Here is a 144,179-nt window from a genome sequence, read left to right as displayed (position 1 = left end):
CCAGAACGTAGACCGCCCCGCTTTAGAGGAATCTTTGTGCATTGACGCTTGGGTCTGACTTCATGACCTATAGGAGATTGGTCAAGAATAGGCACCTGGGACGTCTGAGACTGTGCATCTTGATCAGAATCAATATCATTAAAGTTATTTGCATTGCCCTCAGCAAACAAGCCATCTGAAGCCGGGGTTACATTGTCCGAGATGTCAGGTATGACGTGGGAAACAATGTCAGCAGACGTGATTGCACTAAAAACATCTTGCGTGATAAATTCATCAGACAGAGTAGTAGCAAATGTAGGTGGGGACAAACAGAGCAAATCCGGAGATTGGCTCAGCCCCAATGACTCCCTCCATTGCATATTTATTTTCTGTACAGTCTCAACCAAATAATTGTTAATCTTGTTGTGTTGAACTGGAACAAGTTTTTTAGGCATGGCTTTGGCTTATCATGTAACCACAATTAGGGAAGAACGCATGAACATAAGGTCTTATATAAGCTCAGCTTACTTGTGAAATAATGTCGAAGATGACTCCTGTAGCGTATATGGCCCTGCCTCTGCCTCCTCCTGCCGATGAGGGCCGTAGAGGGCCCGCCCTTTGCCCGGGCTTAGCCCGGCGCCGCCCGCGCGCGTCCCGCGACGCGGAGGAAGGCGTGTGTTTTTGAAGCGCCTCCGGGCGCGTTGGCGGCGTCAGCGGCCGCAGGGGTGCTTGGGGGCTGTAGTCTCCCCCCGCTCTCGGCCGCAAAGTATGGTGATGGCGGCGACGGGGGAGACAAACAGCAAGGGATGCCCCAGAACAACGGTGGCAGCAGCGCTGGCGTAAGGATGGCGTGAGCGGCTGCGCAAGTAGCAGAGTCTATCGAGTGAGTTCCCCGCTCCTCCGGGAAAGGCGCGTGTTTTTGAAGCGCCTCCGGGCGCGTTGGCGGCGTCAGCGGCCGCAGGGGTGCTTGGGGGCTGTAGTCTCCCCCCGCTCTCGGCCGCAAAGTATGGTGATGGCGGCGACGGGGGAGACAAACAGCAAGGGATGCCCAAGAACAACGGTGGCAGCAGCGCTGGCGTAAGGATGGCGTGAGCGGCTGCGCAAGTAGCAGAGTCTATCGAGTGAGTTCCCCCTGACTTATATTGGATTGGAGTTAGATTAGTAATTTATTATAGTTTACTATCCAGCACTTTCCCTGAGTTATGTTATGTTTGGAGTTAGAATAGTAATTTATTATGGTTTACTATCCAGCACTTTCCCTGACTTATGTTGGATTGGAGTTAGAATAGTAATTTATTATGGTTTACTATCCAGCACTTTCCCTGACTTATGTTGGATTGGAGTTAGAATAGTAATTTATTATGGTTTACTATCCAGCACTTTCCCTGACTTATGTTGGATTGGAGTTAGAATAGTAATTTGTTATGGTTTACTATCCAGCACTTTCCCTGAGTTATGTTATGTTTGGAGTTAGAATAGTAATTTATTATGGTTTACTATCCAGCAGTTTCCATGACTTATGTTGGATTGGAGTTAGAATAGTCATTTATTATGGTTTACTATCCAGCACTCTCCCTGACTTATGTTATGGTTTACTATCAAGCACTTTCCCTGACTTATGTTATGTTTGGAGTTAGAATAGTAATTTATTATGGTTTACTATCCAGCACTTTCCCTGACTTATGTTGGATTGGAGTTAGAATAGTAATTTGTTATGGTTTACTATCCAGCACTTTCCCTGAGTTATGTTATGTTTGGAGTTAGAATAGTAATTTATTATGGTTTACTATCCAGCACTTTCCCTGACTTATGTTGGATTGGAGTTAGAATAGTAATTTATTATGGTTTACTATCCAGCACTTTCCCTGACTTATGTTGGATTGGAGTTAGAATAGTAATTTATTATGGTTTACTATCCAGCACTTTCCCTGACTTATGTTATGTTTGGAGTTAGAATAGTAATTTATTATGGTTTACTATCCAGCACTTTCCCTGACTTATGTTGGATTGGAGTTAGAATAGTAATTTATTATGGTTTACTATCCAGAACTTTCCCTGACTTATGTTGGATTGGAGTTAGATTAGTAATTTATTATGGTTTACTATCCAGCACTTTCCCTGAGTTATGTTATGTTTGGAGTTAGAATAGTAATTTATTATGGTTTACTATCCAGCACTTTCCCTGACTTATGTTGGATTGGAGTTAGAATAGTAATTTATTATGGTTTACTATCCAGAACTTTCCCTGAGTTTACAATTTATTTTTGATCAAAAGGGTATTTAGTCCTCTGGAACGCGTAGACCCTCGGTTTGAGTCGTCACATACTGTAACTACATATTCTGTGGGAAAGTTATGTCAATCCTGGCTGCGACATTCCACCTTAGCATCTGTCAAAGTTCATTTATCGAAGTTACATGACAAAATAGATTTCAATTATTTTGTTAAAGGTCCTGTGGGTGGCAGAACCAAAAGGTGGGCGTATGCTATTTACAACGAAGTGTGGAAATTTTCGCAAATTGAGGCGGCTTCAAGATTGAGAGCTATTGACCAAGCAAACATGGAAAAGGTTTTAGCCGTTATAGATAACAGCATTAGCACTCTCTCTTCCAGAATTTATACATTAGATAATATTGTTTCGTCAGTTGTTGATATTGTGCATGATGATATGTCTGTGTTATATAATGGTCAAAACCAGTTGCGTTCTGTTATGCAGTTTGCATGGACATTGCAGACGTTAAAGGCAGGGAGGGTCCCTTGGGACTATTTGAGCACTACATCGTTATTCATTCCTTTTAACATTACTGATAAGCAGCTATTTATGTCCATGAAAGATGCTACATATTCATTATTACATATTGAAAAATTAGAACCGTTACCTTTCTCTGTGGCGGAAATCAATTCAGTCACGTGGCTTATATACGGGTTGATAACTCTACCGTTCGCACTTCTTAAGTTTACGTCTTGTATGAAACATTATGCTCTGGGTAGATATGAACAGCTGGGCACCGCTTTCATACATGAGGTTTGGTCCCTCCCCTTTACGTATAGATGTACTAGGGACGGAACTGAGGTTTATCTGAAGGGTGAGGAATGTACCACGACACCAGATCATTCCTTGGTATGTAGGCACATTCAATTACACGGTGCATGCAATGTACAAGCCCCGATTTTGGCCTGCGTCCTACGAGGTGTCCCAGTGCCTGTGATTACGCCTTCTTTGACGCTGCTTGCAAACAGTAGTTATTTAATTTTGAATAATGAAGCTTGCTGCGGGATGTTAGTGGGAATCCCATATATAGTAACTGTATCGGAGAGGGTTGTCTGCTGCAATAATGTTCTCTTTTCACCCCCGCACGGGCGGGTGGATGTTTCCATCTGGCCTTCGATTCCAACCTTGAAAGCAGAGTTCAACAAGTTGAGCAGAATAAGAGCTGTATTGTCCCAAAAAGAGGTGTCATTGACTTCCTCTCGTGAAACATTTGTCTTTCACGTTGCTAATACGCGCACTGAGGTACAGGCGGTTTTGAATACTGACCTCCCCCTACATTTCGGTGCTTTGATCCTAACTATTTTCAATGCCTCATCCACGACCGGCCTGGCTCATTTTTTTAAACTTGTAGGCTCAGGCCTCGTGACCTCTTTCCAAACTATTTTTGGTGTGATTCCGGCATTTTTTCATTCGATTTTCTCGAGCATCTTTGGAGGTGTTCCGCTGCTTCTGGCGCTGGTGGCAGGTGTGCTGCTTTTACTTTTCATACTACGGAATGGCTGCTGTTTCTGTGCCACACGAGCACCTGTCCCGTCTGCATCTTCTTCGTGATACGATGCTTGACTTTTATGGTACTCTGCCATTGGCGACTTTAAGCCTGGCATATGGATTATCCTTCAGGTATTCCTACTTCACCTGCATGCAACCTGTATTTCACTGCCTGGATTGTCCCTTTGAATGGCCTCTGGATTTGTGCTTGACCAACACGGTGTCTCCGGTGCCGGATTTCGATCGACTGATGAGGCCCTTAGTGTCTCACGAGTTGGCCTGTTCTGGTGTCCGGATTATGGCTTGTGGTGCGGCGCATGGTATCCTGGGTAATTGGGACATATCAACGGCTGCCTACGACTTCTTGGCTATGAGCTATTTAGAGGAACATTCCGGTTGCCCTCTGATTGTGCTAGAGGCTCCGATGGTTGAAGAACACGTATGTTCCTTTTCTTGAATTAATTGGATGGCTGAGACTTTTAGTGGCCCTGCAAACGATTTTTTGTTGGAAGCAGTTGCCACGTATGCTGCCTATACATTCATGGATTAACTGAACTATCCTCCTTTGCGCCTGTGCTACTGGACAGCAACCTAGCGCAGCATTCATTTTTTTTTTCTAATCATTGTGTTACTTATAGTATTTGGATGATAGTAGTTGTTAATATATGAAGTAAATTGTTCATTTACTTAGCAAGTTTAAATAATTTTAGTCAGCTATCTAAGTAGACATGGATAAGGTAGTTAATAAATGTTTTTACATGTAAGTTTCTGGTCGTTGTTGATAAGTTCAACATGTTCTTTTTTCACTCTAAAGAAGAACACTTATTAATTTAGGGAGTTTATCTACTTTATGCTAAGTTCGAATGAAAAAAGCGATGGGATTTTACTTACTTCAAGTGTAGTATGACGTTTTGTAGTTGTAGTCGTAGGTTTGTATTTTCTTCTCTCAGCAAGGTAACCGTTTTTCTCCAAGTTTGGCCCAAAAATGGTAAATTACGTTAAGTGTATAATTGTTTTTATATTAGTGAGTTAATTAATGGTAGCGTTTGATTGGTTCAATTAGTGAAATTTCAAAATCATTGGTCGAGAACGTTATTTTGAATTAGAAAACCGTTAAATAATTATATGTGTGAATAGTTTTGTAAAGTAAAATAGTTTAAAAAAGTGTGTAAAATAAAAGAATAGTGCATATCGAGTTGGTAATAAAAAGACGATATTTTTTGTATATTTCTACAAGCAGATAGGTCGTCGATGTTAGTGTAGTCGATATATATGTCTAAGGTCATGTTATTTAAAATAAAGTCGATCATGTAGTAGTCGATATTTATGTTGTCGATATTAGTGTGAACGATATTAGGGTTGGGGATAAAAAAAAATCGATATTTGTGTGAATCCTTGTTTAAGTATAGGATGACGATATTAATGTAAGCGATATTTTAGTGACGATATTTATTTCTGACGATATTTATGTTAACGATATTCCATCAGGGAACCCCCAGCAGGATCCCCTATACTGCCCGAACACCACTGCACTGCCCTAAACCCTGAAACACCAGCACAAGACGACCCCCTACACTGCCCGAACACCACTGCATTGCCCTAAACCCTGAAATACCAGCCCCAGCACAACCCCCTACACTGCTAGAACACTACTACACTGCCCCAAACCCTGAAACACCACCCCCCTGTAAGACCCCCTACACTGCCCGAACACCACTGCCCTAAACCCTAAAACACCAGCCACAGCACAACCCCCTACACAGCCCGAACACCACTGCTCTACCCTTAACCCTATAATACCACCCCCAGCTTGAACCCCTACACTGCCCGAAAACCAGTGCACTGCCTAAACCATAAAACACCAGCCCCAGCACGACCCCTACACTCCCCGAACACCACTGCACTGCCCTAAACCCTGAAACACCAGCCCCAGCACGACCCCTACACTCCCCGAACACCACTGCACTGCCCTAAACCCTGAAACACCAATCCCAGCAAGACCCCCTACACTGCCCGAACACCACTGCCCTAAACCCTGAAACACCACCCCCAGCAACACCCCCTTCACTGCCCACACACCACTGCACTGCCCTAAACACTGAAACACCAACCCCAGCATGACCCCATACACTCCCCGAACACCACTGCACTGCCCTAAACCCTGAAACAGCAGCCCCAGCTCGACCACATACACTCCCCGAACACCACTGCACTGCCCTAAACCATGAAACAGCAGCCCCAGCATGACCCCCTACTCTCCCCGAACACCACTGCACTTCCCTAAACCCTGAAACACCTGCCCAGCACTACACCCTACACTCCCGAACACCACTGCACCACCCTAAACCCTAAAACACCAGCCCCAGCATGACCCCCTACACTCCCCGAACACCACTGCACTGCCCTAAACCCTGAAACACCACCCCCGTGCATGACCCCCTACACTGCCCAATAACCACTGCACTGCCCTAAACCCTGAAACACCACCCCCAGCAAGGCTTCTACACTGCCCGAACACCACTGTCCTAAACCCTGAAACACCACCCCCAGCAAGACCCCCTACACTGCCTGAAAACGACTGCACTGCCCTAAACCCTTAAAGACCACCCCAGCACGACCCCCTACACTGCCTGAACACCACTGCTCTGCCCTAAACCCTGAAACACCACCCCCAGCATGTCCCCCTACACTGTCCGCCCATCACTGCTCTGCCCTAAACCCTGAAACACCACCCCCCTGCACGACCCCCTACACTGCCCAAACACCACTGCACTGCCCTAAGGTCTGAAACATTACCCCCAGCAAGACCCCCTACACTGCCCAAACACCAATGCCCTAAACCCTGAAACACCACCCCTCACACATCCCCCTGCACTGACCAAACACCACTGCTCTGCCCTAAACCCTAGAACACCAGCTCCAGCAGGAACCCCTACAATGCCCAAACACCACTGCTCTGTCCTAAACCCTAAAACACCACCCCCAGCACAAGCCCTACACTGCCCGAACACCACTGCACTGCCCTAAACCCAGAAACACCACCCCCAGCACGACCCCCTACACTGCCCGAACACCACTGCACTGCCCTAAACCCTGAAATACCAGCCCCAGCATGACCCCCTACACTGATCGAACACCACTGCACTGCCCTAAACCCTGAAACACCACCCCCCTGCATGACCCCCTACACTGCCCGATCACCACTGCACTGCCCTAAACCCTGAAACACCACACCCAGCAAGACCCCTACACTGCCCGAACATCACTGCCCTAAACCCTGAAACACCACCCCCAGCAAGACCCCCTAAACTGCCCGAAAACCACTGCACTGCCCTAAACCCTTAAACACCACCCCCAGCATGACCCCCTACACTGCCTGAACACGACTGCTCTGCCCTAAACCCTGAAACACCACCCCCAGCATGTCCCCCTACACTGTCCGCACATCACGGCTCTGCCCTAAACCCTGAAACACCAGCCCAATACGACCCCCTACACTCCTCAAACACCACTGCACTTCCCTAAACCCTGAAACACCACCCCTGCACGGTCCCCTAAACTGCCCGAACATCACTGCACTGACCTAAACCCTAAAACACCAGCCCCAGCACAACCCCCTACACAGCCCGAACACCACTGCACTACCCTTAACCCTATAATACCACCCCCAGCTTGAACCCCTACACTGCCCGAAAACCAGTGCACTGCCTAAACCATAAAACAACAGCCCTGCATGACCCCCTACACCGCCCGAAAACCACTGCACTGCCCTAAACCCTAAACCACCAGCTACAGCACGACCCCCTACACTGCCCGAACACCACTGCACTGTACAAAAAAACATAAAACACTAGCCCTAGCAGGATCCCCTATACTGCCCGAACACCACTGCACTGCCCTAAACCCTGAAACACCAGCACAAGACGACCCCCTACACTGCCCGAACACCACTGCACTGCCCTAAACCCTGAAATACCAGCCCCAGCACAACCCCCTACACTGCTAGAACACTACTACACTGCCCCAAACACTGAAACACCACCCCCCTGTAAGACCCCCTACACTGCCCGAACACCACTGCCCTAAACCCTAAAACACCAGCCCCAGCACAACCCCCTACACAGCCCGAACACCACTGCACTACCCTTAACCCTATAATACCACCCCCAACTTGAACCCCTACACTGCCTGAAAACCAGTGCACTGCCTAAACCATAAAACACCAGCCCCAGCACGACCCCAACACTCCCCGGACACCACTGCACTGCCCTAAACCCTGAAACACCAGCCCCAGCATGACCCCATACACTCCCCAAACACCACTGCCCTGCCCTAAACCCTGAAACACCAGCCCCAACACGAACCCATACACTCCCCAAACACCACTTCACTGCCCTAAACCATGAAACAGCAGCCCCAGCACGACCCCGTACACTCCCCGAACACCACTCCCCTTCCCTAAACCCTGAAACACCTGCCCAGCACTATCCCCTACACTCCCAGAACTCCACTGCACTGCCCTAAACACTGAAACACCAGCCCCAGCATGAACCCCTACACTCCCGAACACCACTGCAGTGCCCTAAACCCTGAAACACCACCCCCCTGCATGACCCCCTACACTGCCTGAACACCACTGCACTGCCCTAAACCCTGAAACAACACCCCCAGCTAGACTTCTACACTACCCGAACTCCACTGCCCAAAACCCTGAAACACCACCCCCAGCAAGTACCTCTACACTGCCCGAAAACCACTGCACGGCCCTAAACCCTGAAACACCACACCCTGCATGACCCCCTACACTGCCCGAACACCACTGCACTGTCCTAAACCCTGAAACACCACCCCAGCATGACCCACTACACTGCCTGAACACCACTGCTCTGCCCTAAACCCTGAAACACCACCCCAGCATGTCCCCCTACACTGCCCGCACATCACTGCTCTGTCCTAAACCCTGAAACACCAGCACAACCCCTACACTCCCCGAACACCACTGCACTGCCCTAAACCCTGAAACACTAGCCCCAGCACTACCCCTACACTCCCCGAACACCACCGCACTGCCCTATACCCTGAAACACCAGCCCCAGCATGACCCCCTACACTCCCCGAACACCACTGCACTGCCCTAAACCCTGAAACACCACCCTAAGCAAGAACCCCTACACTGCCTGTACACCACTGCCTTAAACCCTGAAACACCACCCCCAGCAAGCCCCCCTACACTGCCCGAACACCACTGCACTGCCCTAAACCCTGAAACACCACCCCCTGCACGACCCCTACACTGCCCAAACACCACTGCACTGCCTTAAACCCTGAAACACCACCCCCAGCAAGCCCCCATACACGGCCCGAACACCACTGCACTGCCCTAAACCCTGAAACACCACCCCCAGCAAGAATTCCTACACTGCCCGAACACCACTGCCCTAAACCCTGAAACACCACCCCCAGCATGACCCACAACACAGCCGGAACACCACTGCTCTGCCCTAAACCCTAAAACACCATGCCCCGCACATACCGCTGCACTGACTATACACCACTGCTCTGCCCTAAACCCTAAAACACCAGCCCCAGCACGACACTATACACTCCCCGAACACCACTGCACTGCCCTAAACCATGAAACAGCAGCCCCAGCACGACCCCCTACACTCCCCGAACACCACTGCACTTCCCTAAACCATGAAACACCTGCCCAGCACTACCCCTACACTCCCCGAACACCACTGCACTGCCCTAAACCCTGAAACACCAGCCCCAGCATGACCCCCTACACTCCCCGAACACCACTGCACTGCCCTAAACCCTGAAACACCACTCCCCTGCACAACCCTTTACACTGCCTGAACACCACTGCACTGCCCTTAACCCTGAAACAACACCACCAGCTAGACCTCTACACTGCCCGAACACCACTGCCCTAAACCCTGAAACACCACCCCCAGTAAGTGCCCCTACACTGCCGGAAAACCACTGCACTGCCCTACACCCTATAAGACCACACCCTGCATTACCCCCTACACTGCCCAAACACCACTGCACTGTCCTAAACCCTGAAACACCGCCCCCAGCACGACCCCCTGCACTGCCTGAACACCACTACTCTGCCCTAAACCCTGAAACACCACCCCAGCATGTCCCCCTACACTGCCCGCACATCACTGCTCTGTCCTAAACCCTGAAACACCAGCACAACCCCTATACTTCCCGAACTCCACTGCACTGCCCTAAACCCTGACACACCAGACCCAGCATGACCCCCTACACTCCCTGAACACCACTGCACTGCCCTAAACCCTGAAACACTAGCCCCAGCACTACCCCCTACACTCCCCAAACACCACTGCACTTCCCAAAACCCTGAAACACCTGCCCAGCACTACCCCCTACACTCCGCAAACACCACTGCACTGCCCTAAACCCTGAAACACCAGCCCCAGCATGACCCCCATACACTCCACAAACACAACTGCACTGCCCTAAACCCTGAAACACCACCCCCCTGCACGACCCCTACAATGCCCGAACACCACTGCACTGCCCTAAACTCAGAAACACCACCCTAAGCAAGACCCCTACACTGCCTGTACACCACTGCCTTGAACCCTGAAACACCACCACCAGCAAGCCCCCCTATTCTGCCCGAACATCACTGCACTGCCCTAAACCCTGAAACACCACCCCCAGCAAGAACCCGTACACTGCCCGAACACCACTGCCCTAAACCCTGAAACACCACCAACAGCAAGACCCCCAATACGGCCCAAACATCACTTCAACGCCCTAAACCCTGAAACTCCACCCCCTGCAGGACCTCCTACACTGCCCGAACACCACTGCACTGTCCTAAACCCTGAAACACCACACCCAGCATGACCCACTAAACAGCCGGAATACCACTGCTCTGCCCTAAAGCCTAAAACACCACCCCCAACATCCCCCTGCACTGACCATACACCACTGCTCTGCCCTAAACCCTAAAACACCAGCTCCAGCATGACTCCCTACAATGCCCGAACACCACTGCTCTGCTCTAAACCCTAAAACACCGGCCCCAGCAGTACCCCCTACACTCCCCAAACACCACTGCACTGCCCTAAACCCTGAAATACCAGTACCAGCATGACCCCTATAAACCCCGAACACCACTGCACTGCCCTAAACCCTGAAACACCACCCCCCTGCATGACCCCCTACATTGCCCGAACACCACTGCACTGCCCTAAACCCTGAAACACCACCCTCAGCAAGACCCCCTATACTGCCCGTACACCACTGCCTTAAACCCTGAAACACCACCCCCAGCAAGCCCCCCTACAGTGCCCGAACACCACTGCACTGCCCTAAACCCTGAAACACCACCACCAGCATGACCCTCTACACAGCCGGAACACCACTGCTCTGCCCTAAACCCTAAAACACCACCCCTCGCACGACCCCCTACACTGCCCGAACACCACTGCACTGCCCTAAAATCCTGAAACACTAGCCCCAGCACAACCCCCTACACTGCCCGAACACCACTGCACTGCCCTAAACCCTGAAACACCAGCCCCCGCATGACCCCCTACACTCCCCGAACACCACTGCACTTCCCTAAACCCTGAAACACCTGCCCAGCACTACCGCCTACAATCCCGAACACCACTGCACCGTCCTAAACCCTGAAACACCATCCCCAGCATGACCCGCTACACTCCCCGAACACCACTGCACTGCCCTAAAACCTAAAACACCACCCCCAGCAAGACCCCCTTCACTGCCCACACACCACTGCACTGCCCTAAACCCTGAAACACCAGTCCCAGCACTACCCCATACACTCCCCCAACAACATTGCACTTCACTAAACCCTGAAACACCACCCCTAGCAAGAACCCTACACTCCCCGAACACCACTGCACTGCCCTAAACCCTGAAACACCGGCCCCAGCACGACCCCATACACTCCCCGAACACCACTGCACTGCCCTAAACCCTGAAACAACAGCCCCAGCACGACGACATACACTCCCCAAACACCACTGCACTGCCCTAAACCCTAAAACACTGGCCCCAGTATGACCCCATACACTCCTTGAACACCACTGCACTGCCCTAAACCCTGAAACAGCAGCCCCAGCATGACCACGTACACTCCCTGAACACCACTGCATTGCCCCAAACCATAAAACACCACCTCCTGCACGACCCCTACACTGCCTGATAACCACTGCACTGCCCTAAACCCTGAAACTACAGCCCCAGCAAGACCCCTACACTGCCCGAATACCACTGCCCTAAACCCTGAAACACCCCCCCCAGCAAGACTCCCTTCACTGCCCACACACCACTGCACTTCCCTAAACCCTGAAACACCAGCCCCAGCAGGACCCAATACACTCCCCGAACACGATTGCACTTCATTAAACCCTGAAACACCAGCCCCAGCAAGAACCCTACACTCCCCGAACACCACTGCACTGCCCTAAACCCTGAAACACCGGCCCCAGCACGACCTCATACACTCCCCGAACACCACTGCACTGCCCTAAACCCTGAAACACCGGCCCCAGCACGACCCCATACACTCCCCGAACACCACTGCACTGCCCTAAACCCTGAAACAGCAGCCCCAGCACGACAACATACACTGCCCGAACACCACTGCCCTAAACCCTGAAAAACCACCCCCAGCAAGACCCCCTACACTGCCCGAAAACCACTGCACTGCCCTAAACCCTTAAAGACCACCCCCAGCACGACCCCCTACAGTGCCTGGACACCACTGCACTGCCCTAAACCCTGAAACACCAGACCCAGCATGACCCCCTACACTGTCCAAACACCACTGCACTGCCCCAAACCCTAAAACACCACCCCCTGTACGACCCCCTACACTGCCCAAATACCACTGCACTGCCCTAAACCTTGAAACACCAACCCCTGCAAGACCCCCTACACTGCCCGAACACCACTGCCCTAACCCTGAAACACCACCCCCAGCAAGACCACCTTCACTGCCCACACACCGCTGCACTGCCCTAAACCCTGAAACACCAACCCCAGCATGACCCCATACTCTCCCCGAACACCATTGCACTTCCCTAAACCCTGAAACACCACCCCTAGCAAGAACCCTACACCCCCCGAACACCACTACACTGCCCTAAACCCTGAAATACCGGCCCCAGCACGATCCCATACACTCCCCCAACACCACTGCACTGCCCTAAACCCTGAAACAGCAGCCCCAGCTCGACCACATACACTCCCCGAACACCACTGCAGTGCCCTAAACCATGAAACAGCAGCCCCAGCATGACCCCCTACTCTTCCCGAACACCACTGCACTTCCCTAAACCTTGAAACACCTGCCCAGCACTACACCCTACACTCCCGAACACCACTGCACCACCCTAAACCCTGAAACACCAGCCCCAGCATGACCCCCTACACTCCCCGAACACCACTGCACTGCCCTAAACCCTAAAACACCACCCCCCTGCATGACCCCCTACACTGCCCGATAACCACTGCACTGCCCTAAACCCTGAAACACCACCGACAGCAAGACCCCTACACTGCCCGAATACCACTGCCCTAAACCCTGAAACACTACCCCCAGCAAGACCCCTACACTACCCGAAAATCACTGCACTGCACTGCCCTAAACCCTTAAAGACCACCCCCAGCACGACCCCCTACACTGCCTGAACACCACTGCTCCGCCCTAAACCCTAAAACACCACCCCCAGCATGTCCCCCTACACTGTCCGCACATCAGTGCTCTGCCCTAAACCCTGAAAAACCACCCCCTGCATGACCCCCTACACTGCCGAACACCACTGCACTGCCCTAAACTCTGAAACATCACCCCCAGCAAGACCCCCTACACTGCCCAAACACCACTTTACTGCCCTAAACCCTGAAACACCACCCCAGCACGACCCCCTACACTGCCCGAACACCACTGCACTGCCCTAAACCCTGAAATACCAGCCCCAGCGCGACCCACTACACTGCCCGAACAACACTGCACTGCCCTAAACCCTGAAACACCACCCCCAGCACGAACCCCTACACTGCCCGAAAACCACTGCACTGCCCTAAACCCTGAAATACCAGCCCCAGCACGACCCACTACACTGCTCGAACACCACTGCACTGCCCTAAACTCTGAAACACCAGACCCATTCGCTACCTCCTACACTGCCCGAACACCACTGCACTAAACCCTGAAACACCACCCCAGCACGACCCCCTACACTGATCGAACACCACTGCACTGCCCTAAACCCTGAAACACCACCCCCCTGCATGACCCCCTACACTGCCCTATCACCACTGCACTGCCCTAAACCCTGAAACACCACACCCAGCCAGACCCCTACACTGCCCGAACACCACTGCCCTAAACCCTGAAACATCACCCCCAGCAAGACCCCCCACACTGCCCGAAAACCACTGCACTGCCCTAAACCTTTAAACACCACCCCCAGCATGACACCCTACACTGCCTGAACACCACTGCTCTGCCCTAAACCCTGAAACACCACCCCCAGCATGTCCCTCTACTCTGTCCGCACATCACGGCTCTGCCCTAAATCCTGAAACACTAGCCCCAATACGACCCCCTACACTCCTCGAACACCACTGCACTTCCCTAAACCCTAAAACACCACCCCTGCACGACCCCCTAAACTGCCCAAACATCACTGCACTGACCTAAACCCTAAAACACCAGCCCCAGCACAACCCCCTACACTGCCCGAACACCACTGCACTACCCTAAACCCTATAATACCACCCCCAGCATGAACCCCTACACTGCCCGAAAACCAGTGCACTGCCTAAACCATAAAACACCAGCCCCAGCACGACCCCCTACACTGCCTTAACACTTCTGCACTACCCTAAACCCCATAATACCACACCCTGCACGACCCCCTACACTGCCCAAAAACCACTGCACTGCCCTAAACCCTAAACCACCAGCTACAGCACGACCCCCTACACTGCCCGAACACCACTGCACTGTACAAAAAAACATAAAACACTAGCCCCAGCAGGATCCCCTATACTGCCCGAACACCACTGCACTGCCCTAAACCCTGAAACACCAGCCCAAGACGACCCCCTACACTGCCCGAACACCACTGCACTGCCTTAAACCCTGAAACACCAGCCCCAGACGACCCCCTACACTGCTAGAACACCACTACACTACCCCAAACCCTGAAACACCACCCCCCTGTACGACCCCCTACACTGCCCAAATACCACTGCACTGCCCTAAACCTTGAAACACCAACCCCAGCAAGACCCCCTACACTGCCTGAACACCACTGCCCTAAACCCTGAAACACCACCCCCAGCAAGACCCCTTCACTGCCCACACACCACTGCACTGCCCTAAACCCTGAAACACCAACCCCAGCATGACCCCATACACTCCCCGAACACCACTGCACTGCCCTAAACCCTGAAACAGCAGCCCCAGCTCGACCACATACACTCCCCGAACACCACTGCACTGCCCTAAACCATGAAACAGCAGCCCCAGCACAACCCCCTACTCTCCCCGAACACCACTGCACTTCCCTAAACCCTGAAACACCTGCCCAGCACTACACCCTACACTCCTGAACACCACTGCACCACCCTAAACCCTGAAACACCAGCCCCTGCATGACCCCCTACACTGCCCGATAACCACTGCGCTGCCCTAAACGCTGAAACACCACCGACAGCAAGACCCCTACACTGCCCGAACACCACTGCCCTAAACCCTGAAACACTACCCCCAGCAAGACCCCTACACTGCTCGAAAATCACTGCACTGCCCTAAACCCTTAAAGACCACCCCCAGCACGACCCCCTACACTGCCTGAACTCCACTGCTCCGCCCTAAACCCTGAAACACCAACCCAAGCATGTCCCCCTACACTGTCCACACATCAGTGCTCTGCCCTAAACCCTGAAAAACCACCCCCCTGCATGACCCCCTACACTGCCCGAACACCACTGCACTGCCCTAAAATCTGAAACATCACCCCCAGCAAGACCCCCTACACTGCCCGAACACCACTTTACTGCCCTAAACCCTGAAACACCACCCCCAGCACGAACCCCTACACTGCCCGAACACCACTGCACTGCCCTAAACCCTGAAATACCAGCCCCAGCACGACCCACTACACTGCCCGAACACCACTGCACTGCCCTAAACCCTGAAACACCACCCCCAGCACGAACCCATACACTGCCCGAAAACCACTGCACTGCCCTAAACCCTGAAATACCAGCCCCAGCACGACCCACTACACTGCCCGAACACCACTGCACTGCCCTAAACTCTGAAACACCAGACCCATTCGTGACCTCCTACACTGCCCGAACACCACTGCACTAAACCCTGAAACACGGCCCCAGCACGACCCCCTACACTGATCGAACTCCACTGCACTTCCCTAAACCCTGAAACACCACCCCCCTGCATGACCCCCTACACTGCCCTATCACCACTGCACTGCCCTAAACCCTGAAACACCACACCCAGCAAGACCCCTACACTGCCCAAACATCACTGCCCTAAACCCTGAAACACCACCCCCAGCAAGACCCCCCACACTGCCCAAAAACCACTGCACTGCCCTAAACCTTTAAACACCACCCCCAGCATGACACCCTACACTGCCTGAACACCACTGCTCTGACCTAAACCCTGAAACACCACCCCCAGCATGTCCCTCTACACTGTCCGCACATCACGGCTCTGCCCTAAATCCTGAAACACCAGCCCCAATACGACCCCCTACATTCCTCGAACACCACTGCACTTCCCTAAACCCTAAAACACCACCCCTGCATGACCCCCTAAACTGCCCAAACATCACTGCACTGACCTAAACCCTAAAACACCAGCCCCAGCACAACCCCCTACACTGCCCGAACACCACTGCACTACCCTAAACCCTATATTACCACCCCCAGCATGAACCCCTACACTGCCCAAAAACCAGTGCACTGCCTAAACCATAAAACACCAGCCCCAGCACGACCCCCTACACTGCCTGAACACTACTGCACTACCCTAAACCCTATAATTCCACACCCAGCATGACCCCCAACACTGCCCGAAAATCACTGCACTGCCCTAAACCCTAAACCACCAGCTACAGCACGACCCCCTACACTGCCCGAACACCACTGCACTGTACAAAAAAACATAAAACACTAGCCCCAGCAGGATCCCCTATACTGCCCGAACACCACTGCACTGCCCTAAACCCTGAAACACCAGCCCAAGACGACCCCCTACACTGCCCGAACACCACTGCACTGCCTTAAACCCTGAAACACCAGCCCCAGCACGACCCCCTACACTGCTAGAACACCACTACACTGCCCCAAACCCTGAAACACCACCCCCCTGTAATACCCCCTACACTGCCCGAACACCACTGCCCTAAACCCTGAAACACCAGCCCCAGCACGACCCCTACACTCCCCGAACACCACTGCACTGACCTAAACCCTGAAACACCAGCCCCAGCATGACCCCATACACTCCCCAAACACCACTACACTGCCCTAAACCCTGAAACACCAGCCCCAGCACGACCCATAACACTCCCTAAACACCACTTCACTGCCCTAAAAACTGAAACGGCATCCCCAGCACGACCCCTACACTCCCCAACACCACTGCACTTCCCTAAACCCTGAAACACCTGCCCAGCACTATCCCCTACACTCCCAGAACACCACTGCACTGCCCTAAACCCTGAAACACCAGCCCCAGCATGAACCCCTACACTCCCCGGACACCACTGCAGTGCCCTAAACCCTGAAACACCACCCCCCTGCATGACCCCCTACACTGCCTGAACACCACTGCACTGCCCTAAACCCTGAAACAACACCCCCAGCTAGACCTCTACACCACCCGAACACCACTGCCCTAAACCCTGAAACACCACCCCCAGCAAGTCCCCCTACACTGCCCAAAAACCACTGCACTGCCCTAAACCCTGAAACACCACACCCTGCATGACCCCCTACACTGCCCGAACACCACTGCACTGTCCTAAACCCTGAAACACTACCCCAGCACGACCCCCTACACTGCCTGAACACCACTGCTCTGCCCTAAACCCTGAAACACCACCCCAGCATGTCCCACTACACTGCCCGCACCTCACTGCTCTGCCCTAAACCCTGAAACACCAGCACAACCCCTACACTGCCCGAACACCACTGCACTGCCCTAAACCCTGAAACACTAGCCCCAGCACTACCCCCTACACTCCCCGAACACCACTGCACTGCCCTAAACCCTGAAACACCAGCTCCAGCATGACCCCCGACACTGCCTGAACACCACTGCCCTAAACCCTGAAACACCACCCCCAGCAAGACCCCCTTCACTGCCCACACACCACTGCACTGCCCTTAACCCTGAAACACCACCCCCTGCACGACCCCTACACTGCCCAAAGACCACTGCACTGCCCTAAACCCTGAAAAACCACCCTAAGCAAGACCCCCTACACTGCCTATACACCACTGCCTTAAACCCTGAAACACCACCCCCAGCAAGCCCCCCTACACTGCCCGAACACCACGGCACTGCCCTAAACCCTGAAACACCACCCCCCTGCACGACCCCTACACTGCCCGAACACCACTGCACTGCCCTAAACCCTGAAACACCACCCTAAGCAAGACCCCCTACACTGCCTGTACACCACTGCCTTAAACCCTGAAACACCACCCCCAGCAAGCCCCCCCTACACTGCCCGAATACCACTGCACTGCCCTAAATCCTGCAACACCACCCCCAGCAAGAACCCCTACACTGCCCGAACACCACTGCCCTAAACCCTGAAACACCACCCCTAGCAGGACCCCCTACACTGCCCGAACACCACTGCACTGCCCTAAACCCTGAAACACCACCCCCAGCATGACGCACTACACAGCCGGAACATCACTGCTCTACCCTAAACCCTAAAACACCATCCCCCGCACATCCCGCTGCACTGACCATACACCACTGCTCTGCCCTAAACCCTAAAACACCAGCCCCAGCACGACCCCATACACTCCCCGAACACCACTGCACTGCCCTAAACCATGAAACAGCAGCCCCAGCACGACCCCTACACTCCCCGAACACCACTGCACTTCCCTAAACCCTGAAACACCTGCCCAGCACTACACCCTACACTCCCCGAACACCACTGCACTGCCCTAAACCCTGAAACACCACCCCCCTGCAGAACCCCTACACTGCCCAATCACCACTGCACTGCCCTAAACCCTGAAACACCACCCTATGCGAGATCCGCTACACTGCCTGTACACCACTGCCTTAAACCCTGAAACACCACACCCAGCAAGCCCCCCTACACTGCCCGAACACCACTGCACTGCCCTAAACCCTGAAACACCACCCCCAGCATGAACCACTACACAGCCAGAACACCACTGCTCTGCCCTAAACCCTAAAACACCATCCCCTGCACATCCCGCTGCACTGACCATACACCACTGCTCTGCCCTAAACCCTAAAACACCAGCCCCAGCACAACCCCATACACTCCCCGAACACCACTGCACTGCCCTAAACCATGAAACAACAGCCCCAGCACGACCCCCTACACTGCCAGAACACCACTGCTCCGCCCTAAACCCTGAAACACCACCCCCAGCATGTCCCCCTACACTGTCCGCACATCAGTGCTCTGCCCTAAACCCTGAAAAACCACCCCCCTGCATGACCCCCTACAGTGCCCGAACACCACTGCACTGCCCTAAACTCTGAAACATCACCCCCAGCAAGACCCCCTACACTGCCCGAACACCACTTTACTGCCCTAAACCCTGAAACATCACCCCCAGCACGACCCCCTACACTGCCCGAACACCACTGCACTGCCCTAAACCCTGAAATACCAGCCCCAGCGCGACCCACTACACTGCCCGAACAACACTGCACTGCCCTAAACCCTGAAACACCACCCCCAGCACGAACCCCTACACTGCCCGAAAACCACTGCACTGCCCTAAACCCTGAAAAACCAGCCCCAGCACGACCCACTACACTGCCCGAACACCACTGCACTGCCCTAAACTCTGAAACACCAGACCCATTCGCTACCTCCTACACTGCCCGAACACCACTGCACTAAACCCTGAAACACCACCCCAGCACGGCCCCCTACACTGATCGAACACCACTGCACTGCCCTAAACCCTGAAACACCACCCCCCTGCATGACCCCCTACACTGCCCTATCACCACTGCACTGCCCTAAACCCTGAAACACCACACCCAGCCAGACCCCTACACTGCCCGAACATCACTGCCCTAAAACCTGAAACATCACCCCCAGCAAGACCCCCCACACTGCCCGAAAACCACTGCACTGCCCTAAACCTTTAAACACCACCCCCAGCATGACACCCTACACTGCCTGAACACCACTGCTCTGCCCTAAACCCTGAAACACCACCCCCAGCATTTCCCTCTACTCTGTCCGCACATCACGGCTCTGCCCTAAATCCTGAAACACCAGCCCCAATACGACCCCCTACACTCCTCGAACACCACTGCACTTCCCTAAACCCTAAAACACCACCCCTGCATGACCCCCTAAACTGCCCAAACATCACTGCACTGACCTAAACCCTAAAACACCAGCCCCAGCACAACCCCCTACACTGCCCGAACACCACTGCACTACCCTAAACCCTATAATACCACCCCCAGCATGAACCCCTACACTGCCCGAAAACCAGTGCACTGCCTAAACCATAAAACACCAGCCCCAGCACGACCCCCTACACTGCCTTAACACTTCTGCACTACCCTAAACCCTATAATACCACACCCAGCACGACCCCCTACACTGCCCAAAAACCACTGCACTGCCCTAAACCCTAAACCACCAGCTACAGCACGACCCCCTACACTGCCCGAACACCACTGCACTGTACAAAAAAACATAAAACACTAGCCCCAGCAGGATCCCCTATACTGCCCGAACACCACTGCACTGCCCTAAACCCTGAAACACCAGCCCAAGACGACCCCCTACACTGCCCAAACACCACTGCACTGCCTTAAACCCTGAAACACCAGCGCCAGCACGACCCCCTACACTGCTAGAACACAACTACACTGCCCCAAACCCTGAAACACCACCCCCCTGTAAGACCCCCTACACTGCCCGAACACCACTGCCCTAAACCCTGAAACACCAGCCCCAGCACGACCCCTACACTCCCCGAACACTACTGCACTGCCCTAAACCCTGAAACACCAGCCCCAGCATGGCCCCATACACTCCCCAAACACCACTACACTGCCCTAAACCCTGAAACACCAGCCCCAGCATGACCCCAAACACTCCCTAAACACCACTTCACTGCCCTAAACCATGAAACGGCATCCCCAGCATGACCCCCTACACTGCCCAACACCACTGCACTTCCCTAAACCCTGAAACACCTGCCCAGCACTATCCCCTACACTCCCAGAACACCACTGCACTGCCCTAAACCCTGAAACACCAGCCCCCTGCACGACCCCCTACACTGCCTGAACACCACTGCACTGCACTAAACCCTGAAACAACACCCCCAGCTAGACCTCTACACCACCCGAACACCACTGCCCTAAACCCTGAAACACCAGCACCAGCAAGTCCCCCTACACTGCCTGAAAACCATTGCACTGCACTAAACCCTGAAACAACACCCCCAGCTAGACCTCTACACCACCCGAACACCACTGCCCTAAACCCTGAAACACCACCCCCAGCAAGTCCCCCTACACTGCCTGAAAACCACTGCACTGTCCTAAACCCTGAAACACCACACCCTGCATGACCCCCTACACTGCCCGAACACCACTGCACTGTCCTAAACCCTGAAACACTACCCCAGCACGACCCCCTACACTGCCTGAACACCACTGCTCTGCCCTAAACCCTGAAACACCACCCCAGCATGTCCCACTACACTGCCCGCACCTCACTGCTCTGCCCTAAATCCTGAAACCCCAGCACAACCCCTTCACTGCCCGAACACCACTGCACTGCCCTAAACCCTGAAACACTAGCCCCAGCACTACCCCCTACACTCCCCGAACACCACTGCACTGCCCTAAACCCTGAAACACCAGCTCCAGCATGACCCCCTACACTGCCTGAACACCACTGCCCTAAACCCTGAAACACCGCCCCCAGCAAGACCCCCTTCACTGCCCACACACCACTGCACTGCCCTAAACCCTGAAACACCACCCCCTGCACGACCCCTACACTGCCCAAAGACCACTGCACTGCCCTAAACCCTGAAACACCACCCTAAGCAAGACCCCCTACACTGCCTGTACACCACTGCCTTAAACCCTGAAACACCACCCCCAGCAAGCCCCCCTACACTGCCCGAATACCACGGCACTGCCCTAAATCCTGCAACACCACCCCCAGCAACAACCCCTACACTGCCCGAACACCACTGCCCTAAACTCTGAAACACCACCCCCAGCAGGACCCCCTACACTGCCCGGACATCACTGCTCTGCCCTAAACCCTAAAACACCATCCCCTCCACATCCCGCTGCACTGACCATACACCACTGCTCTGCCCTAAACCCTAAAACACCAGCCCCAGCACGACCCCATACACTCCCCGAACACCACTGCACTGCCCTAAACCATGAAACAGCAGCCCCAGCACGACCCCTACACTCCCCGAACACCACTGCACTTCCCTAAACCCTGAAACACCTGCCCAGCACTACACCCTACACTCCCCGAACACCACTGCACTGCCCTAAACCCTGAAACACCACCCCCCTGCACAACCCCTACACTGCCCACTCACCACTGCACTGCCCTAAACCCTGAAACACCACCCTATGCAAGACCCCCTACACTGCCTGTACACCACTGCCTTAAACCCTGAAACACCACCCCCAGCAAGCCCCCCTACACTGCCCGAACACCACTGCACTGCCCTAAACCCTGAAACACCACCCCCAGCATGAACCACTACACAGCCGGAACACCACTGCTCTGCCCTAAACCCTAAAACACCATCCCCTGCACAACCCGCTGCACTGACCATACACCACTGCTCTGCCCTATACCCTAAAACACCAGCCCCAGCACAACCCCATACACTCCCCGAACACCACTGCACTGCCCTAAACCATGAAACAGTAGCCCCAGCAGGACCCCCTACACTCCCCGAACACCACTGCACTTCCCTAAACCCTGAAACACCTGCCCAGCACTATCCCCTACACTCCCCGAACACCACTGCACTGCCCTAAACCCTGATACACCAGCCCCAGCATGACCCCCTACACTCCCCGAACACCACTGCACTGCCCTAAACCCTGAAACACCACCCCCCTGCATGACCCCTACACTGCCCAAACACCACTGCACTGCCCTAAACCCTGAAACACCACCCTATGCAAGACCCCCTACACTTCATGTACACCACTGCTTTAAACCCTGAAACACCACCCCAGTAAGCCCCCCTACACTGCCCGAACACCACTGCACTGCCCTAAACCCTGAAACACCACCCCCTGCACGACCCCTACACTGCCCAAACACTACTGCACTGCCCTAAACCCTGTAACACCACCCTAAGCAAGACCCCCTACACTGCCTGTACACCACTGCCTTAAACCCTGAAACACCACCCCCAGCTAGCCCCCTAAACTGCCCGAACACCACTGCACTGCCCTAAACCCTGAAACACCACCCCCAGCAAGAACCCCTACACTGCCCGAACACCACTGCCCTAAACCCTGAAACACCACCCCCAGCAGGACCCCCTAAACTGCCCGAACACCACTGCACTGCCCTAAACCCTGAAACACCACCCCCAGCATGAACCACTACACAGCCGGAACACCACTGCTCTGCCCTAAACCCTAAAACACCATCCCCTGCACAACCCGCTGCACTGACCATACACCACTGCTCTGCCCTAAACCCTAAAACACCAGCCCCAGCACAACCCCATACACTCCCCGAACACCACTGCACTGCCCTAAACCATGAAACAGCAGCCCCAGCAGGACCCCCTACACTCCCCGAACACCACTGCACTTCCCTAAACCCTGAAACACCTGCCCAGCACTATCCCCTACACTCCCCGAACACCACTGCACTGCCCTAAACCCTGATACACCAGCCCCAGCATGACCCCCTACACTCCCCGAACACCACTGCACTACCCTAAACCCTGAAACACCACCCCCCTGCATGACCCCTACACTGCCCAAACACCACTGCACTGCCCTAAACCCTGAAACACCACCCTATGCAAGACCCCCTACACTTCATGTACACCACTGCTTTAAACCCTGAAACACCACCCCAGTAAGCCCCCCTACACTGCCCGAACACCACTGCACTGCCCTAAACCCTGAAACACCACCCCCTGCACGACCCCTACACTGCCCAAACACTACTGCACTGCCCTAAACCCTGTAACACCACCCTAAGCAAGACCCCCTACACTGCCTGTTCACCACTGCCTTAAACCCTGAAACACCACCCCCAGCTAGCCCCCTAAACTGCCCGAACACCACTGCACTGCCCTAAACCCTGAAACACCACCCTCAGCAAGAACCCCTACACTGCCCGAACACCACTGCCCTAAACCCTGAAACACCACCCCCAGCAGGACCCCCTAAACTGCCCGAACACCACTGCACTGCCCTAAACCCTGAAACACCACCCCCAGCATGACCCACTACACAGCCGGAACACCACTGCACTGCCCTAAACCCTGAAACACCACCCCCAACATGACCCACTACACAGCCGGAACACCACTGCTCTGCCCTAAACCCTAAAACACCATCCCACGCACATCCCGCTGCACTGACCATACACCACTGCTCTTCCCTAAACCCTAAAACACCAGCCCCAGCACGACCCCATACACTCGCCGAACACCACTGCACTGCCCTAAACCATGAAACAGCAGGCCCAGCACGACCCCCACACTCCCCGAACACCACTGCACTTCCCTAAACCCTGAAACACCTGCCCAGCACTACCCCTACACTCCCCGAACACCACTGCACTGCCCTAAACCCTGAAACACCACCCCCAGCATGTCCCTCTACACTGTCCGCACACCACTGCACTACCCTAAACCCTGAAACACCACTCCCCTGCACAACCCCCTACACTGCCCGAATACCACTGCACTACCCTAAACCCTGAAACAACACCACCAGCTAGACCTCTACACTGTCCGAACACCACTGCCCTAAACCCTGAAACACCACCCCCAGTAAGTCCCCCTACACTGCCGGAAAACCACTGCACTGCCCTAAATCCTATAACACCACACCCTGCATAACCCCCTACACTGCCCAAACACCACTGCACTGTCCTAAACCCTGAAACACCACCCCCAGCACGACCCCCTGCACTGCGTGAACACCACTACTCTGCCCTAAACCCTGAAACACCACCCCAGCATGTCCCCTACACTGCCCGAACTCCACCTCACTGCCCTAAACCCTGACACACCAGCCCCAGCATGACCCCTACACTTCCCGAACACCACTGCACTGCCCTAAACCCTGAAACACTAGCCCCAGCACTACCCCCTACACTCCCTGAACACCACTGCACTTCCCTAAACCCTGAAACACCTGCCCAACACTACCCCCTACACTCCGCAAACACCACTGCACTGCCCTAAACCCTGAAACACCAGCCCCAGCATGACCCCCATACACTCCCCAAACACCACTGCACTGCCCTAAACCCTGAAACACCACCCCCTGCACGACCCCTACAATGCCCGAACACCACTGCACTTCCCTAAACCCTGAAACACCACCCTAAGCAAAACCCCTATACTGCCTGTACACCACTGCCTTGAACCCTGAAACACCACCACCAGCAAGCCCCCCTACACTTCCCTTCCACCTCCATATTAACTACATGTTTTCGCTTACCCATTGCGATGCTTTGGGGGGGTGGACCGGCCCGGCCCAACCAATTTCGGCCTCTGACGGCCGTAGATGGCCCGCCCTTTGCCCAGGCTTCGCCCAGCGCCGCCCGAGCGTGTTCCGCGGGCCGGAAATGTTTGCTAGCCATATCCGGTGAGAGGGGGCGGGGGCCGGGTAGCGCTCGTGCCTCCTGCGCTGCATCCACCCGCCGGCCTGCACTGGATGCCTGTTCCTGGGTGCTGCGTCTCCCGCGAAGCGGGAGGCGCAAGGTGATTTTTAAAACCCCGGTGTGAGGGGGCGGGGCCGGGGCCGGGGCCGGGTAGCGCTCGTGCCTCCTGCGCTGCTTCCAACCGCCAGCCTGCACTGGATGCCTGTTCCTGGGCGCTGCGTCTCCGGCGAAGCGGGAGACGCGAGATGATTTTTAAAACCCCGGTGTGAGGGGGCGGGGCCGAGTAGCGCTCGTGCCTCCTGCGCTGCTTCCACCCGCCGGACTGCACTGGATGCCTGTTCCTGGGCGCTGCGTCTCCCGCGAAGCGGGAGGCGCGAGGTGATTTTTAAAACCTCAGTGTGAGGGGGTGGGGCCGGGTAGCGCTCGTGCCTCCTGCGCTGCTTCCACCCACCGGCCTGCACTGGATGCCTGTTCCTGGGCGCTGCGTCTCCCGCGAAGCGGGAGGCGCGAGGTGATTTTTAAAACCCGGTGTGAGGGGGCGGGGTCGGGTAGCGCTCGTGCCTCCTGCACTGCTTCCACCCGCCGGCCTGCACTGGATGCCTGTTCCTGGGCGCTGCGACTCCCCTACACTGCCTTAACACCCCTGCACTGCCCTAAACCCTGAAACACCACCCCCACACGACCCCCTACACTAACCAAATACCACTGCACTGCCCTAAACCCTGAAACACCACCCCCAGCATGACCACTGCACAGCCGGAACATCACTGCTCTGCCCTACACCCTAAAACACCACCCCCAGCACATCCCCCTACACTGCCTGAACACCACTGCCCTAAACCCTGAAACCCCACACCCAGCAAGATCCCCTACACTGCCTGAACACCACTGCCCTAAACCCTGAAGCACTACCCCCTGCAAGAACCCCTACACTGCCCAAACACCACTGCACCACTGCCGAAAACCCTAAAACACCAGCCCCAGCAAGACCCCCTACACTGCTCGAGGCCACTGCCCTAAATCCTGAAACACCACCACCTGCAAGACCCCAAACATGGCCTGAACCCCACTGCACTGCCCTAAACCCTGAAACACCACCCCCTGCACGACCCCCTACACTGCCCAAACACCACTGCTCTACCCTAAACCCTAAAACACCACCCCAAGCATGACCCCCAAACACTTCCCGAACACCACTGCACTGCCCTAAACCCTAAAACACCACCCCAGCATGACCCACTATACTGCCCGAACACCACTGCACTACCCTAAACCCTAAAATACCACCCCCAGCACGACCACTTACACTGCCTGAAAACCACTGCACTGCTCTAAACCATAAAACACCAGCCCTAGCACAAACCCCTACACTGCCAGAACACCACAGCACTGCCCTAAACCTTAAACCACCAGCCCCAGCACGACCCCCTACACTGCCCGAACACCACTGCACTGCCCTAAACCATAAAACTCCAGCCCCAGCATGAACCCCTACACTGCCCGAACACCATTGCACTGCCCTAAACCATGAAACACTAGCCCCAGCACGATCCCCTACACTGCCCAAACACCACTGCACTGCCGTAAACCCTGAAGCACCACCCCCCTGTATGACCCGCTACACTGCCCAAATACCACTGCACTGCCCTAAACCCTGAAACACCAACCCCAGCAAGACCCCCTACACTGCCCGAACACCACTACCGTAAACCCTGAAACACCACCCCCAGCAAGACCCCCTTCACTGCCCGAACACCACTCCACTGCCCTAAACTCTGAAACACCACCCCCAGCAAGACCCCAACTCTGCCCAAACACCACTGCCCTAAACCCTGAAACACCACCGCCAGTATGTCTCCATACACTGCCCGCACATCACTGCTCTACCCTAAACCGTGAAACACCAGCACCAGCACGACCCCCTACACTGCCCGAACACCACTGCAGTGTCCAAAACCCTGAAACACCAGTCCCAGCATGACCCCCTACACTTCCCGAACACCACTGCACTGCCCTAAACCCTGAAACATATATATCACACTAGAGGGTTCTCAAGGTGGAGTAAGACAAAGCATCAAACATCACTAACTCCAAATGAATGCAACTCACAAAAAGTGATGGAATGCTACTATACTAGAAGGGGAAGTCAGCGTGTGTGAAAAAGGGGGGGGAAGAAATCTTTTCTTTTAAAGACGAGAACCCTCAGTCACCCGAGGGTGACATGCTTCATCATTGGGTCCCCTCTTGCACACTGCAACCGCAAGGTATACAGTGTGGGCTACAACTCTCAGAGAAGCAAGGAGAGGAGCATGAGGTGTTTTATGAGGTTGCCAATTGAGGCAGGGGGAGTAAGGGGCAGAGTGTAAATCAAAAAAGTTGTGAATAGCCAAAACTAGCTACAGGGTAACAGAGTTTACTTTACTAGTAGTTCCCATCAGCTAGGGTTAAAACGAGGTGATATAGGATTGAAATAATATCCTAGTTCTCAGTGGTCGACATGTTTCTGCCAGGTGACTACTCGTTCGCGGCATTCATCAGGACCTCTCAGTAATATCACTCTGCTACAAAAATAATGGAATAAAAACCATACTCAATAATGAGGTATTTGTAACAACAGAACCAGCTGCAGTCCGGTCCAGTGTTTCTAAAAACGAAAACAGTTAACAAATTAATCATCAAAACGTCATGGTCTCCCATCACACACCAAGACAGACACCACACACGTGATATGTGTTACACACGTGGTTAGGAAAGGGACAAACAACTTTGAGGTAAGTATACATAATAGACTCACCTCGGGGTAATGTTAATTTACCTCTACCTTTCGAGGAATGATGCCTCAGATCATTAATTACTAAAAAAAGGACAAAAGAACGGCTCAAAATGGTTCACCCACGTTGCACATAACAGGACAAATAGAATTAACGTCTAGCACTTCTGTAGTTAATATTGCTACAGACAGACCAAAGTCTGTTAAATTCATCAATAAGGAGTGTTTCAAAACTGTAATTAGAGGTGATAACTCCATAACTCACACATCTCGAAAAACAGGTGTCACAGACTCATTCGATACGAGCACCCCGCTATGACAATGTCAAGCGTGTACTTGAAGGTATCGGCAGGGAAATGTAGGGACCTACAGTGTATCAATTATAAATACAACCCATCTCAGCAGCGCACATATCAAATGGCGGCCAAACATACTACGCCTACAGTACCTTATGTTGATCTGTGTCCTTGCGTGCATGACACCAACCGAAGGGGGAGAGACAGCACGTCTCCAAATGCTTTTAACTCCCCGCAAGTAACTCCATGAGTGCGTCTACCCGGAAGTCAACAATAGACGTCCGGTTCACAAGGAATCATGGGAGATGTAGTTCTAACATGTGGGGAAGGTAAAACACTGTAGAAAGGCTGGCGAAAATAGCGTGAACATGCTCCTATATTACGGGTTCATGTATAGATAGTCACCACATTGGCATTGAAGCGGTATGGCTACAGTGTACTGAGATCTAGCGATTTTGAAAATGTGAGCTCAACAGGGATAAGTAAAGTCGCTCCTGCATGACTCAGCATAGTCGTGTATCCAGACAAATGAAAAAGGAAATAAACATATAGTTCAGTGCATAGAGAAAAACCAGCTACACACTCTATTGTAAGATGGTGCACAATGCATAATAAAGTGATAGTGTCTCTGATGTATCTGGAAATCTATGACCAACATGTGTCTCGAACAAGAAAATAATTATGCATATATTGTTGTGTATAGCTTCATGAGGGCACATAACCTTCAGGCAAGGTTATCAGCAGGAACCTGGTACTAATCCCACCAGAAGTAACAGAGTATGTCATAGTGTCACCCACAATATATGACTGTGTGGTTAATCCTATACGTCTGATGGTACTCAATAGGAGCTGTGAGGGACAAGGCAAAATTAAACAGAGCCCCAGGGGATGTCTTCATTCAGACCTGTCAAATGACTTTTGATGCGAAACACCCAACGTTGTTCACGACGAAATAGGACCTTTTCCAAAGGTCCCATGTTAACATCATAATGGGGTTTATCAATAATGACCCATTGCAGGTCATTTTCTGTGTGACCCTTTTCAAGATAATGTCTTGTCATGCGTGTATTTGATTTCTTACACCAAAAGGTGCTACGATGTTCAGTGATTCTTTGACGTACTTTACGACAGGTCATTCCAATGTAATTCAATGAGCAGGGGCACGTGATCATATATATCACCTCGCTGGTATTACAATTGGTGTGGCTATTCAATTTCCAAGGTCTCCCTGGTAAAATATCAATCTCCGTTACATGGCTTGTAAAGGGACAACATGAACAGGAGCCACAAGGAAAATGTCCAGTCACAGGATTAGTGTTCCACAATGTTGGTTGGTGATTGGTATGTAAGGTGGTCCTTGGTTGTGTATGTACCATAAGGTCCTGTAGATTACTGTTACGTTTCAATGCAAATAGGGGCGTGTCTAATGTGAGCTTTCCTGTGTTGAGTATGTGCCAATTCTTATTGATGGCCCTTTTAACACTCGTAGTTAGATTACTGAAAGTAGTCACACATACCAATCTATCTGATCTTGGTTTGGTATATGTTTCCAGGAGAGCCCCCCTATCGTTGTTACGAGCTCTTTTCGCAGCTTTTTTTATCAGTTGTATCGGATAATGTCTGGCAGATAACTCCTCAGTCAGCTTCTTGGCATGTTTATGGTACTGGGCCAATTCAGAACAATTTCTCCTAAGTCTGAGAAATTGGCCTACTGGGAGATTAGTTAGTAATGCCCTTGGATGGAAACTGTGAAAACTCAACAGGGAATTACGAGCCATCGGTTTCTGGTATATCTCAGTGTGTATCCTCCCATCTTTAGGATATAATCTGAGGTCCAGAAAAGGGATAGAGTAGTTGTTATTCTCACCAGTAAACCTCAGGTTCGCATCCCGTGTATTCAACCATATAGAGAAGTCCTCAAGGGACTCCTGGTCACCTTCCCAGATGACCAGGATATCGTCTATATAGCGCTTCCATAGTTTGAGTTGGCCATGGAAAGGGTTATGTTGAGGATAGATGTGTTGCGTCTCAAAACCATGCATGTAAAGATTGGCCATGCTGGGTGCACAGGTACTCCCCATGGAAGTACCGGTGGTTTGCCAATACAATTGCCCTTCAAAGCTGAAAAAGTTTTCTTTAAGTGCTAATACAGCACATTGCATGACAAAGTCATTCGGGGTTTGGTCATCACGTGGATTATTGTCTAGAAGGTCCCGTATTGTCTCAAGCGTGGCATCCTGCGGTATATTCGTATACAATGCTTCCCCATCGTATGTGGCCATTAATTGACAATTGGGATCGAAGGCACGGGATTCAAGACACTGCAACACATGTTTAGTGTCCTGTAGATACGAGGGCATTAAGGATACAAATGGTCGAAGAAAGTGATCCACGAATTTCGATAAGGGCTCTAAAAGAGACCCAATACCAGAAACTATGGGCCTCCCAGGTGGAGGTCGCTGGTGTTTGTGTATTTTTGGGAGGACATAGAAGGCTGGTATCCTAGGATTTTTCTGGATCAGGAACTCAGCCTCGTTCTTCGTTATCCAACCCGCCTCTTTCCCTTCTTCCACCAATGACTTAATTCTCAGCTGTAACCGTCTGGTGGGGTCTAATGCAATGCGTGTATAGAAAGTAGCATTCTCTAACTGTCTACTGCATTCTTGTCGATATACCTCTGTGTCCAAGATCACCGTTGCTCCCCCCTTATCTGCTGGTTTAATCGTGATAAGGGGATCATTGCCCAGATTAGAGATACATTGTCTCTCTAAATTCGACAAATTGCAAAATATTTTATGTGTATAACTCAGGCCTAATTCATAATCTTTCAAAACCGCTTTTTCAAAAGTAAGGACTTCTGATGGAACCTGTTGTGATGTAGGCAAAAAAGTGGACTTATTGCGAAGACCTGTATTCGAGCCCTGGTCAAGTGTTTCTTTATCTGAGTCACTAAAGAAAAAACACAGACGTATTTTCCGAAAAAATTCGGCCAGTTCTTTGTGGGTCATAAAATCGTCGCCAAGTTTAGTAGGTACAAAACCTAGACCTTTGGACAAAACACAAATCTCTAATTGTGTAAGTGTTTTACTGCTCAGATTCACAATTAAGTTGTTGGCTCGCTCGTCGAGGCAGTCATGCTCCTCGTGATCCTCTGTTCCAGTGCAGGGTCCCAATTGACTCTGGGAGTCTCCAGTGTCTGACCTCTGTTCCCTCTCCTGCGTCCTCTCCGTCCTCTGCCCTGTCCCAAAAAAGGTTGGTAAGACGGACCCCCGTAGGGTGGACAGGGATGGAAAAGGGGTGGTGGGAAAGACCATGGTTGTGGTGGCCACCAAGGGGTTTGTTGGTTTTGGGGAAAGGGGTATCCTCTACCTCCACCCCTACCTCTCCTAGGTTGACGAAAGAGAGATTGGTCCGTATCTGAGTCAGTGGAATCACTCCACTCGTCAGAGCTGGAGGTCCACACGTCCGTATCTCTACGCCAACCTCGTGTGCCTTTCTTATTTACCTTTTTGTTAAGGTTGGCCTGGTACCCATCTGCAATGTAAGGGTACACCTTTTCAAGAGAGAATCTATCCAGATCCTTCTTGAGTTTGCCAATTTTATACTTAACCAAATCGTCTTTGACCTCATTCAAATTTTTTGTTATCTCATCTAATTTCTTTTTGTATACTGAAATCTGAATACCTGTTTTCAGCTGTGCTTCCAAGGCTTGGATTTCTATAACTAATAGGTCAGCTGTTTCTTTGGCTGTCGTGATTATTAAGACAAGCCAATCTCTGGTGCAGCGCCAGGCTATTTTAGACCAGTTAGTAACGAACACCTTGTTATCTAAGAATAATCTTGGGGTGTTAGACACAATGAGGCCAGGAGGAGCTATGTTCCCTCTAAGGTATTCAGTGAGAATAGCAGCATGTAGAATGGTACGTACTTGTTGTTTCTTAATGTTGCTAAGTTTAGTCCATTCTTCTGTATTGGATAAGGTCTGTGAAATATGTGTATCTAGGATACTGGGTGTATCTAATATTGCCTGTACTGTATCCTCATCAAAAGCCAAACCCGTGTATTCAGTCATATCCACACAGGGGCTATTGCTAGATTAACATAGACTATCTATGTTTAATTATGTGTCCACTACAACGAAATAAACCAATCAAGCCAATCATAAAAATACAAATACACAAACCCACAGCAATTGCTGTACTTATATATAACACACTAGAGGGTTCTCAAGGTGGAGTAAGACAAAGCATCAAACATCACTAACTCCAAATGAATGCAACTCACAAAAAGTGATGGAATGCTACTATACTAGAAGGGGAAGTCAGCGTGTGTGAAAAAGGGGGGGGAGGGGGAAGAAATCTTTTCTTTTAAAGACGAGAACCCTCACTCACCCGAGGGTGACATGCTTCATCATTGGGTCCCCTCTTGCACACTGCAACCGCAAGGTATGCAGTGTCGGCTACAACTCTCAGAGAAGCAAGGAGAGGAGCATGAGGTGTTTTATGAGGTTGCCAATTGAGGCAGGGGGAGTAAGGGGCAGAGTGTAAATCAAAAAAGTTGTGAATAGGTAAAACTAGCTACAGGGTAACAGAATTTACTTTACTAGTAGTTCCCATCAGCTAGGGTTAAAACGAGGTGATATAGGATTGAAATAATATCCTAGTTCTCAGTGGTCGACATGTTTCTGCCAGGTGACTACTCGTTCGCGGCATTCATCAGGACCTCTCAGTAATATCACTCTGCTACAAAAATAATGGAATAAAAACCATACTCAATAATGAGGTATTTGTAACAACAGAACCAGCTGCAGTCCGGTCCAGTGTTTCTAAAAATGAAAACAGTTAACAAATTAATCATCAAAACGTCATGGTCTCCCACCACACACCAAGACAGACACCACACACGTGATATGTGTTACACACGTGGTTAGGAAAGGGACAAACAACTTTGAGGTAAGTATACATAATAGACTCACCTAGGGGTAATGTTAATTTACCTCTACCTTTCGAGGAATGATGCCTCAGATCATTAATTACTAAAAAAAGGACAAAAGAACGGCTCAAAATGGTTCACCCACGTTGCACATAACAGGACAAATAGAATTAACGTCTAGCACTTCTGTAGTTAATATTGCTACAGACAGACCAAAGTCTGTTAAATTCATCAATAAGGAGTGTTTCAAAACTGTAATTAGAGGTGATAACTCCATAACTCACACATCTCAAAAAACAGGTGTCACAGACTCATTCGATACGAGCACCCCGCTATGACAATGTCAAGCGTGTACTTGAAGGTATCGGCAGGGCAATGTAGGGACCTACAGTGTATCAATTATAAATACAACCCATCTCAGCAGCGCACATATCAAATGGCGGCCAAACATACTACGCCTACAGTACCTTATGTTGATCTGTGTCCTTGCGTGCATGACACCAACCGAAGGGGGAGAGACAGCGCGTCTCCAAATGCTTTTAACTCCCCGCAAGTAACTCCATGAGTGCGTCTACCCGGAAGTCAACAATAGACGTCCGGTTCACAAGGAATCATGGGAGATGTAGTTCTAACATGTGGGGAAGGTAAAACACTGTAGAAAGGCTGGCGAAAATAGCGTGGACATGCTCCTATATTACGGGTTCATGTATAGATAGCCACCACATTGGCATTGAAGCGGTATGGCTACAGTGTACTGAGATCTAGCGATTTTGAAAATGTGAGCTCAACAGGGATAAGTAAAGTCGCTCCTGCATGACTCAGCATAGTCGTGTATCCAGACAAATGAAAAAGGAAATAAACATATAGTTCAGTGCATAGAGAAAAACCAGCTACACACTCTATTGTAAGATGGTGCACAATGCATAATAAAGTGATAGTGTCTCTGATGTATCTGGAAATCTATGACCAACATGTGTCTCGAACAAGAAAATAATTATGCATATATTGTTGTGTATAGCTTCATGAGGGCACATAACCTTCAGGCAAGGTTATCAGCAGGAACCTGGTACTAATCCCACCAGAAGTAACAGAGTATGTCATAGTGTCACCCACAATATATGACTGTGTGGTTAATCCTATACGTCTGATGGTACTCAATAGGAGCTGTGAGGGACAAGGCAAAATTAAACAGAGCCCCAGGGGATGTCTTCATTCAGACCTGTCAAATGACTTTTGATGCGAAACACCCAACGTTGTTCACGACGAAATAGGACCTTTTCCAAAGGTCCCATGTTAACATCATAATGGGGTTTATCAATAATGACCCATTGCAGGTCATTTTCTGTGTGACCCTTTTCAAGATAATGTCTTGTCATGCGTGTATTTGATTTCTTACACCAAAAGGTGCTACGATGTTCAGTGATTCTTTGACGTACTTTACGACAGGTCATTCCAATGTAATTCAATGAGCAGGGGCACGTGATCATATATATCACCTCGCTGGTATTACAATTGGTGTGGCTATTCAATTTCCAAGGTCTCCCTGGTAAAATATCAATCTCCGTTACATGGCTTGTAAAGGGACAACATGAACAGGAGCCACAAGGAAAATGTCCAGTCACAGGATTAGTGTTCCACAATGTTGGTTGGTGATTGGTATGTAAGGTGGTCCTTGGTTGTGTATGTACCATAAGGTCCTGTAGATTACTGTTACGTTTCAATGCAAATAGGGGCGTGTCTAATGTGAGCTTTCCTGTGTTGAGTATGTGCCAATTCTTATTGATGGCCCTTTTAACACTCGTAGTTAGATTACTGAAAGTAGTCACACATACCAATCTATCTGATCTTGGTTTGGTATATGTTTCCAGGAGAGCCCCCCTATCGTTGTTACGAGCTCTTTTCGCAGCTTTTTTTATCAGTTGTATCGGATAATGTCTGGCAGATAACTCCTCAGTCAGCTTCTTGGCATGTTTATGGTACTGGGCCAATTCAGAACAATTTCTCCTAAGTCTGAGAAATTGGCCTACTGGGAGATTAGTTAGTAATGCCCTTGGATGGAAACTGTGAAAACTCAACAGGGAATTACGAGCCATCGGTTTCTGGTATATCTCAGTGTGTATCCTCCCATCTTTAGGATATAATCTGAGGTCCAGAAAAGGGATAGAGTAGTTGTTATTCTCACCAGTAAACCTCAGGTTCGCATCCCGTGTATTCAACCATATAGAGAAGTCCTCAAGGGACTCCTGGTCACCTTCCCAGATGACCAGGATATCGTCTATATAGCGCTTCCATAGTTTGAGTTGGCCATGGAAAGGGTTATGTTGAGGATAGATGTGTTGCGTCTCAAAACCATGCATGTAAAGATTGGCCATGCTGGGTGCACAGGTACTCCCCATGGAAGTACCGGTGGTTTGCCAATACAATTGCCCTTCAAAGCTGAAAAAGTTTTCTTTAAGTGCTAATACAGCACATTGCATGACAAAGTCATTCGGGGTTTGGTCATCACGTGGATTATTGTCTAGAAGGTCCCGTATTGTCTCAAGCGTGGCATCCTGCGGTATATTCGTATACAATGCTTCCCCATCGTATGTGGCCATTAATTGACAATTGGGATCGAAGGCACGGGATTCAAGACACTGCAACACATGTTTAGTGTCCTGTAGATACGAGGGCATTAAGGATACAAATGGTCGAAGAAAGTGATCCACGAATTTCGATAAGGGCTCTAAAAGAGACCCAATACCAGAAACTATGGGCCTCCCAGGTGGAGGTCGCTGGTGTTTGTGTATTTTTGGGAGGACATAGAAGGCTGGTATCCTAGGATTTTTCTGGATCAGGAACTCAGCCTCGTTCTTCGTTATCCAACCCGCCTCTTTCCCTTCTTCCACCAATGACTTAATTCTCAGCTGTAACCGTCTGGTGGGGTCTAATGCAATGCGTGTATAGAAAGTAGCATTCTCTAACTGTCTACTGCATTCTTGTCGATATACCTCTGTGTCCAAGATCACCGTTGCTCCCCCCTTATCTGCTGGTTTAATCGTGATAAGGGGATCATTGCCCAGATTAGAGATACATTGTCTCTCTAAATTCGACAAATTGCAAAATATTTTATGTGTATAACTCAGGCCTAATTCATAGTCTTTCAAAACCGCTTTTTCAAAAGTAAGGACTTCTGATGGAACCTGTTGTGATGTAGGCAAAAAAGTGGACTTATTGCGAAGACCTGTATTCGAGCCCTGGTCAAGTGTTTCTTTATCTGAGTCACTAAAGAAAAAACACAGACGTATTTTCCGAAAAAATTCGGCCAGTTCTTTGTGGGTCATAAAATCGTCGCCAAGTTTAGTAGGTACAAAACCTAGACCTTTGGACAAAACACAAATCTCTAATTGTGTAAGTGTTTTACTGCTCAGATTCACAATTAAGTTGTTGGCTCGCTCGTCGAGGCAGTCATGCTCCTCGTGATCCTCTGTTCCAGTGCAGGGTCCCAATTGACTCTGGGAGTCTCCAGTGTCTGACCTCTGTTCCCTCTCCTGCGTCCTCTCCGTCCTCTGCCCTGTCCCAAAAAAGGTTGGTAAGACGGACCCCCGTAGGGTGGACAGGGATGGAAAAGGGGTGGTGGGAAAGACCATGGTTGTGGTGGCCACCAAGGGGTTTGTTGGTTTTGGGGAAAGGGGTATCCTCTACCTCCACCCCTACCTCTCCTAGGTTAACGAAAGAGAGATTGGTCCGTATCTGAGTCAGTGGAATCACTCCACTCGTCAGAGCTGGAGGTCCACACGTCCGTATCTCTACGCCAACCTCGTGTGCCTTTCTTATTTACCTTTTTGTTAAGGTTGGCCTGGTACCCATCTGCAATGTAAGGGTACACCTTTTCAAGAGAGAATCTATCCAGATCCTTCTTGAGTTTGCCAATTTTATACTTAACCAAATCGTCTTTGACCTCATTCAAATTTTTTGTTATCTCATCTAATTTCTTTTTGTATACTGAAATCTGAATACCTGTTTTCAGCTGTGCTTCCAAGGCTTGGATTTCTATAACTAATAGGTCAGCTGTTTCTTTGGCTGTCGTGATTATTAAGACAAGCCAATCTCTGGTGCAGCGCCAGGCTATTTTAGACCAGTTAGTAACGAACACCTTGTTATCTAAGAATAATCTTGGGGTGTTAGACACAATGAGGCCAGGAGGAGCTATGTTCCCTCTAAGGTATTCAGTGAGAATAGCAGCATGTAGAATGGTACGTACTTGTTGTTTCTTAATGTTGCTAAGTTTAGTCCATTCTTCTGTATTGGATAAGGTCTGTGAAATATGTGTATCTAGGATACTGGGTGTATCTAATATTGCCTGTACTGTATCCTCATCAAAAGCCAAACCCGTGTATTCAGTCATATCCACACAGGGGCTATTGCTAGATTAACATAGACTATCTATGTTTAATTATGTGTCCACTACAACGAAATAAACCAATCAAGCCAATCATAAAAATACAAATACACAAACCCACAGCAATTGCTGTACTTATATATAACACACTAGAGGGTTCTCAAGGTGGAGTAAGACAAAGCATCAAACATCACTAACTCCAAATGAATGCAACTCACAAAAAGTGATGGAATGCTACTATACTAGAAGGGGAAGTCAGCGTGTGTGAAAAAGGGGGGGGAGGGGGAAGAAATCTTTTCTTTTAAAGACGAGAACCCTCACTCACCCGAGGGTGACATGCTTCATCATTGGGTCCCCTCTTGCACACTGCAACCGCAAGGTATGCAGTGTCGGCTACAACTCTCAGAGAAGCAAGGAGAGGAGCATGAGGTGTTTTATGAGGTTGCCAATTGAGGCAGGGGGAGTAAGGGGCAGAGTGTAAATCAAAAAAGTTGTGAATAGGTAAAACTAGCTACAGGGTAACAGAATTTACTTTACTAGTAGTTCCCATCAGCTAGGGTTAAAACGAGGTGATATAGGATTGAAATAATATCCTAGTTCTCAGTGGTCGACATGTTTCTGCCAGGTGACTACTCGTTCGCGGCATTCATCAGGACCTCTCAGTAATATCACTCTGCTACAAAAATAATGGAATAAAAACCATACTCAATAATGAGGTATTTGTAACAACAGAACCAGCTGCAGTCCGGTCCAGTGTTTCTAAAAATGAAAACAGTTAACAAATTAATCATCAAAACGTCATGGTCTCCCACCACACACCAAGACAGACACCACACACGTGATATGTGTTACACACGTGGTTAGGAAAGGGACAAACAACTTTGAGGTAAGTATACATAATAGACTCACCTAGGGGTAATGTTAATTTACCTCTACCTTTCGAGGAATGATGACTCAGATCATTAATTACTAAAAAAAGGACAAAAGAACGGCTCAAAATGGTTCACCCACGTTGCACATAACAGGACAAATAGAATTAACGTCTAGCACTTCTGTAGTTAATATTGCTACAGACAGACCAAAGTCTGTTAAATTCATCAATAAGGAGTGTTTCAAAACTGTAATTAGAGGTGATAACTCCATAACTCACACATCTCAAAAAACAGGTGTCACAGACTCATTCGATACGAGCACCCCGCTATGACAATGTCAAGCGTGTACTTGAAGGTATCGGCAGGGCAATGTAGGGACCTACAGTGTATCAATTATAAATACAACCCATCTCAGCAGCGCACATATCAAATGGCGGCCAAACATACTACGCCTACAGTACCTTATGTTGATCTGTGTCCTTGCGTGCATGACACCAACCGAAGGGGGAGAGACAGCGCGTCTCCAAATGCTTTTAACTCCCCGCAAGTAACTCCATGAGTGCGTCTACCCGGAAGTCAACAATAGACGTCCGGTTCACAAGGAATCATGGGAGATGTAGTTCTAACATGTGGGGAAGGTAAAACACTGTAGAAAGGCTGGCGAAAATAGCGTGAACATGCTCCTATATTACGGGTTCATGTATAGATAGCCACCACATTGGCATAGAAGCGGTATGGCTACAGTGTACTGAGATCTAGCGATTTTGAAAATGTGAGCTCAACAGGGATAAGTAAAGTCGCTCCTGCATGACTCAGCATAGTCGTGTATCCAGACAAATGAAAAAGGAAATAAACATATAGTTCAGTGCATAGAGAAAAAACAGCTACACACTCTATTGTAAGATGGTGCACAATGCATAATAAAGTGATAGTGTCTCTGATGTATCTGGAAATCTATGACCAACATGTGTCTCGAACAAGAAAATAATTATGCATATATTGTTGTGTATAGCTTCATGAGGGCACATAACCTTCAGGCAAGGTTATCAGCAGGAACCTGGCACTAATCCCACCAGAAGTAACAGAGTATGTCATAGTGTCACCCACAATATATGACTGTGTCGTTAATCCTATACGTCTGATGGTACTCAATAGGAGCTGTGAGGGACAAGGCAAAATTAAACAGAGCCCCAGGGGATGTCTTCATTCAGACCTGTCAAATGACTTTTGATGCGAAACACCCAACGTTGTTCACGACGAAATAGGACCTTTTCCAAAGGTCCCATGTTAACATTATAATGGGGTTTATCAATAATGACCCATTGCAGGTCATTTTCTGTGTGACCCTTTTCAAGATAATGTCTTGTCATGCGTGTATTTGATTTCTTGCACCGAAAGGTGCTACGATGTTCAGTGATTCTTTGACGTACTTTACGACAGGTCATTCCAATGTAATTCAATGAGCAGGGGCACGTGATCATATATATCACCCCGCTGGTATTACAATTGGTGTGGCTATTCAATTTCCAAGGTCTCCCTGGTAAAATATCAATCTCCGTTACATGGCTTGTAAAGGGACAACATGAACAGGAGCCACAAGGAAAATGTCCAGTCACAGGATTCGTGTTCCACAATGTTGGTTGGCGATTGGTATGTAAGGTGGTCCTTGGTCGTGTATGTACCATAAGGTCCTGTAGATTACTGCTACGTTTCAATGCAAATAGGGGCGTGTCTAATGTGAGCTTTCCTGTGTTGAGTATGTGCCAATTCTTATTGATGGCCCTTTTAACACTCGTAGTTAGATTACTGAAAGTAGTCACACATACCAATCTATCTGATCTTGGTTTGGTATATGTTTCCAGGAGAGCCCCCCTAGCGTTGTTACGAGCTCTTTTCGCAGCTTTTTTTATCAGTTGTATCGGATAATGTCTGGCAGATAACTCCTCAGTCAGCTTCTTGGCATGTTTATGGTACTGGGCCAATTCAGAACTATTTCTCCTAAGTCTGAGAAATTGGCCTACTGGGAGATAAGTTAGTAATGCCCTTGGATGGAAACTGTGAAAACTCAACAGGGAATTACGAGCCATCGGTTTCTGGTATAGCTCAGTGTGTATCCTCCCATCTTTAGGATATAATCTGAGGTCCAGAAAAGGGATAGAGTAGTTGTTATTCTCACCAGTAAACCTCAGGTTCGCATCCCGTGTATTCAACCATATAGAGAAGTCCTCAAGGGACTCCTGGTCACCTTCCCCGATGACCAGGATATCGTCTATATAGCGCTTCCATAGTTTGAGTTGGCCATGGAAAGGGTTATGTTGAGGATAGATGTGTTGCGTCTCAACACCATGCATGTAAAGATTGGCCATGCTGGGTGCATAGGTACTCCCCATGGAAGTACCGGTGGTTTGCCAATACAATTGCCCTTCAAAGCTGAAAAAGTTTTCTTTAAGTGCTAATACAGCACATTGCATGACAAAGTCATTCGGGGTTTGGTCATCACGTGGATTATTGTCTAGAAGGTCCCGTATTGTCTCAAGCGTGGCATCCTGCGGTATATTCGTATACAATGCTTCCCCATCGTATGTGGCCATTAATTGACAATTGGGATCGAAGGCACGGGATTCAAGACACTGCAACACATGTTTAGTGTCCTGTAGATACGAGGGCATTAAGGATACAAATGGTCGAAGAAAGTGATCCACGAATTTCGATAAGGGCTCTAAAAGAGACCCAATACCAGAAACTATGGGCCTCCCAGGTGGAGGTCGCTGGTGTTTGTGTATTTTTGGGAGGACATAGAAGGCTGGTATCCTAGGATTTTTCTGGATCAGGAACTCAGCCTCGTTCTTCGTTATCCAACCCGCCTCTTTCCCTTCTTCCACCAATGACTTAATTCTCAGCTGTAACCGTCTGGTGGGGTCTAATGCAATGCGTGTATAGAAAGTAGCATTCTCTAACTGTCTACTGCATTCTTGTCGATATACCTCTGTGTCCAAGATCACCGTTGCTCCCCCCTTATCTGCTGGTTTAATCGTGATAAGGGGATCATTGCCCAGATTAGAGATACATTGTCTCTCTAAATTCGACAAATTGCAAAATATTTTATGTGTATAACTCAGGCCTAATTCATAGTCTTTCAAAACCGCTTTTTCAAAAGTAAGGACTTCTGATGGAACCTGTTGTGATGTAGGCAAAAAAGTGGACTTATTGCGAAGACCTGTATTCGAGCCCTGGTCAAGTGTTTCTTTATCTGAGTCACTAAAGAAAAAACACAGACGTATTTTCCGAAAAAATTCGGCCAGTTCTTTGTGGGTCATAAAATCGTCGCCAAGTTTAGTAGGTACAAAACCTAGACCTTTGGACAAAACACAAATCTCTAATTGTGTAAGTGTTTTACTGCTCAGATTCACAATTAAGTTGTTGGCTCGCTCGTCGAGGCAGTCATGCTCCTCGTGATCCTCTGTTCCAGTGCAGGGTCCCAATTGACTCTGGGAGTCTCCAGTGTCTGACCTCTGTTCCCTCTCCTGCGTCCTCTCCGTCCTCTGCCCTGTCCCAAAAAAGGTTGGTAAGACGGACCCCCGTAGGGTGGACAGGGATGGAAAAGGGGTGGTGGGAAAGACCATGGTTGTGGTGGCCACCAAGGGGTTTGTTGGTTTTGGGGAAAGGGGTATCCTCTACCTCCACCCCTACCTCTCCTAGGTTGACGAAAGAGAGATTGGTCCGTATCTGAGTCAGTGGAATCACTCCACTCGTCAGAGCTGGAGGTCCACACGTCCGTATCTCTACGCCAACCTCGTGTGCCTTTCTTATTTACCTTTTTGTTAAGGTTGGCCTGGTACCCATCTGCAATGTAAGGGTACACCTTTTCAAGAGAGAATCTATCCAGATCCTTCTTGAGTTTGCCAATTTTATACTTAACCAAATCGTCTTTGACCTCATTCAAATTTTTTGTTATCTCATCTAATTTCTTTTTGTATACTGAAATCTGAATACCTGTTTTCAGCTGTGCTTCCAAGGCTTGGATTTCTATAACTAATAGGTCAGCTGTTTCTTTGGCTGTCGTGATTATTAAGACAAGCCAATCTCTGGTGCAGCGCCAGGCTATTTTAGACCAGTTAGTAACGAACACCTTGTTATCTAAGAATAATCTTGGGGTGTTAGACACAATGAGGCCAGGAGGAGCTATGTTCCCTCTAAGGTATTCAGTGAGAATAGCAGCATGTAGAATGGTACGTACTTGTTGTTTCTTAATGTTGCTAAGTTTAGTCCATTCTTCTGTATTGGATAAGGTCTGTGAAATATGTGTATCTAGGATACTGGGTGTATCTAATATTGCCTGTACTGTATCCTCATCAAAAGCCAAACCCGTGTATTCAGTCATATCCACACAGGGGCTATTGCTAGATTAACATAGACTATCTATGTTTAATTATGTGTCCACTACAACGAAATAAACCAATCAAGCCAATCATAAAAATACAAATACACAAACCCACAGCAATTGCTGTACTTATATATAACACACTAGAGGGTTCTCAAGGTGGAGTAAGACAAAGCATCAAACATCACTAACTCCAAATGAATGCAACTCACAAAAAGTGATGGAATGCTACTATACTAGAAGGGGAAGTCAGCGTGTGTGAAAAAGGGGGGGGAGGGGGAAGAAATCTTTTCTTTTAAAGACGAGAACCCTCACTCACCCGAGGGTGACATGCTTCATCATTGGGTCCCCTCTTGCACACTGCAACCGCAAGGTATGCAGTGTCGGCTACAACTCTCAGAGAAGCAAGGAGAGGAGCATGAGGTGTTTTATGAGGTTGCCAATTGAGGCAGGGGGAGTAAGGGGCAGAGTGTAAATCAAAAAAGTTGTGAATAGGTAAAACTAGCTACAGGGTAACAGAATTTACTTTACTAGTAGTTCCCATCAGCTAGGGTTAAAACGAGGTGATATAGGATTGAAATAATATCCTAGTTCTCAGTGGTCGACATGTTTCTGCCAGGTGACTACTCGTTCGCGGCATTCATCAGGACCTCTCAGTAATATCACTCTGCTACAAAAATAATGGAATAAAAACCATACTCAATAATGAGGTATTTGTAACAACAGAACCAGCTGCAGTCCGGTCCAGTGTTTCTAAAAATGAAAACAGTTAACAAATTAATCATCAAAACGTCATGGTCTCCCACCACACACCAAGACAGACACCACACACGTGATATGTGTTACACACGTGGTTAGGAAAGGGACAAACAACTTTGAGGTAAGTATACATAATAGACTCACCTAGGGGTAATGTTAATTTACCTCTACCTTTCGAGGAATGATGCCTCAGATCATTAATTACTAAAAAAAGGACAAAAGAACGGCTCAAAATGGTTCACCCACGTTGCACATAACAGGACAAATAGAATTAACGTCTAGCACTTCTGTAGTTAATATTGCTACAGACAGACCAAAGTCTGTTAAATTCATCAATAAGGAGTGTTTCAAAACTGTAATTAGAGGTGATAACTCCATAACTCACACATCTCAAAAAACAGGTGTCACAGACTCATTCGATACGAGCACCCCGCTATGACAATGTCAAGCGTGTACTTGAAGGTATCGGCAGGGCAATGTAGGGACCTACAGTGTATCAATTATAAATACAACCCATCTCAGCAGCGCACATATCAAATGGCGGCCAAACATACTACGCCTACAGTACCTTATGTTGATCTGTGTCCTTGCGTGCATGACACCAACCGAAGGGGGAGAGACAGCGCGTCTCCAAATGCTTTTAACTCCCCGCAAGTAACTCCATGAGTGCGTCTACCCGGAAGTCAACAATAGACGTCCGGTTCACAAGGAATCATGGGAGATGTAGTTCTAACATGTGGGGAAGGTAAAACACTGTAGAAAGGCTGGCGAAAATAGCGTGAACATGCTCCTATATTACGGGTTCATGTATAGATAGCCACCACATTGGCATTGAAGCGGTATGGCTACAGTGTACTGAGATCTAGCGATTTTGAAAATGTGAGCTCAACAGGGATAAGTAAAGTCGCTCCTGCATGACTCAGCATAGTCGTGTATCCAGACAAATGAAAAAGGAAATAAACATATAGTTCAGTGCATAGAGAAAAAACAGCTACACACTCTATTGTAAGATGGTGCACAATGCATAATAAAGTGATAGTGTCTCTGATGTATCTGGAAATCTATGACCAACATGTGTCTCGAACAAGAAAATAATTATGCATATATTGTTGTGTATAGCTTCATGAGGGCACATAACCTTCAGGCAAGGTTATCAGCAGGAACCTGGCACTAATCCCACCAGAAGTAACAGAGTATGTCATAGTGTCACCCACAATATATGACTGTGTCGTTAATCCTATACGTCTGATGGTACTCAATAGGAGCTGTGAGGGACAAGGCAAAATTAAACAGAGCCCCAGGGGATGTCTTCATTCAGACCTGTCAAATGACTTTTGATGCGAAACACCCAACGTTGTTCACGACGAAATAGGACCTTTTCCAAAGGTCCCATGTTAACATTATAATGGGGTTTATCAATAATGACCCATTGCAGGTCATTTTCTGTGTGACCCTTTTCAAGATAATGTCTTGTCATGCGTGTATTTGATTTCTTGCACCGAAAGGTGCTACGATGTTCAGTGATTCTTTGACGTACTTTACGACAGGTCATTCCAATGTAATTCAATGAGCAGGGGCACGTGATCATATATATCACCCCGCTGGTATTACAATTGGTGTGGCTATTCAATTTCCAAGGTCTCCCTGGTAAAATATCAATCTCCGTTACATGGCTTGTAAAGGGACAACATGAACAGGAGCCACAAGGAAAATGTCCAGTCACAGGATTCGTGTTCCACAATGTTGGTTGGCGATTGGTATGTAAGGTGGTCCTTGGTCGTGTATGTACCATAAGGTCCTGTAGATTACTGCTACGTTTCAATGCAAATAGGGGCGTGTCTAATGTGAGCTTTCCTGTGTTGAGTATGTGCCAATTCTTATTGATGGCCCTTTTAACACTCGTAGTTAGATTACTGAAAGTAGTCACACATACCAATCTATCTGATCTTGGTTTGGTATATGTTTCCAGGAGAGCCCCCCTAGCGTTGTTACGAGCTCTTTTCGCAGCTTTTTTTATCAGTTGTATCGGATAATGTCTGGCAGATAACTCCTCAGTCAGCTTCTTGGCATGTTTATGGTACTGGGCCAATTCAGAACTATTTCTCCTAAGTCTGAGAAATTGGCCTACTGGGAGATAAGTTAGTAATGCCCTTGGATGGAAACTGTGAAAACTCAACAGGGAATTACGAGCCATCGGTTTCTGGTATAGCTCAGTGTGTATCCTCCCATCTTTAGGATATAATCTGAGGTCCAGAAAAGGGATAGAGTAGTTGTTATTCTCACCAGTAAACCTCAGGTTCGCATCCCGTGTATTCAACCATATAGAGAAGTCCTCAAGGGACTCCTGGTCACCTTCCCCGATGACCAGGATATCGTCTATATAGCGCTTCCATAGTTTGAGTTGGCCATGGAAAGGGTTATGTTGAGGATAGATGTGTTGCGTCTCAACACCATGCATGTAAAGATTGGCCATGCTGGGTGCACAGGTACTCCCCATGGAAGTACCGGTGGTTTGCCAATACAATTGCCCTTCAAAGCTGAAAAAGTTTTTTTTAAGTGCTAATACAGCACATTGCATGACAAAGTCATTCGGGGTTTGGTCATCACGTGGATTATTGTCTAGAAGGTCCCGTATTGTCTCAAGCGTGGCATCCTGCGGTATATTCGTATACAATGCTTCCACATCGTATGTGGCCATTAATTGACAATTGGGATCGGAGACAAGGGATTCAAGACACTGCAACACATGTTTAGTGTCCTGTAGATACGAGGGCATTAAGGATACAAATGGTCGAAGAAAGTGATCCACGAATTTCGATAAGGGCTCTAAAAGAGACCCAATACCAGAAACTATGGGCCTCCCAGGTGGAGGTCGCTGGTGTTTGTGTATTTTTGGGAGGACATAGGAGGCTGGTATCCTAGGATTTTTCTGGATCAGGAACTCAGCCTCGTTCTTCGTTATCCAACCCGCCTGTTTCCCTTCTTCCACCAATGACTTAATTCTCAGCTGTAACCGTCTGGTGGGGTCTAATGCAATGCGTGTATAGAAAGTAGCATTCTCTAACTGTCTACTGCATTCTTGTCGATATACCTCTGTGTCCAAGATCACCGTTGCTCCCCCCTTATCTGCTGGTTTAATCGTGATAAGGGGATCATTGCCCAGATTAGAGATACATTGTCTCTCTAAATTCGACAAATTGCAAAATGTTGTATGTGTATAACTCAGGCCCAATTCATAGTCTTTCAAAACCGCTTTTTCATAAGTAAGGACTTCTGATGGAACCTGTTGTGATGTAGGCAAAAAAGTGGACTTATTGCGAAGACCTGTATTCGAGCCCTGGTCAAGTGTTTCTTTATCTGAGTCACTAAAGAAAAAACACAGACGTATTTTCCGAAAAAATTCGGCCAGTTCTTTGTGGGTCATAAAATCGTCGCCAAGTTTAGTAGGTACAAAACCTAGACCTTTGGACAAAACACAAATCTCTAATTGTGTAAGTGTTTTACTGCTCAGATTCACAATTAAGTTGTTGGCTCGCTCGTGGAGGCTGTCATGCTCCTCGTGATCCTCTGTTCCAGTGCAGGGTCCCAATTGACTCTGGGAGTCTCCAGTGTCTGACCTCTGTTCCCTCTCCTGCGTCCTCTCCGTCCTCTGCCCTGTCCCAAAAAAGGTTGGTAAGACGGACCCCCGTAGGGTGGACAGGGATGGAAAAGGAGTGGTGGGAAAGACCATGGTTGTGGTGGCCACCAAGGGGTTTGTTGGTTTTGGGGAAAGGGGTATCCTCTACCTCCACCCCTACCTCTCCTAGGTTGACGAAAGAGAGATTGGTCCGTATCCGAGTCAGTGGAATCACTCCACTCGTCAGAGTTGGAGGTCCACTCGTCCGTATCTCTACGCCAACCTCGTGTGCCTTTCTTATTTACCTTTTTGTTAAGGTTGGCCTGGTACCCATTTGCAATGTAAGGGTACACCTTTTCAAGAGAGAATCTATCCAGATCCTTCTTGAGTTTGCCAATTTTATACTTAACCAAATCGTCTTTGACCTCATTCAAATTTTTTGTTATCTCATCTAATTTCTTTTTGTATACTGAAATCTGAATACCTGTTTTCAGCTGGGCTTCCAAGGCTTGGATTTCTATAACTAATAGGTCAGCTGTTTCTTTGGCTGTCGTGATTATTAAGAAAAGCCAATCTCTGGTGCAGCGCCAGGCTATTTTATACCAGTTAGTAACGAACACCTTGTTATCTAAGAATAATCTTGGGGTGTTAGACACAATGAGGCCAGGAGGAGCTATGTTCCCTCTAAGGTATTCAGTGAGAATAGCAGCATGTAGAATGGTACGTACTTGTTGTTTCTTAATGTTGCTAAGTTTAGTCCATTCTTCTGTATTGGATAAGGTCTGTGAAATATGTGTATCTAGGATACCGGGTGTATCTAATATCGCCTGTACTGTATCCTCATCAAAAGCCAAACCCGTGTATTCAGTCATATCCACACAGGGGCTATTGCTAGATTAACATAGACTATCTATGTTTAATTATGTGTCCACTACAACGAAATAAACCAATCAAGCCAATCATATAAATACAAATACACAAACCCACAGCAATTGCTGTACTTATATATATCACACTAGAGGGTTCTCAAGGTGGAGTAAGACAAAGCATCAAACATCACTAACTCCAAATGAATGCAACTCACAAAAAGTGATGGAATGCTACTATACTAGAAGGGGAAGTCAGCGTGTGTGAAAAAGGGGGGGGAGGGGGAAGAAATCTTTTCTTTTAAAGACGAGAACCCTCACTCACTTGAGGGTGACATGTTTCATCATTGGGTCCCCTCTTGCACACTGCAACCGCAAGGTATACAGTGTGGGCTACAACTCTCAGAGAAGCAAGGAGAGGAGCATGAGGTGTTTTATGAGGTTGCCAATTGAGGCAGGGGGAGTAAGGGGCAGAGTGTAAATCAAAAAAGTTGTGAATAGGTAAAACTAGCTACAGGGTAACAGAATTTACTTTACTAGTAGTTCCCATCAGCTAGGGTTAAAACGAGGTGATATAGGATTGAAATAATATCCTAGTTCTCAGTGGTCGACATGTTTCTGCCAGGTGACTACTCGTTCGCGGCATTCATCAGGACCTCTCAGTAATATCACTCTGCTACAAAAATAATGGAATAAAAACCATACTCAATAATGAGGTATTTGTAACAACAGAACCAGCTGCAGTCCGGTCCAGTGTTTCTAAAAATGAAAACAGTTAACAAATTAATCATCAAAACGTCATGGTCTCCCACCACACACCAAGACAGACACCACACACGTGATATGTGTTACACACGTGGTTAGGAAAGGGACAAACAACTTTGAGGTAAGTATACATAATAGACTCACCTAGGGGTAATGTTAATTTACCTCTACCTTTCGAGGAATGATGCCTCAGATCATTAATTACAAAAAAAAGGACAAAAGAACGGCTCAAAATGGTTCACCCACGTTGCACATAACAGGACAAATAGAATTAACGTCTAGCACTTCTGTAGTTAATATTGCTACAGACAGACCAAAGTCCGTTAAATTCATCAATAAGGAGTGTTTCAAAACTGTAATTAGAGGTGATAACTCCATAGCTCACACATCTCGAAAAACAGGTGACACAGACACCCTGAAACACCAGCCAAAGCACGACCCACTACATTGCCCGAACACCACTGCTCTGCCCTAAACCCTGAAACACCAGCCCCAGCATGAACCCCTACACTGCCCTAACACCACTGCACTGCCCTAAACCCTGAAACACCACCCCCACACGACCCCCTACACTGCCCGAATACCACTGCACTGCCCTAAACCCTGAAACACCACCCCCAGCAAGACCACTACACAGCCGGAACACCACTGCTCTGCCCTAAACCGTAAAACACCACCCCCAGCACATCCCCCTACACTGCCTGAACACCACTGCACTAAACGCTGAAACACCACCCCAGCAAGATCCCCTACACTGTCTGAACACCACTGCCCTAAACCCTGAAGCACCACCCCCAGCAAGAACCCCTTCACTGCCTGAACACCACTGCCCTAAACCCTAAAACACCACCCCCAGCATGACCCCCTACACAGCCCGAACACCACTGCACTGCACTAAACCCTTAAACACCACCCCAGCACGACCCCCTATACTGCCTGAACACCACTGCACTGCCATAAACCCTAAAAAACCACCCCCAGCACGACCCCTTACACTGCCCGAAAACCACTGCACTGCCCTAAACCATAAAACACAGCCCCAGCACGACCCCCTACATTGCCCGAATACCAGTGCACTGCCCTAAACCCTAAACCACCAGCGACAGCATGACACCCTACACTGCCCGAACACCACTGCACTGCCCTAAACCATAAAACACCAGCCCCAGCAAGCACCCGTACACTGCCCGAACACCACTGCACTGCCGTAAACCCTGAAGCACCACCCCCCTGTATGACCCGCTACACTGCCCAAATACCATTGCACTGCCCAAAACCCTGAAACACTAACCCCAGCAAGACCCCCAACACTGCCCAAACACCACTGCCCTAAACCCTGTAACACCACCCCCAGCAAGACCCCTACTCTGCCCGAACACCACTGCGCTAAACCCTGAAACACCACCGCCAGCAAGACTCCCTACACTGCCCGAAAACCACTGCACTGCCCTAAACCCTGAAACACCACCTCCAGCATGACCCACTACACAGCCGGAACACCACTACTCTGCCCAAAACCCTAAAACACTACCCCTGCACATCCCCCTGCACTGACCAAACACCACTGCTCTGGCCTAAACCCTAAAACACCAGCCCCAACACGACCCCCTACAATGCCCAAACACCACTGCTCTGCCCTAAACCCTAAAACACAAGCCCCAGCACGAACCCCTACACTGCCCGAACACCACTGCACTGCCTAAACCCTGAAACACCAGCCCCAGCATGAACCCCTACACTGCCCGAACACCACTGCAGTGCCCTAAACCCTGAAACACTACCCCCACATGACCCACTACACTGCCCGAACACCACTGCACTCCCTAAACCCTGAAACACTAGCCCCTGCACGACCCCATATACTGCCCGAACACCACTGCACTGCCCTAAACCCTGAAGCACGAGCCCCAGCACCACCCCTACACTGCCCAAACACCACTGCACTGCCCTAAACCCTGAAACACCACCCCCAGCAGGACCCCCTAAACTGACTGAACACCACTGCCCTAAACACTGAAACACCACCCCCAGCAAGATCCCCTACACTGCCTGAACACCTCTGCCTTAAACCCTGAAGCACCACCCCCTGCAAGAACCCCTAAACTGCCCGAACACCACTGCCGAAACCCCTAAAGCACCAGCCCCAGCAAGACCCCCTACACTGCCCGAACACCACTGCCCTAAACCCTGAAACACAACCTCAAGCATGACCCCCTACACTGCCCAAACACCACTGCACTGCCCTAAACCCTGAAACACTACCCCCAGCACGACCCCCTACACTGCCCAAACACCACTGCTCTGCCCTAAACCCTAAAACACCACCCCAAGCATGACCCCCTACAAAGCCCGAACACCACTGCACTGCCCTAAACCCTAAAACCCTAACCCAGCACAACCCCCTACACTGCCTGAACACAACTGCGCTGCCCTAAACCCTAAAGCACCACCCCCAGTACAACCCCCTACACTGCCCGAACACCACTGCACTGCCCAAAACCATAAAACACTAGCCCCAGCATGATCCCCTACACTGCCCGAACACCACTGCACTGCCGTAAACCCTGAAGCACCACCCCCCTGTATGACCCGCTACACTGCCCAAATACCACTGCACTGCCCTAAACCCTGAAACACCAACCCCAGCAAGACCCCCAACACTGCCCAAACACCACTGCCCTAAACCCTGTAACACCACCCCCAGCAAGACCCCTACTCTGCCCGAACACCACTGCGCTAAACCCTGAAATACCACCGCCAGCAAGACCCCCTACACTGCCCGAAAACCACTGCACTGCCCTAAACCCTGAAACACCACCCCCAGCATGACCCACTACACAGCCGGAACACCACTGCTCTAAACCCTGTAACACCACCCCCAGCAAGACCCCTACTCTGCCCGAACACCACTGCGCTAAACCCTGAAACACCACCACCAGCAAGACCCCCTACACTGCCCGAAAACCACTGCACTGCCCTAAACCCTGAAACACCACCCCCAGCATGACCCACTACACAGCCGGAACACCACTGCTCTGCCCAAAACCCTAAAACACTACCCTTGCACATCCCCCTGCACTGACCAAACACCACTGCTCTGGCCTAAACCCTAAAACACCAGCCCCAACACGACCCCCTACAATGCCCAAACACCACTGCTCTGCCCTAAACCCTAAAACACAAGCCCCAGCACGAACCCCTACACTGCCCGAACACCACTGCACTGCCTAAACCCTGAAACACCAGCCCCAGCATGAACCCCTACACTGCCCGAACACCACTGCAGTGCCCTAAACCCTGAAACACTACCCCCACATGACCCACTACACTGCCCGAACACCACTGCACTCCCTAAACCCTGAAACACTAGCCCCTGCACGACCCCATATACTGCCCGAACACCACTGCACTGCCCTAAACCCTGAAGCACGAGCCCCAGCACCACCCCTACACTGCCCGAACACCACTGCACTGCCCTAAACCCTGAAACACCACCCCCAGCAGGAACCCCTAAACTGACTGAACACCACTGCCCTAAACCCTAAAACACCACCCCCAGCAAGATCCCCTACACTGCCTGAACACCTCTGCCTTAAACCCTGAAGCACCACCCCCTGCAAGACCCTCTACACTGCCCGAACACCACTGCCGAAACCCCTAAAGCACCAGCCCCAGCAAGACCCCCTACACTGCCCGAACACCACTACCCTAAACCCTGAAACACAACCTCAAGCACGACCCCCTACACTGCCCAAACACCACTGCACTGCCCTAAACCCTGAAACACTACCCCCAGCACGACCCCCTACACTGCCCGAACACCACTGCTCTGCCCTAAACCCTAAAACACCACCCCCAGCATGACCCCCTACAAAGCCCGAACACCACTGCACTGCCCTAAACCCTAAAACCCTAACCCAGCACGACCCCCTACACTGCCTGAACACCACTGCACTGCCCTAAACCCTAAAACACCACCCCCAGTACAACCCCCTACACTGCCCGAACACCACTGCACTGCCTTAAACCCTAAACCACCAGCCCCAGCACGACCCCCTACACTACCCGAACACTACTGCACTGCCGTAATCCATAAAATACCATCCCCAGCACGAACCCCTATACTGCCCGAAAACCACTGTAATGCCCAAAACCCTGAAACACCACCCCCTTGTACGTCCCCCTACACTGCCCAAATACCACTGCACTGCCCTAAACTCTGAAACACCAAACCCAGCAAGACCCCCTACACTGTCCGAACACCACTCCACTACCCTAAACCCTGAAACACCACCCCCAGCAAGACCCCTACACTGCCCGAACACCACTGCACTGCCCTAAACTCTGGAACACCACCCCCTTGTACAACCCCCTACACTCCCAAAATACCACTGCACTGCCCTCAACCCTGAAAAACCAACCCCAGCAAGACCCCCTACACTGCCCGAACACCACTACACTAAACCCTGAAACACCACATCCAGCAAGACCCCCTTCACTGCCCGAACACCACTCCACTGCACTAAACCCTGAATCACCACCCCCAGCAAGACCCCTACACTGCCCGAAAACTACTGCACTGCCCTACACCCTGAAACACCACACCCTGCATGACCCCCTACACTGCCCAAACACCACTGCACTGTCCTAAACCCTGAAATACCATCCTCAGCACAACCCCCTACACTGCCTGAACACCATTGCTCTGCCATAATCCCCGAAACACCACACCCAGCATGTCCCCCTACACTGCCCGCACATCACTCCTCTGCTCTATACCCTGAAACACCAGCACCAAAACATCACCCTACACTGCCCGTACACCACTGCACTGCCCTAAACACTGAAACACCAGACCCAGCACGACCCACTACACTACCCGAACATCACTGGTCTGCCCTAAACCCTAAAACACCAGCCCCAGCACGACCCCCTACACTGCACGAACACCACTGCACTGCCCTAATCCCAGAAACACCAGCCTCCAGCAGGAACCCCTACACTGTCCAAACACCACTGCACTGCCCTAAACCCCGAAACACCACCCCCAGCACGACCCCTCCACTGCCCGAATACTTCTGCATTGCTCTAAACCCTGAAACACCACCCCCAGCACGACCCCCTACACTGCCTGAACACCACTGCACTGCCCTAAACCCTAAAACACCACCCCCAGCACGACCCCCTACACTGCCCGAACACCACTGTACTGCCCAAACCCTGAAACACCACCCCCAGCAAGACCCCCTACACTGCCTGAACACCACTGCTCTAAACCCTGAAACACCACATCCTGCAAGATCCCCTACAGTGCCCGAACACCACTGCCCTAAACCCTGATGCTCCACCCACTGCAAGACCCCCTACACTGTCCGAACACCACTGCACCACTGCCCAAAACCCTAAAACACCACCCCCAGCAAGACCCCCTACACTGCCCAAACACCACTGCCCCAAACACTGAAACACCACTCCCAGCAAGACCCCCTACACTGCCCGAACACCACTGCCCTAAACCCTGAAACACCACTCCCAGCACGACCCCCTACTCTGCCCGAATACCATTGTCCCAAACCCTGAAACACCACCGCTAGCAAGACCCCCTACACTGCCCGAAAACAACTGCACTACCCTAAACCCTGAAACACCACCCCCCGCACATCCCCCTGCACTGACCAAACTCCACTGCTCTGCCCTAAACCCTGAAACACCAGCCCCAGCATGCACCCCTACATTGCCCGAACACCACTGCACTGCCCTAAACCCTGAAACACTACCCCTCACACGACCCCCTACACTGCCCGAACACCACTGCACTGCCCTAAACCCTGAAACACCACCCCCAGCAGGACCCCCTACACTGTCTGAACACCACTGCCCTAAACACTGAAACACCACCCCCCGCAAGACCCCCTACACTGCCCGAACACCACTGCACCACTGCCGAAAACCCTAAAACACCAGCCCCAGCAAGACCCCCTACACTGCCCTAAACCCTGAAATACAACCTCAAGCACGACCCCCTACACTGCCCAAACACCACTGCACTGCCTTAATCCCTGAAACACTACCCCCAGCATGACCCCCTACACTGCCCGAACACCACTGCTCTGCACTAAACCCTAACACACCACCCCCAGCATGACCCCCTACACAGCCCGAAGACCACTGCACTGCCCTAAACCCTAAAACACCACCCCCAGTATGACCCCCTACACTGCCCAAACACCACTGCACTGCCCTAAACCCTGAAACACCACCGCCAGCAAGACCCCCTACACTGCTTGAAAACCACTGCACTGCCCTAAACCCTGAAACACCACCCCCAGCATGACCCACTACACAGCCGGCACACCACTGCTCTGCCCTAAACACTAACACACCACCCCCCACACATCCCCCTGCACTGACAAAACACCACTGCTCTGCCTTAAACCCTAAAACACCAGCCCCAACACAACCCCCTACAATGCCCGAACACCACTGCTCTGCCCTAAACCCTAAAACACCAGCCCCAGCACGACCCCCTACACTGCCCGAACACCACTGCACTGCACTAAACCCTGAAACACCAGCCCCAGCATGAACCCCTACACTGCCCGAACACCACTGCACTGCCCTAAACCCTGAAACACTACCCCCCACACGACCCCCTACACTGCCCGAACACCACTGCACTCCCTAAACCCTGAAGCCCCTGCACGACCCCATATACTGCCCGAACACCACTGCACTGCCCTAAACCCTGAAATACCAGCCCCAGCACCACCCCTACACTGCCCGAACACCACTGCACTGCCCTAAACCCTAAAACACCACCCCCAGCAAGACCCCCTACACTGCCTGAACACCACTGCTCTAAACCCTGAAACACCACATCCTGCAAGATCCCCTACAGTGCCCGAACACCATTGTCCCAAACCCTGAAACACCACCGCTAGCAAGACCCCCTACACTGCCCGAAAACAACTGCACTGCCCTAAACCCTGAAACACCACCCCCAGCATAACCCACTACACAGCCGGAACACCACTGCTCTGCCCTACACCCTAAAACACCACCCCCCGCACATCCCCCTGCACTGACCAAACTCCACTGCTCTGCCCTAAACCCTAAAACACCAGTCCCAACACGACCCCCTACAATGCCTGAACACCACTGCTCTGCCCTAAACCCTAAAACACCAACCCCAGCACAACCCCCTACACTGCCCGAACACCACTGCACTGCCCTAAACCCTGAAACACCAGCCCCAGCATGTACCCCTACATTGCCCGAACACCACTGCACTGCCCTAAACCCTGAAACACTACCCCTCACACGACCCCCTACACTGCCCGAACACCACTGCACTGCCCTAAACCCTGAAACACCACCCCCAGCAGGACCCCCTACACTGTCTTAACACCACTGCCCTAAACACTGAAACACCACCCCCCGCAAGACCCCCTACACTGCCCGAACACCACTGCACCACTGCCGAAAACCCTAAAACACCAGCCCCAGAAAGACCCCCTACACTGCCCGAACACCACTGCCCTAAACCCTGAAATACAACCTCAAGCACGACCCCCTACACTGCCCGAACACCACTGCACTGCCTTAATCCCTGAAACACTACCCCCAGCACGACCCCCTACACTGCCCGAACACCACTGCTCTGCACTAAACCCTAACACACCACCCCCAGCATGACCCCCTACACAGCCCGAACACCACTGCACTGCCCTAAACCCTAAAACACCACCCCCAGTACGACCCCCTACACTGCCCAAACACCACTGCACTGCCCTAAACCCTGAAACACCACCGCCAGCAAGACCCCCTACACAGCTCGAAAACCACTGCACTGCCCTAAACCCTGAAACACCACCCCCAGCATGACCCACTACACAGCCGGCACACCACTGCTCTGCCCTAAACACTAACACACCACCCCCCACACATCCCCCTGCACTGACAAAACACCACTGCTCTGCCTTAAACCCTAAAACACCAGCCCCAACACAACCCCCTACAATGCCCGAACACCACTGCTATGCCCTAAACCCTAAAACACCAGCCCCAGCACGACCCCCTACACTGCCCGAACACCACTGCACTGCACTAAACCCTGAAACACCAGCCCCAGCATGAACCCCTACACTGCCCGAACACCACTGCACTGCCCTAAACCCTGAAACACTACCCCCCACACGACCCCCTACACTGCCCGAACACCACTGCACTCCCTAAACCCTGAAGCCCCTGCACGACCCCATATAAGCCCGAACACCACTGCACTGCCCTAAACCCTGAAATACCAGCCCCAGCACCACCCCTACACTGCCCGAACACCACTGCACTGCCCTAAACCCTGAAACACCACCCCCAGCAAGACCCCCTACACTGCCTGAACACCACTGCTCTAAACCTTGAAACACCACATCCTGCAAGATCCCCTACAGTGCCCGAACACCACTGCCCTAAACCCTGATGCTCCACCCACTGCAAGACCCCCTACACTGTCCGAACACCACTGCACCACTGCCCAAAACCCTAAAACACCACCCCCAGCAAGACCCCCTACACTGCCCAAACACCACTGCCCCAAACACTGAAACACCACTCCCAGCAAGACCCCCTACACTGCCCGAACACCACTGCCCTAAACCCTGAAACACCACTCCCAGCACGACCCCCTACTCTGCCCGAACACCATTGTCCCAAACCCTGAAACACCACCGCTAGCGAGACCCCCTACACTGCCCGAAAACAACTGCACTGCCCTAAACCCTGAAACACCACCCCCAGCATAACCCACTACACAGCCGGAACACCACTGCTCTGCCCTACACCCTAAAACACCACCCCCCGCACATCCCCCTGCACTGACCAAACTCCATTGCTCTGCCCTAAACCCTAAAACACCAGTCCCAACACGACCCCCTACAATGCCTGAACACCACTGCTCTGCCCTAAACCCTAAAACACCAACCCCAGCACAACCCCCTACACTGCCCGAACACCACTGCACTGCCCTAAACCCTGAAACACCAGCCCCAGCATGCACCCCTACATTGCCCGAACACCACTGCACTGCCCTAAACCCTGAAACACTACCCCTCACACGACCCCCTACACTGCCCGAACACCACTGCACTGCCCTAGACCCTGAAACACCACCCCCAGCAGGACCCCCTACACTGTCTGAACACCACTGCCCTAAACACTGAAACACCACCCCCCGCAAGACCCCCTACACTGCCCGAACACCACTGCACCACTGCCGAAAACCCTAAAACACCAGCCCCAGCAAGACCCCCTACACTGCCCGAACACCACTGCCCTAAACCCTGAAATACAACCTCAAGCATGACCCCCTACACTGCCCGAACACCACTGCACTGCCTTAATCCCTGAAACACTACCCCCAGCACGACCCCCTACACTGCCCGAACACCACTGCTCTGCACTAAACCCTAACACACCACCCCCAGCATGACCCCCTACACAGCCCGAAGACCACTGCACTGCCCTAAACCCTAAAACACCACCCCCAGTACGACCCCCTACACTGCCCAAACACCACTGCACTGCCCTAAACCCTGAAACACCACCGCCAGCAAGACCCCCTACACTGCTCGAAAACCACTGCACTGCCCTAAACCCTGAAACACCACCCCCAGCATGACCCACTACACAGCCGGCACACCACTGCTCTGCCCTAAACACTAACACACCACCCCCCACACATCCCCCTGCACTGACAAAACACCACTGCTCTGCCTTAAACCCTAAAACACCAGCCCCAGCACGACCCCCTACACTGCCCGAACACCACTGCACTGCACTAAACCCTGAAACACCAGCCCCAGCATGAACCCCTAAACTGCCCGAACACCACTGCACTGCCCTAAACCCTGAAACACTACCCCCCACACGACCCCCTACACTGCCCGAACACCACTGCACTCCCTAAACCCTGAAGCCCCTGCACGACCCCATATACTGCCCGAACACCACTGCACTGCCCTAAACCCTGAAATACCAGCCCCAGCACCACCCCTACACTGCCCGAACACCACTGCACTGCCCTAAACCCTGAAACACCACCCCCAGCAGGACCCCCTACACTGACTGAACACCACTGCCCTAAACCCTGAAACACCACCCCCAGCAAGATCCCCGACACTGCCTGAACACCACTGCCCTACACCTGAAGCACCACCCCCTGCAAGACCCCCTACACTGCCCGAACACCACTGCACCACTGCCGAAACCCCTAAAACACCAGCCCCAGCAAGACCCCCTACACTGCCCGAACACCACTACCCTAAACCCTGAAACACAACCTCAAGCACGACCCCCTACAATGCCCGAACACCACTGCACTGCCCTAAACCCTGAAACACTACCCCAGCACGACCCCCTACACTGCCCGAACAACAATGCTCTGCCCTAAACACTAAAACACCACCCCCATCATGACCCCCTACACAGCCCCAACACCACTGCACTGCCCTAAACCCTAAAACACCACCCCAGCACGACACCCTACACTGCCTGAACACCACTGCACTGCCCTAAACCCTAAAACACCAACCCAGTACGACCCCCTACACTGCCGGAACACCACTGCACTGCCCTAAACCCTGAAACACTACCCCAGCACGACCCCCTACACTGGCCAAACACCACTGCAGTGCCATAAACCCTGAATCACCACCCCCCTGTATGACCCGCTACTCTGCCCAAATACCACTGCACTGCCCTAAACCCTGAAACACCAACCCCAGGAAGACCCCCTACACTGCCCGAACACCACTACCCTAAACCCTGAAACACCACCCCCAGCAAGACCCCCTTCACTGCCCGAACACCACTCCACTGCAATAAACCCTGAAACACCACCCCCAGCAAGACCCCTACTCTGCCCGAACACCACTGCCCTAAACCCTGAAACACCACCGCTAGCAAGACCCCACACACTGCCCGAAAACCACTGCACTGTCCTAAACCCTGAAAGACCACCCCCAGCATGACCCACTACACAGCCGGAACACCACTGCTCTGCCCTAAACCCTAAAACACCACCCCCCGCACATCCCCATGCACTGACCAAACACCACTGCTCTGCCCTAAACCCTAAAACACCAGCCCCGACACGACCCCCTTCAATGCCCGAACACCACTGCTCTGCCCTAAACCCTAAAACACCAGCCCCAGCATGACCCCCTACAATGCCCGAACACCACTGCATTGCCCTATACCATGAAACAATAGCCCCTGCACAACCCCATATACTGCCCGAATACCACTGCACTGCCCTAAACCCTGAAACACCAGCCCCAGCACCACCCCTACACTGCCCGAACACCACTGCACTGCCCTAAACCCTGAAACACCACCCCCAGCAGGACCCCCTACACTGATTGAACACCACTGCCCTAAACCATGAAACACCACCCCAGCAAGATCCCCTACACTGCCTGAACACCACTGCCCTAAACCCTGAAGCACCACCCCCTGCAAGACCCCCTACACTGCCCGAACACCACTGCACCACTGCCGAAACCCCTAAAACACCAGCCCCAGCAGGACCCCTGCACTGCCCAAACACCACTGCCCTAAACCCTGAAACACAACCTCAAGCACGTCCCCCTACCCAGCCCGCACATCACTCCTCTGCTCTATACCCTGAAGCACCAGCACCAGAACAATCCCCTACACTGACCAAACACCACATCTCTGCCCTAACTCCTAAAACACCAGCCCCAACACGACCCCCTACACTGCCCGAACACCACTGCTCTGCCCTAAACCCTAAAACACCACCCCCAGCATGACCCCATACACAGCCCGAACACCACTGCACTGCCCTAAACCCTAAAACACCAGCCCCAGCACGACCCCCTACACTGCCCGAACACCACTGCACTGCCTTAAACCCTAAACCACCAGCCCCAGCACGACCTCCTACACTGCCCGAATACCACTGCACTGCCGTAATCCATAAAACACCAGCCCCAGCACGAAGCCCTATACTGCCCAAACACCACTGCACTGCCCTAAACCCTGAACACCACCCCCTTGTATGACCCCCTACACTGCTCAAATACCACTGCACTGCCCTAAACTCTGAAACACCAAACCCAGCAAGACCCCCTACACTGCCCGAACACCACTACCCTAAACCCTGAAACACTACCCCCAAAAAGTCCCCCTTTACTGCCCGAACACCACTCCACTGCCCTAAACCGTGAAACACCACCCCCAGCAAGACCCCTACACTGCCCGAACACCACTGCACTACCCTAAACTCTGAAACACCATCCCTTTGTACAACCCCCTACACTGCCAAAATACCACTGCACTGCCCTCAACCCTGAAACACCAACCCCACCAAGACCACCTACACTGCCCGAACACCACCACCCTAAACCCTGAAACACCACCCCCAGCAAGACCCCCTTCACTGCCTGAACACCACTCCACTGCCATAAACCCTGAAACACCACCCCCAGCAAGACCACTACACTGCTTGAAAACCATTGCACTGCCCTACACCCTGAAACACCACACCCTGCACGACCCCCTACACTGCCCAAACACCACTGCACTGTCCTAAACCCTGAAACACCACCCCCAGCACGACCCCCTACACTGTCCAAACACCATTGCTCTGCCCTAATCCCTGAAACACCACACCCAGCATGTCCCCCTACACTGCCCACTCATCACTACTCTGCTCTATACCCTGAAACACCAGCACCAGAACAACCCCCTACACTGCCCGTACACCACTGCACTGCCCTAAACACTAAAACACCAGACCCAGCATGACCCCCTACACTCCCCGAACACAACTGCTCTGCCCTAAACCCTAAAACACCAGCCCCAGCACGACCCGCTACACTGCCCGAACACCACTGCAGTGCCCTAATCCCAGAAACACCAGCCTCCAGCAGGAAACCCTACACTGCCCGAACACCACTGCACTGCCCTAAACCGTGAAACACCACCCCCAGCACGACCCCTCCACTGCCCGAATACTACTGCATTGCTCTAAACCCTGAAACACCACCCCAGCATGACCCCCTACACTGCCTGATCACCACTCAACTGCCCTAAACCCTAAAACACCACCCCCAGCACAAACCCCTACACTGCCCGAACACCACTGTACTGCCCTAAACCCTGAAACACCACCCCTAGCAAGACCCCCTACACTGACTGAACACCAATGCTCTAAACCCTGAAACACCACATCCTGCAAGATCCCCTACACTGCCCGAGTACCACTGCCCTAAACCCTGAAGAACCACCCCCTGCAAGACCCCCTACACTGCCCGAACACAACTGCACCACTGCCCCAAACCCTAAAATACCACCCCCAGCAAGACCCCCCTACACCGCCCAAACACCACTGCCCTGAACCCTGAAACACCACTCCCAGCACAACGCTCTACACTGCCCGAACACCACTGTTCTGCCCTAAACCCTGAAACACCACCCCCAGCACGACCCCCTACTCTGCCCGACCACCACTGCTCTGCCCTAAATCCTGAAACACCACCCACAGCAAGTCTCCCTACACTGCCCAAACACCACTGCACTGCCCTAAACCCTGAAACAATAGCCCCAGCATGACCCCCTATACTGCTCGAACACCACTGCATTCCCCTAAACCCGGAAACACTAGCCCTAGCACAACCCCCTACACTGCCCCAACACCACTGCACAGCCCTACACCCTGAAACACCAGCCCCAGCACGACCCCCTACACTGCCCGAACACCATTGCTCTGCCCTAATCCCTGAAACACCAAACCCAGCATGTCCCCCTACACTGCCCGCGCATCACTACTCTGCTCTATACCCTGAAAAACCAGCACCAGAACAATCCCCTACACTGCCCGTACACCACTGCAATGCCATAAACCCTGAAACACCAGCCCCAGCATGACCCCCTACAATGCCCGAACACCACTGCACTGCCCTAAACCATGAAACAATAGCCCCTGCACAGCCCCATATACTGCCCGAATACCACTGCACTGCCCTAAACCCTGAAACACCAGCCCCAGCACCACCCCTACACTGCCCGAACACCACTGCACTGCCCTAAACCCTGAAACACCACCCCCAGCAGGACCCCCTACACTGATTGAACACCACTGCCCTAAACCCTGAAGCACCACCCCCTGCAAGACCCCCTACACTGCCCGAACACCACTGCACCACTGCCGAAACCCCTAAAACACCAGCCCCAGCAAGACCCCTGCACTGCCCAAACACCACTGCCCTAAACCCTGAAACACAACCTCAAGCACGTCCCCCTACCCAGCCCGCACATCACTCCTCTGCTCTATACCCTGAAGCACCAGCACGAGAACAATCCCCTACACTGACCAAACACCACATCTCTGCCCTAAACCCTAAAACACCAGCCCCAACACGACCCCCTACACTGCCCGAACACCACTGCTCTGCCCTAAACCCTAAAACACCACCCCCAGCATGACCCCATACACAGCCCGAACACCACTGCACTGCCCTAAACCCTAAAACACCAGCCCCAGCACGACCCCCTACACTGCCCGAACACCACTGCACTGCCTTAAACCCTAAAACACCAGCCCCAGCACGACCCCCTACACTGCCCGAACACCACTGCACTGCCTTAAACCCTAAACCACCAGCCCCAGCACGACCTCCAACACTGCCCGAATACCACTGCACTGCCGTAATCCATAAAACACCAGCCCCAGCACGAAGCCCTATACTGCCCAAACACCACTGCACTGCCCTAAACCCTGAACACCACCCCCTTGTATGACCCCCTACACTGCTCAAATACCACTGCACTGCCCTAAACTCTGAAACACCAAACCCAGCAAGACCCCCTACACTGCCCGAACACCACTACCCTAAACCCCGAAACACTACCCCCAAAAAGACCCCCTTACTGCCCGAAAACCACTCCACTGCCCTAAACCGTGAAACACCACCCCCAGCAAGACCCCTACACTGCCCGAACACCACTGCACTACCCTAAACTCTGAAACACCATCCCTTTGTACAACCCCCTACACTGCCAAAATACCACTGCACTGCCCTCAACCCTGAAACACCAACCCCACCAAGACCACCTACACTGCCCGAACACCACCACCCTAAACCCTGAAACACCACCCCCAGCAAGACCCCCTTCACTGCCTGAACACCACTCCACTGCCATAAACCCTGAAACACCACCCCCAGCAAGACCACTACACTGCTTGAAAACCACTGCACTGCCCTACACCCTGAAACACCACACCCTGCACGACCCCCTACACTGCCCAAACACCACTGCACTGTCCTAAACCCTGAAACACCACCCCCAGCACCACCCCCTACACTGTCCAAACACCATTGCTCTGCCCTAATCCCTGAAACACCACACCCAGCATGTCCCCATACACTGCCCACTCATCACTACTCTGCTCTATACCCTGAAACACCAGCACCAGAACAACCCCCTACACTGCCCGTACACCACTGCTCTGCCCTAAACCCTAAAACACCAGCCCCAGCACGACCCGCTACACTGCCCGAACACCACTGCAGTGCCCTAATCCCAGAAACACCAGCCTCCAGCAGGAAACCCTACACTGCCCGAACACCACTGCACTGCCCTAAACCGTGAAACACCACCCCCAGCACGACCCCTCCACTGCCCGAATACTACTGCATTGCTCTAAACCCTGAAACACCACCCCAGCATGACCCCCTACACTGCCTGATCACCACTCAACTGCCCTAAACCCTAAAACACCACCCCCAGCACAAACCCCTACACTGCCCGAACACCACTGTACTGCCCTAAACCCTAAAACACCACCCCCAGCAAGACCCCCCTACACCGCCCAAACACCACTGCCCTGAACCCTGAAACACCACTCCCAGCACAACGCTCTACACTGCCCGAACACCACTGTTCTGCCCTAAACCCTGAAACACCACCCCCAGCACGACCCCCTACTCTGCCCGACCACCACTGCTCTGCCCTAAATCCTGAAACACCACCCCCAGCAAGTCTCCCTACACTGCCCAAACACCACTGCACTGCCCTAAACCCTGAAACAATAGCCCCAGCATGACCCCCTATACTGCTCGAACACCACTGCATTCCCCTAAACCCAGAAACACTAGCCCTAGCACAACCCCCTACACTGCCCCAACACCACTGCACAGCCCTACACCCTGAAACACCAGCCCCAGCACGACCCCCTACACTGCCCGAACACCATTTCTCTGCCCTAATCCCTGAAACACCAAACCCAGCATGTCCCCCTACACTGCCCGCGCATCACTACTCTGCTCTATACCCTGAAACACCAGCACCAGAACAATCCCCTACACTGCCCGTACACCACTGCAATGCCATAAACCCTGAAACACCAGACCCAGCACGACCCCCTACACTCCCCGAACACCGCTGCACTGCCCTAAACCCTTAAACACCAGCCCCAGCATGACCCCCTACACTGCCCGAACCCCACTGCACTGCTCTAAACCCTTAAACACCAGCCCCAGCATGACCCCCTACACTGCCCGAACCCCACTGAACTGCCCTAATCCCAGAAACACCAGCCTCCAGCAGGAACCCCTACACTGCCCGAACACCACTGCTCTGCCCTAAACCCTGAAACACCACCCCCAGAACGACCCCTCCACTAACCGAATACTACTGCACTGCCCTAAACCCTAAAACACCACCCCAGCACGACCCTCTACACTGCCCGAACACCACTGCTCTAAACCCTGAAACACCACATCCTGCAAGATCCCCTACACTGCCCGAACACCACTGCCCTAAGCCCTGAAGCACCAACCCCTGCAAGACCCCCTACAATGCCCGAACACCACTGCCCCAAACACTGAAACACCACCCCCAGCAAGACCCCCTACACTGCCCGAACACCACTGCCCTAAACCCTGAAACACCACTCCCAGCACGGCGCTCTACACTGCCCGAACACCACTGTTCTGCCCTAAACCCTGAAACACCACCCCCAGCACAACCCCTACTCTGCTCGAACACAATTGCCCTAAACCTTGAAACACCACCACCAGCAAGACCCCCTACACTGCCCGAAAACCACTGTACTGCCCTAAACCCTGAAACACCACCCCCAGCATGACCCACTACACATCCGGAACACCACTACTCTGCCCTAAACCCTAAAACACCACCCCCCGCACACACCCCTGCACTGACCAAACACCACTGCTCTGCCCCAAACCCTAAAACACAAGCCCAAACATGACCCCCTACAATGCCCGAACACCACTGCTCTGCCCTAAATCCTAAAACACCAGCCCCAGCACGACCCCCTACACTGCCCGAACACGACTACACTGCACTAAACCCTGAAATACTACCCCCACATGACCCTCTACACTGTCCGAACATCACTGCACTCCCTAAACCCTGAAACACTAGCCCCTGCACGACCCCATATACTGCCCGAACACCACTGCACTGCCCTAAACCCTGAAACACCAGCCCCAGCACCACCCCTACACTGCCCGAAAACCACTGCACTGCCCTAAACCCTGAAACACCACCCCCAGCAAGATCCCCTACACTGCCTGAACACCACTGCCCTAAACCCTGAAGCACCACCCCTTGCAAGACCCCCCACACTGCCCGAACACCACTGCACCACTGCCGAAACCCCTAAAACACCAGCCCCAGCAAGACCCCCTACACTGCCCAAACACCACTGCCCTAAATCCTGAAACACAACCTCAAGCAAGACCCTCTACACTGCCCGAACACCACTGCACTGCCCTAAACCCTGAAACACTACCCCAGCACGACCTCCTACACTGCCCGAACACCAATGCTCTGCCCTAAACCCTAAAAACCACCCCCAGCATGACCCCCTACACAGCCCGAACACCACTGCACTGCCCTAAAGCCTAAAACACCACCCCAGCACGACCCCCTACACTGCCTGAACACCACTGTACTGCCCAAAACCCTAAAACACCACCCCCAGCATGACCCCCTACACTGCCCAAACACCACTGCACTGTCCTAAACCCTAAAACACCACCCCCAGCACAACCCCCTACACTCCCCAAACACCACTGCACTGCCCTAAACCCTGAAACACCACCCTAAGCAAGACCCACTTCACTGCCCGTACACCACTGCCTTAAACCCTGAAACACCACCCCCCAGCAAGCCGCCCTACACTGCCGAACACCACTGCACTGCCCTAAACCCTGAAACATCCCCCCAGTAAGACCCCCAACACGGCCCCAACATCACTGCAATGTCCTAAACCCTCAAACACCAGCACAACCCCTACAATGCCCGAACACCACTGCACTGCCCTAAACCCTGACACACCAGCCCAGCACGACCCCCTACACTCCCCGAACACCACTGCACTGCCCTAAACCCTGACACACCAGCCCAGCACGACCCCCTACACTCCCCAAACACCACTGCACTGCCCTAAACCCTGAAACACCACCCTAAGCAAGACCCACTTCACTGCCCGTAGACCACTGCCTTAAACCCTGAAACACCACCCCCCAGCAAGCCGCCCTACACTGCCGAACACCACTGCACTGCCCTAAACCCTGAAACATCCCCCCAGTAAGACCCCCAACACGGCCCCAACATCACTGCAACGCCCTAAACCCTGATACACCACCCTCTGCAGGACCCTCTACACTGCCCAAACACCACTGCACTGCCCTAAACCCTGAAACACCACCCCCTGCATGACGAACTACACAGCCGGAACACCACTGCTCTGCACTAAACACTAAAACACTACCCCCAGCACATCCACCTGCACTGACCATGCACCACTTCTCTGCCCTAAACACTAAAACACAAGCCCCAGCATGACTCCCTACAATGCCCGAACACCACTGCTCTGCCCTAAGCCCTAAAACACCAGCCCCAGCACTACCCTGCACTCCCCGAACACGACTGCACTGCCCTAAACCCTGAAACACCAGCCCCAGCATGACCCCCTACACTCCCCGAACACCACTGCACTGCCCTAAACCCTGAAACACCACCCCCCTGCATGACCCCCTACACTGCCCGAACACCACTGCACTGCCCTAAACCCTGAAACACCACCCACAGCAAGACCCCCTACACTCCCCGTACACCACTGCCTTAAACCCTGAAACACCACCCCCAGCAAGCCCCCCTACACTGCCCGAACACCACTGCACTGCACTGCCCTAAACCCTGAAACACCACCCCCAGAAAGAACCCCTATACTGCCCGAACACCACTGCCCTAAACGCTGAAACACCACCCTGAGCAAGACCCCCAACACTGCCCGAACATCATTGCAACGTCCTAAACCCTGAAACACCACCCCCGCACATCCCCCTTCACTTACCATACACCACTGCTCTGCCCTAAACCCTAAAACACCAGCCCCAGCATGACTCCCTACAATGCCCGAACACCGATGCTCTGCCCTAAACCCTAAAACACCAGCCCCAGCACAACCCCCTACACTGCCCGAACACCACTGCACTGCCCTAAGCCCTGAAACACCACCCCCAGCATGACCACTACACAGCCGGAACACCACTGCTCTGCCCTAAACCCTAAAACACCACCCCCAACACATCCCCTACACTGCCTGAACACCACTGCACTAAACCCTGAAACACCACCCCCAGCAAGATCCCCTACACTGCCTGAACATCACTGCCCTAAACCCTGAAGCACCACCCCCTGCAAGACCCCTTACACTGCTCAAACACCACTGCACCACTGCCGGAAACCCTAAAACATCAGCCCCAGCAAGACCCCCTACACTGCCCGAACACCACTGCCCTTAATCCTGAAACACCACCCCCTGCAAGAGTCCAAACATGGCCTGAACCCCACTGCACTGCCCTAAACCCTGAAACACCACCCGCTGCATGACCCCCTACACTGCCCGAACACCACTGCTCTGCCCTAAACCCTAAAACACCACCCCCAGCATGACCCCCTACACTGCCCGAACACCACTGCACTGCCCTAAACCCTAAAACACCACCCCAGCACGACCCCCTATACTGCCTGAACACCACTGCACTACCTTAAACCCTGAAACACCACCCCCCTGTATGACCCCCTACACTGCCCAAATACCACTGCACTGCCCAAACCCTGAAACACCAACCCCAGCAAGGCCCTCTACCCTGCCCGAACACCACTGCCCTAAACCCTGAAACATCACCCCCAGCAAGACCCCCTTCACTGCCCACACACCACTGCACTGACCTAAACCCCGAAACACCACCCCCAGCAAGACCCCCAACACGGCCCGAACATCACTGCAACTCCCTAAACCCTGAAACTCCACCCCCTGCAGGACCCCCTACAATGCCCGAACACCACTGCACTGCCCTAAACCCTGAAACACCACCACCAGCATGACCCACTACACAGCCGGAACACCACTGCTCTGCCCTAAACCCTAAAACACCACCCCCGCACATCCTCCTGCACTGACCATACACCACTGCTCTGCCCTAAACCCTAAAACACCAGCCCCAGCATGACTCCCTACAATGCCCGAACACCACTGCTCTGCCCATTAACCCTAAAACACCAGCCCCAGCACGACCCCCTACACTCCCCGAACACCACTGCACTGCCCTAAACCCTGAAACACCACCTCCAGCACGACCCACTACACTGCCCGAACTCCACTGCACTGCCCTAAACCCTGAAACACCACCCCCAGCAAGATCCCCTACACTGCCTGAAAACGACTGCCCTAAACCTGAAGCACCACCCTTGCAAGACCCCCTACACTGCCCGAACACCACTGCACCACTGCCCAAAACCCTAAAAAACCACCCCCAGCAAGACCCCCCACACTGCTCGAACACCATTGCCCTTAATCCTGAAAAACCACCCCCTGCAAGACCCCCTACACTGCCTGAACCCCACTGCACTGCCCTAAACCCTGAAACACCATCCCCTGCACGACCCCCTACACTGCCCAAACATAACTGCACTGCCCTAAAGCCTAAAACTCCAGCCCCAGCATGACCCCCTACACTGCCCAAACACCACTGCACTATCCCAAAACCTATAATACCACCCCCAGCACGACCCCCTACACTGACCAAAAACCACTGCAATGTCCTAAACCCTAAACCACCAGCCCCAGCACGACCCCCTACTCTGCCCGAACACCACGGCATTGCCCCAAACCATAAAACACCACCCCCTGCATGACCCCATACACTGCCCGAACATCACTGCACTGCCCTAAACCCTGAAACACCAGCCCCAGCCCTACCCCCTACACTCCCCGAACACCACTGCACTGCCCTAAACCCTGAAACACCAGCCCCAGCAAAGACCCCCTACACTGCCTGAACAGAATTGCCCTAAACCCTGAAACACCACCCCCAGCAAGACCCCCTTCACTGCCCACACACCACTGCACTGCCCTAAACCCTAAAACACCACCCCCAACACATCCCCTACACTGCCTGAACACCACTGCACTAAACCCTGAAACACCACCCCCAGCAAGATCCCCTACACTGCCTGAACATCACTGCCCTAAACCCTGAAGCACCACCCCCTGCAAGACCCCCTACACTGCTCAAACACCACTGCACCACTGCCGGAAACCCTAAAACATCAGCCCCAGCAAGACACCCTACACTGCCCGAACACCACTGCCCTTAATCCTTGTGAGAAGTTGGCCTGGTATATGCTGTTCACTAGTTCTAGTGACCACCTTGTACCATGCCAAGCAACCCTTATGGTGTGGTTGTAAGTCAACCTTTTTGGACTAGCTGCCCTAGTGGTAGCGTAGGCTAAGCAGTCTTTGAGGCTAAACTCGTGATGCGTGTTAAGCAAGCTGTTTTACCAATAGTAACCCCCTTTTATACCAATGAAAGGACACCACACAGATATATATTCAAAATATATATGTATTTATTTCTCAAAGTAACCCCTAGTCTCTTTATGAGCACAGGAGCACAAATCGTCAAACAAGATTATCACAGAATACACAGAAGTTGCACTTTATATGGATAGGCCCTGGTGGCCACTCAAACCATATACTAAAATAGTGGTATAAGTACCACGAACAGAAAAGGGAAAAGGCCTAGGGCCTCTGGAATCGCTGGGCCTACAAGGAGCTAACGTCAGTTAGTGACCAGGAGGTCCACGGGTGGCGTGTGCAGAGCAAATAGTCACACGCGTGCTCCCATAGGTTTCAATGGGTGCGTAAAAAGTACAAAGTTACTGCAAAAGGAATCTTCCGGATGACCTAGGAACTTAAGATTTGGAACACAGGCACTAGAGATGTATTACTACACATGGGCACCGGAGTACCAGCTTTACCTCACCCACAGGAAGCGGGTGCATAGGCCTCAAAGTGCGTCGGGTTTCTTCTATCTGTTCCGTTGAGCCTGGGACAAAGATGCTGCAGGCGGTCGGTCGGGAAGAGATGCAGTGGATCCAAGAGTGGATCGGAGATGTTGAAGACCTGTAAGCAGAGGGGACAGTGTTCACAGTCACTAGCCAGTGACCAGCGTGGCACCAGGTGGGTACCAGGCGATGTCGGGTGCAAACAGGTGATGAGGGGTAGCTTGTCTCCGCAGCCACGTGGTCCCTGAAGGTCGACGACGTCCAGGAGTCGGCTCACGAGCTGTCCCACGCAGGCTCTCGCTGTCGGCGGTGTCGGCGACTTGATCGAAGCAAACAAGCCTTGGCAAAAGCAATTGCAGGAGGATTCGGAAATCAGCTGTTGGTTCTGACCAGCAAGGTCAGAGGGATTGCTCCTTTGGAGGGGAGCAAGGGCCAGTCTGGAGCAACCAGACCAGCGGTGTTTGTCGTAGATTTCGTCGCCAAGATGGCCACTAGCCAGCGGGCCAGCAACCGGTTAGGCGCGTCGAGTGGCAAAATGCAGAAGGGCCCCACGCAGATCGTGGAGATGCTGGAGGGCTCACCTTTGGTGCAGATGCTGCTCGAGGGTTGGGCTTCTCAGGACCCAAAGCACAACTTGGAGGGAGCCTCGGTTGTTGCACTGGTCAGCTTGTCGTAGTCGTTCCAAGATGGCTGGCTCCACGTGTCTCGGTGCCTCCACGGGTCTCCTCTTTGCAGGGACTGTGGATCGGGCGGTGAGAGGTCTGGAGGTCCAGGTCTTGTCAGTCTCTGGGCTCGGGCTCCGGCGGGAGGCGGCGGCAAAGCAGACGGTGATTCGCTGGATGGTGCTTGCGTTAGCAAGGTGGTCACTCCCTGACCACAGGGGAGATTTTCTTCAGTCTTCTGTGCAGCAGAATGTCGAAGTTCCCGTCTTCTTCTTAGTTTCAAGTTGATTCCAGGATGTCTGAAGTCTTAGGACACAGCTCCTACCTTTAAGCGGATTCTAGGGGCCGGACTACCTGCTAGGTCCCTCCCTATGGGTGGGACCAGGAAGGGGGGTGGTTACACCCCCAATCCTTTGTCCAGCTCGCCCCAGGCCCGGGACTGGTGTGCCCCAGGACCGGTTTGAACTGGCATATGCACCGAGGCTCCTTGTGAGCCACAGGCATGTCTGGTTTCTTTCAAGCCCTACCTGACCAATACACAAAATCCTGTCTGGGGTGGTGCATGCACCTCCCCTGGCAGGAAACCCTTTGTCCACACCTCCCAAGCTGGAAGGACTCCCAGCAGCAGGAGGGCAGACTTGTGTCTGTGGTGGCAGCATCCATTTTGTGGAGCTGAGGCTATGTCTGATTTTACCCGGGTTTCAGGTACTGTACATGTCGTGTCCCTCTAGAAGGGTGGAATGCTAACCCCGTCGCCAGAATTGGCGAGGGGTTAGTATTCCAATTCGTATGACACCTTACTCGACATGTTTTGATAAAGCCAAACCAAAGATAGCATTTAACCGCGAGGTTCATAATGCACTTAAGAGTATATGGTATGACGATATCTGGAAACAGTAGAAGGAAGTTGTTCCGACCCCTGCAGACAGGCTCAGCTCATGCCAGAGCACCATCTCACATGGAACCAAGCACTCTGCCTTCAGGATTGTTAAGGCCTGCCATAGGAGTGACTTATAGGTTACCAGGTGTCCCATTTAAGGTTAGGTATAGGTATACTACACCTAAGTAAGAGGTGATTACACCAACTTACCCCAGCTGAGTGATCAGCCAGTTGTGTCAAATTGTTAGGCCAAGCCTGGGGTGGCATAATACATGCTGCAGCCCTTGGCAGGCCTTGGGTACACCAATGCCCTGGGTACCTAGTGTACACTGGTACAGGGGCTGACAGGGTGATCCACTTCCAATTGGTTATGCACCTAGGGTGCATAGTTTTAATTTAGTAGAGAGAACAGCAGGCTGGGGGTCTGATTGGCAGGCCCACAGCCTCAATATGTCAAAAACCAGTGAAGCAAAAAGCAAAAATTTGGGGTGACCATAGGATAGCAGACCCTACTCTCCTACACAACCCCCCCCCAAACGCTGGGACATTAAACTAGCCTTGACCAGTCTCGTCTTCATGTCCTAAGTGGAAGTACCTGGAGAGACCATCTGCATTCCCATGGTCAGTACCTGGCCGGTGCTCCACTGTAAAGTCCATCCCCTGTAGGGAAATGGACCACCTAAGCAGTTTGGGGTTTTCACCCTTCATCTGATTTAGCCACAAGAGGGGCTTATGGTCGGTCTGAATCTTGAAGTGAGTGCCAAACAAGTATGGCCTCAGCTTCTTCAGGGCCCACACCACAGCAAAGGCCTCCCTCTCAATAGCTGACCAATTCTTCTCTCTGGGGGTCAACCTTCTGCTAATAAAAGCAATGGGTTGGTCTTGACCATCTACATTAAGTTGTGACAGCACAGCTCCCACACCCAACTCAGAAGCATCTGTTTGGACAATAAACTCTTTGGAGTAGTCAGGACTTTTCAGGATAGGTGCAGAGCACATGGCCTCCTTCAGGTCATCAAATGCCTTTTGACAGCTTACTGTCCACTGAACCTTTTTGGGCATCTTCTTGGATGTCAGATCATTAAGAGGAGTCACAATGGACCCATAGTTCTTAACAAACTTCCTGTAATACCCAGTCAAGCCCAAGAAAGCTCGAACTTGAGTCTGGGTGGTTGGAGGGGACCAGTCCTTGATGGATTGTATCTTACTCTCCAGTGGTTGAACTTGGCCTCCACCTACAAGGTGGCCCAAATATACAACCTTACTCTGCCCTATCTGGCACTTAGTAGCCTTGATAGTGAGGCCTGCCCTTTGCAGAGCCTCAAGAGCCTTCTTCAGGTGGATCAGGTGATCCTCCCAGGTGGAACTAAAGACAGCAATGTCATCAAGATATGCTGCGCAAAAGTCATCCAACCCAGTAAGGACTTGGTTCACCAGCCTTTGGAAGGTGGCAGGTGCATTCTTCAGACCAAAGGGCATCACCACAAACTGATAATGCCCACCTGGGGTTGAGAATGCTGTTTTGGCCTTAGACTCCTCAGCTAATCTGATTTGCCAATAGCCAGCTGTCAAGTCAAATGTGCTCAAAAACTTTGCAGAAGCTAGTTTGTCTATGAGCTCATCTGCCCTTGGAATAGGGTGTGCATCTGTCCTGGTGACAGCATTGAGTCCTCTGTAGTCCACACAGAACCTCATCTCTCTCTTGCCATCTTTGGTGTGAGGTTTGGGGACCAGAACCACTGGGCTAGCCCAGGGGCTCTCTGAGGGTTCAATAACACCTAATTCCAGCATTTTATGTACCTCAGCCTTTATACAGTCCCTGACGTGGTCAGGTTGTCTGTAAAGTTTGTTCTTTACAGGCAGACTGTCACCAGTGTCCACAACATGGGTACACCAGTCAGTTTGACTAGGTATCAAGGAAAACATATGTGAAAATGATTGTAGAACCTGTCTACATTCAGTCTGCTGATGGGCAGTGAGGTTGCCTCCAAGGGTCACTCCTTCAACTGAGCCATCTTCAGGGTTCTGAGACAACAGGTCTGGGAGAGGGTCACTCTCTTCCTCCTGTCCCTCATCTGTAGCCATGAGCAAGCCCATGTCTGCCCTGTCAACATATGCTTTAAGCCTGTTAACATGGAGTACCCTGTGGGGACTCCTGGGAGTTCCTAGGTCCACCAAGTAGGTGACCTCTCCCTTCTTTTCCAGGATTGTATGGGGTCCAGACCATTTGTCTTGGAGTGCTGCTGGGGCCACTGGCTCCAACACCCATACCTTCTGTCCTGGCTGATACTCAACCAAGACAGCCTTTTGGTCATGCCAAGCTTTCTGTAAGGCCTGGCTTGCCTCAAGGTTTTTAGATGCCTTCTCCATATACTCAGCCATCCTGGAGCGGAGACCAAGTACATAGTCCACTATGTCTAGCTTAGGCTTTTTGAGAGGTAACTCCCATCCTTCCTTCACCAAACACAGTGGGCCTCTCACAGGGTGCCCAAACAACAATTCAAAGGGGCTGTAGCCAACTCCTTTTTGTGGGACCTCTCTGTAAGCAAACAGAAGGCAGGGTAGAAGGATATCCCATCTTCGCCTGAGCTTTTCAGGTAATCCTTTGATCATACCCTTTAGGGTCTTGTTGAATCTCTCAACAAGCCCATTGCATTGTGGGTGATAAGGGGTGGTGAACTTGTAGTTGACACCACATTCCTTCCACATAGCTGTCAAGTATCCTGACATAAAGTTGGTACCTCTGTCAGATACTACCTCCTTAGGAAACCCCACTCTGGAGAATACTCCCAGCAGGGCCCTGGCCACAACAGGAGCTGTAGTGGTCCTAAGGGGAATTGCCTCTGGATACCTGGTGGCATGATCCACTACCACCAGTATAAATCTGTGCCCAGATGCAGTGGGAGGATCCATGGGACCCACTATGTCTATTCCCACTCTTTCAAAGGGAACCCCCACCACAGGTAGTGGTATCAGGGGGGCCTTTGTTGTGCCACCTGATTTGCCACTGGCTTGGCAGGTAACACAGGAGCGACAAAACTCCTTTGTATCTTCATTCATATGAGGCCAGTGAAAGTGAGGGACAAGTCTGTCCCAGGTCTTGTTCTGGCCTAGGTGTCCTGCTAAAGGAATATCATGGGCCAAGGTAAGAAGGAAGCCCCTAAATTGCAGAGGTATGACCAACCTCCTGGTTGCACCAGGCTTGGGGTCTCTAGCCTCTGAATAAAGGAGCCCTTCATCCCAATACACTTTATGGGTACCTTGAGCATTCCCAGCAGCCTCAGCAGCAGCCAGCTGTCTGAGGGGTTCAAGAGAGGGACAGGATAACTGAGCCTGCCTCAAGTCAGCCCTTGAAGGTCCCCCTGTCCCCAGAAACTCAACCTGATCAGGTTCAAGCTCTTCAGGGACAGTTCCTTCAGGGTCCTCTAGATCAGCTTCCTGGGAAGGCTGATCATCACTCTGAGGCAGGGGGGAAGGCACAGCCTTGACCCTCCTGTTCTTCTTCTTGGTAGGTGCTTGGTCCATTGTTCCAGGATCCAAGACCTGTGGTTCAGTGAGGCACTTTTTGGCCTGTGACCTGGTCACAGCAAGGACATGTGATGATATACCTAACATCTCTGCATGAGTCCTGTACTCCACTTCTGACCATAGAGAACTCTCTAGGTCATTGCCCAACAAACATTCTACTGGGAGGTCTGCACTAACCACAACCCTTTTGAGGCCAGTTACCCCTCCCCATGAGAAGTTAACAACTGCCACACTGTGTGAAGTAGTGGCATTGCTGGCATTGGTCACCAGGTAGTTCTCACCTGGTATGTACTGTCCAGGATCCACAAAGCCTGGTGTCACCATAGTGACACTGGCACATGTGTCCCTGTAGGCTTGAGCCACTTTGTCATTAATTAAAGGAGTCTGTCTGTACTTGCCCAGGTTACTGGGGCTCACAGTCAGGGACAAATCAATGTCCCCATCACAGATCAAGACTGCCTGTGTAAGGGTTCTGTCTAAGTCAGAATCTCCTTCAGTTCCCATAGTGATTCCCACTACACCCTTTGTCTGGGGACCAACACTGCTAACAGTAGTACTGGGAGCAGGTGCCTTAGGGGCAACAGTGTTGGGGGCTCCACCCTTTTTGCAATCACTAGTCCAGTGAGTTGTATTTTTACAATGATTGCACCAGGGTTTCTTCTGACCTTCTTTCTTCTTCTTGGACTGTTGGGACCCACCCTCCTTAGCAGTAGTTTGGGGCCCTGTTGAAGACTTCTGGTCTTTAGGTTTCTGATCTCCACCCTTTTGGTCTGTTTTCTTCTGATCACCCCCTTGGCCCTGGTTCTGGTTCTTTTGCTTAACCCTGGTTCTGACCCATTTGTCTGCCTTCTTTCCCAATTCTTGGGGAGAGGTCAGATCAGAGTCAACCAAGTGTTGATGCAGTTGCTGGTTTTGACAGTTATTTAAAATCTGTTCTCTCATCATCAAATTATACAATCCTGTAAAATCAGATACCTTACTTCCCAGCAACCAACCCTCCAAAGCCTTAGTGGCACATTCAATGTATTCAGACCAGTCCTGAGTCTGTGTCTTTTGGGTGTCTCTGAACATTAACCTGTACTGCTCAGTGGTTAAGCCTAACCCATCAACTAGAACACTCTTCAGGACTCTGTAGTTTCTGACATCCTCTTCTCTAACAGTGAGGAGTCTGTCTCTGCCTCTTCCCTCAAAGGAGAGCCAGAGGATTGCTGCCCACTGATCTTCAGGAACCTGCTGTACTTTGCAGGCTCTCTCAAGAGCAGTTATCCACTTGTGGATGTCATCCCCACTTTTGTAGGGGGGCACAACCTTAGACAGGTTTCTATTGTCGAAAACCCTATCTTTGTCCTTAGGGACAATGCTGCCACCAGTGGGTATAGACCCACTCTCTCTAGGTTGCCTAGCCTTGTTCAGTTTTTCTTCCATCAGGGCTACTTCTAGCTCCTGCTTCCTGATCCTCAGCTGGGCTTCCTGCATTCTGGCCTCATGTTCCCTCCTCTGAGGGGTGGTCATCCTTTTCCTGGAGTGACCTTGAGAGCCTCTAGAGCCATGGGAAGCATTGGAGTCACCTGAGCGATTCCTTTGCCTTCCAAGCCCTGTGTTAAGTCCACTGGGGAGATTCAGTGGGTTGAACCCACTGTCAGTCCCCAATAGCCTTGGTTTAGCTGGGCCAAGTATAATACTTGGCACTGGGCTAGTTCTCCCTTCATCCTCACTACTGTCAGTATCCTTTTCACTCTCATCCTCTGTGGTAGGCATCCCATCTAAGGGGTGACTATTGGAACTGGGTACCTCTGTAGTATCTTCAGAAGGGGGGCCTCCTGTTCCTGACCCTAAGGGGGCTAACTGGGAAGCTTTCTTGAGTGCTCTCTGATTCTCATCATTCTGTAAGAGCTCTCTGAGCTCAGCAGAGTTTGGGTTCTTGGGCTGTTTAAGGCCTCTAAGAGTTGCCAAATGCCTGAGCTCATTCTGATTAAGGGTAGCAAAGCTGGATGGTGCCCTCTGGGGGTCACTCTCAACAGAGATGGGTACAGTGGACCCCTCTGCCCCGGCCATTGCTCTTAAGTGTGGGTGGATGTGTTGCAATCTACCTACACTTGGGTTTACCTACTAAACCTATCTAGTAGTTGTAGTCAGGGTGTGCTACTCCCTTTGCTCTACAACAACTAAGTTCAGTAGAACTTAAGTATATCTAATCTTGTTTTATATGTACCTACAGGTACCTATGTGATCTTTCAATTGGTAACCAAGAGATTACAATGGTAAAACACAGCAAGCTCAAATCCAACCGCTGCTCACCAATGTGAGAAGTTGGCCTGGTATATGCTGTTCACTAGTTCTAGTGACCACCTTGTACCATGCCAAGCAACCCTTATGGTGTGGTTGTAAGTCAACCTTTTTGGACTAGCTGCCCTAGTGGTAGCGTAGGCTAAGCAGTCTTTGAGGCTAAACTCGTGATGCGTGTTAAGCAAGCTGTTTTACCAATAGTAACCCCCTTTTATACCAATGAAAGGACACCACACAGATATATATTCAAAATATATATGTATTTATTTCTCAAAGTAACCCCTAGTCTCTTTATGAGCACAGGAGCACAAATCGTCAAACAAGATTATCACAGAATACACAGAAGTTGCACTTTATATGGATAGGCCCTGGTGGCCACTCAAACCATATACTAAAATAGTGGTATAAGTACCACGAACAGAAAAGGGAAAAGGCCTAGGGCCTCTGGAATCGCTGGGCCTACAAGGAGCTAACGTCAGTTAGTGACCAGGAGGTCCACGGGTGGCGTGTGCAGAGCAAATAGTCACACGCGTGCTCCCATAGGTTTCAATGGGTGCGTAAAAAGTACAAAGTTACTGCAAAAGGAATCTTCCGGATGACCTAGGAACTTAAGATTTGGAACACAGGCACTAGAGATGTATTACTACACATGGGCACCGGAGTACCAGCTTTACCTCACCCACAGGAAGCGGGTGCATAGGCCTCAAAGTGCGTCGGGTTTCTTCTATCTGTTCCGTTGAGCCTGGGACAAAGATGCTGCAGGCGGTCGGTCGGGAAGAGATGCAGTGGATCCAAGAGTGGATCGGAGATGTTGAAGACCTGTAAGCAGAGGGGACAGTGTTCACAGTCACTAGCCAGTGACCAGCGTGGCACCAGGTGGGTACCAGGCGATGTCGGGTGCAAACAGGTGATGAGGGGTAGCTTGTCTCCGCAGCCACGTGGTCCCTGAAGGTCGACGACGTCCAGGAGTCGGCTCACGAGCTGTCCCACGCAGGCTCTCGCTGTCGGCGGTGTCGGCGACTTGATCGAAGCAAACAAGCCTTGGCAAAAGCAATTGCAGGAGGATTCGGAAATCAGCTGTTGGTTCTGACCAGCAAGGTCAGAGGGATTGCTCCTTTGGAGGGGAGCAAGGGCCAGTCTGGAGCAACCAGACCAGCGGTGTTTGTCGTAGATTTCGTCGCCAAGATGGCCACTAGCCAGCGGGCCAGCAACCGGTTAGGCGCGTCGAGTGGCAAAATGCAGAAGGGCCCCACGCAGATCGTGGAGATGCTGGAGGGCTCACCTTTGGTGCAGATGCTGCTCGAGGGTTGGGCTTCTCAGGACCCAAAGCACAACTTGGAGGGAGCCTCGGTTGTTGCACTGGTCAGCTTGTCGTAGTCGTTCCAAGATGGCTGGCTCCACGTGTCTCGGTGCCTCCACGGGTCTCCTCTTTGCAGGGACTGTGGATCGGGCGGTGAGAGGTCTGGAGGTCCAGGTCTTGTCAGTCTCTGGGCTCGGGCTCCGGCGGGAGGCGGCGGCAAAGCAGACGGTGATTCGCTGGATGGTGCTTGCGTTAGCAAGGTGGTCACTCCCTGACCACAGGGGAGATTTTCTTCAGTCTTCTGTGCAGCAGAATGTCGAAGTTCCCGTCTTCTTCTTAGTTTCAAGTTGATTCCAGGATGTCTGAAGTCTTAGGACACAGCTCCTACCTTTAAGCGGATTCTAGGGGCCGGACTACCTGCTAGGTCCCTCCCTATGGGTGGGACCAGGAAGGGGGGTGGTTACACCCCCAATCCTTTGTCCAGCTCGCCCCAGGCCCGGGACTGGTGTGCCCCAGGACCGGTTTGAACTGGCATATGCACCGAGGCTCCTTGTGAGCCACAGGCATGTCTGGTTTCTTTCAAGCCCTACCTGACCAATACACAAAATCCTGTCTGGGGTGGTGCATGCACCTCCCCTGGCAGGAAACCCTTTGTCCACACCTCCCAAGCTGGAAGGACTCCCAGCAGCAGGAGGGCAGACTTGTGTCTGTGGTGGCAGCATCCATTTTGTGGAGCTGAGGCTATGTCTGATTTTACCCGGGTTTCAGGTACTGTACATGTCGTGTCCCTCTAGAAGGGTGGAATGCTAACCCCGTCGCCAGAATTGGCGAGGGGTTAGTATTCCAATTCGTATGACACCTTACTCGACATGTTTTGATAAAGCCAAACCAAAGATAGCATTTAACCGCGAGGTTCATAATGCACTTAAGAGTATATGGTATGACGATATCTGGAAACAGTAGAAGGAAGTTGTTCCGACCCCTGCAGACAGGCTCAGCTCATGCCAGAGCACCATCTCACATGGAACCAAGCACTCTGCCTTCAGGATTGTTAAGGCCTGCCATAGGAGTGACTTATAGGTTACCAGGTGTCCCATTTAAGGTTAGGTATAGGTATACTACACCTAAGTAAGAGGTGATTACACCAACTTACCCCAGCTGAGTGATCAGCCAGTTGTGTCAAATTGTTAGGCCAAGCCTGGGGTGGCATAATACATGCTGCAGCCCTTGGCAGGCCTTGGGTACACCAATGCCCTGGGTACCTAGTGTACACTGGTACAGGGGCTGACAGGGTGATCCACTTCCAATTGGTTATGCACCTAGGGTGCATAGTTTTAATTTAGTAGAGAGAACAGCAGGCTGGGGGTCTGATTGGCAGGCCCACAGCCTCAATATGTCAAAAACCAGTGAAGCAAAAAGCAAAAATTTGGGGTGACCATAGGATAGCAGACCCTACTCTCCTACAATCCTGAAACACCACCCCCTGCAAGAGTCCAAACATGGCCTGAACCCCACTGCACTGCCCTAAACCCTGAAACACCACCTGCTGCATGACCCCCTACACTGCCCGAACACCACTGCTCTGCCCTAAACCCTAAAACACCACCCCCAGCATGACCCCCTACACTGCCCGAACACCACTGCACTGCCCTAAACCCTAAAACACCACCCCAGCACGACCCCCTATACTGCCTGAACACCACTGCACTACCCTAAACCCTGAAACACCACCCCCCTGTATGACCCCCTACACTGCCCAAATACCACTGCACTGCCCAAACCCTGAAACACCAATCCCAGCAAGGCCCTCTACCCTGCCCGAACACCACTGCCCTAAACCCTGAAACATCACCCCCAGCAAGACCCCCTTCACTGCCCACACACCACTGCACTGACCTAAACCACGAAACACCACCCCCAGCAAGACCCCCAACACGGCCCGAACATCACTGCAACTCCCTAAACCCTGAAACTCCACCCCCTGCAGGACCCCCTACAATGCCCGAACACCACTGCACTGCCCTAAACCCTGAAACACCACCACCAGCATGACCCACTACACAGCCGGAACACCACTGCTCTGCCCTAAACCCTAAAACACCACCCCCGCACATCCTCCTGCACTGACCATACACCACTGCTCTGCCCATTAACCCTAAAACACCAGCCCCAGCACGACCCCCTACACTCCCTGAACACCACTGCACTGCCCTAAACCCTGAAACACCACCTCCAGCACGACCCACTACACTGCCCGAACACCACTGCACTGCCCTAAACCCTGAAACACCACCCCCAGCAAGATCCCCTACACTGCCTGAAAACGACTGCCCTAAACCTGAAGCACCACCCCTGCAAGACCCCCCACACTGCTCGAACACCATTGCCCTTAATCCCGAAAAACCACCCCCTGCAAGACCCCCTACACTGCCTGAACCCCACTGCACTGCCCTAAACCCTGAAACACCATCCCCTGCACGACCCCCTACACTGCCCAAACATAACTGCACTGCCCTAAAGCCTAAAACTCCAGCCCCAGCATGACCCCCTACACTGCCCAAACACCACTGCACTATCCCAAAACCTATCATACCACCCCCAGCACGACCCCCTACACTGACCGAAAACCACTGCAATGTCCTAAACCCTAAACCACCAGCCCCAGCACGACCCCCTACACTACCCGAACACCACTGCACTGCCCAAAACCAAAAGAAATCAACACCAGCACGAACCCCTACACTGCCCGAACACCACTGCATTGCCCCAAACCATAAAACACCACCCCCTGCATGACCCCCAACACTGCCCGAACATCACTGCACTGCCCTAAACCCTGAAACACTAGCCCCAGCCCTACCCCTACACTCCCTGAACACCACTGCACTGCCCTAAACCCTGAAACACCAGCCCCAGCAAAGACCCCCTACACTGCCTGAACACCACTGCCCTAAACCCTGAAACACCACCCCCAGCAAGACCCCCTTCACTGCCCACACACCACTGCACTGCCCTAAACCCTAAAACACTAGCCCCAGCACAACCCCCTACACTCCCCGAACACCACTGCACTGCCCTACACCCTGATCACCAGCCCCAGCAAGACCCCCTACACTGCCTGATCACCACTGCCCTAAACCCTGAAACACCACCCCCAGCAAGACCCCCTTCAATGCCCACACACCACTGCACTGCCCTAAACCCTGAAACACCAGTCCCAGCATGACCCCATACACTCCCGAACACCATTGCACTTCACTAAACCCTGAAACACCACCCCTAGCAAGAACCCTACACTCCCCGAACACCACTGCACTGCCCTAAACCCTGAAACACTAGCCCCAGCACTACCCCCTACACTCCCCGAACACCACTGCACTGCCCTAAAACCTAAAATTCCAGCCCCAGCAAGTCCCCCTACACTGCCTGAACACCACTGCCCTAAACCCTGAAACACCACCCCCAGCAAGACCCCCTTCACTGCCCGAACACCACTGCACTGCCCTAAACCATGAAACACCACCCACAGCAAGACCCCCTACACTCCCTGTACACCACTGCCTTAAACCCTAAAACACCACCCCCAGCAAGTCCCCCTACACTGCCCGAACACCACTGCACTGCCCTAAACCCTGAAACACCACCCCCAGAAAGAACCCCTATACTGCCCGAACACCACTGCCCTAAACCCTGAAACACCACCCTGAGCAAGACCCCCAACACAGCCCGAACATCATTGCAACGTCCTAAACCCTGAAACACCACCCCCGCACATCCCCCTGCACTGACCATACACCACTGCTCTGCCCTAAACCCTAAAACACCAGCCCCAGCATGACTCCCTACAATGCCCGAACACCGATGCTCTGCCCTAAACCCTAAAACACCAGCCCCAGCACGACCCCCTACACTGCCCGAACACCACTGCACTGCCCTAAACCCTGAAACACCACCCCCAGCATGACCACTACACAGCCGGAACACCACTGCTCTGCCCTAAACCCTAAAACACCACCCCCAACACATCCCCTACACTGCCTGAACACCACTGCACTAAACCCTGAAACACCACCCCCAGCAAGATCCCCTACACTGCCTGAACATCACTGCACTAAACCCTGAAGCACCACCCCCTGCAAGACCCCCTACACTGCTCAAACACCACTGCACCACTGCCGGAAACCCTAAAACATCAGCCCCAGCAAGACCCCCTACACTGCCCGAACACCACTGCCCTTAATCCTGAAACACCACCCCCTGCAAGAGTCCAAACATGGCCTGAACCCCACTGCACTGCCCTAAACCCTGAAACACCACCCGCTGCATGACCCCCTACACTGCCCGAATACCACTGCTCTGCCCTAAACCCTAAAACACCACCCCCAGCATGACCCCCTACACTGCCCGAACACCACTGCACTGCCCTAAACCCTAAAACACCACCCCAGCACGACCCCCTATACTGCCTGAACACCACTGCACTACCCTAAACCCTGAAACACCACCCCCCTGTATGACCCCCTACACTGCCCAAATACCACTGCACTGCCCAAACCCTGAAACAATAACCCCAGCAAGGCCCTCTACCCTGCCCGAACACCACTGCCCTAAACCCTGAAACATCACCCCCAGCAAGACCCCCTTCACTGCCCACACACCACTGCACTGACCTAAACCCCGAAACACCACCCCCAGCAAGACCCCCAACACGGCCCGAACATCACTGCAACTCCCTAAACCCTGAAACTCCACCCCCTGCAGGACCCCCTACAATGCCCGAACACCACTGCACTGCCCTAAACCCTGAAACACCACCACCAGCATGACCCACAACACAGCCGGAACACCACTGCTGTGCCCTAAACCCTAAAACACCACCCCCGCACATCCTCCTGCACTGACCATACACCACTGCTCTGCCCATTAACCCTAAAACACCAGCCCCAGCACGACCCCCTACACTCCCCGAACACCACTGCACTGCCCTAAACCCTGAAACACCACCTCCAGCACGACCCACTACACTGCCCGAACACCACTGCACTGCCCTAAACCCTGAAACACCACCCCCAGCAAGATCCCCTACACTGCCTGAAAACGACTGCCCTAAACCTGAAGCACCACCCCTGCAAGACCCCCCACACTGCTCGAACACCATTGCCCTTAATCCTGAAAAACCACCCCCTGCAAGACCCCCTACACTGCCTGAACCCCATTGCACTGCCCTAAACCCTGAAACACCATCCCCTGCACGACCCCCTACACTGACCAAACATAACTGCACTGCCCTAAAGCCTAAAACTCCAGCCCCAGCATGACCCCCTACACTGCCCAAACACCACTGCACTATCCCAAAACCTATAATACCACCCCCAGCACGACCCCCTACACTGACCGAAAACAACTGCAATGTCCTAAACCCTAAACCACCAGCCCCAGCACGACCCCCTACACTACCCGAACACCACTGCACTGCCCAACACCAAAAAAAATCAACACCAGCACGAACCCCTACACTGCCCGAACACCACTGCATTGCCCCAAACCATAAAACACCACCCCCTGCATGACCCCGTACACCACCCGAACATCACTGCACTGCCCTAAACCCTGAAACACTAGCCCCAGCCCTACCCCCTACACTCCCCGAACACCACTGCACTGCCCTAAACCCTGAAACACCAGCCCCAGCAAAGACCCCCTACACTGCCTGAACACCATTGCCCTAAACCCTGAAACACCACCCCCAGCAAGACCCCCTTCACTGCCCACACACCACTGCACTGCCCTAAACCATAAAACACTAGCCCCAGCACAACCCCCTACACTCCCCGAACACCACTGCACTGCCCTACACCCTGAAACACCAGCCCCAGCAAGACCCCCTACACTGCCTGAACACCACTGCCCTAAACCCTGAAACACCACCCCCAGCAAGACCCCCTTCAATGCCCACACACCACTGCACTGCCCTAAACCCTGAAACACCAGTCCCAGCATGACCCCATACACTCCCGAACACCATTGCACTTCACTAAACCCTGAAACACCACCCCTAGCAAGAACCCTACACTCCCCGAACACCACTGCACTGCCCTAAACCCTGAAACACTAGCCCCAGCACTACCCCCTACACTCCCCGAACACCACTGCACTGCCCTAAAACCTAAAATTCCAGCCCCAGCAAGTCCCCCTACACTGCCTGAACACCACTGCCCTAAACCCTGAAACACCATCCCCAGCAAGACCCCCTTCACTGCCAACACACCACTGCACTGCCCTAAACCCTGAAACACCAGTCCCAGCATGACCCCATACACTCCCCGAACACCATTGCACTTCACTAAACCCTGAAACACCACCCCTAGGAAGAACCCTACACTCCCCGAACATCACTGCACTGCCCTAAACCCTGAAACACCGGCCCCAGCACGACCCCATACACTCCCCGAACACCACTGCACTGCCCTAAACCCTGAAACAGCAGCCCCAGCACGACGACATACACTCCCCAAACACCACTACACTGCCCTAAACCCTGAAACACTGGCCCCAGTATGACCCCATACACTCCTTGAACACCACTGCACTGCCCTAAACCTTGAAATAGCAGCCCCAGCATGACCACGTACACTCCCTGAACACCACTGCATTGCCCCAAACCATAAAACACCACCTCCTGCACGACCCCCTACACTGCCCGATAACCACTGCACTTCCCTAAACCCTGAAACTCCAGCCCCAGCAAGACCCCTACACTGCCCGAACACCACTGCCCTAAACCCTGAAACACCACCCCCAGCAAGACCCCCTTCACTGCCCACACACCACTGCACTGCCCTAAACCCTGAAACACCAGCCCCAGCATGACCCAATACACTCCCCGAACACGATTGCACTTCACTAAACCCTGAAACACCACCCCCAGCAAGAACCCTACACCGGCCAAGCACGACCCCATACACTCCCCGAACACCACTGCACTGCCCTAAACCCTGAAACAGCAGCCCCAGCACGAAGACATACAATCCCCGAAAACCACTGCACTTCCCTAAACCCTGAAACTCCAGCCCTAGCAAGACCCCTACACTGCCCGAACACCACTGCCCTAAACCCTGAAAAACCACCCCCAGCAAGACCCCCTACACTGCCCAAAAACCACTGCACTGCCCTAAACCCTTAAAGACCACCCCCAGCACAACCCCCTACAGTGCCTGGACACCACTGCACTGCCCTAAACCCTGAAACACCAGACCCAGCATGACCCCCTACACTGTCCAAACACCACTGCACTGCCCCAAACCCTAAAACACCACCCCCTGTGCGACCCCCTACACTGCCCAAATACCACTGCACTGCCCTAAACCTTGAAACACCAACCCCAGCAAGACCCCCTACACTGCCCGAACACCACTGCCCTAAACCCTGAAACACCACCCCCAGCAAGACCACCTTCACTGCCCACACACCACTGCACTGCCCTAAACCCTGAAACACCAACCCCAGCATGACCCCATACTCTCCCCGAACACCATTGCACTTCCCTAAACCCTGAAACACCACCCCTAGCAAGAACCCTACACCCCCCGAACACCACTGCACTTCCCTAAACCCTGAAACACCTGCCCAGCACTACACCCTACACTCCCGAACACCACTGCACCACCCTCAACCCTGAAAAACCAGCCCCAGCATGACCCCCTACACTCCCCGAACACCACTGCACTGCCCTAAACCCTAAAACACCACCCCCCTGCATGACCCACTACACTGCCCGATAACCACTGCACTGCCCTAAACCCTGAAACACCACCCCCAGCACGAACCACTACACTGCCCGAAAACCACTGCACTGCCCTAAACCCAGAAATACCAGCCCCAGCATGACCCACTACACTGCCCGAACACCACTGCACTACCCTAAACTCTGAAACACCAGACCCATTCGCGACCTCCTACACTGCCCGAACACCACTGCACTAAACCCTAAAACACCACCCCAGCACGACCCCCTACACTGATCGAACACCACTGCACTGCCCTAAACCCTGAAACACCACCCCCTGCATGACCCCCTACACTGCCCTATCACCACTGCACTGCCCTAAGCACTGAAACACCACACCCAGCAAGACCCCTACACTGCCCGAAAACCACTGCACTGCCCTAAACCTTTAAACACCACCCCCAGCATTACACCCTACACTGCCTGAACACCACTGCTCTGCCCTAAACCCTGAAACACCACCCCCAGCATGTCCCTCTACACTGTCCGCACATCACGGCTCTGCCCTAAATCCTGAAACACCAGCCCCAATACGACCCCCTACACTCCTCGAACACCACTGCACTTCCCTAAACCCTGAAACACCACCCCTGCACGATCCCCTAAACTGCCCAAACATCACTGCACTGACCTAAACCCTGAAACACTAGCCCCAGCCCTACCCCCTACACTCCCCGAACACCACTGCACTGCCCTAAACCCTGAAACACCAGCCCCAGCAAAGACCCCCTACACTGCCTGAACACCATTGCCCTAAACCCTGAAACACCACCCCCAGCAAGACCCCCTTCACTGCCCACACACCACTGCACTGCCCTAAACCCTAAAACACTAGCCCAAGCAAAACCCCCTACACTCCCCGAACACCACTGCACTGCCCTACACCCTGAAACACCAGCCCCAGCAAGACCCCCTACACTGCCTGAACACCACTGCCCTAAACCCTGAAACACCACCCCCAGCAAGACCCCCTTCAATGCCCACACACCACTGCACTGCCCTAAACCCTGAAACACCAGTCCCAGTTTGACCCCATACACTCCCGAACACCATTGCACTTCACTAAACCCTGAAACACCACCCCTAGCAAGAACCCTACACTCCCCGAACACCACTGCACTGCCCTAAACCCTGAAACACTAGCCCCAGCACTACCCCCTACACTCCCCGAACACCACTGCACTGCCCTAAAACCTAAAATTCCAGCCCCAGCAAGTCCCCCTACACTGCCTGAACACCACTGCCCTAAACCCTGAAACCCCACCCCCAGCAAGATCCCCTTCACTGCCAACACACCACTGCACTGCCCTAAACTCTGAAACACCAGTCCCAGCATGACCCCATACACTCCCCGAACACCATTGCACTTCACTAAACCCTGAAACACCACCCCTAGGAAGAACCCTACACTCCCCGAACATCACTGCACTGCCCTAAACCCTGAAACACCGGCCCCAGCACGACCCCATACACTCCCCGAACACCACTGCACTGCCCTAAACCCTGAAACAGCAGCCCCAGCACGACGACATACACTCCCCAAACACCACTGCACTGCCCTAAACCCTGAAACACTGGCCCCAGTATGACCCCATACACTCCTTGAACACCACTGCACTGCCCTAAACCTTGAAACAGCAGCCCCAGCATGACCACGTACACTCTGAACACCACTGCATTGCCCCAAACCATAAAACACCACCTCCTGCACGATCCCTACACTGCCCGATAACCACTGCACTGCCCTAAACCCAGAAACTCCAGCCCCAGCAAGACCCCTACACTGCCCGAACACCACTGCCCTAAACCCTGAAACACCACCCCCAGCAAGACCCCCTTCACTGCCCACACACCACTGCACTGCCCTAAACCCTGAAACACCAGCCCCAGCATGACCCAATACACTCCCCGAACACGATTGCACTTCACTAAACCCTGAAACACCACCCCCAGCAAGAACCCTACACCGGCCCAGCATGACCCCATACACTCCCCGAACACCACTGCACTGCCCTAAACCCTGAAACTCCAGCCCTAGCAAGACCCCTACACTGCCGAACACCACTGCCCTAAACCCTGAAAAACCACCCCCAGCAAGACCCCCTACACTGCCCGAAAACCACTGCACTGCCCTAAACCCTTAAAGACCACCCCCAGCATGACCCCCTACAGTGTCTGGACACCACTGCACTGCCCTAAACCCTGAAACACCAGACCCAGCATGACCCCCTACACTGTCCAAACACCACTGCACTGCCCCAAACCCTAAAACACCACCCCCTGTACGACCCCCTACACTGCCCAAATACCACTGCACTGCCCTAAACCTTGAATCACCAACCCCAGCAAGACCCCCTACACTGCCCGAACACCACTGCCCTAAACCCTGAAACACCACCCCCAGCAAGACCACCTTCACTGCCCACACACCACTGCACTGCCCTAAACCCTGAAACACCAACCCCAGCATGACCCCATACTCTCCCCGAACACCATTGCACTTCTCTAAACCCTGAAACACCACCCCTAGCAAGAACCCTACACCCCCCGAACACCACTACACTGCCCTAAACCCTGAAACACCGGCCCCATCACGACCCCACACACTCCCCGAACACCATTGCTCTGCCCTAAACCCTGAAACAGCAGCCCCAGCTCAACCACATACACTCCCCGAACACCACTGCACTGCCCTAAACCATGAAACAGCAGCCCCAGCACGAACCCCTACTCTCCCCGAACACCACTGCACTTCCCTAAACCCTGAAACACCTGCCCAGCACTACACCCTACACTCCCGAAGACCACTGCACCACCCTAAACCCTGAAACACCAGCCCCAGCATGACCCCCTACACTCCCCGAACACCACTGCACTGCCCTAAACCCTGAAACACCACCCCCAGCACGAACCACTACACTGCCCGAAAACCACTGCACTGCCCTAAACCCAGAAATACCAGCCCCAGCACGACCCACTACACTGCCCGAACACCACTGCACTACCCTAAACTCTGAAACACCAGACCAATTCGCGACCTCCTACACTGCCCGAACACCACTGCACTAAACCCTGAAACACCACCCCAGCACGACCCCATACACTGATCGAACACCACTGCACTGCCCTAAACCCTGAAACACCACCCCCCTGCATGACCCCCTACACTGCCCTATCACCACTGCACTGCCCTAAGCACTGAAACACCACACCCAGCAAGACCTCTACACTGCCCGAAAAACACTGCACTGCCCTAAACCTTTAAACACCACCCCCAGCATGACACCCTACACTGCCTGAACACCACTGCTCTGCCCTAAACCCTGAAACACCACCCCAGCATGTCCCTCTACACTGTCCGCACATCACGGCTCTGCCCTAAATCCTGAAACACCAGCCCCAATACGACCCCCTACACTCCTCGAACACCACTGCACTTCCCTAAACCCTGAAACACCACCCCTGCACGATCCCCTAAACTGCCCAAACATCACTGCACTGACCTAAACCCTAAAACACCAGCCCCAGCACGACCCCCTACACTGCCCGAAAACCAGTGCACTGCCTAAACCATAAAACACCAGCCCCAGCACGACCCCCTACACTGCCTGAACTCTACTGCACTACCCTAAACCCTAAAATACCACACCCAGCACGACCCCCTACAGTGCCCGAAAACCACTGCACTGCCCAAAACCCTAAACCACCAGCTACAGCACGACCCCGTACACTGCCCGAACACCACTGCACTGTACAAAAAAACATAAAACACTAGCCCCAGCAGGATCCCCTACACTGCCCGAACACCACTGCACTGCCCTAAACCCTGAAACACCAGCCCAAGACGACCCCCTACACTGCCCAAACACAACTGCACTGCCTTAAACCCTGAAACACCAGCCCCAGCACGACCCCCTACACTGCTAGAACACCACTACACTGCCCCAAACCCTGAAACACCACGCCCCTGTAAGACCCCCTACACTGCCCGAACACCACTGCCCTAAACCCTGAAACACCAGCCCCACCACGACCCCTACACTCCCTGAACACCACTGCACTGCCCTAAACCCTGAAACACCAGCCCCAGCATGACCCCATACACTCCCCAAACACCATTGCACTGCCCTAAACCCTGAAACACCAGCCCCAGCACGACCCCATACACTCCCTAAACACCACTTCACTGCCCTAAACCATGAAACGGCATCCCCAGCACGACCCCCTACACTCCCCAACACCACTGCACTGCCCTAAACCCTGAAACACCAGCCCCAGCACAACCCCCTACACTGCCTGAACACCACTTCACTGCCCTAAACCATGAAACGGCATCCCCAGCACGACCCCCTACACTCCCCAACACCACTGCACTTCCCTAAACCCTGAAACACCTGCCCAGCACTATCCCCTACACTCCCAGAACACCACTGCACTTCCCTAAACCCTGAAACAACACCCCCAGCTAGACCTCTTCACTACCCGAACACCACTGCCTTAAACCCTGAAACACCACCCCCAGCAAGTCCCCCTACACTGCCCGAAAACCACTGCACTGCCCGAAACCCTAAAACACCACACCCTGCATGACCCCCTACACTGCCCGAACACCACTGCACTGTCCTAAACCCTGAAACACCACCCCAGCATGACCCCCTACACTGCCTGAACACCACTGCTCTGCCCTAAACCCTGAAACACCACCCCAGCATGTCCCCCTACACTGCCCGCACCTCACTGCTCTGCCCTAAACCCTGAAACACCAGCACAACCCCTACACTGCCCGAACACCACTGCACTGCCCTAAACCCTGAAACACTAGCCCCAGCACTACCCCTACACTCCCCGAACACCACTGCACTGCCCTAAACCCTAAAACACCTGCTCCAGCATGACCCCCTACACTGCCTGAACACCACTGCCCTAAACCCTGAAACACCACCCCCAGCAAAACCCCCTTCACTGCCCACACACCACTGCACTGCCCTAAACCCTGAAACACCACCCCCCTGCACGACCCCTACACTGCCCAAACACCACTGCACTGCCCTAAACCCTGAAACACCACCCTAAGCAAGACCCCCTACACTGCCTGTACAGCACTGCCTTAAACCCTGAAACAGAACCCCCAGCAAGCCCCCCTACACTGCCCGAACACCACGGCACTGCCCTAAACCCTGAAACACCACCCCCCTGCATGACCCCTACACTGCCCGAACACCACTGCACTGCCCTAAACCCTGAAACACCACCCTAAGCAAGACCCCCTACACTGCCTGTACACCACTGCCTTAAACCCTGAAACACCACCCCCAGCAAGCCACCCTACACTGCCCGAATACCACTGCACTGCCCTAAATCCTGAAACACCACCCCCAGCAAGAACCCCTACACTGCCCGAACACCACTGCCCTAAACCCTGAAACACCACCCCCAGCAGGACCCCCTACACTGCCCGAACACCACTACACTGCCCTAAACCCTGAAACACCATCCCCCGCACATCCCGCTGCACTGACCATACACCACTGCTCTGCCCTAAACCCTAAAACACCAGCCCCAGCACGACCCCATACACTCCCCGAACACCACTGCACTGCCCTAAACCATGAAACAGCAGCCCCAGCACGACACCCTACACTCCCCGAACACCACTGCACTTCCCTAAACCCTGAAACACCTGCCCAGCACTACCCCCTACACTTCCCAAACACCACTGCACTGCCCTAAACCCTGAAACACCACCCCCCTGCACAACCCCTACACAGCCCAATCACCACTGCACTGCCCTAAACCCTGAAACACCACCCTATGCAAGACCTCCTACACTGCCTGTACACCACTGCCTTAAACCCTGAAACACCACCCCCAGCAAGCCCCCCTACACTGCCCGAACACCACTGCACTGCCCTAAACCCTGAAACACCACTCCCAGCATGAACCACTACACACCGGAACACCACTGCTCTGCCCTAAACCCTAAAACACCAGCCCCAGCACAACTCCATACACTCCACGAACACCACTGCACTGCCCTAAACCATGAAACAGCAGCCCCAGCACGACCCCCTACACTCCCCGAACACCACTGCACTTCCCTAAACCCTGAAACACCTGCCCAGCACTTTCCCCTACACTCCCCGAACACCACTGCACTGCCCTAAACCCTGAAACACCAGCCCCAGCATGAACCCCTACACTCCCCGAACACCACTGCACTGCCCTAAACCCTGAAACACCACCCCCCTGCATGACCCCTACACTGCCCAAACACCACTGCACTGCCCAATACCCTGAAACACCACCCTATGCAAGACCCCCTACACTTCCTGTACACCACTGCTTTAAACCCTGAAACACCACCCCCAGTAAGCCCCCCTACACTGCCCGAACACCACTGCACTGCCCTAAACCCTGAAACACCACCCCCCTGCATGACCCCTACACTGCCCAAACACTACTGCACTGCCCTAAACCCTGAAACACCACCCTAAGCAAGACCCCTTACACTGCCTGTACACCACTGCCTTAAACCCTGAAACACCACCCCCAGCAAGCCCCCTACACTTCCCGAACACCACTGCACTGCCCTAAACCCTGAAACACCACCCCCAGCAAGAACCCCTACACTGCCCGAACACCACTGCCCTAAACACTGAAACACCACCCCCAGCAGGACCCCCTACACTGCCCGAACACCACTGCACTGCCCTAAACCCGGAAACACCACCCCCAGCATGACCCACTACACATCCGGAACACCACTGCACTGCCCTAAACCCTGAAACACCACCCCCAACATGACCCACTACACAGCCGGAACACCACTGCTCTGCCCTAAACCCTAAAACACCATCCCCCGCACATCCCGCTGCACTGTCCATACACCACTGCTCTGCCCTAAACCCTAAAACACCAGCCCCAGCACGACCCCATACACTCCCCGAACACCACTGCACTGCCCTAAACCATGAAACAGCAGGCCCAGCACGACCCACTACACTCCCCGAACACCACTGCACTTCCCTAAACCCTGAAACACCTGCCCAGCACTACCCCTACACTCCCCGAATACCACTGCACTGCCCTAAACCCTGAAACACCAGCCCCAGCATGACCCCCTACACTGCCCGAACACCACTGCACTGCCCTAAACCCTGAAACAACACCACCAGCTAGACCTCTACACTGCCCGAACACCACTGCCCTAAACCCTGAAACACCACCCCCAGTAAGTCACCCTACACTGCCGGAAAACCACTGCCCTGCCCTAAACCCTATAACACCACACCCTGCATGACCCCCTACACTGCCCAAACACCACTGCACTGTCCTAAACCCTGAAACACCACCCCCAGCATGACCCCCTGCACTGCGTGAACACCACTACTCTGCCCTAAACCCTGAAAAGCCACCCCAGCATGTCCCCCTACACTGCCCGCACATCACTGCTCTGTCCTAAATCCTGAAACACCAGCACAACCCCTACACTGCCCGAACTCCACTGCACTGCCCTAAACGCTGACACACCAGCCCCAGCATGACCCCCTACACTCCCCGAACACCACTGCACTGCCCTAAACCCTGAAACACTAGCCCCAGCACTACCCCCTACACTCCCTGAACACCACTGCACTTCCCTAAACCCTGAAACACCTGCCCAGCACTACCCCCTACACTCCTCAAACACCACTGCCCTAAACCCTGAAACACCAGCCCCAGCATGACCCCCATACACTCCCCAAACACCAATGCACTGCCCTAAACCCTGAAACACCACCCCCCTGCACGACCCCTACAATGCCCGAACACCACTGCACTGCCCTAAACCCTGAAACACCACCCTAAGCAAGACCCCTATACTGCCTGTACACCACTGCCTTGAACCCTGAAACACCACCACCAGCAAGCCCCCCTACACTGCCCAAACATCAATGCACTGCCCTAAACCCTGAAACACCACCCCCAGCAAGAACCCCTACACTGCCCGAACACCACTGCCCTAAACCCTGAAACACCCCCCCCCCAGCAAGACCCCCAACACGGCCCAAACATCACTGCAACGCCCTAAACCCTGAAACTCTACCCCCTGCAGGACCCCCTACACTGCCCGAACACCACTGCACTGCCCTAAACCCTGAAACACCACCCCCAGCATGACCCACTAAACAGCCGGAATACCACTGCTCTGCCCTAAACCCTAAAACACCACCCCCCCAACATCCCCCTGCACTGACCATACACCACTGCTCTGCCCTAAACCCTCAAACACCAGCTCCAGCATGACTCCCTACAATGCCCGAACACCACTGCTCTGCCCTAAACCCTAAAACACCGGCCCCAGCAGTACCCCCTACACTCCCCGAACACCACTGCACTGCCCTAAACCCTGAAATACCAGTACCAGCATGACCCCCTATACTCCCCGAACACCACTGCCTTAAACCCTGAAACACCACCCCCAGCAAGCCCCCCTACACTGCCCGAACACCACTGCACTGCCCTAAACCCTGAAACACCACCACCAGCATGACCCTCTACACAGCCGGAACACCACTGCTCTGCCCTAAACCCTAAAACACCAACCCCGCACATTCCCCTGCACTGACCATACACCACTGCTCTGCCCTAAACCCTAAAACACCAGCCCCAGCATGACTCCCTACAATGCCCGAACACCACTGCTCTGCCCTAAACCCTAAAACACCGGCCCCAGCACTACCCCCTACACTCCCCGAACACCACTGCACTGCCCTAAACCCTGAAACACCACCCCCAGCAAGACCCCTACACTGAAAGAACACTACTGCCCTAAACCCTGAAACACCACCCCCAGGAAGACCCCCTACACTGCCCGAAAATTACTGCACTGCCCTAAACCCTGAAACACCACACCCTGCATGACCCCTACACTGCCCGAACACCACTGCCCTAAACCCTGAAACACCACCCCCAGCAAGACCCCCTACACTGCCTGTACACCACTGCCTTAAACCCTGAAACACCACCCCCAGCAAGCCCCCCTATACTGCCCAAACACCACTGCACTGCCCTAAACCCTGAAACACCACCCCCAGCAAGAACCCCTACACTGCCCGAACACCACTGCCCTAAACCCCGAAACACCCCCCCCAGCAAGACCCCCAACACGGCCCAAACATCACTGCAACGCCCTAAACCCTGAAACTCCACCCCCTGCAGTACCCCCTACACTGCCCGAACACCACTGCACTGCCCTAAACCCTGAAACACCACCCCCAGCATGACCCACTAAACAGCAGGAATACCACTGCTCTGCCCTAAACCCTAAAACACCACCCCCCCAACATCCCCCTGCACTGACCATACACCACTGCTCTGCCCTAAACCCTCCAACACCAGCTCCAGCATGACTCCCTACAATGCCCGAACAACACTGCTCTGCCCTAAACCCTAAAACACCGGCCCCAGCAGTACCCCCTACACTCCCCGAACACCACTGCACTGCCCTAAACCCTCAAATACCAGTACCAGCATGACCCCCTATACTCCCCGAACACCACTGCACTGCCCGAAACCCTGAAACACCCACCCCCTGCATGACCCCCTACATTGCCCGAACACCACTGCACTGCCCTAAACCCTGAAACACCACCCTCAGCAAGACCCCCTACACTGCCCGTATACCACTGCCTTAAACCCTGAAACACCACCCCCAGCAAGCCCCCCTACACTGCCCGAACACCACTGCACTGCCCTAAACCCTGAAACACCACCACCAGCATGACCCTCTACACAGCCGGAACACCACTGCTCTGCCCTAAACCCTAAAACACCACCCCCGCACATTCCCCTGCACTGACCAAACACCACTGCTCTGCCCTAAACCCTAAAACACCGGCCCCAGCACTACCCCCTACACTCCCCGAACACCACTGCACTGCCCTAAACCTTGAAACACCACCCCCAGCAAGACCCCTACACTGAAAGAACACTACTGCCCTAAACCCTGAAACACCACCCCCAGGAAGACCTCCTACACTGCCTGAAAATCACTGCACTGCCCTAAACCCTGAAACACCACACCCTGCATGACCCCTACACTGCCCGAACACCACTGCCCTAAACCCTGAAACACCACCCCCAGCAAGACCCCCTACACTGCCCGTACACCACTGCCTTAAACCCTGAAACACCACCCCCAGCCAGCCCCCCTATACTGCCCAAACACCACTGCACTGCCCTAAACCCTGAAACACCACCCCCAGCAAGACCCCCTACACTGCCCGAACACCACTGCCCTAAACCCCGAAACACCAACCCCAGCAAAACCCCCAACATGGCCCGAACATCACTGCAACGCCCTAAACCCTGAAACACCACCCCCTGCAGGACCCCCTACACTGCCCGAACACCACTGCACTGCCCTAAACCCTGAAACACCACCACCAGCATGACCCACTACACAGCCGGAACACCACTGCTCTGCCCTAAACCCTAAAACACCACGCCCCGCACATCCCCCTGCACTGACCATACACCACTGCTCTGCCCTAAACCCTAAAACACTAGCCCCAGCATGACTCCCTACAATGCCCCAACACCACTGCTCTGCCCTAAACCCTAAAACACCAGCCCCAGCACGACCCCCTACACTGCCCAAACACCACTGCACTACCCTAAACCCTGAAACACCACCCCCAGCAAGACCCCTACATTGCCCGAACACTACTGCCCTAAACCCTGAAACACCACCCCCAGCAAGACCCCCTACGCTGCCCGAAAATCACTGTACTGCCCTAAACCCTGAAACACCACACCCTGCATGACCCCTACACTGCCCGAACACCACTGCACTGTCCTAAACCCTGAAACACCACCCCAACACGACCCCCTACACTGCCCGAACACCACTGCTCTGCCCCAAACCCTGAAACAACCCCAGCATGTCTCCCTAAACTGCCCGCACATCACTGCTCTGCCCTAAACCCTGAAACACAAGCACCAGCACAACCCCCTACACTGCCCGAACACCACTGCACTGCCCTAAACCCTGAAACACCAGTTCCAGCACGACCCCCTTCACTCCCCAAACACCACTGCACTGCCCTAAACCCTGAAACACCAGCCAAAGTACAACCCCATACACTCCCCAAACACGACTACACTGCCCTAAAACCTGAAACACCTGCCGAACTACGACCCCATACACTGCCCGAACACCACTGCACTGCCCTAAATCCTGAAACAGCAGACCCAGCACGACCCCCTACACTCCCTGAACACCACTGTACTTCCCTAAACCCTGAAACACCTGCCCAGCACTACCCCCTAAACTCCCCGAACACCACTGTACTGCCCTAAACCCTGAACCACGACCCCCAGCAAGACCCCCTACACTACCCGAACATCACTGCCCTAAACCCTGAAACGCCACCCCCAGCAAGCCCCTCTACACTGCCCGAACATCACTGCACGGCCCTAAACCCTGAAATACCAGTACCAGCATGACCCCCTATACTCCCCGAACACCACTGCACTGCCCGAAACCCTGAAACACCCACCCCCTGCATGACCCCCTACATTGCCCGAACACCACTACACTGCCCTAAACCCTGAAACACCACCCTCAGCAAGACCCCCTACACTGCCCGTATACCACTGCCTTAAACCCTGAAACACCACCCCCAGCAAGCCCCCCTACACTGCCCGAACACCACTGCACTGCCCTAAACCCTGAAACACCACCACCAGCATGACCCTCTACACAGCCGGAACACCACTGCTCTGCCCTAAACCCTAAAACACCACCCCCGCACATTCCCCTGCACTGACCATACACCACTGCTCTGCCCTAAACCCTAAAACACCGGCCCCAGCACTACCCCCTACACTCCCCGAACACCACTGCACTGCCCTAAACCCTGAAACACCACCCCCAGCAAGACCCCTACACTGAAAGAACACTACTGCCCTAAACCCTGAAACACCACCCCCAGGAAGACCCCCTACACTGCCCGAAAATCACTGCACTGCCCTAAACCCTGAAACACCACACCCTGCATGACCCCTACACTGCCCGAACACCACTGCCCTAAACCCTGAAACACCACCCCCAGCAAGACCCCCTATACTGCCCAAACACCACTGCACTGCCCTAAACCCTGAAACACCACCCCCAGCAAGACCCCTACACTGCCCGAACACCACTGCCCTAAACCCCGAAACACCAACCCCAGCAAGACCCCCAACATGGCCCGAACATCACTGCAACGCCCTAAACCCTGAAACACCACCCCCTGCAGGACCCCCTACACTGCCCGAACACCACTGCACTGCCCTAAACCCTGAAAGACCACCACCAGCATGACCCACTACACAGCCGGAACACCACTGCTCTGCCCTAAACCCTAAAACACCAGCCCCAGCACAACTCCATACACTCCACGAACACCACTGCACTGCCCTAAACCATGAAACAGCAGCCCCAGCACGACCCCCTACACTCCCCGAACACCACTGCACTTCCCTAAACCCTGAAACACCTGCCCAGCACTTTCCCCTACACTCCCCGAACACCACTGCACTGCCCTAAACCCTGAAACACCAGCCCCAGCATGAACCCCTACACTCCCCGAACACCACTGCACTGCCCTAAACCCTGAAACACCACCCCCCTGCATGACCCCTACACTGCCCAAACACCACTGCACTGCCCAATACCCTGAAACACCACCCTATGCAAGACCCCCTACACTTCCTGTACACCACTGCTTTAAACCCTGAAACACCACCCCCAGTAAGCCCCCCTACACTGCCCGAACACCACTGCACTGCCCTAAACCCTGAAACACCACCCCCCTGCATGACCCCTACACTGCCCAAACACTACTGCACTGCCCTAAACCCTGAAACACCACCCTAAGCAAGACCCCTTACACTGCCTGTACACCACTGCCTTAAACCCTGAAACACCACCCCCAGCAAGCCCCCTACACTTCCCGAACACCACTGCACTGCCCTAAACCCTGAAACACCACCCCCAGCAAGAACCCCTACACTGCCCGAACACCACTGCCCTAAACACTGAAACACCACCCCCAGCAGGACCCCCTACACTGCCCGAACACCACTGCACTGCCCTAAACCCGGAAACACCACCCCCAGCATGACCCACTACACATCCGGAACACCACTGCACTGCCCTAAACCCTGAAACACCACCCCCAACATGACCCACTACACAGCCGGAACACCACTGCTCTGCCCTAAACCCTAAAACACCATCCCCCGCACATCCCGCTGCACTGTCCATACACCACTGCTCTGCCCTAAACCCTAAAACACCAGCCCCAGCACGACCCCATACACTCCCCGAACACCACTGCACTGCCCTAAACCATGAAACAGCAGGCCCAGCACGACCCCCTACACTCCCCGAACACCACTGCACTTCCCTAAACCCTGAAACACCTGCCCAGCACTACCCCTACACTCCCCGAATACCACTGCACTGCCCTAAACCCTGAAACACCAGCTCCAGCATGACCCCCTACACTGCCCGAACACCACTGCACTGCCCTAAACCCTGAAACAACACCACCAGCTAGACCTCTACACTGCCCGAACACCACTGCCCTAAACCCTGAAACACCACCCCCAGTAAGTCACCCTACACTGCCGGAAAACCACTGCCCTGCCCTAAACCCTATAACACCACACCCTGCATGACCCCCTACACTGCCCAAACACCACTGCACTGTCCTAAACCCTGAAACACCACCCCCAGCATGACCCCCTGCACTGCGTGAACACCACTACTCTGCCCTAAACCCTGAAAAGCCACCCCAGCATGTCCCCCTACACTGCCCGCACATCACTGCTCTGTCCTAAATCCTGAAACACCAGCACAACCCCTACACTGCCCGAACTCCACTGCACTGCCCTAAACGCTGACACACCAGCCCCAGCATGACCCCCTACACTCCCCGAACACCACTGCACTGCCCTAAACCCTGAAACACTAGCCCCAGCACTACCCCCTACACTCCCTGAACACCACTGCACTTCCCTAAACCCTGAAACACCTGCCCAGCACTACCCCCTACACTCCTCAAACACCACTGCCCTAAACCCTGAAACACCAGCCCCAGCATGACCCCCATACACTCCCCAAACACCAATGCACTGCCCTAAACCCTGAAACACCACCCCCCTGCACGACCCCTACAATGCCCGAACACCACTGCACTGCCCTAAACCCTGAAACACCACCCTAAGCAAGACCCCTATACTGCCTGTACACCACTGCCTTGAACCCTGAAACACCACCACCAGCAAGCCCCCCTACACTGCCCAAACATCAATGCACTGCCCTAAACCCTGAAACACCACCCCCAGCAAGAACCCCTACACTGCCCGAACACCACTGCCCTAAACCCTGAAACACCCCCCCCCAGCAAGACCCCCAACACGGCCCAAACATCACTGCAACGCCCTAAACCCTGAAACTCTACCCCCTGCAGGACCCCCTACACTGCCCGAACACCACTGCACTGCCCTAAACCCTGAAACACCACCCCCAGCATGACCCACTAAACAGCCGGAATACCACTGCTCTGCCCTAAACCCTAAAACACCACCCCCCCAACATCCCCCTGCACTGACCATACACCACTGCTCTGCCCTAAACCCTCAAACACCAGCTCCAGCATGACTCCCTACAATGCCCGAACACCACTGCTCTGCCCTAAACCCTAAAACACCGGCCCCAGCAGTACCCCCTACACTCCCCGAACACCACTGCACTGCCCTAAACCCTGAAATACCAGTACCAGCATGACCCCCTATACTCCCCGAACACCACTGCCTTAAACCCTGAAACACCACCCCCAGCAAGCCCCCCTACACTGCCCGAACACCACTGCACTGCCCTAAACCCTGAAACACCACCACCAGCATGACCCTCTACACAGCCGGAACACCACTGCTCTGCCCTAAACCCTAAAACACCAACCCCGCACATTCCCCTGCACTGACCATACACCACTGCTCTGCCCTAAACCCTAAAACACCAGCCCCAGCATGACTCCCTACAATGCCCGAACACCACTGCTCTGCCCTAAACCCTAAAACACCGGCCCCAGCACTACCCCCTACACTCCCCGAACACCACTGCACTGCCCTAAACCCTGAAACACCACCCCCAGCAAGACCCCTACACTGAAAGAACACTACTGCCCTAAACCCTGAAACACCACCCCCAGGAAGACCCCCTACACTGCCCGAAAATTACTGCACTGCCCTAAACCCTGAAACACCACACCCTGCATGACCCCTACACTGCCCGAACACCACTGCCCTAAACCCTGAAACACCACCCCCAGCAAGACCCCCTACACTGCCTGTACACCACTGCCTTAAACCCTGAAACACCACCCCCAGCAAGCCCCCCTATACTGCCCAAACACCACTGCACTGCCCTAAACCCTGAAACACCACCCCCAGCAAGAACCCCTACACTGCCCGAACACCACTGCCCTAAACCCCGAAACACCCCCCCCAGCAAGACCCCCAACACGGCCCAAACATCACTGCAACGCCCTAAACCCTGAAACTCCACCCCCTGCAGTACCCCCTACACTGCCCGAACACCACTGCACTGCCCTAAACCCTGAAACACCACCCCCAGCATGACCCACTAAACAGCAGGAATACCACTGCTCTGCCCTAAACCCTAAAACACCTCCCCCCCAACATCCCCCTGCACTGACCATACACCACTGCTCTGCCCTAAACCCTCCAACACCAGCTCCAGCATGACTCCCTACAATGCCCGAACAACACTGCTCTGCCCTAAACCCTAAAACACCGGCCCCAGCAGTACCCCCTACACTCCCCGAACACCACTGCACTGCCCTAAACCCTCAAATACCAGTACCAGCATGACCCCCTATACTCCCCGAACACCACTGCACTGCCCGAAACCCTGAAACACCCACCCCCTGCATGACCCCCTACATTGCCCGAACACCACTGCACTGCCCTAAACCCTGAAACACCACCCTCAGCAAGACCCCCTACACTGCCCGTATACCACTGCCTTAAACCCTGAAACACCACCCCCAGCAAGCCCCCCTACACTGCCCGAACACCACTGCACTGCCCTAAACCCTGAAACACCACCACCAGCATGACCCTCTACACAGCCGGAACACCACTGCTCTGCCCTAAACCCTAAAACACCACCCCCGCACATTCCCCTGCACTGACCAAACACCACTGCTCTGCCCTAAACCCTAAAACACCGGCCCCAGCACTACCCCCTACACTCCCCGAACACCACTGCACTGCCCTAAACCCTGAAACACCACCCCCAGCAAGACCCCTACACTGAAAGAACACTACTGCCCTAAACCCTGAAACACCACCCCCAGGAAGACCTCCTACACTGCCTGAAAATCACTGCACTGCCCTAAACCCTGAAACACCACACCCTGCATGACCCCTACACTGCCCGAACACCACTGCCCTAAACCCTGAAACACCACCCCCAGCAAGACCCCCTACACTGCCCGTACACCACTGCCTTAAACCCTGAAACACCACCCCCAGCCAGCCCCCCTATACTGCCCAAACACCACTGCACTGCCCTAAACCCTGAAACACCACCCCCAGCAAGACCCCCTACACTGCCCGAACACCACTGCCCTAAACCCCGAAACACCAACCCCAGCAAAACCCCCAACATGGCCCGAACATCACTGCAACGCCCTAAACCCTGAAACACCACCCCCTGCAGGACCCCCTACACTGCCCGAACACCACTGCACTGCCCTAAACCCTGAAACACCACCACCAGCATGACCCACTACACAGCCGGAACACCACTGCTCTGCCCTAAACCCTAAAACACCACGCCCCGCACATCCCCCTGCACTGACCATACACCACTGCTCTGCCCTAAACCCTAAAACACTAGCCCCAGCATGACTCCCTACAATGCCCCAACACCACTGCTCTGCCCTAAACCCTAAAACACCAGCCCCAGCACGACCCCCTACACTGCCCAAACACCACTGCACTACCCTAAACCCTGAAACACCACCCCCAGCAAGACCCCTACATTGCCCGAACACTACTGCCCTAAACCCTGAAACACCACCCCCAGCAAGACCCCCTACGCTGCCCGAAAATCACTGTACTGCCCTAAACCCTGAAACACCACACCCTGCATGACCCCTACACTGCCCGAACACCACTGCACTGTCCTAAACCCTGAAACACCACCCCAACACGACCCCCTACACTGCCCGAACACCACTGCTCTGCCCCAAACCCTGAAACAACCCCAGCATGTCTCCCTACACTGCCCGCACATCACTGCTCTGCCCTAAACCCTGAAACACAAGCACCAGCACAACCCCCTACACTGCCCGAACACCACTGCACTGCCCTAAACCCTGAAACACCAGTTCCAGCACGACCCCCTTCACTCCCCAAACACCACTGCACTGCCCTAAACCCTGAAACACCAGCCAAAGTACAACCCCATACACTCCCCAAACACGTCTACACTGCCCTAAAACCTGAAACACCTGCCGAACTACGACCCCATACACTGCCCGAACACCACTGCACTGCCCTAAATCCTGAAACAGCAGACCCAGCACGACCCCCTACACTCCCTGAACACCACTGTACTTCCCTAAACCCTGAAACACCTGCCCAGCACTACCCCCTAAACTCCCCGAACACCACTGTACTGCCCTAAACCCTGAACCACGACCCCCAGCAAGACCCCCTACACTACCCGAACATCACTGCCCTAAACCCTGAAACGCCACCCCCAGCAAGCCCCTCTACACTGCCCGAACATCACTGCACGGCCCTAAACCCTGAAATACCAGTACCAGCATGACCCCCTATACTCCCCGAACACCACTGCACTGCCCGAAACCCTGAAACACCCACCCCCTGCATGACCCCCTACATTGCCCGAACACCACTACACTGCCCTAAACCCTGAAACACCACCCTCAGCAAGACCCCCTACACTGCCCGTATACCACTGCCTTAAACCCTGAAACACCACCCCCAGCAAGCCCCCCTACACTGCCCGAACACCACTGCACTGCCCTAAACCCTGAAACACCACCACCAGCATGACCCTCTACACAGCCGGAACACCACTGCTCTGCCCTAAACCCTAAAACACCACCCCCGCACATTCCCCTGCACTGACCATACACCACTGCTCTGCCCTAAACCCTAAAACACCGGCCCCAGCACTACCCCCTACACTCCCCGAACACCACTGCACTGCCCTAAACCCTGAAACACCACCCCCAGCAAGACCCCTACACTGAAAGAACACTACTGCCCTAAACCCTGAAACACCACCCCCAGGAAGACCCCCTACACTGCCCGAAAATCACTGCACTGCCCTAAACCCTGAAACACCACACCCTGCATGACCCCTACACTGCCCGAACACCACTGCCCTAAACCCTGAAACACCACCCCCAGCAAGACCCCCTACACTGCCCGTACACCACTGCCTTAAACCCTGAAACACCACCCCCAGCAAGCCCCCCTATACTGCCCAAACACCACTGCACTGCCCTAAACCCTGAAACACCACCCCCAGCAAGACCCCTACACTGCCCGAACACCACTGCCCTAAACCCCGAAACACCAACCCCAGCAAGACCCCCAACATGGCCCGAACATCACTGCAACGCCCTAAACCCTGAAACACCACCCCCTGCAGGACCCCCTACACTGCCCGAACACCACTGCACTGCCCTAAACCCTGAAAGACCACCACCAGCATGACCCACTACACAGCCGGAACACCACTGCTCTGCCCTAAACCCTAAAACACCACGCCCCGCACATCCCCCTGCACTGACCATACACCACTGCTCTGCCCTAAACCCTAAAACACCAGCCCCAGCATGACTCCCTACAATGCCCCAACACCACTGCTCTGCCCTATACCCTAAAACACCAGCCCCAGCACGACCCCCTACACTGCCCAAACACCACTGCACTACCCTAAACCCTGAAACACCACCCCCAGCAAGACCCCTACATTGCCCGAACACTACTGCCCTAAACCCTGAAACACCACCCCCAGCAAGACCCCCTACACTGCCCGAAAATCACTGCACTGCCCTAAACCCTGAAACACCACACCCTGCATGACCCCTACACTGCCCGAACACCACTGCACTGTCCTAAACCCTGAAACACCACCCCAACACGACCCCCTACACTGTCCGAACACCACTGCTCTGCCCCGAACCCTGAAACACCCCCCAGCATGTCTCCCTACACTGCCCGCACATCACTGCTCTGCCCTAAACCCTGAAACACAAGCACCAGCACAACCCCCTACACTGCCCGATCACCACTGCACTGCCCTAAACCCTGAAACACCAGTCCCAGCACGACCCCCTTCACTCCCCAAACACCACTGCACTGCCCTAAACCCTGAAACACCAGCCAAAGTACAACCCCATACACTCCCCAAACACGACTACACTGCCCTAAACCCTGAAACACCTGCCGAACTACGACCCCATACACTGCCCGAACACCACTGCACTGCCCTAAATCCTGAAACAGCAGCCCCAGCACGACCCCCTACACTCCCTGAACACCACTGTACTTCCCTAAACCCTGAAACACCTGCCCAGCACTACCCCCTAAACTCCCCGAACACCACTGTACTGCCCTAAACCCTGAACCACGACCTCCAACAAGACCCCCTACACTACCCGAACATCACTGCCCTAAACCCTGAAACGCCACCCCCAGCAAGCCCCCCTACACTGCCTGAACACCACTGCACTGCCCTAAACCCTGAAACACCACCCCATGCACGACCCCCTATACTGCCCGAACACCACTGTACTGCCCAAAACCCTGGAACACAACCCCCAGCATGACCCAGTACACAACCGGAACACCACTGCTCTGCCATAAACCCTAAAACACCACCCCCAGCACGTCCCCCTACACTGACCGAACACCACTGTTCTACCCTAAACCCTAAAACACCAGCCCCAGCACGACACCCTACAATGCCCGAACACCACTGCTCTGCCCTAAACCCTAAAACACCAGCCCCAGCATGAGTCCCTACACTACTCGAACACCACTGCACTGCCCTAAACCCTAAAACACCAGCCCCAGCACGAGTCCCTACACTACTCGAACACCACTGCACTGCCCTTAACCCTGAAACACCAGCACCAGCACGACCCCCTACATTGCCCGAACACCACTGCTCTGCCCTAAACCCTAAAACACCAGCCCCAGCACAACCCCCTACACTGCCCAAACACCACTGCACTGCCCTAAACCCTAAAACACCAGCCCCAGCATGACTCCCTACAATGCCCCAACACCACTGCTCTGCCCTATACCCTAAAACACCAGCCCCAGCACGACCCCCTACACTGCCCAAACACCACTGCACTACCCTAAACCCTGAAACACCACCCCCAGCAAGACCCCTACATTGCCCGAACACTACTGCCCTAAACCCTGAAACACCACCCCCAGCAAGACCCCCTACACTGCCCGAAAATCACTGCACTGCCCTAAACCCTGAAACACCACACCCTGCATGACCCCTACACTGCCCGAACACCACTGCACTGTCCTAAGCCCTGAAACACCACCCCAACACGACCCCCTACACTGCCCGAACACCACTGCTCTGCCCCGAACCCTGAAACACCCCCCAGCATGTCTCCCTACACTGCCCGCACATCACTGCTCTGCCCTAAACCCTGAAACACAAGCACCAGCACAACCCCCTACACTGCCCGAACACCACTGCACTGCCCTAAACCCTGAAACACCAGTCCCAGCACGACCCCCTTCACTCCCCAAACACCACTGCACTGCCCTAAACCCTGAAACACCAGCCAAAGTACAACCCCATACACTCCCCAAACACGACTACACTGCCCTAAACCCTGAAACACCTGCCGAACTACGACCCCATACACTGCCCAAACACCACTGCACTGCCCTAAATCCTGAAACAGCAGCCCCAGCACGACCCCCTACACTCCCTGAACACCACTGTACTTCCCTAAACCCTGAAACACCTGCCCAGCACTACCCCCTAAACTCCCCGAACACCACTGTACTGCCCTAAACCCTGAACCACGACCTCCAGCAAGACCCCCTACACTACCCGAACATCACTGCCCTAAACCCTGAAATGCCACCCCCAGCAAGCCCCCCTACACTGCCTGAACACCACTGCACTGCCCTAAACCCTGAAACACCACCCCATGCACGACCCCCTATACTGCCCGAACACCACTGTACTGCCCAGAACCCTGGAACACAACCCCCAGCATGACCCAGTACACAACCGGAACACCACTGCTCTGCCATAAACCCTAAAACACCACCCCCAGCACGTCCTCCTACACTGACCGAACACCACTGTTCTACCCTAAACCCTAAAACACCAGCCCCAGCACGACACCCTACAATGCCCGAACACCACTGCTCTGCCCTAAACCCTAAAACACCAGCCCCAGCATGAGTCCCTACACTACTCGAACACCACTGCACTGCCCTAAACCCTAAAACACCAGCCCCAGCACGAGTCCCTACACTACTCGAACACCACTGCACTGCCCTTAACCCTGAAACACCAGCACCAGCACGACCCCCTACATTGCCCGAACACCACTGCTCTGCCCTAAACCCTAAAACACCAGCCCCAGCACAACCCCCTACACTGCCCAAACACCACTGCACTGCCCTAAACCCTGAAACACCAGCCCCAGCATGAACCCCTACACAGTCAGTCAGTCAGAAAACACTTTATTCGATTAATTAAAATCATAAAAAGTACAAATTTCATACAATAAATAATACAATCAAGAAACATGAAATATAGCAACAATGTTTACAACATGACCACAGAGTTAAAAATACCATACCTAAAAGCAATCAATAAAAGGTCAGTCAGGATTACACAAGCTGGTAAGAATTTTTGGTTTGCAACGCACGGCTGCCACCAAGAAATTTGCCACACTAAATACAGTGCGGGTACTGCTCAGCTGCTGAAGAAATAACAAAGCAGGTCTAACTTGTAAAAAGCCGGCTTCCTTCAGAATTGGGAGCAAATATTTTTTCCGGCTAGCAGAGTAGAACTCGCAAAACGTGATAAAGTGCAATGTATCTTGGTGTGAGAAATTATCGCAATGGCACGGCCTGCTGCATTCAGGTTTGCCCCAGGACGAATAAAAACCTAGTGTGTAATGAATCAGGTTAAATCTAAATTTCAACAATAGAAATCTATGGTGTGGATTAGAAACGATACTTAAGTAGGGTTCCAGTGAGGGAGATAAGAGAAGCATATAATGCGCTCTAACACATGGTTTTGTAAGCTCCCTCTCTTCACGATCCAATTTTGCCCTATCTATAAAAGACTGCTTAGTCCATGCTACATCTGCCTTAATAATATGTAATGGGGATGAAAAAAGCTCAGGACACCCAAGACGGGAGAACGCCGCTCTAACGTACTCCAGCCAGGGTATTCTTTTAACGTTGTCCAAAGCAAGAATATCGTTAAGAATCATATGATTAAGAGTGATTTCCTGATTTAACCAGGTTTTCACCCAACACAGTAATGGAGCCATCTTCAGTTTGTCCGTGACATAGCCCAAGCCAACCTCCGAGTGAATAGAAAAAGTGGGAGTAGATTGGGGAACTGAGAGCAAGTGTCTCAGAAATCTGTTTTCAACCACTTGAATCAGGTCCTGAGCTGCATAACCCCAAAGTGCGGCGCCATATGTGGCGATGGCCAAACATTTCGAGTTATAGACTTTCAGCAGGGCCTCCATCGGCCTTGCCCCAAGTCTTTTGGCAAAGCTCAACAGCGCTGAGGTGGACCTGGCTACCGAGTTGCTTTTGAGCTTAATTTGCGGGCCCCAAGTGCCTCTCTCGTCAAAGAGAACCCCCAGATAACAAAAAACCTTTACTCTCAAAATCTCTTCCCCATTACAGAAAAAAGACATAGATTTAAGCTTTTTGCCCTGTTTCCCCACTACCATAAAATGAAATTTCTTCATATTCACCTTAAGATCTAAGGCAGCCATGAAGGCGCCAAAGGCATTCAGCAGTCTCTGAAGCCCCACGCCAGTATGAGCCAGCAGGACGGCGTCGTCTGTGTATAGGAGAACCGGTATAACTAAATCCCCTACACGCGGCGCATCCGCCCTCGGAATCCCCAGGGACTTTTCCAGGCCGTTGATATAGATGGTAAAGAGGAGTGTGGCCAGGATACACCCTTGCCTCACCCCCCTCTCTGACCAAAAGTGCTTAGTGCATTTCCCGTCCTGAGTGACCCTCACTGAGGCAGAAAGATCCTGTAGGAGTGCTGCTAAAAAAGTCACTAGGGGGGGGTCAATACCTATTTCCAGCAGGATAAACCATGACTTCGACCGATTAACTAAATCAAAAGCAGACGACAGGTCCATAAAAGCCATAAAAAGGGACCCGTCCTTCGCCACCGTATATTTACTAATTAAAAGCTGGAGATTTAAACATTGATCCAAGGTCCCCCTTTTTGCTCTAAACCCATATTGCAGATTGGACAAGGCGCCGCGACTGTCCAACGCGTCCCTAAGTTTAAGGAGTAAGACCCTGCCCAAGATCTTCACTGCCGAGTCTAACAGGGAGATGGGTCTATAGCAGAAGGGGTCTCCACGCTGACCCTTTTTAAAAATTGGTATGATGATCGCAGTAGCCCACGATGCAGGGAACCGATAGCCAAAGACAGCATTAAAAACATTTGTTAAAATCCTTGCCCATAGTTTAGGAGAAGAGCCATATAAGTCCGCCGGCACGCCGTCGGGGCCCGGCGCCTTGTTTCTAGAGGATTCCTTTATGGCTCTCTCCACCGTCAAGATTTCAAAAGGTAAGCAAGGCAGAGAATGGAGTTCTAGAGAAATACTGCTGCTTAAGGGACTTGAACCGCCCGCACCATACATGTTGCTAAAATGATCAAACCATTGCTCGTCCTGGATTACACAATCCAGGTCTGTGCCCTCAATGCCCGAGAAGAATGGATGATTAATTGTAGCCCAGAACTTTCCGCTGTCCCGTAGGACATCGATAGAAAGGAGATTATCCAAAGCCTCCAATTTAATCGCCTTTTTCCGTTTGGCAATAGTCTCTTTATAAGCCCCTCTCGCTAAGGCAATTGCCGCCCTATCCCTGGGGCTGTTTTTTAGCACCTGGAGCAAGATCCTATGGGCCCTAGAGCAACTTCCATCAAACCATCTTGAGGGATTACTACATCTACGGGTATTGGTGGAAGTCAAGTCCCTAGAGATCTGTAAACAGATTGCCTCAAAAGCACTGACCACCTCCACAGCGGGCAAATTATCATTAAGGCAAGTGGCCCACGGCCCCTCGATTTTTGCACAGAGAGCCTCCAGAAAGGTTGCTGGGACCACCTTAGCCCATTTGATCCTACGACCCTGATCTTTCGTGATCAGGGAAAGGCCACTTTGGCAAACATGGCGCGCGTCGCCCGAGCTCTCTGCCATATCCAACTCCAAGTACACCGGATTGTGGTCGCTGAAAGCAGACGGGACAACTTTGTAAGCTCTTGCCCTCGCTAAAATGCCAGAGGACATAAAAATATAGTCTATCACTGTTCCCAAAATAGTTCCTTTGTATGTAGTAACCCAACCCCCTATCTCTATAAAATTAGACTCAAAAATATTGGTGGTGGCAAGGAATTGCTCTATGGCCTCCCCAGGCTTGGTGTGCTCAAAGTGAGAGACCGCAGCACCTATTGGCCCCACATGGGCTTCGTGGGCCCTCGCATGACACTCAACATCACAAGGGTGAACATTAAAATCGCCCATAAGGACGATCTCGAAACCAGTGTTTTGTTTTTGACTGTACTCTAAAATAAAACATTGCAAAGCGGCCACATGTTGATTAAAATCAGCACGATCCCTAGAGTTATAAAAATTAATCATTAGGATTTTCAAAGAATGGGAGAGAGACCATTCAACACAGAGAAAGTTATTCGAACCAGAGACCAGACGAGTGAATGTGCCCTTCAAATGTAGTGCAAAAAGAAATATTAAACCCCCTTTCGCTCGTCCCGCCCCACCCATGACTGCCGGTACTGCAAAACTAGAATAGCCATCCAGAGAGAAGTTACTTGAGGGGTCCCATGATTCCTGCATGGCAATGATATCATAATTACCTAAAAAATCAAGCCAAATTGCATCCGCTCTCTTGGATCTAATCCCAGCAACATTCCAACTTATTAATTTACAGCTAACCCCTACAGCAGGGTTTACGGACCGGGGTACAGGTGGCTGGTCCGAAACTGTCAGTCAATCATTTGCCTCCAAATTAGACAGTGTGGTATAGCGATTATTCAAAATCAGATTGGAGGGATGGGGCGAAAGAACATTAGTGGGTAGCTGCCAGTCTCCAAGCCTCGACGTCCCCCCTGAGCTATGACACCCCACTGTGGTTGGCTGTCGGCAAGAAGGTTGTGACCTGGGGGGTGGGGGGAGAATGTTTTTGGCAACACGAGCTTCATCCGAATGACTGTGTGTGCCGCGTAACAATTAAGCTGGGGGTGGGTAAAAAAACCCTAGGGGAACTGGTCTAATTCCCTTATGCACAACCTCTGACCCATCCCAAAACAGTCTATCTGCTATATCGGGGCTATTAAAGTTAACTATTAAACAATCACCCACAAGCCGCTTCGGCCGCCGCCCAACCCACCCCACCCTTCTCGCCATGATGATGTTGGAGGAGATTTCCATTCCCCCACAGCTGGAGTCTGTGCACCAAGATCTAGCCACCCTCGACAAATCATGGGTAGACTCCATCACTCCCACACGGAGCGGTGGGACCCCTACAAATACAGCCACCAGCGGGGCCGCTTCTGGGGGAAGGTCAAGGGTAACTGAACAGCCCCTTGCCTGACTCACACTTCGGCCCAAGGGCTGAACTACGTCATGGCTAGCCGCACGCGGCGTGTTATCGGGGGTGCACCTGCCTAATGGCGGCTGCACGGTAGAAAAAGATGTGCCCATACTCTGCAACCCACCCGGGGCACTACAATTCACACGAGGATCTGGATTGCCCTCCGGCCCAGAAGGTACTCCCATGCCCCCCTCTGGCCCCCTTGAGCCATGCATAACCTGACTGCACCCCACTTGTTGTGAGCTAAGCTCTTTGATGGAGGCAACAATTTTGGTACATTTATTAAGCAGGTCAGCGACACAGGCGTTCAAAGACTCGACAATGTATTTTGCAATGCCCACAAGTAGCGGTTCTAATCGTGAGGTGATTAGATCTCCCAGTAGTTCCACCGAAAAGTTCCCTAATGGGCCCTCAGTAGTCTGCGGAGCTTTTGGGGGTTTGGGTCGTTTGACGTTCTTCTTCTTACAGGCCCTTACAGGCCCTACATTACCATGGGCATATGGCGCCAACTGAACAGCAACAACCTGAGTGGAATTAGCAGGGTCACTCACAATAGGTGGGTTGGACACAACCACCACGGGCTCCAGGGGTATACTGGGCACTGCCACACAGTCAGTAGGATCACAGGGTAAAGAAGGGGGTACCAAGCCAAGTTCCTGCTCTGCATTAGCAATTTCTTTAGATAGGACCCCAACAGCGGTGGACAAATAGGAAATTATACTGTTCGATATTCTGGCAACCTTCGCTTTCTTCCCTTCCACCTCCATATTAACTACATGTTTTCGCTTACCCATTGCGATGCTTTGGGGGGGTGGACCGGCCCGGCCCGACCTCTTTCGGCCTCTGACAGCCGTAGATGGCCCGCCCTTTGCCCAGGCTTCGCCCGGCGCCGCCCGAGCACGTTCCGCGGGCCGGAAAAGTTTGCTAGCAATATCCGGTGAGAGGGGCCGGGTAGCGCTCGTGCCTCCTGCGCTGCTTCCACCCGCCGGCCTGCACTGGATGCCTGTTCCTGGGCGCTGCGTCTCCCGCGAAGCGGGAGGCGCAAGGTGATTTTTAAAACCCGGGTGTGAGGGGGCGGGGCCGGGTAGCGCTCGTGCCTCCTGCGCTGCTTCCACCCGCCAGCCTGCACTGGATGCCTGTTCCTGGGCGCTGCGTCTCCCGCGAAGCGGGAGGCGCGAGATGATTTTTAAAACCCCGGTGTGAGGGGGCGGAGCCAAGTAGCGCTCGTGCCTCCTGCGCTGCTTCCACCCGCCGGCCTGCACTGGATGCCTGTTCCTGGGCGCTGCGTCTACCGCGACGCAGGAGGCGCGAGGTGATTTTTAAAACCCCGGTGTGAGGGGGCGGGGTCGGGTAGCGCTCATGCCTCCTGCGCTGCTTCCACCCGCCAGCCTGCACTGGATGCCTGTTCCTGGGCGCTGCGTCTCCCCTACACTGCCTTAACGCCACTGCACTGCCCTAAACCCTGAAACACCACCCCCACACGACCCCCTACACTAACCGAATACCACTGCACTGCCCTAAACCCTGAAACACCACCCCCAGCATGACCACTACACAGCCGGAACATCACTGCTCTGCCCTACACCCTAAAACACCACCCCCAGCACATCCCCCTACACTGCCTGAGCACCACTGCCCTAAACCCTGAAACACCACCCCCAGCAGGACCCCCTACACTGCCCGAACACCACTACACTGCCCTAAACCCTGAAACACCACCCCCAGCATGACCCACTACACAGCCGGAACATCACTGCTCTGCCCTAAACCCTAAAACACCATCCCCCGCACATCCCGCTGCACTGACCATACACCACTGCTCTGCCCTAAACCCTAAAACACCAGCCCCAGCACGACCCCATACACTCCCCGAACACCACTGCACTCCCCTAAACCATGAAACAGCAGCCCCAGCACGACCCCTACACTCCACGAACACCACTGCACTTCCCTAAATCCTGAAACACCTGCCCAGCACTACCCCCTACACTTCCCGAACACCACTGCACTGCCCTAAACCCTGAAACACCACCCCCCTGCACAACCCCTACACAGCCCAATCACCACTGCACTGTCCTAAACCCTGAATCACCACCCTATGCAAGACCCCCTACACTGCCTGTACACCACTGCCTTAAACCCTGAAACACCACCCCCAGCAAGCCCCCCTACACTGCCCGAACACCACTGCACTGCCCTAAACCCTGAAACACCACTCCCAGCATGAACCACTACACACCAGAAAACCACTGCTCTGCCCTAAACCCTAAAACACCAGCCCCAGCACAACCCCATACACTCCACGAACACCACTGCACTGCCCTAAACCATGAAACAGCAGCCCCAGCACGACCCCCTACACTCCCCGAACACCACTGCACTTCCCTAAACCCTTAAACACCTGCCCAGCACTTTCCACTACACTCCCCGAACACCACTGCACTGCCCTAAACCCTGAAACACCAGCCCCAGCATGACCCCCTACACTCCCCGAACACCACTGCACTTCCCTAAACCCTGAAACACCTGCCCAGCACTACCCCCTACACTTCCCGAACACCACTGCACTGCCCTAAACCCTGAAACACCACCCCCCTGCACAACCCCTACACAGCCCAATCACCACTGCACTGCCCTAAACCCTGAAACACCACCCTATGCAAGACCCCCTACACTGCCTGTACACCACTGCCTTAAACCCTGAAACACCACCCCCAGCAAGCCCCCCTACATTGCCCGAACACCACTGCACTGCCCTAAACCCTGAAACACCACTCCCAGCATGAACCACTACACACCGGAACACCACTGCTCTTCCCTAAACCCTAAAACACCAGCCCCAGCACAACCCCATACACTCCACGAACACCACTGCACTGCCCTAAACCATGAAACAGCAGCCCCAGCATGACCCCCTACACTCCCCGAACACCACTGCACTTCCCTAAGCCCTGAAACACCTGCCCAGTACTTTCCCCTACACTCCCCGAACACCACTGCACTGCCCTAAACCCTGAAACACCAGCCCCAGCATGACCCCCTACACTCCCCGAACACCACTGCACTGCCCTAAACCCTGAAACACCACCCCCCTGCATGACCCCTACACTGCCCAAACACCACTGCACTGCCCAATACCCTGAAACACCACCCTATGCAAGACCCCCTACACTTCCTGCACACCACTGCTTTAAACCCTGAAACACCACCCCCAGTAAGCCCCCCTACACTGCCCAAACACAACTGCACTGCCCTAAACCCTGAAACACCACCCCCCTGCACGACCCCTACACTGCCCAAACACTACTGCACTGCCCTAAACCCTGAAACACCACCCTAAGCAAGACCCCTTACACTGCCTGTACACCACTGCCTTAAACCCTGAAACACCACCCCCAGCAAGCCCCCTACACTTCCCGAACACCACTGCACTGCCCTAAACCCTGAAACACCACCCCCAGCAAGAACCCCTACACTGCCCGAACACCACTGCCCTAAACACTGAAACACCACCCCCAGCAGGACCCCCTACACTGCCCGAACACCACTGCACTGCCCTAAACCCTGAAACACCACCCCCAGCATGACCCACTACACATCCGGAACACCACTGCACTGCCCTAAACCCTGAAACACCACCCCCAACATGACCCACTACACAGCCGGAACACCACTGCTCTGCCCTAAACCCTAAAACACCATCCCCCGCATATCCCGCTGCACTGACCATACACCACTGCTTTGCCCTAAACCCTAAAACACCAGCCCCAGCACGACCCCATTCACTCACCGAACACCACTGCACTGCCCTAAACCATGAAACAGCAGGCCCAGCACGACCCCCTACACTCCCCGAACACCACTGCACTTCCCTAAACCCTGAAACACCTGCCCAGCACTACCCCTACACTCCCCGAATACCACTGCATTGCCCTAAACCCTGAAACACCAGCCCCAGCATGACCCCCTACACTGCCCGAACACCACTGCACTGCCCTAAACCCTGAAACAACACCACCAGCTAGACCTCTACACTGCCCGAACACCACTGCCCTAAACCCTGAAACACCACCCCCAGTAAGTCCCCCTACACTGCCCAAACACCACTGCACTGTCCTAAACCCTGAAACACCACCCCCAGCACGACCCCCTGCACTGCGTGAACACCACTACTCTGCCCTAAATCCTGAAAAGCCACCCCAGCATGTCCCCCTACACTGCCCGCACATCACTGCTCTGTCCTAAATCCTGAAACACCAGCACAATCCCTACACTGCCCGAACTCCACTGCACTGCCCTAAACGCTGACACACCAGCCCTAGCATGACCCCCTACACTGCCCGAAACACCACTGCACTGCCCTAAACCCTGAAACACCACCACCAGCATAACCCTCTACACAGCCGGAACACCACTGCTCTGCCCTAAACCCTAAAACACCAACCCCGCACATTCCCCTGCACTGACCATACACCACTGCTCTGCCCTAAACCCTAAAACACCAGCCCCAGCATGACTCCCTACAATGCCCGAACACCACTGCTCTGCCCTAAACCCTAAAACACCGGCCCCAGCACTACCCCCTACACTCCCCGAACACCACTGCACTGCCCTAAACCCTGAAACACCACCCCCAGCAAGACCCCTACACTGAAAGAACACTATTGCCCTAAACCCTGAAACACCACCCCCAGGAAGACCCCCTACACTGCCCGAAAATCACTGCCCTGCCCTAAACCCTGAAACACCACACCCTGCATGACCCTTACACTGCCTGAACACCACTGCCCTAAACCCTGAAACACCACCCCCAGCAAGCCCCCCTATACTGCCCAAACACCACTGCACTGCCCTAAACCCTGAAACACCACCCCCAGCAAGAACCCCTACACTGCCCGAACACCACTGCCCTAAACCCCGAAACAACCCCCCCAGCAAGACCCCCAACACGGCCCAAACATCACTGCAACACCCTAAACCCTGAAACTCCACCCCCTGCAGGACCCCCTACACTGCCCGAACACCACTGCACTGCCCTAAACCCTGAAACACCACCCCCAGCATGACCCACTAAACAGCCGGAATACCACTGCTCTGCCCTAAACCCTAAAACACCACCCCCCCAACATCCCCCTGCACTGCCCATACACCACTGCTCTGCCCTAAACCCTCCAACACCAGCTCCAGCATGACTCCCTACAATGCCCGAACACCACTGCTCTGCCCTAAACCATAAAACACCGGCCCCAGCAGTGCCCCCTACACTCCCCGAACACCACTGCACTGCCCTAAACCCTGAAATACCAGTACCAGCATGACCCCCTATACTCCCCGAACACCACTGCACTGCCTGAAACCCTGAAACACCCACCCCCTGCATGACCCCCTACATTGCCCGAACACCACTGCACTGCCCTAAACCCTGAAACACCACCCTCAGCAAGACCCCCTACACTGCCTGTATACCACTGCCTTAAACCCTGAAACACCACCCCCAGCAAGCCCCCCTACACTGCCCGAACACCACTGCACTGCCCTAAACCCTGAAACACCACCACCAGCATGACCCTCTACACAGCCGGAACACCACTGCTCTGCCCTAAACCCTAAAACACCACCCCCGCACATTCCCCTGCACTGACCATACACCACTGCTCTGCCCTAAACCCTAAAACACCAGCCCCAGCATGACTCCCTACAATGCCCGAACACCACTGCTCTGCCCTAAACCCTAAAACACCGGCCCCAGCACTACCCCCTACACTCCCCGAACACCACTGCACTGCCCTAAACCCTGAAACACCACCCCCAGCAAGACCCCTACACTGAAAGAACACTACTGCCCTAAACCCTGAAACACCACCCCCAGGAAGACCCCCTACACTGCCCGAAAATCACTGCACTGCCCTAAACCCTGAAACACCACACCCTGCATGACCCCTACACTGCCCGAACACCACTGCCCTAAACCCTGAAACACCACCCCCAGCAAGACCCCCTACACTGCCCGTACACAACTGCCTTACACCCTGAAACACCACTTCCAGCAAGCCCCCCTATACTGCCCAAACACCACTGCACTGCCCTAAACCCTGAAACACCACCCCCAGCAAGACCCCCTACACTGCCCGAACACCACTGCCCTAAACCCCGAAACACCAACCCCAGCAAGACCCCCAACATGGCCCGAACATCACTGCAACGCCCTAAACCCTGAAACACCACCCCTGCAGGACCCCCTACACTGCCCGAACACCACTGCACTGCCCTAAACCCTGAAACACCACCACCAGCATGACCCACTACACAGCCGGAACACCACTGCTCTGCCCTAAACCCTAAAAAACCACGCCCCGCACATCCCCCTGCACTGACCATACACCACTGCTCTGCCCTAAACCCTAAAACACCAGCCCCAGCATGACTCCCTACAATGCCCCAACACCACTGCTCTGCCCTAAACCCTAAAACACCAGCCCCAGCACGACCCCCTACACTGCCCAAACACCACTGCACTACCCTAAACCCTGAAACACCACCCCCAGCAAGACCCCTACATTGCCCGAACACTACTGCCCTAAACCCTGAAACACCACCCCCAGCAAGACCCCCTACACTGCCCGAAAATCACTGCACTGCCCTAAACCCTGAAACACCACACCCTGCATGACCCCTACACTGCCCGAACACCACTGCACTGTCCTAAACCCTGAAACACCACCCCAACACGACCCCCTACACTGCCCGAACACCACTGCTCTGCCCCAAACCCTGAAACACCCCCCAGCATGTCTCCCTACACTGCCCGCACATCACTGCTCTGCCCTAAACCCTGAAACACAAGCACCAGCACAACCCCCTACACTGCCCGAACACCACTGCACTGCCCTAAACCCTGAAACACCAGTCCCAGCACGACCCCCTTCACTCCCCAAACACCACTGCACTGCCCTAAACCCTGAAACACCAGCCAAAGTACAACCCCATACACTCTCCAAACACGACTACACCGCCCTAAACCCTGAAACACCTGCCGAACTACGACCCCATTCACTGCCCGAACACCACTGCACTGCCCTAAATCCCGAAACAGCAGCCCCAGCACGACCCCCTACACTCCCTGAACACCACTGTACTTCCCTAAACCCTGAAACACCTGCCCAGCACTACCCCCTAAACTCCCCGAACACCACTGTACTGCCCTAAACCCTGAACCACGACCCCCAGCAAGACCCCCTACACTACCCGAACATCACTGCCCTAAACCCTGAAACGCCACCCCCAGCAAGCCCCCCTACACTGCCCGAACATCACTGCACTGCTGTAAAGCCTGAAACACCACCCTCTGCGGGAGCCCCTACACTGCCTGAACACCACTGCACTGCCCTAAACCCTGAAACACCACCCCCTGCACGACCCCCTATACTGCCCGAACACCACTGTACTGCCCAAAACCCTGGAACACAACCCCCAGCATGACCCAGTACACAACCGGAACACCACTGCTCTGCCCTAAACCCTAAAACACCACCCCCAGCACGTCCCCCTACACTGACCGAACACCGCTGCTCTACCCTAAACCCTAAAACACCAGCCCCAGCACGACACCCTACAATGCCCGAACACCACTGCTCTGCCCTAAACCCTAAAACACCAGCCCCAGCATTAGTCCCTACACTACTCGAACACCACTGCACTGCCCTAAACCCTGAAACACCAGCACCAGCACGACCCCCTACACTGCCCAAACACCACTGCACTACCCTAAACCCTGAAACACCACCCCCAGCAAGACCCCTACATTGCCCGAACACTACTGCCCTAAACCCTGAAACACCACCCCCAGCAAGACCCCCTACACTGCCCGAAAATCACTGCACTGCCCTAAACCCTGAAACACCACACCCTGCATGACCCCTACACTGCCCGAACACCACTGCACTGTCCTAAACCCTGAAACACCACCCCAACACGACCCCCTACACTGCCCGAACACCACTGCTCTGCCCCAAACCCTGAAACACCCCCCAGCATGTCTCCCTACACTGCCCGCACATCACTGCTCTGCCCTAAACCCTGAAACACAAGCACCAGCACAACCCCCTACACTGCCCGAACACCACTGCACTGCCCTAAACCCTGAAACACCAGTCCCAGCACGACCCCCTTCACTCCCCAAACACCACTGCACTGCCCTAAACCCTGAAACACCAGCCAAAGTACAACCCCATACACTCTCCAAACACGACTACACTGCCCTAAACCCTGAAACACCTGCCGAACTACGACCCCATTCACTGCCCGAACACCACTGCACTGCCCTAAATCCTGAAACAGCAGCCCCAGCACGACCCCCTACACTCCCTGAACACCACTGTACTTCCCTAAACCCTGAAACACCTACCCAGCACTACCCCCTAAACTCCCCGAACACCACTGTACTGCCCTAAACCCTGAACCACGACCCCCAGCAAGACCCCCTACACTACCCGAACATCACTGCCCTAAACCCTGAAACGCCACCCCCAGCAAGCCCCCCTACACTGCCCGAACATCACTGCACTGCTGTAAAGCCTGAAACACCACCCTCTGCGGGAGCCCCTACACTGCCTGAACACCACTGCACTGCCCTAAACCCTGAAACACCACCCCCTGCACGACCCCCTATACTGCCCGAACACCACTGTACTGCCCAAAACCCTGGAACACAACCCCCAGCATGACCCAGTACACAACCGGAACACCACTGCTCTGCCCTAAACCCTAAAACACCACCCCCAGCACGTCCCCCTACACTGACCAAACACCGCTGCTCTACCCTAAACCCTAAAACACCAGCCCCAGCACGACACCCTACAATGCCCGAACACCACTGCTCTGCCCTAAACCCTAAAACACCAGCCCCAGCATTAGTCCCTACACTACTCGAACACCACTGCACTGCCCTAAACCCTGAAACACCAGCACCAGCACGACCCCCTACATTGCCCGAACACCACTGCTCTGCCCTAAACCCTAAAACACCAGCCCCAGCACAACCCCCTACACTGCCCAAACACCACTGCACTGCCCTAAACCCTGAAACACCAGCCCCAGCATGAACCCCTACACAGTCAGTCAGTCAGAAAACACTTTATTCGATTAATTAAAATCATAAAAAGTACAAATTTCATACAATAAAAAATACAATCAAGAAACATGAAATATAGCAACAATGTTTACAACATGACCACAGAGTTAAAAATACCATACCTAAAAGCAATCAATAAAAGGTCAGTCAGGATTACACAAGCTGGTAAGAATTTTTGGTTTGCAACGCACGGCTGCCACCAAGAAATTTGCCACACTAAATACAGTGCGGGTACTGCTCAGCTGCTGAAGAAATAACAAAGCAGGTCTAACTTGTAAAAAGCCGGCTTCCTTCAGAATTGGGAGCAAATATTTTTTCCGGCTAGCAGAGTAGAACTCGAAAACGTGATAAAGTGCAATGTATCTTGGTGTGAGAAATTATCGCAATGGCACGGCCTGCTGCATTCAGGTTTGCCCCAGGACGAATAAAAACCTAGTGTGTAATGAATCAGGTTAAATCTAAATTTCAACAATAGAAATCTATGGTGTGGATTAGAAACGATACTTAAGTAGGGTTCCAGTGAGGGAGATAAGAGAAGCATATAATGCGCTCTAACACATGGTTTTGTAAGCTCCCTCTCTTCACGATCCAATTTTGCCCTATCTATAAAAGACTGCTTAGTCCATGCTACATCTGCCTTAACAATATGTAATGGGGATGAAAAAAGCTCAGGACGCCCAAGACGGGAGAACGCCGCTCTAACGTACTCCAGCCAGGGTATTCTTTTAACGTTGTCCAAAGCAAGAATATCGTTAAGAATCATATGATTAAGAGTGATTTCCTGATTTAACCAGGTTTTCACCCAACACAGTAATGGAGCCATCTTCAGTTTGTCCGTGACATAGCCCAAGCCAACCTCCGAGTGAATAGAAAAAGTGGGAGTAGATTGGGGAACTGAGAGCAAGTGTCTCAGAAATCTGTTTTCAACCACTTGAATCAGGTCCTGAGCTGCATAACCCCAAAGTGCGGCGCCATATGTGGCGATGGCCAAACATTTCGAGTTATAGACTTTCAGCAGGGCCTCCATCGGCCTTGCCCCAAGTCTTTTGGCAAAGCTCAACAGCGCTGAGGTGGACCTGGCTACCGAGTTGCTTTTGAGCTTAATTTGCGGGCCCCAAGTGCCTCTCTCGTCAAAGAGAACCCCCAGATAACAAAAAACCTTTACTCTCAAAATCTCTTCCCCATTACAGAAAAAAGACCTAGATTTAAGCTTTTTGCCCTGTTTCCCCACTACCATAAAATGAAATTTCTTCATATTCACCTTAAGATCTAAGGCAGCCATGAAGGCGCCAAAGGCATTCAGCAGTCTCTGAAGCCCCACGCCAGTATGAGCCAGCAGGACGGCGTTGTCTGTGTATAGGAGAACCGGTATAACTAAATCCCCTACACGCGGCGCATCCGCCCTCGGAATCCCCAGGGACTTTTCCAGGCCGTTGATATAGATGGTAAAGAGGAGTGTGGCCAGGATACACCCTTGCCTCACCCCCCACCGTATATTTACTAATTAAAAGCTGGAGATTTAAACATTGATCCAAGGTCCCCCTTTTTGCTCTAAACCCATATTGCAGATTGGACAAGGCGCCGCGACTGTCCAACGCGTCCCTAAGTTTAAGGAGTAAGACCCTGCCCAAGATCTTCACTGCCGAGTCTAACAGGGAGATGGGTCTATAGCAGAAGGGGTCTCCACGCTGACCCTTTTTAAAAATTGGTATGATGATCGCAGTAGCCCACGATGCAGGGAACCGATAGCCAAAGACAGCATTAAAAACATTTGTTAAAATCCTTGCCCATAGTTTAGGAGAAGAGCCATATAAGTCCGCCGGCACGCCGTCGGGGCCCGGCGCCTTGTTTCTAGAGGATTCCTTTATGGCTCTCTCCACCTCCAAGATTTCAAAAGGTAAGCAAGGCAGAGAATGGAGTTCTAGAGAAATACTGCTGCTTAAGGGACTTGAACCGCCCGCACCATACATGTTGCTAAAATGATCAAACCATTGCTCGTCCTGGATTACACAATCCAGGTCTGTGCCCTCAATGCCCGAGAAGAATGGATGATTAATTGTAGCCCAGAACTTTCCGCTGTCCCGTAGGACATCGATAGAAAGGAGATTATCCCAAGCCTCCAATTTAATCGCCTTTTTCCATTTGGCAATAGCCTCTTTATAAGCCCCTCTCGCTAAGGCAATTGCCGCCATATCCCTGGGGCTGTTTTTTAGCACCTGGAGCAAGATCCTATGGGCCCTAGAGCAACTTCCATCAAACCATCTTGAGGGATTACTACATCTACGGGTATTGGTGGAAGTCAAGTCCCTAGATTTCTGTAAACAGATTGCCTCAAAAGCACTGTCCACCTCCACAGCGGGCAAATTATCATTAAGGCAAGTGGCCCACGGCCCCTCGATTTTTGCACAGAGAGCCTCCAGAAAGGTTGCTGGGACCACCTTAGCCCATTTGATCCTACGACCCTGATCTTTCGTGATCAGGGAAAGGCCACTTTGGCAAACATGGCGCGCGTCGCCCGAGCTCTCTGCCATATCCAACTCCAAGTACACCGGATTGTGGTCGCTGAAAGCAGACGGGACAACTTTGTAAGCTCTTGCCCTCGCTAAAATGCCAGAGGACATAAAAATAAAGTCTATCACTGTTCCCAAAATAGTGCCTTTGTATATAGTAACCCTACCCCCTACCTCTATAAAATTAGACTCAAAAATATTGGTGGTGGCAAGGAATTGCTCTATGGCCTCCCCAGGCTTGGTGTGCTCAAAGTGAGAGACCGCAGCACCTATTGGCCCCACATGGGCTTCGTGGGCCCTCGCATGACACTCAACATCACAAGGGTGAACATTAAAATCGCCCATAAGGACGATCTCGAAACCAGTGTTTTGTTTTTGACTGTACTCTAAAATAAAACATTGCAAAGCGGCCACATGTTGATTAAAATCAGCACGATCCCTAGAGTTATAAAAATTAATCATCAGGATTTTCAAAGAATGGGAGACAGACCATTCAACACAGAGAAAGTTATTCGAACCAGAGACCAGACGAGTCAATGTGCCCTTCAAATGTAGTGCAAAAAGAAATATTAAACCCCCTTTCGCTCGTCCCGCCCCACCCATGACTGCCGGTACTGCAAAACTAGAATAGCCATCCAGAGAGAAGTTACTTGAGGGGTCCCATGATTCCTGCATGGCAATGATATCATAATTACCTAAAAAATCAAGCCAAATTGCATCCGCTCTCTTGGATCTAATCCCAGCAACATTCCAACTAATTAATTTACAGCTAACCCCTACAGCAGGGTTTACGGACCGGGGTACAGGTGGCTGGTCCGAAACTGTCAGTCAATCATTTGCCTCCAAATTAGACAGTGTGGTATAGCGATTATTCAAAATCAGATTGGAGGGATGGGGCGAAAGAACATTAGTGGGTAGCTGCCAGTCTCCAAGCCTCGACGTCCCCCCTGAGCTATGACACCCCACTGTGGTTGGCTGTCGGCAAGAAGGTTGTGACCTGGGGGGTGGGGGGAGAATGTTTTTGGCAACACGAGCTTCATCCGAATGACTGTGTGTGCCGCGTAACAATTAAGCTGGGGGTGGGTAAAAAAACCCTAGGGGAACTGGTCTAATTCCCTTATGCACAACCTCTGACCCATCCCAAAACAGTCTATCTGCTATATCGGGGCTATTAAAGTTAACTATTACACAATCACCCACAAGCCGCTTCGGCCGCCGCCCAACCCACCCCACCCTTCTCGCCATGATGATGTTGGAGGAGATTTCCATTCCCCCACAGCTGGAGTCTGTGCACCAAGATCTAGCCACCCTCAACAAATCATGGGTAGACTCCATCACTCCCACACGGAGCGGTGGGACCCCTAGAAATACAGCCACCAGCGGGGCCGCTTCCGGGGGAAGGTCAAGGGTAACTGAACAGCCCCTTGCCTGACTCACACTTCGGCCCAAGGGCTGAACTACGTCATGGCTAGCCGCACGCGGCGTGTTATCGGGGGTGCACCTGCCTAATGGCGGCTGCACGGTAGAAAAAGATGTGCCCATACTCTGCAACCCACCCGGGGCACTACAATTCACATGAGGATCTGGATTGCCCTCCGGCCCAGAAGGTACTCCCATGCCCCCCTCTGGCCGCCTTGAGCCATGCATAACCTGACTGCACCCCACTTGTTGTGAGCTAAGCTCTTTGATGGAGGCAACAATTTTGGTACATTTATTAAGCAGGTCAGCGACACAGGCGTTCAAAGACTCGACAATGTCTTTTGCAATGCCCACAAGTAGCGGTTCTAATCGTGAGGTGATTAGATCTCCCAGTAGTTCCACCGAAAAGTTCCCTAATGGGCCCTCAGTAGTCTGCGGAGCTTTTGGGGGTTTGGGCCGTTTGACGTTCTTCTTCTTACAGGCCCTTACAGGCCCTACATTACCATGGGCATATGGCGCCAACTGAACAGCAACAACCTGAGTGGAATTAGCAGGGTCACTCACAATAGGTGGGTTGGACACAACCACCACGGGCTCCAGGGGTATACTGGGCACTGCCACACAGTCAGTAGGATCACAGGGTAAAGAAGGGGGTACCAAGCCAAGTTCCTGCTCTGCATTAGCAATTTCTTTAGATAGGACCCCAACAGCGGTGGACAAATAGGAAATTATACTGTTCGATATTCTGGCAACCTTCGCTTTCTTCCCTTCCACCTCCATATTAACTACATGTTTTCGCTTACCCATTGCGATGCTTTGGGGGGGTGGACCGGCCCGGCCCGACCTCTTTCGGCCTCTGACAGCCGTAGATGGCCCGCCCTTTGCCCAGGCTTCGCCCGGCGCCGCCCGAGCGCGTTCCGCGGGCCGGAAAAGTTTGCTAGCAATATCCGGTGAGAGGGGGCGGGGCCGGGTAGCGCTCGTGCCTCCTGCGCTGCTTCCACCCGCCGGCCTGCACTGGATGCCTGTTCCTGGGCGCTGCGTCTCCCGCGAAGCGGGAGGCGCAAGGTGATTTTTAAAACCCCGGTGTGAGGGGGCGGGGCCGGGTAGCGCTCGTGCCTCCTTCGCTGCTTCCACCGCCAGCCTGCACTGGATGCCTGTTCCTGGGCGCTGCATCTCCCGCGAAGCGGGAGGCGCGAGATGATTTTTAAAACCCCGGTGTGAGGGGGCGGGGCCGAGTAGCACTCGTGCCTCCTGCGCTGCTTCCACCCGCCGGCCTGCACTGGATGCCTGTTCCTGGGCGCTGCGTCTCCCACGAAGCGGGAGGCGCGAGGTGATTTTTAACACCTCGGTGTGAGGGGGTGGGGCCGGGTAGCGCTCGTGCCTCCTGCGCTGCTTCCACCCACCGGCCTGCACTGGATGCCTGTTCCTGGGCGCTGCGTCTACCGCGACGCGGGAGGCGCGAGGTGATTTTTAAAACCCCGGTGTGAGGGGGCGGGGTCGGGTAGCGCTCGTGCCTCCTGCGCTGCTTCCACCCGCCAGCCTGCACTGGATGCCTGTTCCTGGGCGCTGCGTCTCCCCTACACTGCCTTAACGCCACTGCACTGCCCTAAACCCCGAAACACCACCCTTCACACGACCCCCTACACTAACTGAATACCACTGCACTGCCCTAAACCCTGAAACACCACCCCCAGCATGACCACTACACAGCCGGAACATCACTGCTCTGCCCTAAACCCTAAAACACCACCCCCAGCACATCCCCCTACACTGCCTGAACACCACTGCCCTAAACCCTGAAACACCACACCCAGCAAGATCCCCTACACTGCCTGAACACCACTGCCCTAAACCCTGAAGCACTACCCCCTGCAAGAACCCCTACACTGCCCAAACACCACTGCACCACTGCCGAAAACCCTAAAACACCAGCCCCAGCAAGACCCCCTACACTGCTCGAGCACCACTGCCCTAAATCCTGAAACACCACCACCTGCAAGACCCCAAACATGGCCTGAACCCCACTGCACTGCCCTAAATCCTGAAACACCACCCCCTGCACGACCCCCTACACTGCCCAAACACCACTGCTCTACCCTAAACCCTAAAACACCACCCCCAGCATGACCCCCCCAAACACTTCCCGAACACCACTGCACTGCCCTAAAGCCTAAAACACCACCCCAGAACGACCCACTATACTGCCTGAACACCACTGCACTGCCCTAAACCCTATGACACCACCCCAGCATAACCCCCTACACTGCCCGAACACCACTGCACTACCCTAAACCCTAAAATACCACCGCCAGCACGACCACTTACACTGCCTGAAAACCACTGCACTGCCCTAAACCATAAAACACCAGCCCTAGCACGGACCCCTACACTGCCAGAACACCACTGCACTGCCCTAAACCTTAAACCACCAGCCCCAGCAAGACCCCCTAAACTGCCCGAACACCACTGCACTGCCCTAAACCATAAAACACCAGCCCTAGCACGGACCCCTACACTGCCAGAACACCACTGCACTGCCCTAAACCTTAAACCACCAGCCCCAGCAAGACCCCCTAAACTGCCCGAACACCACTGCACTGCCCTAAACCATAAAACTCCAGCCCCAGAATGACACGCTACACTGCCCAAATACCACTGCACTGCCCTAAACCCTGAAGCACCACCCCCAGCAAGAACCCCTTCACTGCCTGAACACCACTGCCCTAAACCCTAAAACACCACCCCCTGCAAGACCCCAAACATGGCATGAACCCCACTACACTGCCCTAAACCCTAAAACACCACCCCAGCATGACCCCCTGCACTGCCCGAACACCACTGCACTGCACTAAACCCTTAAACACCACCCCAGCACGACCCCATATACTGCCTGAACACCACTGCACTGCCATAAACCTTAAAACACCACCCCAGCATGACCCACTACACTACCCTAAGACCACTGCACTATCCTAAACCCTAAAAAACCACCCCCAGCACGACCCCTTACACTGCCCGAAAACCACTGCACTGCCCTAAACCATAAAACACCAGCCCCAGCACGACCCCCTACACTACCCGAATACCACTGCACTGCCCTAAACCACCAGCGACAGCATGACACCCTACACTGCCCGAACACCACTGCACTGCCCTAAACCATAAAACACCAGCCCCAGCACGCACCCCTACACTGCCCGAACACCACTGCACTGCCCAAAACCATAAAACACTAGCCCCAGCATGATCCCCTACACTTCCCGAACACCACTGCACTGCCGTAAACCCTGAAGCACCACCCCCGTATGACCCACTACACTGCCCAAATACCACTGCACTGCCCTAAACCCTGAAACACCAACCCCAGCAAGACCCCCAACACTGCCCAAACACCACTGCCCTAAACCCTGTAACACCACCCCTATCAAGACCCCTACTCTGCCCGAACACCACTGCGCTAAACCCTGAAACACCACCGCCAGCAAGATCCCCTACACTGCCTGAACACCACTGCCTTAAACCCTGAAGCACCACCCCTGAAAGACCCCCTACACTGCCCGAACACCACTGCCGAAACCCCTAAAGCACCAGCCCCAGCAAGACCCCCTACACTGCCCGAACACCACTGCCCTAAACCCTGAAACACAACCTCAAGCACGACCCCCTACACTGCCCAAACACTACTGCACTGACCTAAACCCTGAAACACTACCCCCAGCACGACCCCCTACACTGCCCGAACACCACTGCTCTGCCCTAAACCCTAAAACACGACCCCCAGCATGACCCCCTACACAGCCCGAACACCACTGCACTGCCCTAAACCCTAAAACCCTACCCCAGCACAACCCCCTACACTGCCTGAACACCACTGCACTGCCCTAAACCCTAAAACACCACCCCCAGTACAACCCCCTACACTGCCCGAACACCACTGCAATGCCTTAAACCCTAAACCACCAGCCCCAGCACGACCCCCTACACTGCCCGAACACTACTGCACTGCCGTAATCCATAAAACACCATCCCCAGCACGAACCCCTATACTGCCCGAAAACCACTGCACTGCCCAAAACCCTGAAACACCACCCCCTTGTACATCCCCCTACACTGCCCAAATACCACTGCACTGCCCTAAACTCTGAAACACCAAACCCAGCAAGACCCCCTACACTGTCAGAACACCACTCCACTACCCTAAACCCTGAAACACCACCCCCAGCAAGACCCCCAGACTGCCCGAACACCACTGCACTGCCTTAAACTCTGGAACACCACCCCCTTGTTCAACCCCCTACACTGCCAAAATACCACTGCACTGCCCTCAACCCTGAAACACCAACCCCAGCAAGACCCCCTACACTGCCCGAACACCACTACACTAAACCCTGAAACACCACATCCAGCAAGACCCCCTTCACTGCCCGAACACCACTCCACTGCACTAAACCCTGAATCACCACCCCCAGCAGGACCCCTACACTGCCCGAAAACCACTGCACTGCCCTACACCCTGAAACACCACACCCTGCATGACCCCCTACACTGCCCAAACACCACTGCACTGTCCTAAACCCTGAAATACCATCCGCAGCACAACCCCCTACACTGCCCGAACACCATTGCTCTGCCCTAATCCCCAAAACACCACACCCAGCATGTCCCCCTACACTGCCGGCACATCACTCCTCTGCTCTATACCCTGAAACACCAGCCCTAGAACAACACCCTACACTGCCCGTACACCACTGCACTGCCCTAAACACTGAAACACCAGACCCAGCACGACCCACTACACTACCTGAACATCACTGGTCTGCCCTAAACCCTAAAACACCAGCCCCAGCACGACCCCCTACACTGCACGAACACCACTGCACTGCCCTAATCCCAGAAACACCAGCCTCCAGCAGGAACCCCTACACTGCCCGAACACCACTGCACTGCCATAAACCCGTAAAACACCACCCCCAGCACGACCCCTCCACTGCCCAAATACTACTGCATTGCTCTAAACCCTGAAATACCACCCCCAGCACGACGTCCTACACTGCCTGAACACCACTGCACTGCCCTAAACCCTAAAACACCACCCCCAGCACGACCCACTACACTGCCCGAAAACCACTGTACTGCCCTAAACCCTGAAACACCACCCCCAGCAAGACCCCCTACACTGCCTGAACACCACTGCTCTAAACCCTGAAACACCACATCTTGCAAGATCCCCTACACTGCCCGAACACCACTGCCCTAAACCCTGATGCACCACCCACTGCAAGACTCACTACACTGTCCGAACACCACTGCACCACTGCCCAAAACCCTAAAACACCACCCCCAGCAAGACCCCCTACACTGCCCAAACACCACTGCCCCAAACACTGAAACACCACCCCCAGCAAGACCCCCTACACTGCCCGAACACCACTGCCCTAAACCCTGAAACACCACTCCCAGCACGAGGCTGTACACTGCCCGAACACCACTGTTCTAACCTAAACCCTGAAACACCACCCGCTGCACGACCCCCTACTCTGCCCGAACACCATTGTCCCAAACCCTGAAACACCACCGCTAGCAAGACCCCCTACACTGCCCGAAAACAACTGCACTGCCCTAAACCCTGAAACACCACCCCCAGCATGACCCACTACACATCCGGAACACGACTGCTCTGCCCTACACCCTAAAACACCACCCTCCGCACATCCCCCTGCACTGACCAAACTCCAATGCTCTGCCCTAAACCCTAAAACACCAGTCCTAACACGACCCCCTACAATGCCTGAACACCACTGCTCTGCCCTAAACCCTAAAACACCAACCCCAGCACAACCCCTACACTGCCCGAACACCACTGCACTGCCCTAAACCCTGAAACACCAGCCCCAGCATGAACCCCTACATTGCCCGAACACCACTGCACTGCCCTAAACCCTGAAACACCACCCCCTACACTGCCCGAAAACCACTGCACTGCCCTAAACCCTGAAACACTACCCCCAGCAGGACCCCCTACACTGTCTGAACACCACTGCCCTAAACACTGAAACACCACCCCCTGCAAGACCCCCTACACTGCCCGAACACCACTGCACCACTGCCGAAACCCCTAAAACACCAGCCCCAGCAAGACCCCCTACACTGACCGAACACCACTGCCCTAAACCCTGAAAAACAACCTCAAGCACGACCCAATACACTGCCCGAACACCACTGCACTGCCTTAATCCCTGAAACACTACCCCCAGCACGACCCCCTACACTGCCCGAACACCACTGCACAGTCCTAAACCCTGAAACACCAGCCCCAGCATGACCCCCTACACAGGCTGAACACCACTGCACTGCCCTAAACCCTAAAACACCACCCCCAGTACGACCCCCTACACTGCCCAAACACCACTGCACTGCCCTAAACCCTGAAACACCACCCCCAGCAAGACCCCTACTCTGCCCGAACATCACTGCCCTAAACCCTGAAACACCACCGCCAGCAAGACCCCTACACTGCCCGAAAACCACTGCACTGCCCTAAACCCTGAAACACCCCCCCAGCATGACCCACTACACAGCCGGCACACCACTGCTCTGCCCTAAACCCTAAAACACCAGCCCAAACACGACCCCCTACAATGCCCGAACACCACTGCTCTGCCCTAAACCCTAAAACACCAGCCCCAGCACAACCCCCTACACTGCATGAACACCACTGCACTAAACCCTGAAACACCAGCCCCAGCATGAACCCCTACACTGCCCGAACACCACTGCACTGCCCTAAACCCTGAAACACTACCCCCACACGACCCCCTACACTGCCCTAACACCACTGCACTCTCTAAACCCTGAAACACTAGCCCCTGCACGACCCCATATACTGCCTGAACACCACTGCACTGCCCTAAACCCTGAAATACCAGCCCCAGCACCACCCCTACACTGCCCGATCACCACTGCACTGCCCTAAACCCTGAAACACCATCCCCAGCAGGACCCCCTACACTGACTGAACACCACTGCCCTAAACCCTGAAACACCACCCCCAGCAAGATCCCCTACACTGACTGAACACCACTGCCCTAAACCCTGAAACACCACCCCCTGCAAGACCCCCTACACTGCCCGAACACCACTGCACCACTGCTGAAACCCCTAAAACACCAGCCCCAGCAAGACCCCCTACACTGCTCGAACACCACTACCCTAAACCCTGAAACACAACCTCAAGCACGACCCCCTACATTGCCCGAACACCACTGCACTGCCCTAAACCCTGAAACGTTACCCCAGCATGACCCCCTACACTGCCCGAACACCACTGCTCTGCCCTAAACACTAAAACACCACCCCCAGCATGGCCCCCTACACAGCCCGAACACCACTGCACTGCCCTAAACCCTAAAACACCACCCCAGCACGACACCCTACACTGCCTGAACACCACTGCACTGCCCTAAACCCTAAAACACCAACCCCAGTACGTCCCCCTACACTGCTGGAACACCACTGCACTGCCCTAAACCCTGAAACACCACTCCCCTGTACGACCCCCTACACTGCCCGAACACCACTACCCTAAACCCTGAAACACCACCCCCAGCAAGACCCCCTTAACTGCCCGAACACCACTCCACTGCAATAAACCCTGAAACACCACCCCCAGCAAGACCCCTACTCTGCCCGAACACCACTGCCCTAAACCCTGAAACACCACCGCTAGCAAGACCCCACACACTGCCCGAAAACCACTGCACTGCCCTAAACCTTGAAAGACCACCCCCAGCATGACCCACTACACAGCCGGAACACCACTGCTCTGCCCTAAACCCTAAAACACCACCCCCGCACATCCCCCTGCACTCACCAAACACCACTGCTCTGCCCTAAACCCTAAAACACCAGCCCCGACACGACCCCCTACAATGCCCGAACACCACTGCTCTGCCCTAAACCCTAAAACACCAGCCCCAGCATGACCCCCTACAATGCCCGAACACCACTGCACCACTGCCCAAAACCCTAAAACACCACCCCCAGCAAGACCCCCTACACTGCCCAAACACCACTGCCCTGAACCCTGAAACACCACTCCCAGCATGACCCCCTACACTACCTAACACCACTGCACTGCCGTAATCAATAAAACACCAGCCCCAGCACGAACCCCTATACTGCCCGAACACCACTGCACTGCCCTAAACCCTGAACACCACCCCCTTGTATGACCCCCTACACTGCCCAAATACCACTGCACTGCCCTAAACTCTGAAACACCAAACCCAGCAAGACCCCCTACACTGCCCGAACACCAATACCCTAAACTCTGAAACACCACCCCCAAAAAGACCCCCTTCACTGCCCGAACACCACTCCCCTGCCCTAAACCCTGAAACACCACCCCCAGCAAGACCCCTACACTGCCCGTACACCACTGCACTGCCCTAAACCCTGAACACCATCCCCTTGTATGACCCCCTACACTGCCCAAATACCACTGCTCTGCCCTACACCCTAAAACACCACACCCTGCACGACCCCCTACACTGCCCAAACACCACTGCACTGTCCTAAACCCTGAAACACCACCCCCAGCACGACCCCCTACACTGTCCAAACACCATTGCTCTGCCCTAATCCCTGAAACACCACACCCAGCATGTCCCCCTACACTGCCCACTCATCACTACTCTGCTCTATACCCTGAAACACCAGCACCAGAACAACCCCCTACACTGCCCGTACACCACTGCACTGCCCTAAACCCTAAAACACCAGACCCAGCACGACCCCCTACACTCCCCGAACGCAACTGCTCAGCCCTAAACCCTAAAACACCAGCCCCAGCATGACCCGCTACACTGCCCGAACACCACTGCAGTGCCCTAATCCCAGAAACACCAGCCTCCAGCAGGAACCCCTACACTGCCCGAACACCACTGCACTGCCCTAAACACTGAAACACCACCCCCAGCACGACCCCTCCACTGCCCGAATACTGCTGCATTGCTCTAAACCCTGAAACACCACCCCAGCATGACCCCCTACACTGCCTGATCACAACTGCACTGCCCTAAACCCTAAAACACCACCCCCAGCACAAACCCCTACACTGCCCGAACACCACTGTACTGCCCTAAACCCTGAAAAACCGCCCCCAGCAAGACCCCCTACACTGACTGAACACCAATGCTCTAAACCCTGAAACATCATATCCTGCAAGATCCCCTACACAGCCCGAGTACCACTGCCCTAAACCCTGAAGCACCACCCCCTGCAAGACCCCCTACACTGCCCGAACACCACTGCACCACTGCCCAAAACCCTAAAACACCACCCCAGCAAGACCCCCTACACTGCCCAAACACCACTGCCCTGAACCCTGAAACACCACTCCCAGCACGACGCTCTACACTGCCCGAACACCACTGTTCTGCCCTAAACCCTGAAACACCACCCACAGCACGACCCCCTACTCTGCCCGACCACCACTTCTCTGCCCTAAACCCTGAAACACCACCCCCAGCAAGTCTCCCTACACTGCCCAAACACCACTGCACTGCCCTAAACCCTGAAACACTAGCCCCAGCATGACCCCCTATACGGCTCGAACACCACTGCATTCCCCTAAACGCTGAAACACTAGCCCTAGCACGACCCCCTACACTGCCCGAACACCACTGCACAGCCCTAAACCCTGAAACACCAGCCCCAGCACGACCCCCTACACTGCCCGAACAGCATTGCTCTGCCCTAATCCCTGAAACACCACACCCAGCTTGTCCCCCTACACTGCCCGTGCATCACTACTCTGCTCTATACCCTGAAACACCAGCACCAGAACAATCCCCTACACTGCCCGTACACCACTGCAATGCCATAAACCCTGAAACACCAGACCCAGCACGACCCCCTACACTCCCCGAACACCACTGCTCTGCCCTAAACCCTTAAACACCAGCCCCAGCATGACCCCCTACACTGCCCGAACCTAACTGCACTGCCCTAAACCCTTAAACACCAGCCCCAGCATGACCCCCTACACTGCCCAAACCCCACTGCACTGCCCTAATCCCAGAAACACCAGCCTCCAGCAGGAACCCCTACACTGCCCGAACACCATTGCACTGCCCTAAACCCTGAAACACCACCCCCAGCATGACCCCTCCACTGCCCGAATACTACTGCACTGCCCTAAACCCTAAAACACCACCCCAGCACAACCCCTTACACTGCCCGAACACCACTGCTCTAAACCCTGAAACACCACATCCTGCAAGATCCCCTACACTGCCCGAACACCACTGCCCTAAGCCCTGAAGCACCACCCCCTGCAAGACCCCCTACACTGCCCGAACACCACTGCACAACTGCCCAAAACCCTAAAACACCACCCCAGCAAGACCCCCTACAATGCCCGAACACCACTGCCCCAAACACTGAAACACCACCCCCAGCAAGACCCCCTAAACTGCCAGAACACCACTGCCCTAAACCCTGAAACACCACTCCCAGCACGACGCTCTACACTGCCCGAACACCACTGTTCTGCCCTAAACCCTGAAACACCACCCCCAGCACGACCCACTACACATCCGGAACACCACTGTTCTGCCCTAAACCCTAAAACACCACCCCCGCACATCCCCCTGCACTGACCAAACACCACTCCTCTGCCCCAAACCCTAAAACACAAGCCCCAACACGACCCCCTGCAATGCCCGAACACCACTGCTCTGCCCTAAACCCTAAAACACCAGCCCCAGCACGACCCCCTACACTGCCCGAACACGACTACACTGCCCTAAACCCTGAAACACTACCCCCACATGACCCCTAAAATGCATGAACATCACTGCACTCCCTAAACCCTGAAACACTAGCCCCTGCACGACCCCATATACTGCCCGAACACCACTGCACTGACCTAAACCCTGAAACACCAGCCCCAGCACCTCCCCTACACTGCCCGAAAACCACTGCACTGCCCTAAACCCTGAAACACCACCCCCAGCAGGACCCCCTACATCGACTGAACACCACTGCCCTAAACCCTGAAACACCACCCCCAGCAAGATCCCCTACACTGCCTGAACACCACTGCCCTAAACCCTGAAGCACCACCCCTTGCAAGACCCCCTACACTGCCCGAACACCACTGCACCACTGCTGAAACCCCTAAAACACCAGCCCCAGCAAGACCCCCTACACTGCCCAAACACCACTGCCCTAAATCCTGAAACACAACCTCAAGCACAACCCTCTACACTGCCCGAACACCACTGCACTGCCCTAAACCCTGAAACACTACCCCCAGCACGACCTCCTACACTGCCCGAACACCACTGCTCTGCCCTAAACCCTAAAACACCACCCCCAGCTTGACCCCTCCACTGCCTGAATACTACTGCATTGCTCTAAACCCTGAAACACCACCCCAGCACGACCCCTTACACTGCCTGAACAACATTGCACTGCCCTAAACCCTAAAACAACACCCCCAGCACGACCCCCTACACTGCCCAAACACCACTGTACTGCCCTAAACCCTGAAACACCACCCCCAGCAAGACCCCCTACACTGACTGAACACCAATGCTCTAAAGCCTGAAACACCATATCCTGCAAGATCCCCTACACTGCCCGAGTACCACTGCCCTAAACCCTGAAGCACCACCCCCTGCAAGACCCCCTACACTGCCCGAACACCACTGCACCACTGGCCAAAACCCTAAAACACCACCCCCAGCAAGACCCCCTACACTGCCCAAACACCACTGCCCTGAACCCTGAAACACCACTCCCAGCACGACGCTCTACACTGCCCGAACACCACTGTTCTGCCCTAAACCCTGAAACACCACCCCCAGCACGACCCCCTACTCTGCCCGACCACCACTGCTCTGCCCTAAACCCTAACACACCACCCCCAGCAAGTCTCCCTACACTGCCCAAACACCACTGCACTGCCCTAAACCCTGAAACACTAGCCCCAGCATGACCCCCTATACTGCTCGAACACCACTGCATTCCCCTAAACCCTGAAACACTAGCCCTAGCACGACCCCCTACACTGCCCGAACACCACTGCACAGCCCTAAACCCTGAAACACCAGCCCCAGCACGACCCCCTACACTGCCCGAACAGCATTGATCTGCCCTAATCCCTGAAACTCCACACCCAGCATGTCCCCCTACACTGCCCGCGCATCACTACTCTGCCCTAAACCCTTAAACACCAGCCCCAGCATGACCCCCTACACTGCCTGAACCCAACTGCACTGCCCTAAACCCTTAAACACCAGCCCCAGCATGACCCCCTACACTGCCCGAACCCCACTGCACTGCCCTAATCCCACAAACACCAGCCTCCAGCAGGATCCCCTACACTGCCCGAACACCACTGCACTGCCCTAAACCCTGAAACACCACCCCCAGCACGACCCCCTACACTGCCCGAACACCACTGCTCTAAACCCTGAAACACCACATCCTGCAAGATCCCCTACAATGCCCGAACACCACTGCCCTAAGCCCTGAAGCACCACCCCCTGCAAGACCCCCTACACTGCCCGAACACCACTGCACAACTGCCCAAAACCCTAAAACACCACCCCATCAAGACCCCCTACAATGCGCGAACACCACTGCCCCAAACACTGAAACACCACCCCCAGCAAGACCCCCTACACTGCCCGAACACCACTGCCCTAAACCCTGAAACACCACTCCCAGCACGACGCTCTACACTGCCCGAACACCACTGTTCTGCCCTAAACCCTGAAGCACCATATCCTGCAAGATCCCCTACACAGCCCGAGTACCACTGTCCTAAACCCTGAAGCACCACCCCCTGCAAGACCCCCTACACTGCCCGAACACCACTGCACCACTGCCCAAAACCCTAAAACACCACCCCCAGCAAGACCCCCTACACTGCCCAAACACCACTGCCCTGAACCCTGAAACACCACTCCCAGCACGACGCTCTACACTGCCCGAACACCACTTCTCTGCCCTAAACCCTGAAACACCACCCCCAGCAAGTCTCCCTACACTGCCCAAACACCTCTGCACTGCCCTAAACCCTGAAACACTAGCCCCAGCATGACCCCCTATACGGCTCAAACACCACTGCATTCCCCTAAACGCTGAAACACTAGCCCTAGCACGACCCCCTACACTGCCCGAACACCACTGCACAGCCCTAAACCCTGAAACACCAGCCCCAGCACGACCCCCTACACTGCCCGAACAGCATTGCTCTGCCCTAATCCCTGAAACACCACACCCAGCATGTCCCCCTACACTGCCCGTGCATCACTACTCTGCTCTATACCCTGAAACACCAGCACCAGAACAATCCCCTACACTGCCCGTACACCACTGCAATGCCATAAACCCTGAAACACCAGACCCAGCACGACCCCCTACACTCCCCGAACACCACTGCTCTGCCCTAAACCCTTAAACACCAGCCCCAGCATGACCCCCTACACTGCCCGAACCTAACTGCACTGCCCTAAACCCTTAAACACCAGCCCCAGCATGACCCCCTACACTGCCCAAACCCCACTGCACTGCCCTAATCCCAGAAACACCAGCCTCCAGCAGGAACCCCTACACTGCCCGAACACCATTGCACTGCCCTAAACCCTGAAACACTAGCCCCAGCATGACCCCCTATATTGCTCGAACACCACTGCATTCCCCTAAACCCTGAAACACTAGCCCTAGCACGACCCCCTACACTGCCCGAACACCACTGCACAGCCCTAAACCCTGAAACACCAGCCCCAGCACGACCCCCTACACTGCCCGAACAGCATTGCTCTGCCCTAATCCCTGAAACTCCACACCCAGCATGTCCCCCTACACTGCCCGCGCATCACTACTCTGCCCTAAACCCTTAAACACCAGCCCCAGCATGACCCCCTACACTGCCTGAACCCAACTGCACTGCCCTAAACCCTTAAACACCAGCCCCAGCATGACCCCCTACACTGCCCGAACCCCACTGCACTGCCCTAATCCCACAAACACCAGCCTCCAGCAGGATCCCCTACACTGCCCGAACACCACTGCACTGCCCTAAACCCTGAAACACCACCCCCAGCACGACCCCCTACACTGCCCGAACACCACTGCTCTAAACCCTGAAACACCACATCCTGCAAGATCCCCTACAATGCCCGAACACCACTGCCCTAAGCCCTGAAGCACCACCCCCTGCAAGACCCCCTACACTGCCCGAACACCACTGCACAACTGCCCAAAACCCTAAAACACCACCCCATCAAGACCCCCTACAATGCGCGAACACCACTGCCCCAAACACTGAAACACCACCCCCAGCAAGACCCCCTACACTGCCCGAACACCACTGCCCTAAACCCTGAAACACCACTCCCAGCACGACGCTCTACACTGCCCGAACACCACTGTTCTGCCCTAAACCCTGAAACACCATATCCTGCAAGATCCCCTACACAGCCCGAGTACCACTGCCCTAAACCCTGAAGCACCACCCCCTGCAAGACCCCCTACACTGCCCGAACACCACTGCACCACTGCCCAAAACCCTAAAACACCACCCCAGCAAGACCCCCTACACTGCCCAAACACCACTGCCCTGAACCCTGAAACACCACTCCCAGCACGACGCTCTACACTGCCCGAACACCACTGTTCTGCCCTAAACCCTGAAACACCACCCACAGCACGACCCCCTACTCTGCCCGACCACCACTTCTCTGCCCTAAACCCTGAAACACCACCCCCAGCAAGTCTCCCTACACTGCCCAAACACCACTGCACTGCCCTAAACCCTGAAACACTAGCCCCAGCATGACCCCCTATACGGCTCGAACACCACTGCATTCCCCTAAACGCTGAAACACTAGCCCTAGCACGACCCCCTACACTGCCCGAACACCACTGCACAGCCCTAAACCCTGAAACACCAGCCCCAGCACGACCCCCTCCACTGCCCGAACAGCATTGCTCTGCCCTAATCCCTGAAACACCACACCCAGCTTGTCCCCCTACACTGCCCGTGCATCACTACTCTGCTCTATACCCTGAAACACCAGCACCAGAACAATCCCCTACACTGCCCGTACACCACTGCAATGCCATAAACCCTGAAACACCAGACCCAGCACGACCCCCTACACTCCCCGAACACCACTGCTCTGCCCTAAACCCTTAAACACCAGCCCCAGCATGACCCCCTACACTGCCCGAACCTAACTGCACTGCCCTAAACCCTTAAACACCAGCCCCAGCATGACCCCCTACACTGCCCAAACCCCACTGCACTGCCCTAATCCCAGAAACACCAGCCTCCAGCAGGAACCCCTACACTGCCCGAACACCATTGCACTGCCCTAAACCCTGAAACACCACCCCCAGCATGACCCCTCCACTGCCCGAATACTACTGCACTGCCCTAAACCCTAAAACACCACCCCAGCACAACCCCCTACACTGCCCGAACACCACTGCTCTAAACCCTGAAACACCACATCCTGCAAGATCCCCTACACTGCCCGAACACCACTGCCCTAAGCCCTGAAGCACCACCCCCTGCAAGACCCCCTACACTGCCCGAACACCACTGCACAACTGCCCAAAACCCTAAAACACCACCCCAGCAAGACCCCCTACAATGCCCGAACACCACTGCCCCAAACACTGAAACACCACCCCCAGCAAGACCCCCTAAACTGCCAGAACACCACTGCCCTAAACCCTGAAACACCACTCCCAGCACGACGCTCTACACTGCCCGGACACCACTGTTCTGCCCTAAACCCTGAAACACCACCCCCAGCACGACCCACTACACATCCGGAACACCACTGTTCTGCCCTAAACCCTAAAACACCACCCCCGCACATCCCCCTGCACTGACCAAACACCACTCCTCTGCCCCAAACCCTAAAACACAAGCCCCAACACGACCCCCTGCAATGCCCGAACACCACTGCTCTGCCCTAAACCCTAAAACACCAGCCCCAGCACGACCCCCTACACTGCCCGAACACGACTACACTGCCCTAAACCCTGAAACACTACCCCCACATGACCCCTAAAATGCATGAACATCACTGCACTCCCTAAACCCTGAAACACTAGCCCCTGCACGACCCCATATACTGCCCGAACACCACTGCACTGCCCTAAACCCTGAAACACCAGCCCCAGCACCTCCCCTACACTGCCCGAAAACCACTGCACTGCCCTAAACCCTGAAACACCACCCCCAGCAGGACCCCCTACATCGACTGAACACCACTGCCCTAAACCCTGAAACACCACCCCCAGCAAGATCCCCTACACTGCCTGAACACCACTGCCCTAAACCCTGAAGCACCACCCCTTGCAAGACCCCCTACACTGCCCGAACACCACTGCACCACTGCCGAAACCCCTAAAACACCAGCCCCAGCAAGACCCCCTACACTGCCCAAACACCACTGCCCTAAATCCTGAAACACAACCTCAAGCACAACCCTCTACACTGCCCGAACACCACTGCACTGCCCTAAACCCTGAAACACTACCCCCAGCACGACCTCCTACACTGCCCGAACACCACTGCTCTGCCCTAAACCCTAAAACACCACCCCCAGCTTGACCCCTCCACTGCCTGAATACTACTGCATTGCTCTAAACCCTGAAACACCACCCCAGCACGACCCCCTACACTGCCTGAACAACA

Source organism: Triturus cristatus, chromosome 1_1 (assembly GCF_964204655.1).
Source record: "Triturus cristatus chromosome 1_1, aTriCri1.1, whole genome shotgun sequence".
In the NCBI taxonomy this organism is placed as follows: domain Eukaryota; kingdom Metazoa; phylum Chordata; class Amphibia; order Caudata; family Salamandridae; genus Triturus; species Triturus cristatus.
This window is presented reverse-complemented; position numbering follows the sequence as displayed.